The sequence below is a fragment of the Hoplias malabaricus genome, chromosome 9 (assembly GCF_029633855.1).
Source record: "Hoplias malabaricus isolate fHopMal1 chromosome 9, fHopMal1.hap1, whole genome shotgun sequence".
Classification (NCBI taxonomy): domain Eukaryota; kingdom Metazoa; phylum Chordata; class Actinopteri; order Characiformes; family Erythrinidae; genus Hoplias; species Hoplias malabaricus.
In genome coordinates, this window is record NC_089808.1 from 44,328,849 (window position 1) to 44,473,027 (window position 144,179).

The 144,179-nt window shown below is 43.9% G+C and overlaps 8 protein-coding genes across 13 annotated transcripts in view; 4 read left to right on the plus strand and 4 right to left on the minus strand.

The window, feature by feature from the left end:
* The first annotated feature begins 6,722 nt into the window (after nt 1-6,722).
* Nucleotides 6,723-47,006, plus strand: LOC136707094 (solute carrier family 22 member 23-like). Its single transcript, XM_066680980.1, has 10 exons — nt 6,723-7,185; nt 24,782-24,885; nt 25,975-26,129; nt 36,789-36,957; nt 37,326-37,447; nt 37,741-37,843; nt 38,525-38,760; nt 39,135-39,167; nt 40,902-41,025; nt 42,426-47,006. Exons 1-10 carry the CDS (start codon nt 6,832-6,834, stop codon nt 43,864-43,866), a joined length of 2,841 nt encoding a protein of 946 aa, XP_066537077.1. The 5' UTR covers nt 6,723-6,831; the 3' UTR covers nt 43,867-47,006.
* Nucleotides 47,007-47,770: 764 nt separating this feature from the next.
* On the plus strand, nt 47,771-53,963 carry tubb2 (tubulin, beta 2A class IIa). Its single transcript, XM_066681001.1, has 4 exons — nt 47,771-47,959; nt 51,094-51,202; nt 51,576-51,686; nt 52,390-53,963. The coding sequence occupies exons 1-4, from the start codon at nt 47,903-47,905 to the stop codon at nt 53,472-53,474; spliced, it is 1,362 nt and encodes a 453-aa protein (XP_066537098.1). The 5' UTR covers nt 47,771-47,902; the 3' UTR covers nt 53,475-53,963.
* A 1,106-nt stretch (nt 53,964-55,069) lies between these two features.
* Nucleotides 55,070-67,461, minus strand: ssx2ipa (synovial sarcoma, X breakpoint 2 interacting protein a). Of its 5 annotated transcripts, XM_066680988.1 has the most exons (15): nt 67,361-67,418; nt 66,943-66,996; nt 64,645-64,771; nt 64,042-64,193; nt 62,536-62,742; nt 61,805-61,915; nt 61,451-61,586; nt 60,246-60,321; nt 59,823-60,060; nt 59,433-59,580; nt 57,322-57,446; nt 56,650-56,823; nt 56,348-56,468; nt 56,061-56,211; nt 55,070-55,845 (listed from the first exon to the last, which is right to left on the minus strand). In XM_066680988.1, the coding sequence occupies exons 3-15, from the start codon at nt 64,679-64,681 to the stop codon at nt 55,704-55,706; spliced, it is 1,818 nt and encodes a 605-aa protein (XP_066537085.1). In that variant the 5' UTR covers nt 64,682-64,771; nt 66,943-66,996; nt 67,361-67,418; the 3' UTR covers nt 55,070-55,703. The 5 variants fall into 5 exon arrangements, with proteins under 5 accessions (XP_066537085.1, XP_066537084.1, XP_066537087.1 ...); XM_066680987.1 differs by lacking the exon at nt 64,645-64,771 and having other exon boundaries at nt 56,650-56,820; nt 67,361-67,461; XM_066680990.1 differs by lacking the exon at nt 64,645-64,771 and having other exon boundaries at nt 56,061-56,145; nt 67,361-67,461.
* A 1,925-nt stretch (nt 67,462-69,386) lies between these two features.
* On the minus strand, nt 69,387-89,341 carry mcoln3a (mucolipin TRP cation channel 3a). Its single transcript, XM_066681053.1, has 12 exons — nt 88,978-89,341; nt 85,408-85,572; nt 83,623-83,776; nt 81,619-81,700; nt 81,174-81,270; nt 80,307-80,406; nt 78,758-78,873; nt 76,183-76,332; nt 75,697-75,798; nt 72,246-72,368; nt 71,469-71,675; nt 69,387-69,533 (listed from the first exon to the last, which is right to left on the minus strand). The coding sequence occupies exons 1-12, from the start codon at nt 89,176-89,178 to the stop codon at nt 69,405-69,407; spliced, it is 1,626 nt and encodes a 541-aa protein (XP_066537150.1). The 5' UTR covers nt 89,179-89,341; the 3' UTR covers nt 69,387-69,404.
* A 1,951-nt stretch (nt 89,342-91,292) lies between these two features.
* Nucleotides 91,293-97,656, minus strand: bcl10 (BCL10 immune signaling adaptor). Its single transcript, XM_066681035.1, has 3 exons — nt 97,438-97,656; nt 96,504-96,792; nt 91,293-93,188 (listed from the first exon to the last, which is right to left on the minus strand). Exons 1-3 carry the CDS (start codon nt 97,486-97,488, stop codon nt 92,725-92,727), a joined length of 804 nt encoding a protein of 267 aa, XP_066537132.1. The 5' UTR covers nt 97,489-97,656; the 3' UTR covers nt 91,293-92,724.
* Nucleotides 97,657-103,858: 6,202 nt separating this feature from the next.
* On the plus strand, nt 103,859-107,830 carry coa4 (cytochrome c oxidase assembly factor 4 homolog). The gene is made up of 2 exons (XM_066681051.1): nt 103,859-103,995; nt 105,355-107,830. The coding sequence occupies exon 2, from the start codon at nt 105,363-105,365 to the stop codon at nt 105,612-105,614; it is 252 nt and encodes an 83-aa protein (XP_066537148.1). The 5' UTR covers nt 103,859-103,995; nt 105,355-105,362; the 3' UTR covers nt 105,615-107,830.
* A 6,593-nt stretch (nt 107,831-114,423) lies between these two features.
* Nucleotides 114,424-123,640, plus strand: LOC136706703 (NLR family CARD domain-containing protein 3-like). The gene is made up of 7 exons (XM_066680294.1): nt 114,424-116,375; nt 117,107-117,280; nt 117,645-117,818; nt 118,165-118,335; nt 121,908-122,081; nt 122,667-122,713; nt 122,840-123,640. Exons 1-7 carry the CDS (start codon nt 114,424-114,426, stop codon nt 123,409-123,411), a joined length of 3,264 nt encoding a protein of 1,087 aa, XP_066536391.1. The 3' UTR covers nt 123,412-123,640.
* Nucleotides 123,641-138,774: 15,134 nt separating this feature from the next.
* Nucleotides 138,775-144,179, minus strand: part of LOC136707642 (zinc finger protein ZFP2-like) — a 5,635-nt gene continuing 230 nt past the window's right edge. Inside the window, exons 1-2 of one of the 2 annotated variants that reach the window (XM_066681834.1) lie at nt 141,231-141,302; nt 138,775-140,901 (exon numbers count right to left, since the gene is read on the minus strand). In XM_066681834.1, the coding sequence (XP_066537931.1) occupies nt 140,102-140,901; nt 141,231-141,252 (822 nt within the window). In that variant the 5' untranslated portion in view covers nt 141,253-141,302 and the 3' untranslated portion in view covers nt 138,775-140,101. Of the gene's footprint in view, nt 140,902-141,230; nt 141,303-144,179 lie in introns of those variants that run through there. The other variant, XR_010804233.1, reaches the window with a different exon arrangement.

The following is a 144,179-nucleotide window of genomic DNA, read 5'->3' on the forward strand; positions in this document are numbered from 1 at the left end:
TGTCAGTAATAGTGTAAACCAGTGTATGTCATTAAACGTGTAATAGTGTAAACCAGTGTATGTCAGTAATAGTGTAATAGTGTAAACCAGTGTATGTCAGTAATAGTGTAATAGTTTAAAGCAGTGTATGTCAGTAATAGTGTAATAGTGCAAACCAGTGTATGTCAGTAATAGCGTAATAGACCCTGACCTGCTGGAGCAGTTCCATCAGACCCTGACCTGCTGGAGAAGTACTGTCAGACCCAGACCTCCTGGAGCCGTACTGCCAGACACTGACCTGCTGGAGAAGTACTGTCAGACCCTGACCTGCTGGAGCAGTACCATCAGACCCTGACCTGCTGGAGCAGTACTGTCAGACCCAGACCTGCTGGAGAAGTACTGTCAGACACTGACCTGCTGGAGAAGTACTGTCAGACCCTGACCTGCTGGAGCAGTACCATGAGACCCTGACCTGCTGGAGCCGTACTGTCAGACCCAGACCTGCTGGAGAAGTACTGTCAGACACTGACCTGCTGGAGCTGTACTGTCAGACCCTGACTTGCTGGAGCAGTACCATGAGACCCTGACCTGCTGGAGCCATACTGTCAGACCCAGACCTGCTGGAGAAGTACTGTCAGACACTGACCTGCTGGAGGTGTACTGTCAGACCCTGACCTGCTGGAGCAGTACCATGAGACCCTGACCTGCTGGAGGTGTACTGTCAGACCCAGACCTGCTGGAGAAGTACTGTCAGACCCAGACCTGCTGGAGAAGTACTGTCAGACACTGACCTGCTAGAGCTGTACTGTCAGAACTGGGCCTTGGCAGTAAAACCCTCAAAATCTTCCAAAAGAAAGCCAGAACTCAGGAAAGCAGATATTTTTTTCTATCTAGGAGACACCACCCTTTCTTATAATTGCCTGGGGCTCAGAATCAGTGCCTCAGGAGACTTTGATCTGGCAGTGGATGCATTGAAAAGAGTCCCCTGTGTCGGCTGGTCCAGAGACTACCTATTCCTACACCATTAACCCTTACCCATCATATGAGAATTAACCCAGCCCCATTATTCCAGTGTGCGTGCGTGTGTGTGTGTGTGTGTGTGTGTGTGTGTGTTTGCGAGTGTGCGTGAGTGTGCGTGTGTAAGTGCGCATGTGTGTGCGTGCGTGTGTGTGTGCGTGAGTGTGCGTGTGTAAGTGAGCATGTGTGTGTGCATGTGTGTGTGTGTGTGTGTGTGTGTGTGTGTGTGTGTGTTTAATCCGTTACACATCTCTCCTGGAGACAGTCCAGTGTTATTTGAGGTGATCGTCCAGTGCCTAGTGTCAGAGGATAATAAATACTTCACTGTGTTAAATGAAGTGTGCTGTAAATTTAACAAATCGATACGATCAGGAGAAACATCTGGAAACACACTGTTCTTCACTCACTCACAACACAGCGAATGCTTTTAGAACAGACATCAATTGACTGTTTCTGTTTGTGTTTATTGTGATTATAGGTAGAGTCTCTGTCCCACAACTCCAGGGCCCCGCTCCAGGTGACTGTCTGTGTTCTCCCTGTGTCCGCATGGGTTTCCTCCATGGACCCACCTTGTGACCAGTGATTCCAGGTAGACTCCAGACCCACCAAGGTTTACAGACTATGAATGAATATATCAAACTAAATACTGGTTTATAATTCAGCGTTGACTCGACGCAGAGCCGTTGTGAGTGTTTATTCTTCTGCATTGGTGTCTGCATTGTCCTGCAGTTACACCTCCACACCACTGAATCTCAAACATCTTCCTCTACTCTGTGTAGTACACAATGCAGTGGTGCAGTAGAATTACTTTATAAAACTTTTGCAAAGTGAGGACCATGCCTGATGTAAGCAGGACAATGAAGGGGAACTCAGAAGGACTTGGGCTGGAATTCTGGGCGGCTTCTGCAAGTGGAGAGTGAAGCCAGACTCCAAAAGCTCCAGTTCAGAGAGAAGCAAGTTTCTCGTGTGCTAGTCTGAGATTAGTGCTTTGGGAACTGATGTAGCTGTGGTATGCCTGAGAGGACCAGTGCCCGAGGAGTTGAATGGTGTGATCTGGTAGTCCCTGATGGGAAGCAGTAGAAGCTGCACTGATTCTGAATGAATGCCCTGAGAAATCGCCTGGAGGGTAACCACTGAGGAAGAGAATGTGACGGAGATGAGTGTCTTTATACAATGGACATGGATTCTGTGATGAAGAGTGGGTCTGATGGTTGGGCATTTTGGGAATTTCTAAGATTGATGTACTGTATGAGGGTTCATAAGGACTGAGTGGAGAATTGAATTTAAAAAGATGTCGGTGGGTAGTTTTGCTGCGTTTGATGTTAAATATTAATGTATTAGAATCGAGGATGGTGAGATCAGATATGAGGGGGTAAATACATGAATTAGATGTGACTGATAGAGTTGTGAACTCTGAAATACTGAGAAAGCCAGAGAAAGCTAGGAGAAACATGACTTAGAGTGTAGGGCAATAGTTGGGGAGTAGCATCCTGAGCAGAGCGTGTTCAGGCAGCGTAATAAATTGTCTGAAGTGATTGGTGATCTCTGAGATGGAAGATGGGGTCCGGCTTTTCGGATTCCTTTGAGGAGAAGGGTAATCTGAGGGTGACTGTAGGAAGAATGAGGTGTGCCGGTTATAAGTTTGGTAAAGAGGTTTATTGCTGCTAAATATACTCTTAAGGTGGAGGAACGGATGGAGTGTCGTGTGTTAGCTGAGGTAAGGAAGGCAGCAGTTATGGAGAGGTTGTTAGAAGGAAATGCGATGTCATGCAGGGTATGGAGATTCTGGAAAAGTGTCCATCCTGACCAGTAGGTGAAGAGTGTTGTGTGTAGGTGGATATCAGTTGTTGCAGATGGGGTTTAGGTAGTGTATGGTTTTCGAAAATGGTGGCACTGGCGTTGGTTGATGGTCTGCTTGAGGTGCTAAGGTTCTGAATTTCTGAAAATGTAAAAAAGAAAGTGAATCAGCTATTGTATTTGAGTGGCCTGGAATGTGAACTGCCTTAAGAATGAAATGGTGGAGTATGGAGTGCCAGGTGAGGCGACGTATGAAGGGCTTGAGTGATAGAGATGGGGAACGGCTTTTGCTGATTATATGAACAGTTGCAGAATTGTCCTAGTGAACAAGAATCGTGTTTCTTGTCCACTCATGGTCCTAGACAAGTGCTGCGATGACAATGGGGTAAAGTTCCCAAAGAGCAGAAGAGTTGTTGTTTTTGGCAGTGAAGCTGACAAGTTGCGCGGGCTAGGAAGAAGCGAAACAATGGCCTCCATATTAACAACCGAAACCAATTAAAGGAGCAGTGTCTGTAAAAAGCTGGACGTCCGAGGGGTTGGAAATAGTAGCGTTGTAAAATAAGGACATGCCGTTCCAGTGGCGAAGACCCGGGTCGTCTAAGGTGACTGAATGGTGCAGTGAGCAGACTGATGAGGCAAGATAAAGGAAATGGGAGATAAAAGAGCGTCCCTGAGGGATGATTCGTACGGCATAGTTGAGGTGGCCCAAAAGAGAGAGGAGCTGCTGTTTCGTAAAACCTGGTTCCAATGAAGCAAACAGCCAGATCCAGAATTATGGCCAGGTAATCATCCAACTCCTGATGATGAGAAGGGAAGACGGAGCACAAGATTTTGCGGTAGATGGAGAAGGCAAGAGCAAATTCGGAAGCTGTTTTTCTGAGGGCCGTAAAGGAAACATCACCGGCATCTATTGTGCAGGGAGCAGAAGGGGGTGGAAGAAGGGAGCAACAAGAAGGGATACACAGAGGTCAGGAGCAGGAGTCCACACAGAGATCAGGAGGGGGGAGTCCATACAGAGGTCAAGAGCAGGAGTCCACACAGAGATCAGGAGGAGGAGTCCACACAGAGGTCAGGAGGAGGAGTCCACACAGAGGTCAAGAGCAGGAGTCCACACAGAGATCAGGAGGAGGAGTCCACACAGAGGTCAGGAGGAGGAGTCTACACAGAGGTCAAGAGCAGGAGTCCACACAGAGATCAGGAGGAGGAGTCCACACTGAGGTCAGGAGGGAGGAGTCCACACAGAGGTCAGGAGGAGGAGTCCACACAGAGGTCAGGAGGGAGGAGTCCACACAGAGATCAGGAGGGAGGAGTCCACACAGAGGTCAGGAGGGAGGAGTCCACACAGAGGTCAGGAGGGAGGAGTCCACACAGGGGTCAGGAGGGAGGAGTCCACACAGGGGTCAGGAGGAGGAGTCCACACAGAGGTCAGGAGGAGGAGTCCACACAGAGGTCAGGAGGGAGGAGTCCACACAGAGGTCAGGAGGGGGGAGTCCACACAGAGGTCAGGAGGGAGGAGTCCACATAGGGGTCAGGAGGAGGAGTCCACACAGAGATCAGGAGGGAGGAGTCCACACAGAGGTCAGGAGGAGGAGGAGTCCACACAGAGGTCAGGAAGAGGAGTCCACACAGAGGTCAGGAGGAGGAGTCCACACAGAGGTCAGGAGGGAGGAGTCCACACAGAGGTCAGGAGGGAGGAGTCCACACAGAGGTCAGGAGGGAGGAGTCCACACAGAGGTCAGGAGGGGGGAGTCCACATAGAGGTCAGGAGGGAGGAGTCCACATAGGGGTCAGGAGGGGGGAGTCCACACAGAGGTCAGGAGGGGGGAGTCCACACAGAGGTCAGGAGGGAGGAGTCCACACAGAGGTCAGGAGGGGGGAGTCCACACAGAGGTCAGGAGGGAGGAGTCCACATAGGGGTCAGGAGGAGGAGTCCACACAGAGATCAGGAGGGAGGAGTCCACACAGAGGTCAGGAGGAGGAGGAGTCCACACAGAGGTCAGGAAGAGGAGTCCACACAGAGGTCAGGAAGAGGAGTCCACACAGAGGTCAGGAGGAGGAGTCCACACAGAGGTCAGGAGGAGGAGTCCACACAGCGGTCAGGAGGGAGGAGTCCACACAGAGGTCAGGAGGGAGGAGTCCACACAGAGGTCAGGAGGAGGAGTCCACACAGCGGTCAGGAGGGAGGAGTCCACACAGCGGTCAGGAGGGAGGAGTCCACACAGAGGTCAGGAGGGAGGAGTCCACACAGAGGTCAGGAGGGAGGAGTCCACACAGGGGTCAGGAGGAGAAGTCCACACAGAGATCAGGAGGGAGGAGTCCACACAGAGGTCAGGAGGAGGAGGAGTCCAGCCAGAGGTCAGGAAGGAGGAGTCCACACAGCGGTCAGGAGGGAGGAGTCCACACAGAGGTCAGGAGGAGGAGTCCACACAGAGATCAGGAGGAGGAGTCCACACAGAGGTCAGGAGGGAGGAGTCCACACAGAGGTCAGGAGGAGAAGTCCACACAGAGGTCAGGAGGGAGGAGTCCACACAGAGGTCAGGAGGGAGGAGTCCACACAGGGGTCAAGAGGGAGGAGTCCACACAGAGGTCAGGAGGGAGGAGTCCACACAGAGGTCAGGAGGAGGAGTCCACACAGAGGTCAGGAGGAGGAGTCCACACAGAGATCAGGAGGAGGAGTCCACACAGAGGTCAGGAGGGAGGAGTCCACACAGAGGTCAGGAGGAGGAGTCCACACAGAGGTCAGGAGGAGGAGTCCACACAGAGATCAGGAGGAGGAGTCCACACAGAGGTCAGGAGGGAGGAGTCCACACAGATGGCAGAAGATAATTTACATCTTACTCTGTGTATGATTATTATTATTGTATCTCACTGTTCATTAACTGTTCTCATCCACACCACCAGAGGGTGACATAATCACACCGCCATCCTCAGAGGCTTATTGATCAGTTTATCATTCACTGTGTGAACTGAGACTTTAATCAGATCTAATCTGATCTATCAGTACAGCGCCTCTTACAGCTGATGATGTCACACAGCAGCTTCAGAGAGCTCCAGTAAAGAGAGGGTTAATGAAATGTAAAGCCCCAGGAGAGTGAGGCCAGGGGCGACAGTGACACAGAGAAACACCCTCAGAGCTGAGGAAGAACCCTTGGGAGGAACCAATGCTCACACTGGGGACCTACCCTCCTCTGGTCAATCTACTGGTAACAGTTAGGCGTCGGTGAGAACTTCAGTGTAGGGGCAGCTCCGAGGCCAGTGGTGGTGGCTGGAGCGTGGGCAGCTGGTCTGAAGAGTGGAGGAGGAGCTCGACAGTCATCCATCAGTGTCCAGACGGACAGGTGGGGGTCGTTTACTCAGAAAAAGGTAGAGGGGTGGAGTTAGTTGTGATCTGTGAATCTTTGGCTGAATGTAGAGCAGAGAATGTGAACATTTCCAGAGTGTGGCTAATGACTCCGGCAGATCTGACTATGACAGCTTTAACTAAAAGGAGAGGAACCAGGAGGACACACAGACACGGGAGCTTCCTGAAACACTGGCATCCCTCCGCTCCACCGTCAACAAACCTGAGTGATCGACACCAGTGTCTCAGTTTACTATAATTCCCTGTGTCCATGGACCCCCTGGATCTGCCGCCTTTATCTACTTTACACACAACGACCAGCAGAGGGAGACAGAGACAATCTCTGTCTCTGTCTCTCTCTCTCTCTCTCTCTCTCTCTGTGTGTGTGTGTGTGTGTGTGTGTGTGAGAGAGAGAGAGAGAGAGAGAGAGAGAGGTGGAGAAGGACGTGTGTGGCCTTGTTCTTGTACTGGCCAGGTGTGTCACGGGTTACCTGTGCTCGCGCTCTAGGAGATAAAGGAGGGGGAGGAGCGAGCACGGAGCGGGAGGGGGATAGGGTTGTGTTTGCTGTTCACAATAAAGAGGGTGGACGTGAATGCGCGTCGTCGGTACCGTGCGCGCTCCCGCGCTGATGACGCAGCGCTGAGAGAGATTGAGACTGAAAGAGTGTGTGTGTGTGAGAGAGAGAGAGAGAAGCGCCATGGCGGCGGAGCCCGAGTCCCGCGGTTCGGAGAACGGGCTAGTGTCCGCGGAGCGCGGCGCTAGCGGCGGGGAGAACGGCACGGTGGGCTCCGCGGTGTTGTCGCGCGTGGACGGTTACGTGCTGCCCGCTGTGGGGGGGTTCGGCGCCTTCCAGAAGCGGCTCGTGGCGCTCACCTGGATCCCCGCGCTCTTTATCGGCTTCAGCCACTTCTCGGACTACTTCCTGCTCGCGCAGCCGAACAGCACGTGCGCCGACGCCAACAGCACGCACAGCGGCACCGACGGCAACCGGACATGCGCGTGCACCTACGACGAACTGCAGACGGGCCTCGCGCAGAACGTTGTCACCATGGTAAGTGCCAGAGAAAGAGGGTTCTCACACACACACACACACACACACACTCATCCGCAGACACACCAGCGCTGCTGAGCTCGAGGAATGCGAGTCATCTGCAGCGCGAGCAGCTGACCGGGGCACGCGCCGGAGGAGGGGGCATTAGAGCGGAGGAATGTGCAGAGTGTCCCTGGCGCAAGACTGGCTCAGACACAGAGGATAGTGCTGGTGGGGTGGGGGGGGGGGTCTCAGGGTTACAGCAGTGAAGATGCTGACGGAGGAGGGGAGGGAGTGGGCAGTGATGATGAACATTACAGTGATGAAGAGCATGATTATAATATAGCAACGGAGAAGAGAGTGATGACTGGAGAAAATGAAGATGATGTGGTGACAGTGATGTAGGGGGTGGACAGGTGATTGTGGTCAGGTGATGGACGGCACGGTCAGGTGATTGTGGTTAGGTGATAGAGGGGGTGGTCAGGTGATGGAATGGGTGGACAGGTGATGGAGGGGACGGTCAAGTGATTGTGGTCAGGTGATGGAGGGGGTGGTCAGGTGATGGAGAGAATAGTCAGGTGATTATGGTCAAGGGATGGAGAGGGTGCACAGGTGATTATGGTCAGGTGATAGAGAGGGTGCACAGGTGATTGTGGTCGGGTGATGGAGGGGGTGGACAGGTCATTGTGGTCAGGTGATGGAGGGGGTGGTCAGGTGACTGTAGTCAGGTGATGGAGGGGATGGTCAAGTGATTGTGGTTAGGTGATGGAGGGGGTGGTCAGGTGATGGAGGGGACGGTCAAGTGATTGTGGTCAGGTGATGGAGGGGACGGTCAAGTGATTGTGGTCAGGTGATGGAGGGGACGTCAGGTGATGGAGAGGGTGGTCAGGTGATGGAGGGGGTGGACAAGTGATTGTGGTCAGGTGATGGAGGGGGTGGTCAGGTGATGGAGGGAACGTCAGGTGATGGAGAGGGTGGTCAGGTGATGGAGGGGGTGGACAGGTGATTGTGGTCAGGTGATGGAGGGAATTGTCAGGTGATTGTGGACAGGTGATTATGGTCAAGGGATGGAGAGGGTGGACAGGTGATTATGGTCAGATGATAGAGAGGGTGGACAGGTGATTGTGGTTGGGTGATGGAGGGGGTGGACAGGTGATTGTGGTCAGGTGATGGAGGTGGTGGACAAGTGATTGTGATCAAGTGATGGAGGGTCTGGACAGGTGATTGTGGACAGGTGATTGTGGTCAGGTGATGGAGGGGCTGGACAGGTGATTGTGGTTTGATGATGGATGGGGTGGACAGGTGATTGTGGTCAGGTAATGGAGGAGGTGGACATGTGATGGATGGGGTGGACAGGTGATTGTGGTCAGGTGATGGAGGAGGTGGACATGTGATGGATGGGGTGGACAGGTGATTATGGTCAGGTGATGGAGGGGCTGGACAGGTGATTGTGGTTTGGTGATGGATGGGGTGGACAGGTGATTGTGGTCAGGTGATGGAGGGGATGGTCAGGTGATGGAGGGGGTAGACAGGTTATTGTGGTCAGGTGATGGAGGGAATAGTCAGGTGATTATGGTCAAGGGATGGAGAGGGTGCACAGGTGATTATGGTCAGGTGATAGAGAGGGTGCACAGGTGATTGTGGTCGGGTGATGGAGGGGGTGGTCAGGTGATGGAGGGGATGGTCAAGTGATTGTGGTTAGGTGATGGAGGGGGTGGTCAGGTGATGGAGGGGACGGTCAAGTGATTGTGGTCAGGTGATGGAGGGGACGGTCAAGTGATTGTGGTCAGGTGATGGAGGGGACGTCAGGTGATGGAGAGGGTGGTCAGGTGATGGAGGGGGTGGACAAGTGATTGTGGTCAGGTGATGGAGGGGGTGGTCAGGTGATGGAGGGGACGTCAGGTGATGGAGAGGGTGGTCAGGTGATGGAGAGGGTGGTCAGGTGATGGAGGGGGTAGACAGGTGGTTGTGGTCAGGTTATGGAGGGGTGGACAAGTGATTGTGGTCAGGTGATGGAGGGAATTGTCAGGTGATTGTGGACAGGTGATTATGGTCAAGGGATGAAGAGGGTGGACAGGTGATTATGGTCAGATGATAGAGAGGGTGGACAGGTGATTGTGGTTGGGTGATGGAGGGGGTGGACAGGTGATGGAGGGGGTGGACAGGTGATTGTGGTCAGGGGATGGAGAGGGTGGTCAAGTGATTGTGGTCAGGTGATGGAGGGGTGGTCAGGTGATGGAGGGGACGGTCAAGTGATGGAGGGGGTGGTCAGGTGATTGTGGTGAGGTGATATAGGGGTGGTCAGGTGATGAAGGGGGTGGTCAGGTGATTGTGGTGAGGTGATATAGGGGTGGACAGGTGATGGAGGGGGTGGTCAGGTGATTGTGGTCAGGTGATGGAGGGGGTGGACAGGTGATTGTGGTCAGGTGATGGAGGGGACGGTCAGGTGATTGTAGTTAGGAGATGGAGGGGGTGGTCAGGTGATGGACGGGGTGGTCAGGTGATTGTGGTGAGGTGATGTAGGGGTGGACAGGTGATGGAGGCAGTGGTCAGGTGATTGTGGTCAGGTGATGGAGGGGGAGGTCAGGTGATGTAGGGGTGGACAGGTGATGGAGGGGGTGGTCAGATGATTGTGGTCAGGTGATGGAGGGGGTGGTCAGGTGATTGTGGTCAGGTGATGGAGGGGTTGGACAGGTGATGGAGGGGACAGTCAGGTGATGGTCTGGCCTGATCTGGGAGTGGAATTCCGCAGTAGATGAGTGTTGTTCCTTCTGCAGACGGATGTTTGTGTTTGAACACTGTGTTTACTGAAGGAGTCGCATGGCGCCGGAGAACATTCTTCACACTCGCAGACAGATAGGAACCCGTCTAACACCAGCGTCTCACAAAGAACCACAACCTGTGGTCCTCACCACACCGGGAATGTTATCAGAAACCCATCTCACACAGGTCTCTCATCCTGGTTCTTGCCTTTTGTCCTGGTTCTAGACTCATAGTGGTTCTGGACTCTGTTCTGGACCCTGTTGTCCAGTTTGTCTAGTGCTCGTCCACAGTGAGGACACTGAGAACTACGTTATGAGTCAGCAACTTTCAGCTACAGAGATGGTCCCGCTGTGTGTGTGCATGGTGTGCTCATGTTGTCCATTTTGGGAAGAGGACAAGTGGCGGAGAGTGAATAAATGAAGGTTGCAGTGTGGTGTGTGTGTGTGTTCTCGAGTCTAAAACTCAGTGAAAAGGTGAAAGGTTGTTGTGTTATTAACTGCGGTAATTGTTCTCACGACTCGAGTGGAAACCTATCACAAATGGAGTGTGTTTTTTCAGTTCTCCAGATTTGGAAACAAAACTGTGGAACCATGGCATAAGGCGGAAATGTAACTTGTGACAGCTCATTTAAATCATCTGTCTACGATCATTTAACGGATCGAGTCCGTTAATCACCTTTATATTTTCTAAATAAAGTTCCATTGCGTTCTTCAGCGTATCGTTATAAGGCAGTGGTTCTCTAACATTTTAGACCAAGTACCAGCTATGATTCCTATCAGTGTCTCACTTGAATATTTGTAATTTGCATTAAACAAAGTTATTTTAAAATAATTACTAAACATTATAGAGCACATACAAATAATTAAATCTAAATTACAAACCGGATTCCAAAAAAGTTGGGACACTAAACAAATTGTGAATAAAAACTGAATGCAATGATGTGGAGACGGCAAATGTCAATATTTTATTCGTAATAGAACATAGATGACAGATCAAAAGTTTAATCTGAGTAAATGAAACATTTTAAAGGAAAAATATATTGATTCAGAATTTCACAGTGTCAACAAATCCCAAAAAAGTAGCAATAAGTGGCTGGAAAAAGGAAATTGAGCATATAACGAACAGCTGGAAGACCAATTAACACTAATTAGGTCAATTGACAACATGATTGGGTATAAAAAGAGCTTCTCAGAGTGTCAGTGTCTCTCTGAAGCCAAGATGGTGAGAGGATCATCAATTCCACCATTGTTGCGCAGAAAGATAGTGCAGCGATACCAGAATGGTGTTACCCAGCGTAAAATAGCAAAGACTTTTAAGTTATCATCATCAACCGTGCATAACATCATCAAAAGATTCAGAGAATCTGGAACAATTGCTGTGTGTAAGGGTCAAGGCCGTAAAACTCTACTGGATGCTCGTGATCTCCGGGCCCTTAAACGTCACTGCACCTCAAACAGGAACGCCACTGTCAAGGAAATAACAGAATGGGCTCAGGAATACTTCCAGAAAGCACTGTCAGTGAACACAATCCACCGTGCCGTCCGCCGTCGCCAGCTGAAACTCTACAGTGCAAAGAGGAAGCCATTTCTAAGCAAGCTCCACAAGCTCAGACGTTTGCACTGGGCCAGGGGTCTTTTAAAATGGAGTGTGGCAAAATGGAAGACTGTTCTGTGGTCAGATGAGTCCCGATTTGAAGTTCTTTATGGAACACTGGGACGCCATGTCATCCGGACCAGAGAGGACAAGGATAACCCAAGTTGTTATCGATGCTCCGTTCAGAAGCCTGCATCACTGATGGTATGGGGCTGCATGAGTGCTTGTGGCATGGGCAGCTTGCATGTCTGGAAAGGCACCATTAATGCAGAGAACTATGTTCAGGTTCTAGAACAACACATGCTCCCATCTAGACGTCATCTCTTTCAGGGAAGACCCTGCATTTTACAACAAGATAATGCCAGACCACATTCTGCAGCAATCACATCATGGCTACGTAGGAGAAGGATCCGGGGACTGAAATGGCAGCCTGCAGTCCGGATCTTCCACCTGTAGAGAACATTTGGTGCATCATAAAGAGGAAGGTGCGACAAAGAAGGCCCAAGACGATTGAACAGTTAGAGGCCTGTATTAGACATGAATGGGAGAGCATTCCTATTTCTAAACTTGAGAAACTGGTCTCCTCTGTCCCCAGACGTCTGTTGAGTGTTGTAAGAAGAAGGGGGGATTTTCCCCTTAAAATGATACATTCTCTCAGTTTAAACTTTTGATCTGTGATTTGTGTTCTATTCTGAATAAAATCAGATGTTGGCACCTCCACATCATTGCATTCAGTTTTTATTTACAATTTGTTCAGTGTCCCAACTTTTTTGGAATCCGGTTTGTATGTGTTAAACACAATTCTACTTTTATGAACATTATACAATTTTGGGGAAAGAAGCATTTTGAATGAAACCTGAAATGAGATGATAATTTAAAATGTGCTTTAATAGACTACAGGTGGGAACAGTGCGGCGCTGGGGGCAGGTCACAGTGGCTCTCGGCGCTTGCAGCAGTAGCTGAAGGAGGCGCGGCGCTGTTAAACAATGTTTGACGCTAATGATGCGTAGATCAGCCACATCGTTTTCTTTCAGTTAAGTGTTCTCTCTCTTTATGCCCCTAGATTTAGTCCTTCTGGGCTCAGGAGTATTTCACTGGGTTGGTCTTGGTTTGATTTTCTCATTTCCGCGTTACCGTTTTTGTGGTAAAGTCCAAATAACTCTCGTCTGTCTCTAGCCTTTGTTTACGTTAAGTAAGAAGCTGAAACAGAGCTCTTTACATGGATTCTTCGGCCGGTCTTCTGTTGCTATGGAGTTTGTCCTGTAAAATGGCAAATACTACCCACAATGCAATGCGCTGTTCCGTAGTTGCTCATTCTCTGTAACAGTGTTTCTCAATCTCTTTTCAGTCACAGCACCCAAAATTTCAAGTGGTGTGTATAAGGTGTGTGTGGGGGGAGGTGTATCAGGAGAGAATGTGTATGATGTGTGTGTAGTGTGTATGAGCGGAGTGTATAAGGTATGTGGTGTGTATAAGGAGTGTGTGTGTGTGGTGTGTATAAGAGGTGTGTGTGTGTGGAGTGTGTATTGTTTGTTAGTTTATAAGCACTGACCCTAATCTGACATTAACCCTCTTTAATTTTAAAGCAGTTCAGAACGCTGCAGGGTTTTAGGATGGACTGAGGGTAAACCAGTTTTCACTGTCTCTCTGTCTCACCAATTCACTGTGTCACTGTCTCACCTATTCACTGTGTCACTGTCTTGCTGATTCACTGTGTCACTGTTTCCCCGATTCAATGTGTCACTGTCTCGCTGATTCACTGTGTCGCCGATTCCCTTCCTGACTCTCTGACTGAGTGAAGGAGCGTCTCGTTACCGTCAGGATTTGATTAGTGGTGATTGGATTATGGAGAGATTGGATCAGAGGAGATTAGATTATAAATAAATCGCTGAACACACTTCACTTTATCACACAGAGAATAAACTGAATGCCATCATCATTACTTTATAAACTGTACCAGAGATACTGTATTGTTGGTTTCATTACCGCCAACACTCACCAGACTATGGGGTTACAACAGGCAGTCTTGGAGACACAGACAGGCAGGCAGGCAGTCTTGGAGACATACAGACAGGCAGGCAGTCTTGGAGACATACAGACAGGCAGGCAGTCTTGGAGACATACAGACAGGCAGGCAGTCTTGGAGACATACAGACAGGCAGGCAGTCAGTCTTGGAGACAGACAGGCAGGCAGTCAGTCTTTGAGACAGACAGGCAAACAGGCAGTCAGTCTGGGAGACAGACAGGCAAACAGGCAGTCAGTCTGAGAGACAGATAGACAGACAGGCAGTCAGTCTAGGAGACAGACAGGCAGGCAGGCAGTCTGGGAGACAGACAGACAGGCAGGCAGTCTGGGAGACAGACAGACAGGCAGGCAGTCTGGGAGACAGACAGACAGGCAGGCAGTCTGGGAGACAGACAGGCAGGCAGTCTGGGAGACAGACAGACAGGCAGACAGGCAGGCAGTCTGGGAGACAGACAGACAGGCAGGCAGTCTGGGAGACAGACAGACAGGCAGGCAGTCTGGGAGACAGACAGACAGACAGGCAGGCAGTCTGGGAGACAGACAGGCAGGCAGTCTGGGAGACAGACAGACAGGCAGGCAGTCTGGGAGACAGACAGACAGGCAGGCAGTCTGGGAGACAGACAGACAGGCAGGCAGTCTGGGAGACAGACAGACAGGCAGGCAGTCTGGGAGACAGACAGACAGGCAGGCAGTCTGGGAGACTGACAGACAGGCAGGCAGGCAGTCTTGGAGACAGACAGGCAGGCAGGCAGTCTGGGAGACAGACAGGTCGATGCCTTGGTCAAGGGCCCCTCAGCCATGGACTGAGGAGGAGGACAGTGCTGTTCCTTCACTCCCACTGCCCCCAGTTTTCCTGCTGCTTGCGGGAATAGAACCAACGAACTTTCAGCCCTAAGCCCTCAGGTGTGTGTGTGTGTGTGTGTGTGTGTGAGAGAGAGAGTGTGGGTGAGAGAGCTGGTCATATGCAGAGGCAATTGTGATTTACTGCTGAATAGCGACGGTAGCATCTTTTTTGTTTTTTTCACTGAACAGAGTTTAAAGATCTTCGGAGTGACATCAAACATTCAGCTTAATGACTACAGTAAACACACCTAGGTAGGTGTGTGTGTGTGTGTGTGTGTGTGTGAAAGAGAACGAGAGAAGTAGAGGAACCCAAAAGAAGTCAAACCGGAATACCAGTGTAACACACACATTTGATGGCATGTCTAGAGGTGTGGAAGCCACGGGAGCAGAAAGAAGAACACACACACACACATGAAAAGCAAGACGCTTTTACACTCATACACCATCTAGAACCCGGTTATTTTGTGTTAGACCATATTTCACCACTACTTTAAAAAATTAAAAAATAAAAACAACAACCAGCAGCCAATGGCTTTACAGCTCTGGAGTCATGTGTTCATCCTGTACTCAGTCTTGTGCCCATATAAGGAGTCCTGTGTCTGAGCTGGTTCACCACAACACTTTCATATCAGAAACCAGCCACACCCACTAATCATTATACAGACATTCAGCCACACCCACTATGTCAAGCCACACCCAGAGCTCCTTATATAGACATTAATCTCAGACACTACATCTCTGTGGCTCTGAGGCCTGCTATATCCCATCATGGCCGAGGTGTGTTACTGGTTCCTGTAACTCTGCTCTGATTGGTCCCTTCCTCTTTGCCCGGCTTGTTGCCAGGCAACCGTCCAGATAAGATAATCCCCTGCTGTGAGTCCGGCTCATGCTCGCTCTGTATTTACTCAGCTGTTTGTCTTTCTGCTCACCGCTGGCACCATCACCCACATGCTGCCTTAGCTTTAGCATTAGCTTAGAGTTTCCTGTGGATACACTCAGCCTCAGAGTTAAGACCGGATCACGCCGTCTCTGTCGTGAGCTCCCTTCAGACGCTAACTGTAACAGTAGCATTTAATCAACAGGTGACTTTACAAATGTAGCTGTTTATGAAAGTGACAATACATTTACACCATTTCTCAGATAAAGACTGAACCCAGTTTATACTCCATAGAGCGGGTCATCCACATGGGAGCGGCCATTTGAAAATTTGGTTTAGTGCACAGTCTCTGATACATCCAGGCCACTAGGTATGAGGAATATTCACAGGATGCACAGTTTACTGTTCATTCAGGAATTTAAAACTGTAACCTGAGCTACATTTTAACACACACACACACACACACACACACACACACACACACACACACACACACACCCTGGAGGGCAGGGGTCAGTTGGGGGTTCAGCTGTGTTACACAACATAGATGGCCAAAATAGCCCATGTGATCTCTCTCTGTCTCTCTCTCTCTCTCTCTCTCTCTCTCTCTCTCTCTCTCTCTCTCTCTCGCTGTCTCTTGCTCTCTCTCTCTCTCGCGCTCTCTGTCACTCTTGCTCTCTCTCTCTCTCACTGTCTCTTGCTCTCTCTCTCTCACGCTCTCTGTCACTCTTGCTCTCTCTCTCTGTCTCTCGCTCTGTCATTCTTGCTCTCTCTCTCTCTCTCTCTCTCTGTATTTCTCTTGCTCTCTGTCTCTGTTTTTCTCTCGCCATCTCTTGCTCTCTGTCTCTCACTCTTTCGCTCTCTCTGATTCTCATGTACCTCACTTTCTCTCTCTCTCTCTCTTCCCTTTTTTCTTTTTATGATTTTCATGGACAGAGGAGAGCTAGGTGTGTGCCGTTGCTATGCTGTTGTTCCTGTAGTATGTCGGGGGATACAGATGTTTCCCGTGGTGTGTTGGGGGATACAGATGTTTCCCGTGGTGTGTCGGGGATACAGCTGTTTCCTGTGGTATGTTGGGGGATACAGCTGTTTCCTGTGGTATGTTGGGGGATACAGCTGTTTCCTGTGGGGCGTCGGGGGATACAGCTGTTTCCTGTGGGGCGTCGGGGGATACAGGTGTTTCCTGTGGTATGTTGGGGGATACAGCTGTTTACTGTGGGGCGTCGTGGGATACAGGTGTTTCCTGTGGGGCGCCGGGGGATACAGGTGTTTCCTGTGGGGCGTCGGGGGTTACAGGTGTTTCCTGTGGGGCGCCGGGGGATACAGGTGTTTACTGTGGTGCGTCGGGGGATACAGGTGTTTACTGTGGTGCGTCGGTGGGATACAGGTGTTTACTGGGGTGTCGGGGGATACAGGTGTTTACTGTGGGGTGTCGGGGGATACAGGTGTTTACTGTGGTGTGGCGGGGGATACAGGTGTTTCCTGTGGGGCGTCGGGGATACAGATGTTTCCTGTGGTATGTTGGGGGATACAGCTGTTTACTGTGGGGCGTCGGGGGATACAGGTGTTTCCTGTGGGGCGTCGGGGGTTACAGGTGTTTACTGTGGGGTGTCGGGGGATACAGGTGTTTACTGTGGGGTGTCGGGGGATACAGATGTTTCCTGTGGTATGTTGGGGGATACAGCTGTTTCCTGTGGGGCGTCGGGGGATACAGGTGTTTCCTGTGGGGCGTCGGGGGTTACAGGTGTTTACTGTGGTGCGTCGGGGGATACAGGTGTTTCCTGTGGGGCGCCGGGGGATACAGGTGTTTACTGTGGTGCGTCGGGGGATACAGGTGTTTACTGTGGTGCGTCGGTGGGATACAGGTGTTTACTGGGGTGTCGGGGGATACAGGTGTTTACTGTGGGGTGTCGGGGGATACAGGTGTTTACTGTGGTGTGGCGGGGGATACAGGTGTTTCCTGTGGGGCGTCGGGGATACAGATGTTTCCTGTGGTATGTTGGGGGATACAGCTGTTTACTGTGGGGCGTCAGGGGATACAGGTGTTTCCTGTGGGGCGTCGGGGGTTACAGGTGTTTCCTGTGGGGCGCCGGGGGTTACAGGTGTTTCCTGTGGGGCGCCGGGGGTTACAGGTGTTTCCTGTGGGGCGCCGGGGGATACAGGTGTTTACTGTGGGGTGGCGGGGGATACAGGTGTTTACTGTGGGGTGGCGGGGGAACTGAGGAGCGGTGGAGTGTCCCAGACACTGACTAAGCAGATTCTAGCTGTTTTATGAAAGTGAAGCTAAGATCATCGTCGGGGGAATCCCTGAGTGTCCACATGTCCAACACCACATTCAGCTCCGTCCTCATTAACATCTCACTCTCAGAGACATGCTGTGGTCACCCTCCACATGTGAGGGGCTTTTAGAGGAGGGCATCTGGCTCCATTCCCTGTTCGGAATCCATATTTTTCTCTACAATATGTGTGTGTGTGCATGTGTGTGCTTCTGGGGGCACACAGAGCTCAGAGGGTGATGTAACACTAAAGTATGTGAGGACAAATAAAGAGAGAGTGGACACTAAAATTTAATTGATTGCATATGTTTTGTTTTTGTGCCCTTCTTTCAACATCCCCCCTCTCTCTCTCTCTCTCTCACACACACACACACACGCACACACACACACACACACACACAGGCTTCAGTGAAATGTTAGACAGTTGTGTTACTGACTTTCTGCAGTTCCTAATTTAACAACATTGTCTAGAACTGAGCTGTTGCCTGTTTTCTGAGTTTCTGTTGCCTGGGAAGTTGCTGGTGCATTGTGGGAAACATGGGCCATGTTGTTGTGCATGAATCCAGGGTAAAACTGACTGTTTGTCGTGGTGAGGTTTTGTAAATGGTGGTCATCATCCAGACAATTGGAACGGACAGGTCCCTCTCCAGGACCACACAGGTCACTCACGACTCCTAGCTGCTTCAGGATCGCGTTTGATTTATAGCTGCGTCTTCTGTATCCGCTGTGTCTCACTAGTTTATCACACACACACTCTCCTGACACACACCGCTGCTGAAGGTGATTAAAGGTCATTTTTTCCATGTGATTCAGTGTGTACAGTTTCTGAAAGTTGAAGGAAATAACAGTGAGCTCAGATTGTAAAATACACATGAGGAAAACCATGAAACACACATGAAAACATTCAGAATCATCAACAGGAATCGATAGGTAACACAGCTGTGAACCCCGGTGTAACTCTGACCACCCTCCACAGACCCTCATCCCCCCTCAGCTGTGAACCCCGGTGTAACTCTGACCACCCTCCACAAACCCCCCCACACAGGTGAGCTGTGTGTGTGTGAATGTGTTTGTTTACCTTTTAGTTGCCTAGCAAGAAACACACAAGTTTCAGAGTGGCAGAACATGTGAGGGGTGTGTGTGTGTGCGCGCAGTATCAGTTCCTGTGTTGAGTCATACACCCACACTCAGTTTCAACAATCGTGCTTTATCGTGAGCGTCTGCTTTTCCCCGAACAGCTGAGGCTGCAGTAAATCTGTGTGAGCTCTCATTTCTCAATACAGCATTATTTACCATGTCTGACCCTCCCCCTCCCCCACAACCCCCATCAGCTGTGGAAAACACTAACACACAAACACACACTTCTGTGTAGTCGTGTTCTAGACAGCTGGGAGAACCGTGGGTGCTCTGGCCTTTATCCACACTGCCTCCTCCTTGTACACTGGGACTTTGTCAGCATTTTGGGGCCGGACTGAGTTCCATTAAGAAAACGTATCAAAATACGATTCACCGTGTCATAAAGTCATGATTGTTTTTAAATAAATGTGGCAATGATTTAGAGATTAAAGTTGTTCAACACTGTTTCTCTGGACTCCAGACGGTGTGTGTACATTATGTTTCACCGTAGAAGGAGTTGGTACTGAATCGACGAGGCCCTGAAACACGCTCGGAGCCAGTGGCCAGTTTCTGTTTTTGTTGTTATTTCTGTCCAAGGCTAACGTTAGTACTCCGTTAGTTTAAAGGTCAGTGGGTGTTGCTGCTGTAGTTTAAAGGTCAAATGAAACCAAGCCGTAGTTTGAGGAACCCCTGCTTTATTCCACAAAAGCTAACACACAATACATTCTGTAACAGGCTTCACCACAAATACGCAACAGTTTCAGACAAGACAGGTAGCCATGCAAAATGTAAATAAAACAAAGTGCAGTGATCATTTAAACATCATTTACAACATTGCAACATTTTAAATGTGGAAACATTTTTGGTGTTTTTTTATTATTATAAATATATGACCTTTTTTAATTTGATGCTCTCAACTTGTTCCAGAAGAACAGTGATGGTGTGGTGTTTCCCACTGTGTTCCTCTGCTCCTCTGTAACAGCACTCTGAGAGAGTTTGGGAACTGAGGAGACCAGGCGCTGTAACTCTGAATATGAGTATCTCTTCTGATACAGTGGAACCTCTACTAACGAACTTTCCAAGATACGAACCGGACATTTGAATATTTTTTGCCTCCACCAACGAACCACGACTCTAGAAACGAACCCGAGCCTCCGCCGAGCCGGCGGCTGGAAATGTCCACTGACCCCAATAGGCGAGTCTCCCAGCGCCCAGACTGGAGTGAGCTTTTAAGATTAGCAAATTGTAACATTAGTGTAAATAGCAGACATCGAAATTCGTGCTAAGTTAAGCCGTATCTACGCTTCATCTCCCCACATTCACCACCTACTCTCCGTTATTCCACCCACCCCCCACCTCCCGTCATACAGCCAGTGCCTGTGTTACTCCTCCAGCCAGTCGTCACGTCTTCAAGGTAGCGATGTGTAACCACTTAAATCTTTATTTCTTTTTTATTACTGTTTCCACTGTATTTCTCTTTTATTTTTAGTAACGCTACATGTATTTTTTTACTAATTTGAGAGTGTTGTAATCATATCAGTGCAAAAAGGGTGACTTTCGGGGTGCGGGCTGGAACGCATTAATTGCTTTTCCATTATTTTAAACGGGGAAAATTGACTCAAGAAACGAACTTTTACACTTACGAACCGGGTCACGGAACGGATCAACTTCGTAGGTAGAGGTTCCACTGTACTTATTTGTTACAGGATTCCAGCTGCTCCATGGCTTGGGGCTCTGTTACAGTGTTTGTGTTTCATAAAGCCCCAGGTGTTCTCAGTGGGGGAAAGTTCTGGACGGCGTTTCTGGATCCTGTTTATATCTGGGTTCTTCTCTGTGTCTTTGAGGTTTAGCTTGTGTTTGTGGAGGTGGTGATGAACTGTGTTCACAGACAGTGGGTTTGGGGAGTGGTTCTGACCCGTGCAGTGATTTCCTACAGAAACCTGTCTGTGTATATTTCATTGCGGTCTGAGGGCTAGAAGACCACAGTCTGGGCCTTATCAATTTCTTATAGAGATTTATCTGGATTCTCTTAATCTTTAAATTATATTATGGGATGTCGTTGCTGAAATCCAGAGGTTCCTTACTATTTTAAGATCATTCATTCATTGTCTGTAACCCTTATCCAGTTCAGGGCGGTGGTGGGTCCGGAACCTACCTGGAATCACTGGGTGCAAGGCAGGAACACACCCTGGAGGGGACTCCAGTCCTTCACAGGGCGACACACACTCACACATTCACTCACTCACATCTAAGGACACATTTGAGAAGCCAGTCCACCTGCCCGTGTGTGTTTTGGATCATGGGAGGAAACCGGAGCTTTAAATTCAGAAGCTTTATTGTTGGTTTATTTCACCATTACAGTCCAGAATGTTAATCGTTTACGTTAATGTGTTTTTACTGGTGTTTATTTGGTGAAGTGTTGTGATGAAACACATTTGGATTGTGGGTGTGTTTGTGAAGTCCCACTGTGTAAACCTCGTAACCCTGACATTCATTAACTCCATTTTTATTATATACATAAAGAGACATGATATTCCTCAATTGCAGTAAACCTGTTGAACCTAAACTTGGTCAGAGTTCACTAGCCCAGTATCGTATATAGATCAGAACAGAGGTCAGAGATCAAAGTCCAGTCACTCAGAGCCCTGAGAGGGACTTTAACTACACACCTGAGCTCTAACACCAACAAAATAACGTCCGTCCTCCAGAGACTCTCAAATGAGGAGAGATTACACTCAGCTCTGTGTTCAGTTCTGTCCCACACACACACTCTTCCTTCTGTTAGTCACTGCTAGCTGTTCACTTACACACACACACACACACACACACTCAGCGGTACAGAGAGTGTTTGTTTTATGTGGTTGAGATTAGATACAGCTGAGTGTTACAGAACAGAATAAACTATCACCAAAATAACTGATAAAAAATGACACACAGATAATCAACAAACTTTATTAATCAGCAGAAAACACACGTAACCCTCTTAAACCCAGAGACCGGAGAGGAGCCCCTCTCTGTTTCCTGAAGACCATTCTGTTTCTGTCAGTTTTATCGTTTATTGCCTTTCATTCAGAGCCACTTTCAGTAAATTCCAGAAGTTCACCTGGAATTACAGACTTAGAGAGAGAAAGAGAGAGAGAGGAGAGACAGACAGAGAGAGAGGAGAAAGAGAGAGAGAGAGCGAGAGAGAGGAGAGACAGACAGAGAAACAGAGAGAGAGGAGAGACAGAGAAACAGAGAGAGAGAAACAGAGACAGAGGGAGAGAAACAGAGACAGAGGGAGAGAGGAGAGTTTTTTTGAGTTTTTAAACAAACTTAAATCACTATTTTTTACAAAAAGAAAAAATCAGGAATTAAATTCAGTTCTCATTTTAAAAGGTCAGAGAAAAATAAAACACCACCCTCTGTGGTGCACAGAGCCCCATCGTAGTCCCATACATTTATAAAACTTCATTTTATGATTCTTCATCATTTTATAAAACAAAAAATCCACTTTGATTCTTGATTTCACCAACCCTTTAAAAACAGACAGACATCACTATTCAACCCAAAGGCCAGTTTTTTCTTTCTGCTAAAAAGGGAGAGAGGAGAGAGAGAGAGGAGAGACAGACAGAGAAACGGAGAGAGAAACAGAGAGAGACAGACAGAAACACGGAGAGAGAAACAGAGAGGGAGAGAGAGACAGACAGAGAAACAGAGAGAGGAGAGACAGACAAACGGAGAGGGGAGAGAGAGAGAGAGAGAGAGAGTGTAGAGGCAGACAGAGAAACAGAGACAGAGAGAGAGACATAGGGAGAGAGAGACAGACAGAGAAATAGAGAGAGAGAAGAGACAGACAGAAACACGGAGAGAGAAACAGAGAGGGATAGGAGAGACAGATAGAGAAACAGAGAGAGATACAGACAGAGAGAGAGTGAGACAAACAGTGAGAGACACAGAGAGAGAGAGAGAGAGAGAGAGAGTGTGGTCACTCTGGGTTTATTCAGGTCACTGACACAATGACTGAATTTCTCACTGGACGAATCACTTCAGCCTCGAGGAACAGAGAGTCCCTTCAGTGACTGGGTGGAGGGAGTGGTGTTGATTGTGTGTTAAAAGGTGCCGTATAGAACCCTTCTCTTAAAGGTGCCATATATAACCCTTCTCTTAAAGGTGCCCTATAGAACCCTTCTCTCAAAGGTGCCGTATATAACCCTTCTCTTAAAGGTGCCATATAGAACCCTTCTCTTAAAAGGTGCTGTATATAACCCTTCTCTTAAAGGTGCCATATATAACCCTTCTCTTAAAGGTGCCGTATAGAACCCTTCTCTTAAAGGTGCCATATATAACCCTTCTCTTAAAGGTGCCCTATAGAACCCTTCTCTTAAAGGTGCCGTATATAACCCTTCTCTTAAAGGTGCCGTATAGAACCCTTCTCTTAAAGGTGCCCTATAGAACCCTTCTCTTAAAGGTGCCGTATATAACCCTTCTCTTAAAGGTGCTGTATATAACCCTTCTCTTAAAGGTGCCGTATATAAATCTTCTCTTAAAAGGTGCCGTATAGAACCCTTCTCTTAAAGGTGCTGTATATAACCCTTCTCTTAAAGGTGCCGTATATAAATCTTCTCTTAAAAGGTGCCGTATAGAACCCTTCTCTTAAAGGTGCCGTATATAAATCTTCTCTTAAAAGGTGCCGTATAGAACCCTTCTCTTAAAGGTGCCGTATATAACCCTTCTCTTAAAGGTGCCGTACATAACCCTTTTCTTAAACGTGCCGTAAATAACCCTTCTCTTAAAGGTGCCGTATATAACCCTTCTCTTAAAGGTGTCGTATATAACCCTTCTCTTAAACGTGCCGTATATAACCCTTCTCTTAAACGTGCCGTATAGAACCCTTCTCTTAAAGGTGCCGTATAGAACCCTTCTCTTAAAGGTGCCGTATAGAACCCTTCTCTTAAAGGTGCCGTATAGAACCCTTCTCTTAAAGGTGCCGTATAGAACCCTTCTCTTAAAGGTGCCGTATAGAACCCTTCTCTTAAAGGTGCCGTATAGAACCCTTCTCTTAAAGGTGCCGTATAGAACCCTTCTCTTAAAGGTGCCGTATAGAACCCTTCTCTTAAAGGTGTCGTATATAACCCATCTCTTAAACGTGCCGTATAGAACCCTTTTCTTAAAGGTGCCGTATATAACCCTTCTCTTAAAGGTGCTGTATAGAACCCTTCTCTTAAAGGTGCCGTATAGAACCCTTCTCTTAAAGGTGCCGTATAGAACCCTTTTCTTAAAGGTGCCGTATATAACCCTTCTCTTAAAGGTGCTGTATAGAACCCTTCTCTTAAAGGTGCCGTATATAACCCTTCTCTTAAAGGTGCTGTATATAACCCTTTTCTTAAAGGTGCCGTATATAACCCTTCTCTTAAAGGTGCTGTATAGAACCCTTCTCTTAAAGGTGCCGTATATAACCCTTCTCTTAAAGGTGCTGTATAGAACCCTTTTCTTAAAGGTGCCGTATATAACCCTTCTCTTAAAGGTGCTGTATAGAACCCTTCTCTTAAAGGTGTCGTATATAACCCATCTCTTAAACGTGCCGTATAGAACCCTTTTCTTAAAGGTGCCGTATATAACCCTTTTCTTAAAGGTGCCGTATATAACCCTTCTCTTAAAGGTGTCGTATATAACCCATCTCTTAAAGGTGTCGTATATAACCCATCTCTTAAACGTGCCGTATAGAACCCTTTTCTTAAAGGTGCCGTATATAACCCTTCTCTTAAAGGTGCTGTATAGAACCCTTCTCTTAAAGGTGTCGTATATAACCCATCTCTTAAACGTGCCGTATAGAACCCTTTTCTTAAAGGTGCCGTATATAACCCTTCTCTTAAAGGTGCCGCATAGAACCCTTCTCTTAAAGGTGCCGTATAGAACCATCTGTAGCATATTCTCCATCAATCTCCTTCATGATGCAGAGAACCCTTTAATCAGGCCAGGGGTTCTTCAAGGGTTCAGGGTTCTATATAGAACTGTCTTTTTACTAAAGAGCCCTTGTAAAGCCAACATTTTTAAGTGTGTACCAATGAACCTGGTGTGTGTGTGTGTGTGTGTGTGTGTGTGTGTGTGTGTATCTAACAGTTCTGTTCTCCTCCCCCACAGTGGAACCTGATGTGCGACTCTGCGGCCCAGGTCCACATAGCGAAGTTCTCCCTGCTGGTGGGCTCTATCTTCGGGTACCTGGTGCTGGGGGTCCTGGCCGACTGGTGAGTGACTGTGGGCGGGCGGTGATCAGATCACGTCAGAAACTGAATTGCAGCAGAAATACACACTTATACCTACCTTTATTCATTCATGACTCACCTGTCACCATCCACGACCTGTCTGTCTTCTTTAGGGAAACTCCTGTATTCCTTCAGGCCTTGATTTCAGGCTCATCACTCTTCACTGGAGACATGTCTGTCTTGATTTGTGACACACCTGTTCTGACTTCACTTACACATCACTGTGGATTCAGTACTTTGACTCAGTACCTGTCAGTTTTGGTCCAGTATGTGATGGTGTTGATCCAGTAGGTGTCAGTTTTGGTCCAGTACGTGATGGTCTTGATCCAGTACGTGACGGTCTTGGTCCAGTACGTGACAGTCTTGGTTCAGTAGGTGTCAGTTTTGGTGCAGTACATGATGGTCTTGATCCAGTAGGTGTCAGTTTTGGTCCGGTACGTGATGGTCTTGGTTCAGTACGTGACAAATTTGGTTCAGTATTTGTCAGTTTTGGTTCAGTAGGTATCGGTGTTTGGTCCAGTGCATGATGGTCTTGGTCCAGTACATGACGGTCTTGGTTTAGTACATGTCAGTCTTGCTTCTGTACATGTTGGTCTTGACATATGTCGGTATGGTTCAGTACATGAAAGTCTTGGTTCAGTATGTGCCGGTCTTGGTTCAGTATGTGCCGGTCTTGGTTCACTATGTGTCTGTCTTGGTTCACTATGTGTCTGTCTTGGTTCAGTATGTGCCGGTCTTGGTTCAGTATGTGCCGGTCTTGGTTCAGTATGTGTCTGTCTTGGTTCAGTATGTGCCGGTCTTGGTTCAGTATGTGCCGGTCTTGGTTCAGTATATGAAAGTCTTGGTTCAGTAGGTGCCGGTCTTGGTCCAGTACGTGTCGGTCTTGGTCCAGTACGTGCCAGTCTTGGTTCAATAGGTGCCTGTCTAGGTCCAGTATGTGTCGGTCTTGGGCACGTTTGTTGTTCATCTTTTTTTTTTTTTTTAATGTTTGTTGTTCAGTGTTCTGTGACCTGATTTGCTGCTGCTCTTATTGATTGTTGTTCTGAATGATTTCCTGGTTTATTTTTGCAGGATTGGGCGCCACCTGGTGCTGATTATTTCAGTATTCTTCACCCTGGTGTTTGGGATGACCGTGGCATTCTCTGTGAACGTGACCATGTTCAGCACCCTGCGCTTCTTTGAAGGTTTCTTCCTGGCGGGAATCACACTTTCACTCTACGTCCTGAGTAAGCACCATATAGAAATATTCACTGTGTCATCTTTCTGTGAGGCTGATGGTGAACGTGTGCATGGCCTTTAGTTTTAGCCTTTTAGCCCACAGACATCTACAACTCCATTTAAACACAGTTACACTCCATTTACACACGTTTACGCTCCATTTACACACGTTTACACTCCATTTACCTGGTTACACTCCATTTAAAAACGGTTACGCTCCATTTACACACGTTTACACTCTATTTAAACACGGTTACACTCCATTTACCTGGTTACACTCCATTTAAAATGACTACACTCAATTTACATGGTTACACTCCATTTACACATGGTTACACTCCATTTGCATGGTTAAACTCTATTTACACACGGTTACACTCCATTTACCTGGTTACACTCCATTTACCTGGTTACACTCCATTTAAAAACGGTTACACTCCATTTACATGGTTACACTCTATTTAAACACAGTTACACTCCATTTATACATGGTTACACTCCATTTACCTGGTTACACTCCATTTATACATGGTTACACTCCATTTATACACGGTTACACTCCATTTATACATGGTTACACTCCATTTAAAAACGGTAACACTCCATTTACATGGTTACACTCTATTTAAACACAGTTACACTCCATTTACACAGTTACACTCCATTTACACGGTTACACTCCATTTACACACGGTTACGCTCCATTTACACACTGTTACACTCCATTTAGACACGGTTATGCTCCATTTACACACCGTTATGCTCCATTTACATGGTTGCACTCCATTTAAACACAGTTATACTCAATTTATTATACTCCTAAAATGTGTGTTAATGAAAGCTCTGCACCCCCACCCCCACACACTCCCCGTATCTCAGAGAAACACCCAGACTATCTGAATGATCAAATAGGTCCTGGACTGTGATTGGATGATGGCTCTGGACTGTGATTGGATGGTGTTCCTCAAGTTGAAATTCAGTGTAATTCTCTTTTCCCTATATTTCCAACACGAATAAAGACTTGTCCTCTGCCTTGGTCCAGGCTCTACTCAGCCCTGTTGTGTGGAACCTGATGGAGGGAGGGTGTGTGTGTGTGTGTGTGCATGTGTGTATCAGTGTTTGTTTTTGTGTGTATGAGTGTGTTTGTTTATCAGTGAGTTTTTGTGTTTTTGTGTGTATATCAGAGTGTTTGTGTATATGTTTGTGTGTCTGTATTTGTGTGTGTCAGTGTGTTTCTGTATCTGTTTGTGTGTGTGTGTATCTGTTTTTGTGTTTGTGTATCTGTCTGTGTGTATCTGTGTGTGTGTATGTGTGTGTGTGTGTGTGTGTGAGACTCTGGACTGTCAGAGCTGAGTGATCCAGAAAGAGAACTGTGTGGTCGACCCTCTGAGACTGTTCCTCTGACCACAGCAGGGTCATTCAGGACCGAGGTCAGCAGGGTGTGGACGTCGCTGAAGGACGGGTTTGAGATCTGCATCCAGAGTTACCGTACATTAGTATTGTTCTCTGGGTGCAGCTCTTCCCATCGATCTCACACACACACACACACACACACACACACAGAGTGATGATCGTAAGTGCTGTAAGATGATTTTAAGATGAGTTCTCCTTAATGAACCTGGTGAAGGTCCTGGATGAATTAATAATGCTGTAGATATTTATGAGCTCTGTATCAAAGGAAGAGGAGTAAACCTTCAGCATCCATCATCACTGACCCTTCAGCAGGGGACAATGAGCCTGGGGGACAGATAGAGGACACTGAGGCTGGGGGAAAGATGGGGACACTGAGGTTGGGAGACAGGTAGGGCACACTGGGCCTGGGGGACAGATGGGGGACACTGAGGCTGGGAGACAGGTAGGGGACACTGAGGCTGGGAGACAGATGGGGACACTGAGGTTGGGAGACAGGTAGGGGACATTGAGGCTGGGGGACAGATAGGGGACACTGAGGTTGGGAGACAGTTAGGGGACACTGAGGTTGGGAGACAGGTAGGGGACACTGAGGCTGGGGGACAGATAGGGGACACTGAGGTTGGGAGACAGGTAGGGGACACTGAGGCTGGGGGACAGATAGGGGACACTGAGGTTGGGAGACAGGTAGGGGACACTGAGGCTGGGAGACAGATAGGGGACACTAAGTTTGGGAGACAGGTAGGGGACACTGAGGCTGGGAGACAGGTAGGGGACACTGAGGCTGGGAGACAGGTAGGGGACACTAAGGTTGGGAGACAGGTTTAATAGGGAGTGGTGGTACCATGTAACTCCAGTAGAGAAGGAGCAGCCTGAGAGTGGGGGATTAACCAAAAGCCTGAGTGAAAAGGTAGGGTGTAGATTTAAAGACTCTGACTCCGTACACAGCTGTTTAATTCCATAGTGTTCTAAAGGTTCTCTGTCCTGAGGCTGTATTTGAAGAGCGATGTCACGGCTTGTTCCCACCCACTGCACGCAACCAGTGTTTACTTCCCTCAGCGGCGAGCGTCACCTCCGTTTCAGCGCGGTGGAGTCTACTCTTCCCTTTTGTAGCACAATTTTAATTATTTTTGCTCGGGGAGAAGAGGCAGGGCTCGTTCTTGTGTCATGTCCTGGGAATTCCTTCGTGGCTGAGGAAGGGTTCGATGCTGCCTTAAAATTTGGCCAAATTAAGATATGTTAGTAGACAGCGTAAGGAGGCGTCTGAGAATCGGAACAGCCCACGTGTCGGGAGAGCGCTCACTGTGATGTAAAATGCTCACTTGTTAGACAACTCACGAGGTTTTGGGACAGACCCTGAGAGTGTGTCTGAGCCCCGAACAGTGACCAGAGGCTATTCCAGAGCTGAGGAGCTTTGTGAGAAAAGTCTCCTCCTCCTGCAGTGTTTTTCTTCATGTGAGGAACTAAGAGTAGACGGGCGTCCTGTGAACGAAGTGAAGGTGAGGGGAGACGGGGGTGAGTTCAGTAAGAGACTGCGGGTCTAAACCATTCAGAGATTTATAAAACAAGAGGAGTATTATATAGTCACTGAAACTGTATTGGTAGCCAGTGTAGGGACGAGAGAGCGGGGGTCACGTGGTCAGATGTTTGAGCTCTAGACAGCACTCTGTCTGCTGCATTGTGAACTGAAGCTTCGCTGTGGTGTGAGCTCCTGTCAGAAGCACATTTCTGTAATCTAGGATAAGAATAAAGTCTGTTGAATTGTGAGAACACTGCGTAAGTGGAAGCCGGCGGTTGGACTGAGCTGGTTATGCACTGGTAGTAAATGTGAGAGTTGCATCTAAAGCTAGCCCTAAGTGTTTAATGATGGTGTTGAATTATTCAGATTAATAGCAGCTTTTCTGAGGGAATGTTTCTGAGGCTAGTACCAGACCTCATCTTTCTCAGAGTTTAACACGAAAACCATCATCCACTCTTTCATTTCTATTACACAGTGTTATTTTACATCATCATTAGTGTTAGTTGACGTATATAGAGTTGTGTGCCGTCAGCGGAGGAGAAGATTTGAATACCATGCTTTGCCCAGTGGCAGCTCATAAACGGTGAGTAATAGAGGACCATGGCGTCTTCAGTAAATGTAAAGAACTGGGACACTGCAGCCTTCACAAACTCATACAGGCACACGCAAATGAGATGCGCGAGGGCGCAAGTGAGAGCATTGGGAGTGTGTGTGTCTGTGAGTGTCCTTTCAAGTATTCCCCCAAAAATCCCTCATTCTCTCACATGGTTTCCCAGCCGCTCGCCCACTCAGAGATGATACAGCGTGTGTGTGTGTGTGTGTGTGACTGCACGTATTTGTGTGTGTGTGTGTGTGTGTGTGTGTGTGTGTGTGTGTGTGTGGTCTATATTCATTATGTTGTAGGGACTGAAATCTGTTTGCACACTCACATAGTGGGGACTTGATGTCCTTATGGGGACTAACATGTGCCCATGTCCTACGTCATTACATTTAAGGTGAAGTTGTGTTAGGGTTAATCAGGGTGTGAATTATACAGTAACCATTGATGGGGGTCACATTTTCTTGAGGTCGTAATGGGAAACCAGTCCTTACAGAGTGTTGTTTACTGTAATGTCTGCAGTACATTAATCCATTACAGCAGATAATGTGTCTCACACAACACTACAATCTTTGTAGTCAGGGGTCAGCAGCAATATATTATAAATCACACAGTTTTACTAGTTGCTTCCCTCACAGTTAAGGCCTGTACCTGACTTACTTTAAAGGCAGAGACCACCCAACATTCAAATCTGTCTGCAGTTTTCTTGCCCTAAAAATGAAAGTCATATTATACAGAGTCTCCTGTGGGAACCATGTGTTAATTCATTCTAAATAAATGGGAATAATGTCAGTGAAAGTCACTGCAGCTGAGGCCCATCTCATCCATTGTGTGGAGTTCAATTCAAGGGGAAAGTGGTGGAATGCCTTTAAATAGAAGCTTGGTCTTTGTTAGTCTCCAACGTAAGCTCTCTTTTAGTGAATCACGTCACGTGAAACAAGATTTAAATCTAATGAAAAAAACAGCTTTTTAACCAGTGTGCCTCATGGTCAGTGAAACCTTGACTTAAGAGGGAATCAACTTACGAATTGTCAGAGGTACGAGCCGTCGCTCGGTTTATTTTTAAGTTTAAATCTTTTTTATTTTTTACTTTATGATGCGAGCTGAGATCTGGGTTACGAGCGAGCTTACGCCACTCACCACTAGGTGGCCCCGCGATTATTCAGTTCACTTGGTTACCTAGCCGTGCGTCTCTGTCGTATCACTGTGTTTTTGTAGCAAGTAAGTTACGTTAAGCGATGGAGCACGAAAAGAAAAACTCCCCCAATCTCCTCCACCTCCGGCAGCGTCTTCCTCTGATCTTAAAGTTAAATACACTTAATAGAAGCAGTGTATTTCTTTACATTCTTTTATGTGTTGTTATTTTTTATACGTTATTTGTTATTTATAAATGACAGTTTTCTTATTTAAAAACACGTAACAAAAAATTGGTGTGGTTTTTTGGGCTGGAACGGATTACTAACAATTAATTTTATTGGGGAATAAACGCACAGCAGCAACCAGCACCTCACTACTACAGCCACCATAGGATTTATTTATTTATTTATTTATTTTTATTTTTATTTTTTTCAGGTTCTTGGCTTACATGAGCTTGTAGCAGATGTAATGTTCTTGATGGGTTTTATACATTTCTGCTCATTGTACAGTCCACATCAAAAATAAACATTTTCTTATCACAATGTTCTGTTCCGCATTAAAAGTTAAGTTCAAATCGCCTCAAAAAACACATCTTTAGCCTAAACCTGTGTGTCACCACTGCAACATTACAGTGGAACAGTGAAATTGATCTAACAACTTCATGTGAGTGATTTACTGAAGGTAGTAACGTGTTTTTAATGAGGACACAATAAAAAGCGTGGGGCAGACAGAGGAGATGTTAAATTATAAAGGAATTGTATGATCCAGTGTAGGAAGGAAATCCTATTTTGAGATTCCTCCAGACGTGGATAATGTAGGTAAGAAGGATGTAAATGTTTCAACTGCTCAAACCCCCCCCCCCCCCCCCCCTAATAGCCCTGGGTTTAATGTTAGAGATTAGACTGAGGTTTAATGTTAGAGATTAGACTGAGGTTTAATGTTAGAGATTAGGGTTAGGTTCAGTGTTAGAGATTAGACTGTGGTTTAATGTTAGAGATTAGGATCAGGTTTAATGTTAGAGATTAGACTGAGGTTTAATGTTAGAGATTAGGATCAGGTTTAATGTTAGAGATTAGACTGAGGTTTAATGTTAGAAATTAGACTGAGGTTTAATGTTAGAGATTAGGATCAGGTTTAATGTTAGAGATTAGACTGAGGTTTAATGTTAGAGATTAGGGTTAGGTTCAGTGTTAGAGATTAGGGTTAGGTTCAGTGTTAGAGATTAGACTGTGGTTTAATGTTAGAGATTAGGATCAGGTTTAATGTTAGAGATTAGACTGAGGTTTAATGTTAGAGATTAGGATCAGGTTTAATGTTAGAGATTAGACTGAGGTTTAATGTTAGAGATTAGGGTTAGGTTCAGTGTTAGAGATTAGACTGTGGTTTAATGTTAGAGATTAGGATCAGGTTTAATGTTAGAGATTAGACTGAGGTTTAATGTTAGAGATTAGGATCAGGTTTAATGTTAGAGATTAGACTGAGGTTTAATGTTAGAGATTAGACTGAGGTTTAATGTTAGAGATTAGGATCAGGTTTAATGTTAGAGATTAGACTGAGGTTTAATGTTAGAGATTAGGGTTAGGTTCAGTGTTAGAGATTAGACTGAGGTTTAGTGATTAGGGTTTGTATTAAGATTAGTCAAACCATGTCAAACTAGTGGTATTTATGGCTGAGTGTAAGTCTCCATAAAATGAACAGAGGTCTATGTAATGTCCCCTTTAACCACGGGGACTGTGTGTGTGTGTGTGTGTGTGTCAGTACAATAGAAGGATTGAGTGGACACTGTTCTCTGTGAAACAGCACTGTGTTGTGGATTGTGTTGACTCTGATGAAGCTGAGTTGTTGGGATTCTTTTCTCTTCCAGTGTGTCCCCAAGTGTTAAGGGTTAGGGAGCAGCAGATTCTAAGATGCATAAAGTAGTGTTTAGGGTATAGGAAGTTTAGATTATATTGAATAGTGTATAGGGAGTAGTGTTTAGGGTATAGAGAATAGTGTTTATGGTATAGGGAGTAGTTTCTAAGGTGCAGAGATTATGTTTAGGGCATAGGGAGTAGTGCTTATTGTATAGGGAGTAGTGCTTATTGTATAGGGAGTAGTGTTTAGGGTATAGGGAGCAGTCCCTAAGGTGCAGAAAGTAGTGTTTAGGGTATGGGGAGGAGTGTTTAGGTCAGGTTAGGGTGTAGGGATCAGTGCCTAAGGGTTTGGTTATTGGAACATGGCCTGTTTATCTCCTCAGGGTTGATGTAATCTCCGAACACAGATGGAGGGACTGAAGATGCTGAGTCAGCAGGTTAAAGTTCAACCACTGTAGTGTGTGTGTGTGAGAGAGAGAGAGAGAGAGAGAGAGAGAGAAATTGTGGGGGTTGGCTGGAGTCAGGGCAAGTTTATTGATAAGGCACCTTCAGTCCAGAATGAGAGAGAGTGAGTGGGGGGGCAGAAAGAGAGAGGGAGAGCCAGTGGAGAGAGTGGTAGAGTACAGAGAGAGAGAGAAAGAGGGGTAGAGTACACAGAGAGAGTGGGGGGAGAAAGAAAAGAGAGGGGAGAGTGGGGGAGAAAGAAAAGAAGGGGGAGGGGGAGAGTGGTAGAGTACACGAGAGAGAGAGAGACAGACAGACAGACGGGGGAGAGAGTGGCAGAATACAGAGAGTTGTGCATGTGACTGTGAAGGTCAAAGTCTGAGACACACTACAGGGCTATGTCCCAATCACTTCATGTTCCCTATGTAGTGCACTCTTCTGTGTGTCAACTCTGTTCCTGTCTTGTACTGAATTTGTTACAATCATAACTGCGCCCTCCCATGGCCACACAGAGGAGGGAGGAGTTTGGGACTGAACCACACACACATTAATATAGCAACTGCGCCCTCAGCTGGTCAAATAAAGAACAACTATAGACAGCAACACCACGGAGACACTGCGCTAATGACACACACACACAGAAAACACTGCTCTAATGACACACACACACACACACAGAAAACACTGCTCTAATGACACACACACACACAGAAAACACTGCTCTAATGACACACACACACACACACACACAGAAAACACTGCTCTAATGACACACACACACACACACACAAAACACTGCTCTAATGACACACACACACACACACAGAAAACACTGCTCTAATGACACACACACACAGAAAACACTGCTCTAATGACACACACACACACACACAGAAAACACTGCTCTAATGACACACACACACACACACAGAAAACACTGCTCTAATGACACACACACACACACACACAAAACACTGCTCTAATGACACACACACACACACACACAAAACACTGCTCTAATGACACACACACACACACACACAAAACACTGCTCTAATGACACACACACACACACACAGAAAACACTGCTCTAATGACACACACACACACACACAGAAAACACTGCTCTAATGACACACACACAAAACACTGCTCTAATGACACACAGACACAAAACACTGCTCTAATGACACACACTCACACACACAGAAAACACTGCTCTAATGACACAGACACAAAACACTGCTCTAATGACACACACACACACACAGAAAACACTGCTCTAATGACACACACACACACACACAGAAAACACTGCTCTAATGACACACACACACACACACAGAAAACACTGCTCTAATGACACACAGACACTCAGACACAAAACACTGCTCTAATGACACACACAAAACACTGCTCTAATGACAGACACACACACAGAAAACACTGTTCTAATGACACACAGACACACAGAAAACACTGCTATAATGACACACACACACACACACAAAACACTGTTCTAATGACACACAGAAAACACTGTTCTAATGACACACAGAAAACACTGCTCTAATGACACACACACAGAGAAAACACTGCTCTAATGACACACACACACACACACACAGAAAACACTGTTCTAATGACACACAGATATACAGAAAACACTGCTCTAATGACACACACACACACACACAGAAAACACTGCTCTAATGACACACAGACACTCAGACACAAAACACTGCTCTAATGACACACACAAAACACTGCTCTAATGACAGACACACACACAGAAAACACTGTTCTAATGACACACAGACACACAGAAAACACTGCTATAATGACACACACACACACACACAAAACACTGTTCTAATGACACACAGAAAACACTGTTCTAATGACACACAGAAAACACTGCTCTAATGACACACACACAGAGAAAACACTGCTCTAATGACACACACACACACACACACAGAAAACACTGTTCTAATGACACACAGATACACAGAAAACACTGCTCTAATGACACACACAAACACTAGGCCTGTGCAATATCTTATGGTGTGCAGTAATATCACAAACATTTGATGTATGTTTGCTTGTTTCTCTGTGTTTGATGTGTGTTTTTGTCAGGGATTGAGCAGTTTTTGATGTGTTTTTATTTGTTTGTCAGGGATCGAGCAGTGTTTGTGTTTTTATTTGTTTGTCAGGGATCGAGCAGTGTTTGATGTGTTTTTATTTGTTTGTCAGGGATCGAGCAGTGTTTGATGTGTTTTTATTTGTTTGTCAGGGATCGAGCAGTGTTTGATGTGTTTTTATTTGTTTGTCAGGGATCGAGCAGTGTTTGGTGTGTTTTTATTTGTTTGTCAGGGATCGAGCAGTGTTTGATATGTTTTTGTTTGTCAGGGATCGAGCCGTGTTTGATGTGTTTTTGTTTGTCAGGGATCGAGCAGTGTTTGGTGTGTTTTTATTTGTTGGTCAGGGATCGAGCAGTGTTTTATGTGTTTTTATTTGTTGGTCAGGGATCGAGCAGTGTTTTATGTGTTTTTATTTGTTGGTCAGGGATCGAGCTGTGTTTGATGTGTGTTTATTTATTTGTCTGTCAGGAATTGAGCAGTGTTTGGTGTGTGTTTATTTATTTGTCAGTTATCGAGGTGTGTTTGATGTGTGGTTATTTGTTTGTCAGGGATCGAGCTATGTTTGAAATGTGTTTATTTATTTGTCTGTCAGGGATCGAGCAGTGTTTGATGTGTGTTTATTTGTCTGTCAGGGATCGAGCAGTGTTTGATGTGTTTATTTTTTGGTCAGGGATCGAGCAGTGTTTGATGTGTGTTTATTTGTTGGTCAGGGATCGAGCAGTGTTTGATGTCTGTTTATTTGTTGGTCAGGGATCAAGCAGTGTTTGATGTCTGTTTATTTATTTGTCAGGGATCGAGCAGTGTTTGATGTGTGTTTATTTATTTGTCATGGATCAAGCCGTGTTTGGTGTGTGTTTATTTATTTGTCAGTTATCGAGGTTTGTTTGTGTGTTTATTTGTCTGTCAGGGATCGAGCAGTGTTTGATGTGTGTTTATTTGTTGGTCAGGGATCGAGCAGTGTTTGACGTCTGTTTATTTATATGTCAGGGATCGAGCATTGTTTGATGTGTGTTTATTTATTTGTCAGGGATCGAGCAGTGTTTGTTTGTTTATTTGTTTGTCAGGGATCGAGCTGTGTTTGATGTGTGTTTATTTGTTTGTCAGGGATCGAGCAGTGTTTGTGTGTTTTTGTCAGGGGTCGAGCAGTGTTTGATGTGTGTTTATTTGTTGGTCAGGGATCAAGCAGTGTGTGATGTCTTTGTATTTGTTGGTCAGGGATCAAGCAGTGTTTGATGTGTGTTTATTTATTTGTCAGGGATCGAGCTGTGTTTGATGTGTGTTTATTTGTTTGTCAGGGATCGAGCAGTGTTTGTGTGTTTTTGTCAGGGGTCGAGCAGTGTTTGATGTGTGTTTATTTGTTGGTCAGGGATCAAGCAGTGTGTGATGTCTTTGTATTTGTTGGTCAGGGATCAAGCAGTGTTTGATGTGTGTTTATTTATTTGTCAGGGATCGAGCTGTGTTTGATGTGTGTTTATTTGTCATCAGGAATCGAGCTGTGTTTGTGTGTTGATTTATTTGTCAGGGATCGAGCAGTGTTTGATGTGTGTTTATTTAATTGTCAGGGATCGAGCTGTGTTTACCCGCCTGGCGCTTCTCCATGGCGATGGTGGCCAGTTTCCTGATGCTGGCGGGGCAGTTGCTGATGCCGGCGGTGGCGGCAGCGTGTGGAGACTGGCGCCTCCTGCAGGCCGTCATCATCGGCCCCTTGCTGCTCATGTTCAGCTACATATGGTAAGAGACACTGTCCACTAAGCATCCACCTGGCTCCACTCCTGGGGTGGGCCTTACACCAGGCCCCTCCCACTCTGAACTGAGACACGCCTCTAAACCCCGACTGACCATCACACCCTCCCACAGTAACCCACCGCCACAGTGATTCCAGTAATTTGATTGGCTGTTTTTTTCTGAAGTTTCCTGACTTCTCCTTTATCTCTGACTGAATGCAGTGTGTTGGTGTGTAGTTTACAGTAATGTAGTACAGATTGTAGTTTAACGTGTGTGTCTTGGTGTGTAGTTTACAGTAGTGTAGTACAGACTGTAGTTTGTGTGTGTTGATGGGAGTGTGTTGGTGTGTAGTTTACTGTTGTTTGTGTTCTCAGGATCTTCCCTGAGTCGCTGCGCTGGCTGTTGGCGACTCAGCAGTACGAAAGAGCCAAAATGATTTTGGAGAGAATCGCTAAAACCAACCGGGCGAGTGTGGAGTCTGACGAACTCCTGACAGGTAAACACACACACACATACACACACACTTCTGATCTTACCATTTATCTGGAAAAACCCTTACCATAACTCATCACCGTAACCCCTGCTCCCTGTAACAGTTAACCCCTACACCCTAATCCCTACAGATTCACAGTGCCCCCAGTGGCCTGGAGAGATTCACAGTTCTGAGAGAGTTCTGTTATGACTGAAGCCGACTGTCGACTCACAGTACTTTTGTGTGCTGTTTTTGGACCTGAGTGGTTCTGTAACTGTGGAGGTAAAATTAGTTTTCTGTTCTCTGTTTAATTGCAGAACTGCACAGAGTACTGCCAAAGAAGCCCAAGAGAACATGCATTGTGAAAATGGTGGGGACCAGGAACCTGTGGAAGAACATCGTGGTGCTCTGCGTCAACTCGTAATTACCACATTCAAGTTGGGGGGGGGGGCATTAACAGGAGACACAGTTTGTTTTAGAATAAAAATTCTGTAAACTGTATAATGTCAGTTAAGTAACAGTGCTCTGAGGTTGGGAGATGGGAATCGTGTCTGAATGAAGTGTTTGTATAAAACACTGCAGAGGCCTCTTTGTTGTTAAAGGGACATATTATTATTTTGTATTAATATTAAACTTCCCTCATTCAGAACCTGGTCACATTTAACGACCGACCCCCAGTCTGTTTACTGTGCGCTGCCTGAGTTAGAAAACACAGGATAAAACGAGCCGTTCTGGTTCTGCTCCACTTCTGACGTCAAGTGCAGAAACTTTAGAATGGCCCCGCCCCCTCGTCTGAGTCTGTCCAATCACAGCGCTGGACCCGTGTTTATGTGAGAGCGCAAAGACGAGGTTAAACTCAGCGAAACAGACACAACGAGCACGGAGAAATAAGAGCACTGAGTAAAAACGGAGAAGAAAGAGAACAGAGTGAAAACGGCTAAAAACCAGAGCTTCCCTGTGTTCCCTTTAAAGACAGGCAACTTTGAGGGGAGGGGCATTGTTGTTTGGGGGCGGGGCTTTAGAGATATACATTTTCTGCATCTAACATTGTTAAAAACAAAATCTTTTTACTAACAGATTTTTTTTCTCATTAATCCCCAGGCTGACGGGGTTCGGCATCCACCACTGTTTTGCGCGCAGTATGATGGACCCAGACGCAAAGGAAGAGACGATGTTCCACAATTTCTACGCTGATTATTATACGATGGCGGGGATTGCCGTGGCAACGTGTTTGGCCATGTGTCCCGCTGTGGGGCTGATGGGACGCAGGGGGGGGCTTCTTATGTTCATGATCATCACTGCTCTCGCCTCACTGCTGCAGCTGGGACTACTTAACCGTGAGCACACACACACACACACACACTCTAATATATATATATATATATATACACACTTCACACAATATACACTCACTACAAAAACACACAGAACTATTGGGATGATCAGGTGATTTAAGAGGGATGTGAAACATGTAAGTAGCATTGTTTGGTCACCTTCATCATCACCTCCACCTTCATCATCAACACCTCCACCTTCATCATCATCACCTCGGGTGGAAAAAGAAGTAAAACTAGACGTCCTCAGAGTTTTGGATCAGATTCGGCTCACATCCATTTACCCACTGTACTCACACAGAGAGTACAGTATAATTATATATATATGTGTTTAATATGTGACCTAAACCCTCTCTCTCTCTCTCTCTCATGGATAGTTTTGGGGAAATACAGCGTCCAGCTCAAAATTGGTAAATTCACAGCACACACACAATGTCCTCTGTGTAAATTATAAATATTTGATCTTTACGTAACTTCAAATGTCTTATACATATCTAACTACAGCTCTGTTGTACACACACACACACACACACACACACACAATGTTGGGCTAACAGACACATATGGAGAGAGATTAGTCTCAAAATACTTTACAAACGTGTAAATGTTAATCCACAAATTAAACACAAGTCACAGATATGTTTCACTGTTCACAAATGAACACATCCCACTCTGTGTCTCACAGTCTGCAGTTTGTACAAATACAGTTACATTCATAAACACACGTGTTTGGTTTTTACAGATATCATTAAAAAAAACATTTGTTTAAATTTACATTGTAAATATTTGTAAAGTCGAAGTGTAAATTGTAGAAGCTGCGTTTGTGGATCAAGTCACTCACGTGTTTTCCGTGACGTGCATTTGTTCATTTCCTCTTGTGGGTTTTTGGATTTTGAGACTTTCCTCTCGCATTTCACCCGCTCCACACACAGCAGCCTGATCCACAAATGTGGCCCGCAGGCGAACAAGCCACCGCTAGGGGGCACTGTTGTTTTAGGACGTGGGGACAACTTAAACGGAGACGCATTTGCGCAACATTTAATGTGGAAATTAGTTTCATATCACAGACATTTAGAAGCGGGGGAACACTAGGGAACACTTCTGAAGGTGCCTTAAATTTAACGCCGTTGAAGTCCAGCGGAACTTCCCTAATTTCACTGCAGAGTCGTCAAATAAAATACGTTAAAATCATCCTGTATTTGGACTAAAGCCGTGTTGGGTATTGGACTGATACGGGACTGATGTGTTTCGTAATTTCGAGACTGAATTGTTAAAACTGGTGATTTGTTTCAGACAGATGCTCTCCCTCAGCCGGGGGGAGGGGCAGATACCCCACGGCTCCACAACAGAATATACACTTCTCATTGGTCATCACTTTTAATTAACCAATCAGCAGCCAGAGTTATCTGTCTATCATTTACTGCGACAGCCAATAGAGTCATAGTCCCGCCTACAGGGGGTTGTTTCACTGTGGCCCTGAGAGCAACAAGTCAGTTCTGAGACACTGGGGAAAACAACAGTGCCCCTAGCGGTGGCTTGTTCGCCTGCTGGCCACATTTGTGGATCAGACTGCTGTGTGTGGAGTGGGTGAAATGCTGTATTTGTACAAACTGCAGTCTGTGAGACACAGAGTGGGAGGTGTTCATTAGTGAACAGTGAAACATATCTGTGACTTGTGTTTTTACTTTGTGGATGAACATTTACGCATTTGTAAAGTATTTTGAGACTAATCTCTCTCCACAGACACAAAGGTGTTTTTTTTATTAAAGTCTTACACAGTAACTGTTCTCAGACGGAGCTTTAACTCTGGCCCCACACGCTTTTGTTTGTTTTAAGGTGTGTTTGATTTTATGTAAATCACCATGTATCTCCCACAACAGAGACTTTACAGCAGAAAAAAACCTTCTCAACTTTCAGTGGAAATCAATGTAAAAAGACATTATTCACCATGAGATTTACACACAATGCAAAGGACAGCTGCTGTGTTCAAATGATGTAGTGAATAAACACAGAAACACACACACACAAACTCACACACACACACACACACACACACACACAAACAGAGAGATGCAGGGTTTTAATTGGACAGAGACAATGTATGTCTACTCTCTCTCTCAACCGTCTCTCTCTCTCTCTCTCAGAGGAGTCTGATACTCTAAAGTCCCGGTTCTCTGTAGCGTTCTCGATCATTGGAATGTTCTCTTCACACGCTGCAAGCAACCTCAGCATCTTCTTCTGTGCTGAGGTCACCCCCACTGTCATCAGGTGAGTGTGTGGGTGCGTGTGTGGGTGAATGAATGAACGAGTGGGTGAATGAATGAACGAGTGAGTGGGTGAATGAACGAGTGGGTGAATGAATGAACGAGTGAGTGGGTGAATGAACGAGTGAGTGGGTGGGTGGGTGAGTGGGTTTGGGTGAGTGAATGAGTGAGTGGGTGCGTGAGTAGGTGGGTGCGTGGGTGGGTGAGTGAATGAGTGAGTGGGTGAGTGACAGAAGGAACATTTTCACCAAACATACTCTGGTTCTTTAACTGTGTCCTTTCACAGAGCTGCTGTGTGTTTGAACCAGGACAGAACCAGGGTTTAGGTCAGGGTTTAACCACTGTTTACAGTCACATCAGTGCCCCCCCCCCCCCACACACACACCAGTTTTCAGATACGGATCACTGTGAATTAAACTGCTTAGTGTCTGAGCTCTTTCTGGAGCTTCTTTATCTCGACTCACCCACAGATATGTTATGGCTCCTGCTGAGGAACCTATTGTGCTGCTTCCATCTGGGAACAAACCTTTTGGGATCCAGAACCTGTGTATGTTGATGAAAGTATTCAAAAGCATGTGCACAATCTGGAACAGGGGTAGTTCCACTAAGTGGAAAAGAAGGAGAACCTCGTTCAGAGTGACGGGAAGAACCTTGGCTTAAGTCTACAGCAGTAATGGGTTTTTTTTCCGCTGCATGGCACCGACTCGACTGGACCCTACTGTCTGTTTGGTCTCTGGTTGGTTTTCCTACTTTAAACCTCTTCAAAAGACCACGGCGTAATTTTACGAGCTGCCTGTTGTGAGTCGGCTAAAAACAAACGTGATCTCTGCTGCAGCTGGAGATTTTACAGATGGAGAGTTGGTGCTGGACGTCTGCATTGCGTCTCTGTATCAGACTTTAGGTTTGGTATGGTTCCTGCACTGATGTGGTCACTGAATTGAATCATCGAGGTGGAGAGGGGTTGAGCCCAAAAGCAAATCACCTACAGGCAGAAGCTCTGGGTAATAACTGAAAGATTATAGATACGAGAGACTGAAATGAGTGAAAGGACTGAAACGGCAGGTTTCTAGAGTCAGTTTTAGGAGCTCCAGGATTCAGGAGGACCTCGGAGTACAGGCACTGCTCCTTCACTTTGAGAGGATGCAGTTGAGGAGGTCTGGGCGCTGGATGATGCCTCCTGGACACCTCCCACTGGAGGTACACAAGGCACTGCCAACTGGGAGGAGACCCTGGGAGACTCTTGAGGGATTATATCTCCCAGCTGGACTGGGGATCCTTCAGGAGAAGATCACTCTCTGTTTACTCTGTATAGTGTGTTTTACGTGTATCCCTAGACATTCTGCTATGAAAAGCACTTTATAAAATATAGATAAAGCTGTGTTTCTCTATCTCTTTCTCTTTCAGGGGTGGAGGCCTGGGGCTGGTGTTAGCTAGCGCAGGTTTTGGGATGCTAACGGCCCCAATAATGGAGCTCCACAATCAGAAGGGCTACTTCCTGCACCATGTGATCTTTGCGTGTTGCACGCTGATCTGTATAATCTGCATTCTGCTGCTTCCGGAGACGCGTAACCAGCCCCTTCCCGAGACTCTGCCTGATGGAGAGAGCTTCACCCGCCAGCCCCTGCTACTCCCACGAAAAGCAGCGGAACAGCGCCACCTATTGCATGCCACCGGCTCCGCACGGGCCTCATCCACACCCCTGCATGCCGCCGCCGCAGCCGCTGCAAGCACCATGGAGTCCACTGCCTCCTCCACACTCGACCTGGCACTCGCACAACCTCACTGCCTTCCCCTCAGTGTCCTACGGCACCACAGAGAACCCGGAGAACCCAGAGAACCTGGTGAATCTGCTGAGCCACCAGGGGGCACTGTATTCACCACAATCCCGAACGCCTCCACTCCCCTCAGCACCAGCCCCAACCACCCCAGTAAAACAGACTCCCTCCCAGACCTTATCGCCAATGTCCCGCCCCCTCATTGTCCATCCTCAGAGACCCTGCCTATTGCCCGGTTAACTGGCCACACCCCCTCCCACACCCCAGAGACCCTGTCGTCTCCGTCTACAGCAACAGAAACCCCACCCCTTACCTTCAACCACACCTGGCCACAGCCTGTCCACTTAATCCCAGAAACCACACCCACTCAGCAATACGAGCATGCCTCCTACCAGACCCCTCCCACTGAGACCATGCCCCTCCCTCCATGTGATCAGCCCAGCCAATCTGTCCCAGTTGACGCAGAGACCACACCCCCTTTTGATTCAACAGATGATGCTGTGATCACAGATATCACAGAGGCTCCTCCTCCTACTTTAATAAACCACACTCCCATGGGTATGACAGATACCCCTCCTCCTCCTGAGACTGGCCACATCCCCTCACAGCCTGAGACAGACAGCGCTGTGGTGGCGGGCCCAGACAGTCGCACTGAAATGCATTGCCTCTTGGACTCTGTAGGTGGCGCCGCAGACACACGCACCATTAGCCCAACGCCCGATGCTGCTATTGAGTTGAATGATGTAGCCCTGGCCCCTCCCATGGACCCACCCCTTCATTTAGCTAATGGTCTGAACTCACTTCATCCTGCTAATGCTAATCCATTGCTGGACGTCCTTCGTTCCATTTCATCTTCCTCTACATCACCCATAGATTCTGATGTTCTCTTATTCCCACCCCCTGTAACAGACCCTGCCCATTTAGAGACTCCATCTCCTTCCTCAGTTGGTGCTCCTGTTTTGTCTGATGCTGCAGAGGTGTCCCCTGCTGGTGATACATTCACAGTGGACCTCACCGTGTCCACACCCATAGACTTCCCCAGTCCCGTCAACAGCATGCCCTCTTCATGAGAGCCAGGGAGTCTGGTGCTTTTCTCTTGACAGCAGCTGAGCACTAGGGGGCGTTAAAATAAGCCTTGAGCCTTTCCCACAGACCAGAGAGTGCTGACAATGCTAGAAAGGGATTTGCTAACAAAAGGGAACAGCTGTAAACCAGGCTTTCGCCCGGAAACTCCAGCATTGACGCACAATCTTTTCAGCGCCAATTAATAACTATGGATTTAGGAGACTCTAATGGAACTCATATCATCTGGAAAACACTGGAATTCCCTGCAGTCCGACTCTGAGGATGAAGTCAACAGCTGCCTTTTTAAAGCAAAGGGCAGAGACGACATGAAATCTTTGTAAAGTATTTAAAAATAAACCTGCCACCGTTCGTGTCCGTACTCCCGGGAACAGTAGCGCAACACCTTTATTCTGAAAGGAATTCCTCCTCAGCTCCGACAGACACTGATTAGAAAGGTTCTGAAGAGTTTGTTACATAAATGTACAACAGAGCAACTGCGTGGGTCGCAAGGTTTCTGTGTCCATCACTAGAAGGGGTTTTACCACAAAGGGTTCCTACTCCTAACTCTGATTGAGTTAGTTCAACTGCTAGTCTCTAAACCTGAAACCTGCACTCTTAAACGTAGGCCACAAACCCCGACTCCAGAAGTCTAATCCCCAAGGTTTTGTTTCCTAGACAAGGATTAAACTTAATCCTGCACTATCACAATTCTACAATCAGTACTCGCCAAGTATGTTACACATACAAGGAAACTGTATTGGTGAGAGCACACGTGTATGACGTGTAACATACTAACAGACCGGACAAACACACAGACTAATAACAAGTGTTAAACTACTGCGATAAATAAATAACAGTTATAATAATAAAGAGCCATGGAGAGGACCTATGGAGAGTGTGAATATGTACGTATGCCACATAGGTCACACTGCACAGACGATGTGTAGTCCAGGACTAGGTTTAAACCCTGTGTGGGTTAACATCCCTACAAACGTAAAGTTTTAAAGCCAAACTCCTCAGGACCCTCAGCCACAATTTATAGGCCTTAAGCCCTATATGTTAATCCCAACCTGCCTCACCCCTCAAGATAAACCACTAACTCCTTATTCCTTAATCCTTAAAGGCAAAGGTCACGATTGTAATCGAAATAACACTTTTTTATTATTGATCTCAGATGATGTTTCCTCTCCAGTCGGTTGGTGCTGGAAACCAGTCTAATGTGTTCACGTTGTCCTGTGTAAATAAAGAGAGGAAAAGAAGGGTCTTTTTGATCAGTCTTTCTCTCTCTCTCTCAGCTTTGCTCACTGAGCCATGGGCAGAGAAATGGTATCTGAATGGTGGAGGAATACCAAATGTTGAAAAATATAAACAAAGATGAGGATGTTGCTCTATTCCTGCTCCATAGGGGGGTAAAACTGACTTATTTTTGCTGTTACAGTTACATTACTTAAGGTGGAACTGACACTGAATTCACTTTACTAAAGTTACACTTCAGCTACCAACAGGATACAGTCACTTCTTACTCACACACACACTGCTTCACCTTGATAGAGGGGTAGATTCTGAACATAAACAAAACGGAACCGCAGTTCCTCAGAATCATTGATGTTGCTTTTAAACCCTATTCCCTGAATCTGAACCTTCATTCCTGTGTGCTCCAAGGTAAACCCCCAGGGCTGTAGTTCCTAGACAGTATCCCTAAACCCAAACCCCAGACTCCTCAGACAAACCTATCTCCTAATCACATCTTCCTAAATTCTTCCTAGATTCATAAAAACATAAAAAAAACACCATTTTAGGCATCTGTGAAAAGGTGTCAGGTGTCATTGCTTTCGGGTCTTTATTTTCCATTACATTTGGACCAAAAAGAGCAATAGAGGCACAGGGTTGAGCAGCAATAATCATTTTAAGATTTATATTTATAACAATATTGATCCCTGTGAATATAAGAATGATATAATCTACTAATGATATCATCTAACCTGCTCAGAAACTGCAATACCATAATGAACTACTGTCAGATCATTTCAGTGTGGGCAGACTGCGGGTGGAGTCAAAGGCAGAATGTTTGGGCGGAGTGTGGGTGAAGTCGAATGTGGAGTGAGGGTGGAGACGCAAACCAAATATATTCAGCCCAACCCCCAGCCGAGGGACTGCTTTTCTGAAGGTGCTTTTAGATGTTTCAGGACGAGGAGAAGCAGGATATTCAGCAGCTCAGTGCCATTAGCGCTAATCCCTGCTCAGGTGTTTATCCTGTAGATTCAGCTGAAGAACCTTCTGTGGACTAAATAAAAGTTGAAACTAATTCCTGTAACTGTGTAAAACAACTAATGATGCTAATCTGGGTCTTTACCATTCACTTTTTATGAACAGTGTTAGCATTGTGGACAAAAACATTGTCTTCAGGTTCATGGTTATGTTTGGCTAATCATGGTGTATTAGCATTTCTTACATATATCTTTTCATTAAAGTTGTTTAAGCCGGGGTTAAATGGGAAATAACAGCTAAAACAGCTTTAACTTGGATTGTAAAGCTATAATTAGACCTCAGACCGATGTTGCCCAACAACATCCAGAAGAGCGGTAGCTGGTTCAGCGTTTTCCAGTGAATTAGTTTAGTCACTGCTGCTAAAATGACATGGTTTTAATGGTTTAAAGGTAGGAAATACTGGATCCTAGTTTTTCTGTATATCTTCAAAACTGACACTAGCATCATACTGGAAAAAGAAGCTAATTTAGCTGCAGCAGCTAATTCTTAGTCTGAGTCTGTCTGAGTGTAGATGTGTTTATTTGACCCTTATGCTGAACAGTAAAAAAAAAAAAAACATGAACATGGATCTGGACATCAGCCCCTCAAAGCTAGCTCAGAGTGCTAATGCTAATGCTTTAAGATGCAGCATGGGGTAGAGGCTCATTAGCTCTGAAACAGCTAATACATTGATTGTGAATGCAATAGGGTACCTCACCAAACTGGGCCAGTGTCTTTCAAATACGATGCTTGTTGAAGCCCCCCAGGTATGTCCTCTTGGTCCTGAGAGGGGAGTGAATGTAAACACATAACATTTGGGTTTCAGCTTCATCTGTCTTTTTTTTTTGCTTTTTTTTTTTGTAATTGATATTAAATGCATTTGTACATAAGCCATAACTGTCATAATAAAAGTCACTATTTATTGAGTAACAGATGGTGTGTGTTTTTGCTTTGTTGTCTTTAACACTTGGAGTGAAAACCTTTGAGGTCAGAGCCTTGAGCCCTTGGTAATTAAGAAAAGCTTTGGTCAGAGGCCCACCCAATGCTCTTGTGTTGTTTGGCGATGTGTTTTTAGGCCATTGCACCGCTTTTGAGTGAAGCACTGCATTTGTAGCGTTTGGCTGAATCTGAGCAGGAAGCACAGCTCTGACACACTTCAGAATTCATCAGCCACAACACGTATCTGCAGCAGAGACAGTCACAGGTCATGATTTGTCTTGTGATTATAAACTTACACTGTGTGTCCGCTGGGCAGCGCTGTAACACATGGTTCTGTTACTAACCAGAACCCTCCACACCCTCTTCCAGTCCCTGTGTCCATTTTTATCACAGCACAGAACCGGGAACGTGGGCGAAGCGTCTGAAGAGTGCGGATGAAGAGGAAGAGTTCTGGTTACGGGTTTTTGACAGAGAATGCTCCAGCTCCGTGTGTCCAGGGAGGGGTTAATGCTGTGATGTTAAAATTACATCACTGTCCCAATACTCCTGGACCAGGCTCTGTGTGTGTGTGTGTGTGTGTGCTGCATCAGCACTGCGCCTCTGCAGCATGTGACTGCATCACCACTCTCATTCCTGATTGGACGATGGGCTCCAGGTGAGTACAACCCTGTCCAATCAGATTTATCCTTGACCTATGTCACTGCAGAGGTCTGAGGAGAGAGAGAGAGAGAGACAGAGAGCGCACTAACTCCAGCAGCAGAAAGTCTTCAGCCTATTCAGCTTCCTCTCAATCTGCAGTTATTCCTCTTCACCCTCATCCTTCTCTTCCTCAGCAGCGAGAGTGTGTGAGGCAGCATGCGCGAGATCGTTCACATCCAGGCCGGACAGTGCGGAAACCAGATCGGAGCAAAGGTACATGTACACACACACACATTTGGGAACCGCCCTCCGAGTTCAGCCTTAAGCTGCAGCTGTTGAACAGACTATGTATCATCTCTGTACAAAACCATTAAATAGGGTGAGATGCTCTAGGGCAGATGCACAGGAGACTCAGTTCCACTGTTCCACATCCCAGAGCTGGGGATTTGACATTGGCAGAGTGACCTGTGTTCTCTGGAGTGATGGAGTTCCTCTGGTGTGTGGAACAGTGGAACTGTGTTCTCTGGATTGATCGAGGTCCTCTGGTGTGTGGAACAGTGGAACTGTGTTCTCTGGAGTGATGGGGTTCCTCTGGGGTGTGGAACAGTGGAAATGTGTTCTCTGGAGTGATGGGGTTCCTCTGGTGTGTGGAACAGTGGAACTGTGTTCTCTGGAGTGATGGGGTTCCTCTGGTGTGTGGAACAGTGGAACTGTGTTCTCTGGATTGATGGAGGTCCTCTGGTGTGTGGAACAGTGGAACTGTGTTCTCTGGGGTGATGGGGTTCTTCTGGGGTGTGGAACAATGGAACTGTGTTCACTGGAGCGATGGAGTTCCTCTGGGGTGTGGAACAGTGGAACTATGTTCTCTGGAGCGATGGGGTTCCTCTGGGGTGTGGAACTGTGTTCTCTGGAGTGATGGGGTTCCTCTGGGGTGTGGAACTGTGTTCTCTGGAGTGATGGGGTTCCTCTGGTGTATGGAACAGTGGAACTATGTTCTCTGGAGTGATGGTGTTCCTCTGGTGTGTGGAACAGTGGAACTGTGTTCTCTGGAGTGATGGGGTTCAATCTCTGACCATTACCAAATTTCATATGAGCTACGTCTTAGCCGTAATATATTTAAGTCCCCTCGCTATTCTACAAAGCGTATAATAAAACCATCCACCGCACTACAATTTATAGAAATATCAGACCCAATGGAGCTAGATGTACTAATAGATAGATAGATCCCCAGGGGATCAATATTTACTTAGAAAATACCTGTCGATCTACTTTAGAAAAGGTAGCACCACTTAAACATAAAAGTATAAGACAGAAAAAGCTCGCCCCATGGTATAATGATAAAACCCGTACTTTAAAACAAACATCACAGAAACTAGAGCGGAAATAGAGAGATAAACCAAGCTGAAAGTGTTCCACTCTGGAAGGACAGCCTTATAGAGTATAGAAATGCCCTCACTAAAGCTTGCTCAGCACAACTGGCCTCGCTGATCTCCAATAATAAAAATAATCCGAGAGCACTGTTTAGTGTGTTTTCTAGAATTACAAAAAATCAAGCAGGTTCCGAACAACTAATTCCAACACCAGTAAAGATTTTATGGACTTTTTTAATAAAAAAATTGGGAATATTAGACAACAAACTCAAGCCACAGGATTAACTCCATCCTGGCTGCCCCCCGATGTGAATTATATAAAACATAATATAACTGTAAAAGAAAGACTTGAAACCTTTTACCCACTCCCACAGTTAGAACTAGACAAGATTATCACCTCCGCAAACTGTACAACTTGCACACAACGCAATTCCCACAAAATTACTCAAAGAAGTACTACCTACCTTCTAATTTGCCATTTCTGTCCAAGATCTTAGAAAAAGCAGTGGCCCAACAACTTGATAGCAACATCATAGTACAGAGACAGCTCTAGTCAAGATAACAAATGATCTTCTTCTTGCCTCTGATCAAGGCCACGTATCCCTGTTGGTGCTTCTTGACCTAAGCGCAGCCTTCGATACAATAGACCACAATATTCTCATAGAAAGATTAGAAAACATGGTTGGAATCACAGGGACAGTCCTATTATGGTTCAAATCTTACTTAACGGAACGTTATCAATTCATAAAAGTAAACGATTTATCTTCAAATTATTCTAAAGTAAGATTTGTAATTCCACAAGGCTCTATTTTAGGACCATTATTATTTACATTATACATGTTACCGCTAGGCACAGTTATAAGAAACCATGACATTAACTTTCACTGTTACACAGATTTTGTTTATTTCAGCCAAAGCCCGATGACAAACACAGATTAAAGAAAATAGAGGACTGTGTAAAAGACGTGAAAGGCTGGATGTTGCGTAACTTCCTCCTTCTAAACAGGAACAAAACAGAGGTCCTACTTTTGGGTCCAAAAGTGGCAAGAAATAAATTATCAGATTTAATTTTAAATCTCGCTGACTTTCCAGTTAAACCTGGTTCAGCAGCAAAAAATCTTGGTGTCATAATTGACCCGGATTTATCATTTGATCAACACATAGGTAGTATCACTAGGACAGCTTTTTTACATCTTCACAATATCGCTAAGATTAGTAATGCCTTATCCCTGCAGTAGCAGATACATTAGTACATGCCTTTATTACTTCAAGGCTTGACTACTGTAAACTTCGACTAGTTCAAAACGCTGCAGCCAGGGTCCTCACTAAAACTAGAAAATTTGAACATATCAATCCAGTTCTATCATCACTTCATTGGCTGCCTGTTAAATTCTGTATCGATTACAAAATTCTGTTACAAAAGTCCAGAGTACTGTTTTTTTAATTGTTCCCCGAATTCAGAAGGCCTCAGCTGGGGGAAGAGCCTTTTCTTATAAAGCCCCCCAACTCTGGAATGATCTTCCAGAAAATGTTCGGGACTCAGACACAGTCGCAATCTTCAAATCTAGGCTAAAAACTCATTAGTTTAGTTTATCTTTTGGTAGTTAATGCTCCCCCATAGATAAAGGTGGCAGATCCAGGGGGTCCATGGACACTGAGATGCTGGCGACGTCCGCCACTTCACGCGATCACTCAGGTTTGTTGACGGTGGAGCGGAGGGATGCCAGTGTTTCAGGAAGCTCCCGTGTCTGTAGGTCCTTCTGGTTCCTCTCCTTTTAGTTAAAGCTGTCATATTCAGATCTGCCGGAGTCATTAGCCCCTTGGCCTCACTCACCTGGGGATTTTTATATTCTTTACATTTCACGTCAAAACTTTATCTTAAGTGGAATTCTGTGAAGCTGTTTTGTGACATCATCAGTGTAAAAAGCACTAAACAAATAACATTGATTTGACTTGAATTGTGTAAGTGTACAGTTGTAATTCTGGGAGGTGATCAGTGATTGTGTTGTGTAATTATGTAGTTGTTTTGTGTTGTAGTTCTGGGAGGTGATCAGTGATGAACATGGAATCGATGCGACAGGAAGTTCTATCGCGGAGAACGAGCTGCAGCTGGAGAGAATTAATGTTTATTACAACGAAGCTACAGGTCTGTCTTCATCTCTCCAACTGTCCATACCTCCCACTTTAAATCTCTCTTCATGTCTTCATCACGTCATTCATCCACCTCCTCACTTAATTTCTTCATCCATCCACCTTTTAACTTCCCTGTCTCATCTCTTCCTTTCATCCCTCCAAACCTTTACCTCTCTGGGTTTCATCATCTTCACATCCCATCTCTACTTCCACCTCTTCACTTCTCCATCTGTTTTCATCCCTCAATCTCTTCACCACTCCATTTCCTCTCTCCTTCTGTCATTTGCTCTCTCCCTCACCAATTTTCACCTCTCTACATCATTCCTCCTTGACTGTGTCTGATTGTGCTGTACATTTCTCTAAGCCCCTTCTCTTTCTCTCTCCAGGCAGTAAATTTGTCCCTCGGGCAATTCTGGTGGATCTAGAACCCGGTACTATGGACTCTGTTCGCTCTGGTCCATTTGGACAGATTTTCAGACCTGATAACTTTGTGTTTGGTAAGTGTCTGCTTCTGTTTTGATGGAGATTTTTACGAGTGCTCCAGTGGTTTAGGGAGTAAAGCCTATATTTCTGTTAAAAATAGAAAAATAACAAAAGAAAAAAAAAATTACTTCAACCCAAACCCTAGCTTCCCAATTTAATTCACAGTAATTTACCTCTTTAGTTCAAACCTAGCACTACCTTTGATAAGGGCTGAAATCTTGACCAATTTAGAAGCTGAACCAGGCTACATTAGGAAAACTAAATATTATGTAGAATGGCATTCATTTACCTAGTAACAATGGCACGTGTTTGGTCCAGAGGGAAGAGTCGCGGTAGAGGGAGGGGTGTGTGTCCAGAGGGAACAGTCGAGGGACAGGGAGGGGTGTGTGTCAGGAGGGAAGAGTAGAGGTACAGGGAGGGTGTGTGTCCAGAGGGAAGGTTCGAGGTACAGGGAGGGTGTGTGTCCAGAGGGAAGGGTAGAGGTACAGGGAGGGTGTGTGTCAGGAGGGAAGGGTCGAGGTACAGGGAGGGTGTGTGTCAGGAGGGAAGGGTCGAGGTACAGAGAGGGGTGTGTGTCAGGAGGGAAGGGTCGAGGTACAGAGAGGGGTGTGTGTCAAGTGGGAGAAATTTTTTACCTTGGAAAGCCGAGGGGAATATTGGAAGGTTCTTGTTCATATCTCAGGGGCAAAACTAACAAACATTTTTGGATCCTTTTAGGTCAGAGTGGTGCAGGGAACAACTGGGCTAAAGGTCACTACACAGAAGGGGCAGAGCTAGTGGACTCAGTTCTAGACGTGGTGCGTAAAGAATCAGAGAACTGTGACTGTCTGCAGGGTTTCCAGTTGACCCACTCTCTGGGTGGAGGAACTGGGTCAGGCATGGGAACCCTGTTAATCAGCAAGATCAGAGAAGAGTACCCTGATCGGATCATGAACACTTTCAGTGTCATGCCATCACCCAAAGTGTCCGACACAGTTGTAGAACCTTATAACGCCACCCTGTCTGTGCACCAGCTGGTGGAGAACACAGATGAAACCTTCAGCATTGACAACGAAGCTCTGTATGACATCTGTTTCCGCACACTCAAACTGACCACGCCCACTTATGGAGATCTGAACCACCTGGTCTCCGCCACCATGAGCGGCGTCACTACCTGCCTGCGGTTCCCAGGGCAGCTGAACGCCGACCTGCGGAAACTGGCCGTGAACATGGTCCCATTCCCTCGACTACACTTCTTTATGCCAGGGTTCGCCCCTCTGACCAGCAGGGGGAGCCAGCAGTACCGTGCCCTGAGTGTCCCGGAGTTGACACAGCAGATGTTTGATGCCAAGAACATGATGGCGGCTTGTGACCCTCGGCATGGACGCTACCTCACCGTGGCAGCCATCTTCCGTGGACGTATGTCCATGAAAGAAGTTGATGAGCAGATGTTGAGTGTTCAGAACAAAAACAGCAGCTACTTTGTCGAGTGGATCCCAAACAATGTGAAGACGGCCGTATGCGACATCCCACCTCGTGGCCTCAAGATGTCCGCTACATTTATCGGCAACAGTACAGCCATCCAGGAGCTGTTCCGCCGCATCTCTGAGCAGTTCACGGCCATGTTCCGTCGCAAGGCTTTCCTGCACTGGTACACGGGTGAGGGCATGGATGAGATGGAGTTCACCGAGGCAGAGAGCAACATGAATGACCTGGTGTCGGAATACCAGCAGTACCAGGACGCCACGGCTGATGAGATGGGCGAATATGAGGAGGATGAGCTGGAGGATGAGGAGGACGTCCGTCAAGAGGTTCATCACTAAGATCAATTCCAGGAGCAGTTCCCCTCAGACATCCACATTAGTGAAAACAGAGTCTGAGAAGTTTAACGCAATGCTGTGATGATGATTTTCTCCATTTTCCAGTTACCATTTTCTCTTTATTAAAGTCATTAAACTCATGACAGGTAAATAAAGTGCAATCCAGTGCAGTGAGTTATATCCAGTAAAATAAATATGCAGTGTGTTCACTGCCAAGGACTTGCTTAATTTCCCCTAGAACATCGGTTCAGACCTGCATTAGCCCGGGGTGTGTAAACTTCTGCACATGCCTGTGGCTGATTTCTGGTGGAACTGTTGCTGTAAAAGCAGTGCTCTGCCACTTTGTAAGAGGCTACTGTAGACTAGCAATGCTAATGTTAGAGCTCTGTCAGTGTTTAGCCTAAAGGTGCTATTGAAAATGTATTTCACTTCGGAGCATTGTAAAATACATCAACTATGTTAAGAACTGCGACCCGAATTAAATCTGCTTCATTCAGTCTTATTTTAGCCTTTTCTCTCTTTACATATTGAACGGTTCTGTGGGTGGGGCTTAGCAGTGCTTTCATAGCAGGCCTGACAATCGTGCCAAATGTGGAGGGGATGGGGGGACAGGTTTAACCAGGTGGGTCTAGGGGTAATTTTCTCATAGCAGCAAAATCTTTGAAGACGTACAGATTAAACAAAGCCAAAAGGAGCTGCTGCAGGTAGAAAAACAAAACTGAGTTGTGAACAACTATTAACTCATTATGTACTGGTATCTGTAAAGTACACAGTCATAACATTAGGAATGAACAAACATCTGTTCAGCGTTTAACATGAACATTTTAACTGGCTTTTTCAGCAGCTTACTTTATATTCATCAAATCAGGTTTCCTCTGCTGCATGCCGCCATTTCAACTAGTGCCTGGGTGGCTTTTCACTTCGGTTTATTAAAGACACTATCATGGAGACAGAGAGAGACAGTGGGGGGCTGAAGAACATTTCAGAGGGTGTCCATGTACAAACTTGATGCAAAAATTACATCCTCAGTCAACTGCCATGGGTTAATGTCACCAGGAATTAACACCTGAATAAAGTTTTTTCAGGTATTCCAAGCAAATCATAACTACGTCCATGAGCACCACAGGTCTTTAACCATTAAAACCTCTAGCATTTACTACAGGGCAGATGCCATTGATAGTGATCTGAACCAAGAACTCAACCAGTTGCATGTCCTCTTCTGTGAAGAGGTGCAGCTGGAGTTTTCTAAAGATCTGCTCTCAGCTCCATCTGTGAAACTATAGACTTCAAACACCTTATCAGTTCTGACTGGAAAGGTACAAGCACAGAATCCCTTACTCACCTGTCACCCACCCCTCACTGATTCAACGAGCACCGAAGCAGTGTTAAATCTCACAAACAATTTCACATTAATTTTAAACCTTTATTGTATGGATTTGTTCCAGCTGCAGAAACTGGGCTCTAAAAAAAACCCCAAAAGACAAAAACACAAAGAACAGATGCGTATGGACCGACACACATTCATCTACACAAACAAGTGACAAAAAAAAAAAAAAAAAAAAAAAAAAAAAAAAAAAAAAAAAAAAAAAACACAATTATGCAACAAAGACAAAAACAAACTAAACTTCAAACATGGCGACGAATCATCAGATAAAATACACTTCTACAGATACATTCACCCAGTGATTCACCCTCTTCACCTTTCACTTCCACCCTCACTCAGGGTAAATACTTCCACAACCACCCACTGGTGTTTAATATAAAACACATCAAATGTTGAGATGATTTTACTGACATTTTTAAAGTGCTGGTTCTGTTTGCATATGATACTATATATTAACGATGTAGTGTCTATGACACAGGTCTGATAAACAAGTAAACAACACTGACACAGGTCTGATAAACAAGTAAACGACACTTGGTCTCTGAGCTGAAATAAAAACAGACCAACTATCGAAACCTGGAGAGAGCACAATGGGCTCCTCAATCCTCACAATCCCTGCTGGAGGACTAAAGCTTTTATGGAGCACCAAAATATTAATGTATTACTTATGGGGAACTGGATTCATTCATTAATCGTAACTTTGATTTTAAACCTAAGGCATTTTATAAAAAGTATTAAAATAGTTATTGATTATTGTTAATGTATGAGGTGCAGAGGTCTTCTCTGGGAAATTTAAAATCTCTCTGGAGTGTCAGACTGAGTAATACCACTGAAGCCATCAGTAGACATCAACTGTGGAGATCCTCCAGGTGGCACTTCTCGTCCCTGAGCAGTGAGAAGATGCTGCAGTCGGTAACGCTGTTCCTCAGACGGGGTTTGGTTAAAGTAGGGCCGGGCTGAAACCCATTACTCCCTCGTCTCCCGGGAGTCCTGGGAAAACAGGTAAGGCACAGGAGGAATCAGTATCTGTCCGACTCTAGAGTAATTAAAGAGGAATCTGAGAAAGAGAGGCAGAACATGACTGTGTGGAACTGGGATTTTACTCTGATGGCCCTTCGTCAAGCTGCCCCCTGGTAAAGGGTACATTCGCTGCAGTCAGAGTGTGTTTAGTGTGTGGTCAGGGTGTGAGGGTGTAAGAACCCCACCTGGTGTCTGGGATGAGCTGCAGGGTGCGGTAGAGCTCCACTGTTGAAGGAAGGTGTGCTGGGGCAGGTTTACTGGGGGTGAATTCTGCATGGGGAGCAGATCGGTTTGGAACACATGGAGTGGACAATATTTTAGACCCAGGCTCCATATCTGCACAGACAGAGTAAATAGTATCACAGAGACCTACAGTCTGGAATGTTCTTCCTCACACACACAGACACACACACACTGTTGTAATAAAGCAGTGGTGCAGGGCTGGGCTCCTCGGCTCTGCTGCAGTACTCACTGAGGGATGAGGCACGGCGACACTCCCTCACGCCATTGGGCCTTTTTCGATCCATGAATGGAGTCATGTTCAAGAACTGGGTCTTCAACCACTGACCTCGTTCTTCCTCAAACAGCTTCCTCTGCAGAAAACAACAGAAAACCCCCGCACACACTGACTTTTCAACTCAAATCTGTACATGAGCAAAGCCTTCTGCCTTCTCTCGCTCGTTAAACATAATAAATATTTAAAAATCGTTAGGAATTTAATCGTTTCTGAAGGTCGTTCCTTCATCAACAATAAATCTGTCCTGTGTAGATTACCTCGTGGCCAAGGCGTATAGCAGCTTCAGTGAAACTCTTCCTCTCCCTCTCAAAATTCTCCTTCTGCTCTTCAAAGAGCTTCCACTCCTCCTTCAGTCGCTCCTTCTCCTCCAGAGTGTATCCACCATTCAGCAGAACCGCTGTGTCATCATCACAGGGGGAGCTAAACTGCTGCTGCGTAGAGAAACACAAACACACACACAGCTCAAACATCACAAACACAGCAATAGACCATTTCCTATCCAGCCCAATCCCAATGCCCCACCCCCCCCCGCAGCTCCTGTCTGCACCCGAACCCCCTTACACCTTTCCGTCTGTCCGCCCCACCGAGTACCTGATCTCAACCCCCTCCCCCCTTACTTCCATCTGCCTTGACCACGGAACCATTGCAGGAACACACACTCAAACACGAGGAGGAACAGTGGAGGGATTGTTGGTGTAGGAAGGCTTCTGATTGGTCAGATAGAGGAGGCAGACTAAGGGAATGGGGAAGAAGATAAAGCACTGAGGGATCTGAGAGATTCGGGTAGGATCCAGACAGAGCGTACAGCGATGACTGGAAGACTGGGTCGGATACAGAGGTCTCTGTGTGCCTGTGTGTGTACCACGGTTGGTTTGTGTATGTGCAGTGCATCAGTATACCTTGGTATATGTGTGTGTGTTTGTGTGTACCTGCAGTAGTTGATGCTGGGTTTGAATGCACTCTGTACATCGCTGCAGTTCCAACGTCATGCACCGGATGGCATCCTTGTGTTCCCGAATGGATATCATCTCCTCCTGACTTGCCGCCAGAGAAACTGCGAAAAGTCCACAAACACGGTTCAGAGACAGGCCTCTCCCCCTCCCTCAGAGACAGGCCTCTGCCCACCCCCACCCCCCTCCCTCCCTCAGAGACAGGCCTCTGCCCCACCCCCTCCCTCCTACCTCAGAGAGAGGCCTCCCCCCCCCCCCGTCTCCTTCTCCCTCAGAGACAGGCCTCCCCCCCCCCCCCCCCGTCTCCTCCTCCCTCAGAGACAGGCCTCCCCCCCCCCCCCGTCTCCTCCTCCCTCAGAGACAGGCCTCCCCCCCCCCCGTCTCCTCCTCCCTCAGAGAGAGGCCTCTGCCCCCCACCCCCTCCTCCTCCCTCAGAGACAGGCCTCTGTCCCCACTCCCTCCTCCTCCCTCAGAGACAGGCCTCTGTCCCCACTCCCTCCTCCTCCCTCAGAGACAGGCCTCTGTCCCCCCCTGTCTCCTCCTCCTTCAGAGACAGGCCTCTCCCCCTCCCTCCCTCAGAGACAGGCCTCTGCCCCCCCCCCTCCTCCCTCAGAGAGAGGCCTCTGTCCCCTCCACCTCAGAGACAGGTCTCTGTCCCCACTCCCTCCTCCTCCCTCAGAGACAGGCCTCTGACCCCCCCTCCGTCCTCCTCCCTCAGAGACAGGCCTGTCCCCCACCGTCTCCTCCTCCCTCGGAGACAGGCCTCTGTCCCCACCCCCTCCTCCTCCTTCAGAGACAGGCCTCTATCCCCCCCCCCCCTCCCTCAGAGACAGGCCTCTGACCCCCCCTCCATCAGAGACAGGCCTGTCCCCCACCATCTCTCTTCCTCCCTCAGAGACAGGCCTGTCCCCCCCTCCTCCTCCTTCCTCAGAGACAGGCCTGTGCCCCCCTCCCTCCTCCCTCGGAGACAGGCCTAACCCCCCCCCCTTCTCCCTCAGAGACAGGCCCCTGTCCCTCCCTCCCCCTCCCCCCTCAGAGACAGGCCTAACCCCCCCCCCCCCCCCTTCTCCCTCAGAGACAGGCCTCTGACCCCCCCTCCGTCCCCCTCCCTCAGAGACAGGCCTGTCCCCCCCTCCTCCTCCTTCCTCAGAGACAGGCCTGTGCCCCCCTCCTTCTCCTTCCTCAGAGACAGGCCTGTGCCCCCCTCCCTCCTCCCTCGGAGACAGGCCTGTGCCCCCCTCCCTCCTCCCTCGGAGACAGGCCTAACCCCCCCCCTCCTCCTCCTCAGAGACAGGCCTGTCCCCCCCTCCTCCTCCTTCCTCAGAGACAGGCCTGTGCCCCCCTCCCTCCTCCCTCGGAGACAGGCCTAACCCCCCCCCTCCTCCTCCTCAGAGACAGGCCTGTCCCCCCCTCCTCCTCCTTCCTCAGAGACAGGCCTGTGCCCCCCTCCTCCTCCTTCCTCAGAGACAGGCCTGTGCCCCCCTCCCTCCTTCCTCAGAGACAGGCCTGTGCCCCCCTCCCTCCTCCCTCGGAGACAGGCCTAACCCCCCCCCTCCTCCTCCTCAGAGACAGGCCTGTCCCCCCCTCCTCCTCCTTCCTCAGAGACAGGCCTGTGCCCCCCTCCCTCCTCCCTCGGAGACAGGCCTAACCCCCCCCCCCCTTCTCCCTCAGAGACAGGCCCCTGTCCCTCCCTCCCCCTCCCCCCTCAGAGACAGGCCTAACCCCCCCCCTTCTCCCTCAGAGACAGGCCTCTATCCCCCCCCCCTCCCTCAGAGACAGGCCTCTGACCCCCCCTCCGTCCCCCTCCCTCAGAGACAGGCCTGTCCCCCCCTCCTCCTCCTTCCTCAGAGACAGGCCTGTGCCCCCCTCCCTCCTCCCTCGGAGACAGGCCTAACCCCCCCCCCCTCCTCCTCCTCAGAGACAGGCCTGCCCCCCCCCCCTCCTCCGAGACAGGCCTGTCCCCCCCCCCCCCCTCCTCCTCCTCAGAGACAGGCCTGTTCCCCCCAACCACACTCAGAGACACTCCAAACACACCACTCAGACAAGCCGCTGTCCCCGTGTCCCAGAACCAGTGTGGAGTGGAGGGTTACCCTGGCTGTCCAGTCTGTGCATGTGGTTCTTCAGTCTCCTCCATTGCAGCCGGATGCTGTTAGCGAGCTGCTCTCTGGCTGAACCACACACCTGCTCCAGTGTCTCCTTGCTACAGTCCTCCCCTTCATCCTCCACTTCAGAACCCCCCTAACACACACACACACACACACAGTAACTGCTGCTGTGGGACAGTAACAGACACAGTGAAAGCTGTGGGAAGAGAATATTTATAAAAGAGACAAACCCGGCGTTAGCTTCTGCCCCTCGTTACCTACGTTAGTATTTTCATCACAGTGCGAAGCTAAAGGACCCTCACACACATCCAGGTCCTGATCTGAGCTACTATTGTGACAGCGCACATACACACACACACACTTAAACACACTAACCTGCCCCAGACTGTCGTCACTGGGCGGGGCTTTGCTGCAGCTGTCATCAGTAGGCGGGGCTGTACTGCAGCTATCAGTGGACTGGGCTTTGTTGCAGGTGTTCTTTGGGCTCAGGATGGACACCATGTCCTTTTTCATGTGCTGCAGAAGCTTCTTCAGCTCTGTGTTCTCCACCATCAGACTCCGCTGCCTTGCCTCATAATCACTCAAGAGAGCTTTATACATCTCCCCCTCATGCCTACACACACACACACACAGTCATTACACCGTCCAGCTCCAAAGTGAGCTCTCACTCTCTCATGCTGGACAGTGGAACGACTGTGGTGTGTGTGTGTGTTTATCTCTGTATGACTGTGCAGAGGGTGAGTGAGAGGACCCCAAAAAAAATTAAAAATAAATAAATAAATAAAAACTGCTAGTTACCTGGCCTCCATTTTTCCCGTCTTCCACAGTCCTCTCCTTCCATCTGAGCGACTCACACAGTTCACCATCTCAATCGCTACACACAAACACACGCACGCGCCACACACACACACACACAGTATCATTACTGCTGTATATAATCTATATATTCGCTGCATTAATGTCAGGGTGAGCATAGTGTGAATATGGTCTGTGGACTCAGGCAGAGACCGCTAACACCTCTCCAAACAGCTGGCCCCATACCTCATAAACCATATATAGTACCTCATACCTGACATCTCATACCTCATATGTAGTACCTCATGTCTAACATTTCATACCACATACATCATAAACCAAAACTTTCGGCTGCTACTGTCCATGGTCTCCACAGCGCATCAACCATGAACCGCACCATAAAATTGTGCCTGATCTATGTCCTTCCTGACGCAACCCTCCCTATTTATCTGGGCTTTAGGACCGGTACTACGACGCACTGCATTCCAGTGGCTAGGTGCGCGCACACACACACTTTTGAGTCTCCAATCCACCTATCAACATGTGTTTTTAGAGCGTGGGAGAAAACCCGGAGGAAACCCACGCAGACACAGGGAGAACACACCACACCCCTCACAGACAGTCACCCGGAGGAAACCCACACAGACACAGGGAGAACACACCACACCCCTCACAGACAGTCACCCGGAGGAAACCCACACAGACACAGAGAGAACACACCACACTCCTCACAGACAGTCACCCGGAGGAAACCCACGCAGACACAGGGAGAACACACCACACTCCTCACAGACAGTCACCTGGAGCGGGACTCGAACCCACAACCCCCAGGACCCTGGAACTGTGCTTATACACAATACCTTGAATGCCATATAGCATATCTCAGACCTCATATACCATATATTTTACCTCATTCATCGTAAATCATATCTCAAGGGTCAAACCATATCATCCTCTATGCACCATATATTTAACCTCATACATCAAAACACACATCATATCTTTTACACCGCATATCACACCTCACATGTCACACTTCACAAATCATGAATCATACAGTACCTCATACCTGTTAAGTCAATGCAGTGAGCAGGGCAGTGCATGAGGCTGGGAGGGTGTCTGTGCATGAGGTAGTTGGGCAGCAGTGAGCAGGGGCAGCTGTGAGGCTGTGGGTGGGGCAGGCTGAGGTAGTGGGTGGGGCTGTTTACCTAGTTTACGGTCTCGTTTGTCCACCAGCAGCTGGTTTATTCTCTCTTTGAGTTTCACACACTCTCTCTCCTTACGCTTGGCATCATGGGTAAACTGGGAGGCACGGCTGGAGATGATGCTCTGGAGCTTTTGCACCTGATCACAGGTAACATACACACACACAGTTAACACACACTTCCCCCTCAGAGTGCTGCTGTAGATGAGTGTAACACAGCATCTGAAACAGTGAGGTCTATTACAGATTAATGTACAACTCCACACAGGCCACCCTTCTGAAGACTCCACTTCCCATTCCACCTTAAATCCCACAGATAAGGTGGACTGAGAGACTAATCCCAGGATCAACTCAATACCTCCTCCTTCTCAGAGCGGAGGCAGTTCTGCAGGGCTCGTATCTTCAGCTGGAGTTGGCGTTCTCCTTCATGGAGACCAGAGTTCTCTCTCCGAGTGTGTTCCAGCTGGTCCTGACACACACAGGGACACACACACAGCTAAAATACAACTCCAGATCAAAAGGTAACACACATTAAGACCCAGGACGGCACACTGGAAGATGCAGTGTCCACTCAGGGGTCAGTAAATGGTGCTTTAACTGTTTGTTTACATTCTTGTTGTCCCTTTAATGTCTGACACTTGGAGAACACACACACACACACACACACACACACACACACACACACACACACACACACACACACACACACACACACACACACACACACACACACACACACACACACACACACACACACACACACACACACACACACACACACACACACACACACACACACACACACACACACACACACACACACACACACACACACACACACACACACACACACACACACACACACACACACACACACACACACACACACACACACACACACACACACACACACACTGCTGTTCAACGTCATTCTCCAGCATCTGATTAAAGCAGAGCCAGCTGTATCTTAGCACACTGGAATTACTGTGCTGCAGGTGTTTTTCAGCTGTGTGTGTGTTAGCTTTAATCTGGAGGTGTTGTTCTGCAGGTGTTTTTCAGCTGTGTGTGTGCGCGCGGTGTGTGTGTTACCTTTAATCTGGAGTTGTTGTTCTGCAGGTGTTCCACGTTGCTGCAGTGTCTCAGCTGCTGGTTCTCCAGCTCCTGCAGGTGGTGCTGTTTCCTCCTGTTCAGCTGGAGAAGCTCATACAGCAGATTAAGAACTGAAGTGGTATTTAGACGGACCTCCGAACCACTGGACTCCACACAGACTGGGCTCAGACCCAGAGAACCCACCTCCTACACACAACCACACACCTGAACTTCGATGCAGGGGGTGATATAAAAACCACAACCATTGTCATCAGTGTTCTGACCCGGTTGGTGAAGATGAGATAGTGCTGTATTCTCAGTACTGAGCCCTGTATTCTGATGATGTTCTGACCCGGTTGGTGAAGGTGAGACAGTGCTGTATTCTCAGTACTGAGCCCTGTATTCTGATGATGTTCTGACCCAGTTGGTGAAGGTGAGACAGTGCTGCATTCTCTGTGCTGAGCCCTGTATTCTGATGGTGTTCTGACCCGGTTTGTGAAAGTGACTATGTGCTGTATCCTCTGTACCAAGCCCTGTATTCTGATGGTGTTCTGACCCGGTTTGTGAAAGTGACTGTGTGCTGTATCCTCTGTACTGAGCCCTGTATTCTGATGGTGTTCTGACCCGGTTGGTGAAGGTGAGACAGTGCTGCATTCTCAGTGCTGAGCCCTGTATTCTGATGGTGTTCTGACCCGGTTGGTGAAGGTGAGACAGTGCTGCATTCTCAGTGCTGAGCCCTGTATTCTGATGGTGTTCTGACCCGGTTTGTGAAAGTGACTGTGTGCTGTATCCTCTGTACCGAGCCCTGTATTCTGATGGTGTTCTGACCCGGTTTGTGAAAGTGACTGTGTGCTGTATCCTCTGTACCGAGCCCTGTATTCTGATGGTGTTCTGACCCGGTTTGTGAAAGTGACTGTGTGCTGTATCCTCTGTACTGAGTCCTGTATTCTGATGGTGTTCTGACCCGGTTTGTGAAAGTAACTGTGTTGTATCCTCTGTACTGAGCCCTGTATTCTGATGGTGTTCTGACCCGGTTTGTGAAAGTGACTGTGTGCTGTATCCTCTGTACTGAGCCCTGTATTCTGATGGTGTTCTGACCCGGTTTGTGAAAGTAACTGTGTGCTGTATCCTCTGTACTGAGCCCTGTATTCTAATGGTGTTCTGACCCGGTTTGTGAAAGTAACTGTGTGCTGTATCCTCTGTACTGAGCCCTGTATTCTGATGGTGTTCTGACCCGGTTTGTGAAAGTGACTGTGTGCTGTATCCTCTGTACTGAGCCCTGTATTCTGATGGTGTTCTGACCCGGTTTGTGAAAGTAAATGTGTGCTGTATCCTCTGTACTGAGCCCTGTATTCTGATGGTGTTCTGACCCGGTTGGTGAAGGTGAGACAGTGCTGAATCCTCTGTACTGAGCCCTGTATTCTGATGGTGTTCTGACCCGGTTGGTGAATGTGAGACAGTGCTGAATCCTCTGTACTGAGCCCTGTATTCTGATGGTGTTCTGACCTGGCTGATGTAGGTGACACAGTGCTGGATGTTGTCCTCGGTGCAGAAGGTGTTCTCGAGGCTGTAGGAGTTTTTGGGTTCTGTTACGGTGAGGTTCTGTCCAAGGGGTGACACGCTGCTAATATGGGAAATGCTGGACAGATCTTTAGTGTCTGATAAACACACACACACACACACATTAGAATCTGCAGCAGCAGGTTAGTTCTCTTGTTTCATATCAGACAGTTCTCATACTCCACTTCAGCTCTAATCTGAACACTAACCCTAACTGCTGATATAAAATGACGCAACTTAAAAAGATGTGGCAAAACAAGGCAGCATTAACTAAAAGAAGAGGGTAACACAAAACGGCATCAAGTAAGAACTCGGCACAAAATCAGAGCCGAGCGTGCCGAGAAAGGCGCAAGGGAGCCGAGCGGGCGGAGGAGGGCTCTTAGTGCAGCAGCTGCTTCTGGACAGATGGAGGAGATTACAGGATTTAAATTAGCCAGATTTAACACAATCTGAACCCTGCGTGAACTGAGCTCTCTTCCCAAGACAGAGGGAGAGAGATTTACAGAGTGAAGATGTTTGTGCGTGCGTGAGAGAGAGAGAGAGATTTACCGAGAGAAGGTGTGTGTGTGTTCAACCATTCCTCCATCTTCTGACAGAAGGCCGTTCCTCAGCAGGAGCCTGGTGTGGAGAGGGGTGGGGAGAGGAGCCTGGTGTGGAGAGGGGTGGGGAGAGGAGCCTGGTGTGGAGAGGGGGGGGGGGAGTCAGGGCGGCTGGATTACAGAGCAGGGATTAAGTCTGACTAATGCTCCCGCATTAACCCTCACTCTGCTGCAGGAGGGATAAAAGCTAAAGGCTAAAGCTAACAGGAGCACATGGCCAGATAAACCCTTCTAAAACATATACAGAGTTTACACTCTGTCCGTGAGGTTTTAGAATCCCAGCGTCTGATGTCAGCTCTGTCCTCCTCTGTGCCGTGCTGTAAACACAACATACACCAGTTTATTCAATACAGGGTTACGAATGAAAACAGAAACAACCCGTAGGAAGGCTTCAGTCGTCGGAGACCCAGAGGAGTCCTCGCTCGTGAGATCAGACAGTGATAACTGGTCCCACTCTGACTCCTCATGACTAATTTCTTACCAATCCAAGTTACAGATTATCGCATGAGTTCCCCCCATAGAAACGCATTACGGAATGTTTGGATGATGATGTCATAGTGGGCACTTCTCACACACACACACCAGGGAGAGAATGCGCACAGCCCCCTTCCTCTCCCTCAGTCCTGCAGTACTGTCTGTACATGGAGGAGCTTATGCGCCCATCCAGCCCTTGCTCTGTACATTTGGCAGGAACTTTAATGTCGACCTGGACATAACAGGTCCAGTGAATTTAATGTGGAATGAATTTTAAGGTGTCAGACTAAGTATAACTGCTGTTTTTAAAAGGTGGTCGTTTATTAAAGATGAATGTTTCTTTAAGGTGAGAGTCTAAATAAAATGGCTCCATGTTTAAAAAGTGGTGTTGTCTTTAAGGTGGTCATTTAACTACGATTATTATGTTTTCATGTTCACCCTGTGAAGGACTGGCGCCCCCTCCAGGGTGTGTTCCTGCCTTGTGCCCAGTGATTCCGGGTAGACTCCGGACCCATCGCCGCCCTGAACTGGATAAGGGTCACAGACAATGAATGAATTTGGATCTAGGGTCATTGGTTAAATTTCCCTGCCCTACTTTTTTACACATCAGAGAAACATAGATGTATTTCAATCTGTTTTGTCTCTCATATAAGATTTGGACCTAAATGCGTTTCACTGACTATAGCGCCACTATTAGGCCAATCAGTGTAATTTTTGGTGTCCACCAAAGACTACATCTCCCCTCCTGGTGGAGCGTCTACACGACCTGCGGACTCTTAAACACAGACTTTTTCAGGACAAAAAGAATAAGGAGAAAAATCCTAACAAATGCAAGACACACACACACACACACACACATCACCAACGAGAGAAAGAGAATCAAACTATGCCTTTAATAATTTCTTTTTGCCTTTCATTTATTTTTTAAAAACAAATAAATCTTCAGACACTGGCCTCTATCTTGGGCTTGGTAAAATACAGCAACATGAGGTTAGGGTTAAACACTGCTGTATTTATGAACGCTTTTGTAGTGTTTGGAGTTTTAGTCGCATGCTATAGTTTAATAAAATAAAAAAAAAACCTGGACAAACAAGTAAATATCATAAAAATAATGCTCTAACAAATAAAACTTCAGATGAGTCCTGGATCAGTAGTCTTTAGTGCAAAAACTAATACGGAGATGATGTCTCAGCCAAAATAGAACTAAAACATAAACCCCAATCTGATGAAACGTGAGAACAGCTGCTGTGGGCGAGTGTCTATTTATGAGACGTTTTAGTGTTTGGAGCTGTTTGTATTTTCCAGTGCGGCAGAGCATCCGGAGAGAGAGTGAAACCACTTCTCTGGAAGTGAAACCTAAAGCTGATTCGACTCTGACCCAGTCCAAGAGTAGAGCTGCTGTGTGTGTAGTGTTAGGGCTGAGGGGGGCGAGGGGCGTTGATCTGATTTGACTCTGACCCAGTCCGAGCACGCGCACACACACACACACAGACAGAGTCAAAGATCTGAACGAAGCCGCGATGCTGAAGCCCCTTACTTGAACTTTGCGCTCCACCTTAAATGAAACTTAATGTTAATCACAGATGAACTGTCAGGTACCATTTAAGGTGGAATTGGAAAATCTCTTAAGAGGAAAATGAGGTTTATACACACACACACACACACACACACACGTTTTCTACCGCAAATTTTAATGTGGTTTTTATAACTGCAGTAAAAGCATATTTCAGCAGAGAGAAACACTGCCTGTTATAAAGTTTAAGGTGGAACTTACGGTCCGCTTCAGCTTCATAGACACAATGCACCGGCTGCGCCATTTAAGGTGGAACTGAAGGTGGAAATAAAACGCTGACTCAACATCGTGTAAAGCAGAATTTCACTCCTGATGTTTTTTTAAGGTGGAACACAACTTGCGAATGAGTAGGACATATTGATCAGCTTCACCTCAACTTCTGCACCATTTAAGGTGGACTATTGGAATACCCTTTAAGAAGAGTTTGTTCAGATTTAACTAGTTATCTCAGTAGCAGCCCTTAAGGCGCAAAAGGGTGGATTAAGAGTAAGAAGCGATTTTCAGTTGTACGTCAGAGCCGTTTTAGCACCTGAGGTACAAGTTAAGGTAGAAAGGAAGGTTAGACACGAGTTGTGCCGTATTTAAGGTGGAATTAGGAGATCCCTGTAACAGCGCTTACCTCTCCTCCGTCCTGCGGCAGGTTCAAACTCTGCTCTACCTCCCACTGAGCTCCAAACCTCACACTGACTGGATTAACCCGTTACCAGGCAACCAACAAACCCCATTCCTATTGGCTGGCTCTTACCTGAACAGGTGCGCAGCAGCACTAGATAATGTGTTGTTATGCAAATGACGACCCCTGATTGGCTGCTGAGGTCATTCAATATTAAACACGCAGGTGTAAATATCATCACTTCCTGAACTTACTGCTGATCTGTATTGAAATAAAAACACACCGGAAGTTTTAAAGCAATAATATTTAATTTTATAGAGATGTTGAATACAATCTCATTTACGCTGTGTCTGAAACGCCCCCCTATTCCCTACATTACTAACTCTATAGTGCACTTATTATTCAGGAGTTCAGGAGGGAAGTGAATGATTTTGGGTTTTTACCAAACAGCACAGTGCATTATGGGTATCCACAAATATCAGCTGAGGTCAAACAGCCGTGTTTCAAAGCCTAGGCTGCGAGCTTGGCTGCGTTTCTCAGCCTCTGCGTCACAGAAGGCAGTTCTGATGTGATGGATCCTTTGTGTGCGGTCGAGAAACGCAACGGACGTATCCCTCATGACGCTCGGTTACCCACAATTCTCTGCACACGTACAACACAAAGGAGAAAATAAACAAAACACGGAGAAAAGCTGAGCTCCTGAACTTTCAGGAGTAGAGTTTGTTTACCTTTAAAGTGTGAAACAACAGGTTCATTAAAATGTCTCTATTCCAGTTTTAATCAGTAAGTTTATTGGCAGATATTTATTTAGTGGGGTTTTATCTTCAATCCTAGTTTAACGTAGAAGTATGAGTTTAATAACATTTTAAAAATGTAAAGGATGATATTATTAATGAAGTACTCATTAATTAACTTAGTGTTGGCTCTTGGAGGCAGATTAGACCTTTCCCGTGACGTCGCCACGCAGCCTCTTCATGCGCTCCATCTGTGTGCCCTTGGTTACGAAGGAGGAGTCTTCATGGGAAGTCCTACAGAGGACACACACTACCTCGGCTGCAGCCTGGACTTTGGAACACAGCTACGGTATTGTACTGTGCATTGTGGGATAGTGTGATGTTTTCAGACACGACTACAACAATTACACAGTGAACAGGGAACCGTTTCAGACACAAAGACATATAAACAGTTTGTAAAATATAACACAGAACTATTAATACATCGCTATCAAACAGTTTTAGACCCAGCACCCAGCAGAGCACATTCAACACTGGCCACTATATCGGAAACCTACCCTACACCTGGTGCTGTATGTGTACGGGGGGCTGTGAGTGGGGGGTTAGTGTTTATAAGGACCTTTAACCTTTTATAGCCTCATCCTTAAGCCAGAGCTGAGTGGTGTGGTACGACACTGACGCTGGGTTTAATTCTCTGTTGTTTGTTCTCGCTGTCAGCACTGGCTCCTGTTCAGACTCTGACTGAATTCAAGGGGATTTCAGACGAGTTCCTGTTTGTACTCTTTAGGATTCACACTCTGGCTGAACACACAGTGTTTCATTAGGCACTCTGGGGAGAGTTCTGCTCCATGTCTTTAATGTAAATGTTAATAATCCTCAGGTCCTCAGAAAGGACAGAGCTGTGCAAACGGGGACATAGAACAGTAACACTCTCAGAGACATACACAGCTTATATATTACACACACACACACACTAACACTCTCACAAACACACACTCTCACGCTTACACTCTCACAAACACACACACACTTACACATGCTCATATGTACACTCTCAGAGACATACACAGCTTATATATTACACACACACACACACACACACACACACATACACACACACACACACACACACTAACACTCTCACAAACACACACACACACACTTACACTCTCACACACACACACACTCACACTTACACACACACTCACACAAACACACACACACACAACCACACACAACACACACACAAACTGTTCAGCAAGCAGACACACACACACAAACTGTTCAGCAAGCAGACACACATATAACACCCCCTGTCAGTTGGGGGCACTGTCTGGTTTCTCCTCCTGTTCCTCAGTGGGGTGAGGGTATGAAGTTGGTTTGATTCTTCTCTCTGATATAAACGCCTGCAGCTCAGAAAACACCACACCATCCTGCTGCTGCTGCTGTAAACACACACACAGACACACACACTGCTAAGGGCAGTACTGGTGTACCACAGTGAATAGTCACATTAAAAAAACAGAGCTCATCTGTAAACGCTGCTGATGGAATAAAAACCTGGAAATAAACACTGTCTAAAAAGTAATTACAGCGATAAGAAATTGTTTTATCACTTTATACACTGTGTAGAGTTTAGAAACACTCCACTAAATAACACTGTGTAATGCTCCAGAAGGAAACAGAGCTCTCGTGAAAAACACAAGGAGACATTAAAACTGTGCCTGTGTCACACTCAGGGGATTCAGCCTTCTTCACAACTCCAGTTCCCACAATCCTCAGCGTCACATGACCACTTCCACCTATCAGAGACCTTTTAACGGTCCAAATGACCTGAGAGTAAATCCCAGCTGTGTCTCCGTCCTGCTCATTAGGCCCAGGATATAAACCCTGCGTTAGTTACAGTTACAGAGTACTGCACTTATGATGTTTTTGTTGTTTCTCTGAATCAGCGCTGGCCCCTGTTCTGACAGCGTCTGAGCTCAGAGGGAGTCTGGACTCTAACCTGTTTGTACGAGCGAGGACACACACTCTCTCTGAACACACAGCACTGCTCTGAGTCGCGGGGGATAAGAGCGCCTGCTAAATGCTGTAACTGTGAATGTAGTATTGCCCTGTTTTGTGAATAAAAAGTGTCTCTTCTGTTCGCTATTGGAGCCTGTTCATTTCTCTTTTCAATGGTGCCACATTTGTAAGGAACATGCGTTTGTGGGAGGAGCAGTGGAGCTGAGTGTGTGTGATTCGCCCATTAAAACTTTGCCAAACCCTGGTCCTCCAGCAGGAGCCTGCAGAAGCTTCAGCAGATTCAGAACTGTGCTGCCAGGATCCTGACGAGGAGGTGCAAATATGAGCACATCACTCCTGTTTTACACTGGTTACCATCCACCACAGACTCCAATACAAACTCTGTCTTCTCATTCACCAATGTCTCCATGGAAACGCCCCGCTCTACCTCAAAGAGCTCCTTACCCCACACAATACCCCAAGACATCTCTGTTCAACCAACACCCACTGCCTTCAACAGCCCCGACCCAAGCTCCACACTCTGGGAGACGGGGCTTTTCAAGCTGTTGCCCCACGTCTGTGGAATACTCTCCCAGATTCTCCCCTGAGGACACCACAGAGCGTGGAGTCTTTTAAAAAGCAACTAAAGCCTTCTTATTCAAAACGGCTTATTAGGACTTTTAATGCATCTTTACCGTTCTTGTGTAGAGTGTAGTATTTTTGTTTTTGTTATTTTTATTATTATTTACTTGTTTCTTAATGTTTGCTTCTGATTTGCCGTAGCACTGTGAGATTTTTGTGAAATGTAAAGTGCATTACCAATAAAATATATTATTATTATTATTATTATTATTATTATTATTATTATGATTGTCGTTGTTGTTATAGCCAAACAGATTATTCTGTGTGATGGTGTGGGGCGGCACCTCCCTCACTGGAAAAACTAGGCCTGTCATCATTGGAGGCTTCTCAATGCAGAGATAGAGATGAAATTCTGCAACCAGCGGCAGCCCCATATCTCCACAGTCTGGGACTGAACTCTATCCTCCAAGATGACAGCGCTCGCCCCACAGAGCGGGGATTATCAGAGACCTGACCCTAATGGTGTAAGACTTACTGCCAAGAAACATTGTTACAACAAAGAAATAATCTACAAACACACGTTTCCTCACTTTTTGTGCCATGTTTATATTTTCTCCCGCAGCGTTGCTCGAGATTTCATTGACATCAGGACACCGAGCAAGAACAGAACCTCTAAAGATGACATCGATAAGTAGCACATCTCGTCAGGACAGCAGAGTGTGTTAGGGTGTGTGTGTGTGTGTGTGTGAGAGAGAGAGAGAGAGAGAGAGAGAGAGAGAAAGAGAGAGACTTACCTTGATGGTGTGGTAAGTGTTGGTGATGATGGCGATGAAGAGGCTGAGGACCATGTAGGTGAAGATGGAGATGAAGCTGTAGACGTAGATTCTGCTGAAGAACCAGAGAACCCAGTTCCTCTCCCTCAGTTTGGTGAAGGTGGAGTAGATGGCGTCTCCGTTGATCATGGAGAACAGACAGTACGCCGCCATGTTAAAGGTGCGGAACTGAGGAGAGACCAACACATCTTTAGCTCAGTTTAACACTGGACACCTTTTACACCATTTACTCTCGGTTCTGTCAGCCACACACCTACATCTCCTTATATGGACATCAGCCACGCCCACAGCTCCCTATATGCGCAACAGCCACACACACAGCTCCTTATATGGGCATCATTCACGCCCACAGTTCCTTATATGAGCATTAGCCACGCCCACAGCTCCTTATATGGGCATCATTCACGCCAACAGCTGCTTATATGGGCATCAGCCACATCAACAGCTCCTTATATGGGCATCCAGGTGTGTGTGTGTGTGGGTGTGTGTGTTTGTGTATGTGTGTTTGAGGTGTGTGTGTGTGTGTGTGTGTTTGAGGTGCTACTCCAGCTACAGTATTCCTCATGTGGAAATGACTACCCCTACAGGACGGGCAGGGGCAGTGCAGAGTGCTCTGGGTGTAGTTTTATAGAGTGTTGTGTTTTTACAGACTGAATGCCTTTAATGTTGTGGACTGAAATGTTACATTTATCATAAACATAACATTAAACGGGATTATTATTGATTATTAAGTCTCACATTTTCGTGGTGTGGTCCGAGGACGATCCAGCCACAGAAGCAGTAACTGAGGTAGATCAGAACCGCACAAAAAGAGAACCGGATCACACTGGGCAGAGCCGCACGCAGGGTCAGGATCAGGATCTACGTATCACACCAATTCACATAAATCATGACACACAACCACAACCACACAACACAAATAACACACAACCACACACCACCACACACCACACACAACCACAACCACACAACACAAACAACACACAACCACACACCACCACACACCACACACCACCACACACAACACAACCACACACCACCACACACAACACAACCACACACCAACACACACAACACAACCACCACACACAACACAAACAACACACAACCACACACCACCAAACACCACCACACACCACACACAACCACACACCACCACACACAACACAACCACACACCACCACACACCACACACAGCCACACACCACCACACACAACACAACACAAACAACACACAACACAAACAACACACAACCACACAACACCACACACCACCAAACACCACCACACAACACAACCAAACACCACCAAACACCACCACCCACCACACACAACCACACACCACCACACACAACACAACCACACACCACCACACACAACACAACCACACACCACCACACACCACACACAGCCACACACCACCACACACAACACAAAACAAACAACACACAACACAAACAACACACAACCACACACCACACACCACCAAACACCACCACACAACACAACCACACACCACCACACACAACACAACCACACACCACACACAGCCACACAACACAACACAAACAACACACAACACAAACAACACACAACCACACAACACCACACACCACCAAACACCACCACACAACACAACCACACACCACCAAACACCACCACCCACCACACACAACCACACACCACCACACACAACACAACCACACACCACCACACACAACACAACTACACACCACCACACACCACACACAACACAACACAAACAACACACAACACAAACAACACACAACCACACACCACACACCACCAAACACCACCACACAACACAACCACACACCACCACACACAACACAACCACACACCACCACACACAACACAACCACACACCACACACAACCACACAACACAAACAACACACAACCACACACCACCACACACCACCAAACACCACCACACACCACACACCACCACACACAACCACACACCACCACACACAACACAACCACACACCACCACACACAACACAACCACACACCACACACAACCACACAACACAAACAACACACAACACAAACAACACACAACCACACACCACACCACCACACACAACACAACCACAAACAACACACAACCACACACCACCACACACCACACGCAACACAACCACACACCACACACAACCACACACAACACACAACCACACACCACACGCAACACAACCACATAACCACCCACCACCACACATTTTATTATTTATTAATGTTTTATTTCCCTTCTGTTACATGTTTCTTTCACTATGGTCCTCTTATTTTGGAGACAATATATGTCCCTTGTGTTTTATCTATTACACTTCACCTCGAGGTTCAAATTTACACTTCTCTCACATGTGATGTTAATAGGGTGATGTTTAGAGGTGTGTTCAGAAGTGTGATGTTAATAGGGTGATGTTTAGATGTGTGTTCAGAAGTGTGATGTTAATAGGGGGCTGTTTAGAGGTGTGTTCAGAAGTGTGATGTTAATAGGGTGATGTTTAGAGGTGTGTTCAGAAGTGTGATGTTAATAGAGTGATGTTTAGAGGTGTGTTCAGAAGTGTGATGTTAATAGAGTGATGTTTAGAGGTGTGTTCAGAAGTGTGATGTTAATAGAGTGATGTTTAGAGGTGTGTTCAGAAGAGTGATGTTAATAGGGTGATGTTTAGAGGTGTGTTCAGAAGTGTGATGTTAATAGAGTGATGTTTAGAGGTGTGTTCAGAAGTGTGATGTTAATAGAGTGATGTTTAGAGGTGTGTTCAGAAGTGTGATGTTAATAGGGTGATGTTTAGAGGTGTGTTCAGAAGTGTGATGTTAATAGGGTGATGTTTAGAGGTGTGTTCAGAAGTGTGATGTTAATAGAGTGATGTTTAGAGGTGTGTTCAGAAGTGTAATGTTATTAGAGTGATGTTTAGAGGTGTGCTCAGAAGTGTGATGTTAATAGGGTGATGTTTAGAGGTGTGTTCAGAAGTGTGATGTTAATAGGGTGATGTTTAGAGGTGTGTTCAGAAGTGTGATGTTAATAGAGTGATGTTTAGAGGTGTGTTCAGAAGTGTGATGTTAATAGAGTGATGTTTAGAGGTGTGTTCAGAAGTGTGATGTTAATAGAGTGATGTTTAGAGGTGTGTTCAGAAGTGTGATGTTAATAGAGTGATGTTTAGAGGTGTGTTCAGAAGTGTGATGTTAATAGGGTGATGTTTAGAGGTGTGTTCAGAAGTGTGATGTTAATAGAGTGATGTTTAGAGGTGTGTTCAGAAGTGTGATGTTAATAGGGTGATGTTTAGAGGCGTGTTCAGAAGTGTGATGTTAATAGGGGGATGTTTAGAGGTGTGTTCAGAAGTGTGATGTTAATAGAGTGATGTTTAGAGGTGTGTTCAGAAGTGTGATGTTAATAGAGTGATGTTTAGAGGTGTGTTCAGAAGTGTGATGTTAATAGGGTGATGTTTAGAGGTGTGTTCAGAAGTGTGATGTTAATAGAGTGATGTTTAGAGGTGTGTTCAGAAGTGTGATGTTAATAGAGTGATGTTTAGAGGTGTGTTCAGAAGTGTGATGTTATTAGAGTGATGTTTAGAGGTGTGTTCAGAAGTGTGATGTTAATAGAGTGATGTTTAGAGGTGTGTTCAGAAGTGTGATGTTAATAGAGTGATGTTTAGAGGTGTGTTCAGAAGTGTGATGTTATTAGAGTGATGTTTAGAGGTGTGTTCAGAAGTGTGATGTTATTAGAGTGATGTTTAGAGGTGTGTTCAGAAGTGTGATGTTAATAGAGTGATGTTTAGAGGTGTGTTCAGAAGTGTGATGTTAATAGAGTGATGTTTAGAGGTGTGTTCAGAAGTGTGATGTTAATAGAGTGATGTTTAGAGGTGTGTTCAGAAGTGTGATGTTAATAGAGTGATGTTTAGAGGTGTGTTCAGAAGTGTGATGTTATTAGAGTGATGTTTAGAGGTGTGTTCAGAAGTGTGATGTTAATAGAGTGATGTTTAGAGGTGTGTTCAGAAGTGTGATGTTATTAGAGTGATGTTTAGAGGTGTGTTCAGAAGTGTGATGTTAATAGAGTGATGTTTAGAGGTGTGTTCAGAAGTGTGATGTTATTAGAGTGATGTTTAGAGGTGTGTTCAGAAGTGTGATGTTAAGTGTGATCTTCTGAGTTATACTTCTCTCACGTTGTATTTCTGGAAAAATCCCAGGTAGCGTAGGACTCCAATCCAAACCAGAACTGTAGCAGTCCCCAATAAAATACTGCACACCTTATAATTCGTCAACTCCTACAACACAAGCACACACACATTGAGAGCATGCACACACACACACAGTCTCTCACACACACACGGAGCATGCACACACACAGAACATACACACACACACACACACACACACAGAGAGAGCATGCACACACACACACACACAAACACACGTAGCATGCACACACACACACACACGGAGCATGCACACACACACACACATACTAACACAGAACATTCACACACATACACACACACACACACACACACACACAGAGCACGCACACACACACATTCAGAGAATGCACACATGCAAATTTGTGTGCGTGTGTGTGTGTGTGTGTGTGTGTGTGTGTGTGTGTGTGTGTGTGTGTGAGTGAGTGGTATGGTGTGTGTGTGTGTGTGTACCTTGCTGTGTATACAGATTTTCAGAACTGATCCGGAGACTGTGAGGGTGTCGCTGATGATGATGAGGAGGTACCACACATTAATGAACTCCATACTCTCTGACCATGACAAGCTCCGTCCACAGTGGGTGGAGACAAAGCTGGAGTATTCCTAACACACACACACACACACACACACACACGCATACACGTTTCACACACACAATATTTCAAATGCATTCATCACATTCTGATTTAATCTGTTTAACATGTCATTGGTGTCTATTAAAATTCAGTGCTAAAGGTGTTTATATTCTGATAAAGTGTAGTGAGTGTGTTTGTTCTGTAGGGGGCAGTGGTGGTAAAGGGGTTTATATTCTGATAAAGTGTAGTGAGTGTGTTTGTCCTGTAGGGGGCAGTGGTGGTGAAGGGGTTTATATTCTGATAAAGTGTAGTGAGTGTGTTTGTTCTGTAGGGGGCAGTGGTGGTGAAGGGGTTTATATTCTGATAAAGTGTAGTGAGTGTGTTTGTCCTGTAGGGGGCAGTGGTGGTGAAGGGGTTTATATTCTGATAAAGTGTAGTGAGTGTGTTTGTTCTGTAGGGGGCAGTGGTGGTGAAGGGGTTTATATTCTGATAAAGTGTATTGAGTGTGTTTGTCCTGTAGGGGGCAGTGGTGGTGAAGGGGTTTATATTCTGATAAAGTGTAGTGAGTGTGTTTGTCCTGTAGGGGGCAGTGGTGGTAAAGGGGTTTATATTCTGATAAAGTGTAGTGAGTGTGTTTGTCCTGTAGGGGGCAGTGGTGGTGAAGGTGATTATATTCTGATAAAGTGTAGTGAGTGTGTTTGTTCTGTAGGGGGCAGTGGTGGTGAAGGGGTTTATATTCTGATAAAGTGTAGTGAGTGTGTTTGTTCTGTAGGGGGCAGTGGTGGTAAAGGGGTTTATATTCTGATAAAGTGTAGTGAGTGTGTTTGTCCTGTAGGGGGCAGTGGTGGTGAAGGTGATTATATTCTGATAAAGTGTAGTGAGTGTGTTTGTCCTGTTTTTAAAACATGTGCTTGAAACAAAGACTGGAATCAATTGTATGGGATACAGTAACTTTAGAAGTATTTTCATGTTTATCAGTGATATGCAGCCAATCGACGAGATAGTACAGGCATGCCATCTCTCCAAATCATTTTTAATATGGTCAAACAATGGAGTAATATATGCTTTGAATGTTTAATTTATCGGTTTTATATATATATATATATATGATGATATATATATATATATATATATATATATATATATATATCAGTGGCGATTGCTCTAAGACTGCAAGGGAAGCTCAGCTTCCCCTAAAATGTCAAAAAATAAGTGATCAAATATATACTGTTGTGTGTACATGTCATTGAATAAATATGGACTACAATGCGCTCAACTTTTGTTCAGAATCAGCTTCTTATCACTGGTAAAGACGCGGCTTTCCTCTCAATCATTCCCTTAGCGTTCACAGAGTTCAACAGTAAAGCAGCGAAGTGCAGCGAAACGAGGCGAGTCATTGGATAAATGCTGGGCTTTGTCCCGCCCATCGGACGCTCAGCGTCTCTGGGGGTCTATGGGGCAGTGGGCTGGCCTCGGCTGGCCCGGGTGCTCAGCTTCTGCATGATGATTGGATGATCTGTCTGAGGCTGAATCCCTTTTTGATTGACAGCGAAGTGAGCGAATCAGCGATCCTTTGGTGTAGAGATCCGTGGGAGCACAGGCGGACACACTTCACATGGGCCAAGGCCGTTTAAGCCTAGCTCTGCTGGACATTGAGAGGACACTAGTCAAGTCCCTGGTAAAGACGCCTTGTTGGTACGACAGGGTCACAGATCACTTTCTTGAAAAGGAACGGAGGGTAGAATTTACGTATAAATAAACCGACACATTTTATGGTGTAGGCCGAAATTGAGCTTCCCCTCCTTGAAAGACCAGCGTCCCCCACAGATATACTTATATATATATATATATATAAGTACGTGAAGCCTGTCTCTGACCACTGGAAATGAAAAGGTGATTTGCTGTATGTGGTTTAAACAGACTTTGATGAATTAATCCTATATCCTGGAAAAAGACAGAATTTTGTAATAATCTTCATTAGACTTGAGAGAGATATGCTTTACTTCTTTGAGAGTAAAATCAAAATATCATCAGTCCATAATGTTATTTCATGCTCTTTATTGGTTTTGCTCAACCCACATACTGATGTCGGTTCAAACTGCCTCTGCTAATGGCTCTATGGTTAATAAAAATAAAGATGGTGATAATGAGCAGCCTTGTCTTGTACCTCGATGAATACTGAATTAATTGGATCATAGCCCATTAGTGAGGACTGCAGCAAGGAATTATTCTAAAGAACCTCTACACACTTAAATAATTTCTACTAATCCATATCTGTGTGGTGTGTATAAGGGATATCCATTCTACACTGCCAGCATCCAGTGAAAACACCATCCCACCTACAGCCCTTATTTAAAAAACATAAATAGAGTTTAGAAGTGGAACATTATTCGACGAAGAGCGAACCTTAAAAGTGTAGTGAGTGTGTGTATCCTGTAGGGGATGTCACTCACAGTCATTAGCTGGACTCCGCTGGAAACCGAGCGAATGCACAGCATTAGAGAAAGAAAACAGGACATGATCACCAGTGAATCAAATGCCACTATTACCAGGAAGTGACTATCTGCATCTGCAGAAAATAATATGCAATAATCACTAATAATATTTATCTGATTTTGTAAATGAGCTCTGCTCTAACTAGCAGGTCTCTTTGTAACTGACACTGAATTAATTAAATAAAAAGACAAATACTCCTAAGTGAAACAGCACTAAACTGTTCTAGACCCTGCCTTGGTATGAAATGTGGGCTGATTGGACAGAGCTGGACTACTGTAGACTAAATGTTTGGGATTCATCTGCTGTAGACTGAATAGGCGGGGCTAATCTGCTGTAGATTGAATGGGCGATGCTAATCTGCCATAGATTAAGTGGGCAGGAATAATCTGCTGTAGATTGATTGGGCGGGGCTAATCTGCTGTAGATTGAACGGGCGGGGCTAATCTGCTGTAGATTGAATGGGCGGGGCTAGTCTCCTGTAGATTGATTGGGTGGGGCAAATCTGCCATAGACTGAGTGGGCAGGGCTAATCTGCTGTAGATTGAATGGGCGAGGCTAATCTGCTGTAGATTGAATGGGTGGGGCTAATCTGCTGTAGATTGATTGGGCGGGCCTAATCCGCTGTAGATTGAATGGGCGAGGCTAATCTGCTGTAGATTGAATGGGTGGGGCTAATCTGCCGTAGATTGATTGGGCAGGGCTAATCTGCCGTAGATTGATTGGGTGAGGCTAATCTGCCATAGATTGGGCAGGAATAATCTGCTGTAGATTGATTGGGCAGGAATATCTGCTGTAGATTGATTGGGCGGGGATAATCTGCTGTAGATTGATTGGGCGGTGCTAATCTGCCGTAGATTGATAGGGCATGGCTAATCTGCCGTAGATTTAATGGGCGGGGCTAATCTGCCGTATATTAATTGGGTGGGGCTAATCTGCCGTATATTGATTGGGCGGGGCTAATCTGCCGTATATCAATTGGGCGGGGCTAAACTGCCATATATCGATTGGGTGGGGCTAATCTGTCGTATATTGATTGGGCAGGGCTAATCTGCTGTAGATTGAATGGGCAGGGATAATCTGCTGTAGATTGATTGGGTGGGGCTAATCTGCCATAGATTGAATGGGTGGGACTAATCTGCAGTAGATTGAATGGGCAAGGATAATCTGCTGTAAATTGATTGGGCGGGGCTAATCTGCCATAGATTGAATGGGTGGGACTAATCTGCCGTAGATTGATTGGGCGGGGCTAATCTGTGTAGATTGAGTTAACTGTGTTTTGAAATAAAACAGTTATATATTTAGTCATTTTTTTCACTGCTTATTTTTATTATGTATTCTTAGACAATGCTCAATAAATTCACATTTTATAAACAATGCATAATACATCTGCAGTGAGATTAACTTTCTGCAGCCAACATCAGTCTTTAAAGTTTATTTACAATAACAATATTAATAACAGTAACAATAACAGTGATGATAATGTTATTAATGGTAGTAATTACTCACTGGAGCCAGAGACATTCCAGTCTTTACAGACATTGATCTCCACGTCACTTCGTAAAGAGATTTTAATCTGTCCACTCTGAGCTCGGTTATCAAAATCTATCTGCACAAAAACAACCCCCCACCACACACACACACACACACACACACACACACACACACACACACACACACACACCACATATATCCCATACAAACATGCAAAATACAACAGTATAAATATATCCATATATATCCAATATATATTACCAAATAAATATATCCAAATCAGCCCAGAATAACCATACACACACACCAAAGAAAACACAATTCCACACAAAACAACAAAACAGAGCTGTATTCAGTGTCACAAAGAAGGCCTTTTCTGAAGAGGCTTTGTGTTTCCCAGGTGTTTACTTTAGTTTTAGAAGTGTTTCTTATGTTCTTTTAAAGGGTTGTACTTTTAACAAGCACTATACTAATAAAATGAACCTAACTGAAATTGTTACTATTGTATCCCAGGTGGTTGCTAAGGCATTATAAATGTTTATTAAGTATTCCAGGCAGTCCAATGTTTAGCTCTTTGTTTTTAAAGTATCCCAGGATTCCTTTAGGAATAACTTAGCAACCGCTCAGTGCCTAGCAGCACCCTATTTATCACCATGAATTCTCTAGGAGCTGCTTGGCAACACATTAGAAACCACAGATATATGTAATATCCTATCAGCAGCTTAGTACCTCCGCAAAAAGCCACAGAAATCTTAGAAACAACACAAAAACTACTTGGAAGAACATAGCAGTCAGGTACCATTCTAGAATCAGGCAATGCACTAACAACTTCGAAAAACTATAGAAAACCCAAAATAACACAATATTAATGTGTAGACTCACTGTGATACTGAAGTTATAACAGTCGGGCAGTTCATCGTGTCGAACTGTCTGGAGATTAATGGCCTTTACTTTCAGGAGAATATTCACCGATAAAAGTCTGAAAAAGACATAAAACATATACCTCTAACATCAGTTAATTTAAGCTGTGTTTCATACAATCACTGAATTTATAACAATTTTCTTTATAAAGAGTTAGATCATATCCAGTGTTAATTATCACTTAATTAACTGTCTTTATTCTGCTATTAAAATAAATCTTTTATTTTGTTGAAATAAAACAGAACTATAATCTTCAGAACATGTTTCATGAACCCTGTAAATCACAGATTTATTATTATTAATATATTTTTTATTAAAACAGATTTTGAGAATTGTATTTCTGAAAAGAAACAAACACTCAGTTAAATATAATTATCAGTGCTTATAAACAGAGCTGAAATGATACCTTCTGAAGTCCAGAGTAAAGTTGTTGAGGCTCATTAACCCTTTGTTTTGAATTGGTTTCATTGGGTAAATGTAAACACACTCTGCCAGAAAAACACAAACATTCAGAAAAAAACAAATCAGAAAAAATGAACAATAACAAAATAAAACATAATGATTTATTGATGTATTATTAGTAATTGGACTTTGCAAATCAATGCACAGCTCTATTGTTGTCTATTATACATTAACCCACAACACCCTGGTAACCAGCTTGGAAACCAAAGCAACAACTCTCTGTAGACTCTGTAGAAACATCTGGGAAACCATTTAGGTTTCTACGGCAACCACACAGCACCAAATTAGCAGTCATGTTGGATTTCACAGTGACCCCTTAGCAACACTTTAGCAATCACCAGCAACAGTGTGGAAACCACTTTGGAAACTTTCCAAATCGGGAGACTGGACTCTACACGTCTGACACAGACCCATCTTTGTTTGCATTGTTATGAAATACAGATGTCGTCGGGAGGTGGGTCAGAAACTGTGGATCACGGCTACAGCACTGTGTGTGATGCTGAAGGTTTTGTTCCAAAAAGAAGAAGAAGAAGAAGTAAAAGTGATAGTGGGCGGTTCCTGGGTGTTATGGAGAGGACCGTGTGGACTGTCTCCTACAAAGAAAACCGTCCTCAGTTCCACTGACAGCTGCAGTAGAGCCTCCCTCTCTCTCTCCTCCGTGTTTACAGATGTGCTCCGGAGAGAGCTCTGTCTCCTATTGGTCATCATCAGGAACAAGGCGTAGGAAACGTCAGACCGGGCCCAAAGATCCGAACAACTCTAACACACTCCACTTTTCCTCGGGGAGACGTGGGGCGTTACACGTCGCTGTTCTTTGATTATGTCACATTCCACGACCGCTCCTTGCCCCCGATGCTCAGATTCCATTCAGACGCTGGGAACTTGGGCTAAATTTATGTAGCATGACCCTGACATCAGTGTAAACGTAAACGTAAATGTTAGATTTAGCGTTAATATCAGATGTAGTTAATATAAATGTTAGTGTTACAGTTAAAGGTAGTGGTGAATTTAATATTTTAATGTTAGTTAATGTTAAATAAAGTTAATGTTCATTTTAATGTTAGAAATAAATTAGTGGCAAAATATAGTGTTAAACTTTATTTTTGTTATAAAGTAAAGATTAGTGATAAAGTTTATGTTCATGGTAAAGTTAATGCTAACGTTAAAGCTTATATTACTAGTAAAGATAGTAAATAGTACCTTGTCAACCATGTGCTCCTTTAGCACATGGCTCTGTTTGTTTTGGTTCCTATTTTCTCCCTTGTCTCCGCCCTTGCTCCACCCTCTCATTAGTGATTTCACCTATGCCTCCTTTGTTACCCTGCCCTCTCCTTGTCTCTTCCAGGTGTGCTCCTTGTGTATATAGTCCCTTGTTCTCAGTGCTCTCTTGTGTGGTCTTGTATGTACAGTATGTGAGTTTGTGTCTTACACTACATCGGCTTGCGGTAGTTTTCTGTTTTGTTTTTCTTCAGTGTTTTCTAGTTTGTGTTGATTTTCTGTTTGTGTTTTTGATTTGTTAATAAAAGTGATTACTTGCACGTGCGTCCGCCGCCGCCCTCCCTCCAACCGTGACAAAGCTAATATTAGTGTTGATAGAGGTTTTTTAATATAGTGTGCTACTGTAAATATCCATGTAATCACTAGTGTCACATTTGATTCTAGTCTTGAGATTGTTGTAAAAATGTTAGAAGTAAAGTTAATGTTTTTGTTAAATGTTAAAGTTAACGTAGATAAATCTTCAAACTGACATTTCTGCTGAACCAGGAGTTAATTTGACAGCTCTGTTCTCCTTGTTACAGCTCAGTGGATCATCACAATGAGTTTGTGTCATTTTAAGGTAAAAACATTGTTCCTTCAATGAGGTGTTATTTTTAAAATAAATATTTGTTAAATGTAATAATAGCATTACTTTTTTGATGTTACTGTTAAAGTTGAATTATTTTGAAACCTTTTTGCACGTGGGGGTCAATGTCGAAGGTCTCATCACCAGGTGAGATGTTGCCATGGCGATAAAACTCCTGACACAAAGACAGTGGTGTGAAGACACCATGGACTTTCTCAAATGCATGATTCCCCACTGTCACATTCTGCAGAGTCATGTACTGAAAATGAACAAAAACAACACATAAACAACCAGATCAACACAGAAGACCTCAACAAACCAGACAAACACCCTCACTCAGATTTACAAAGAACACACGGCTCAGAGATTAGAGTCATAGTCTGAAGCACTTCCTAAAATGTCAGTGAGTTTTCAGTGGATGACACAATTTCATTCACAGTGTGAAATATTAATAAAGTTTAATCGTGTTAATCATGTGATGGAGGTTATAAATAGTTAAGAGTTAAGAGTAAGACAGTGTTTGCATGAGGCACATGTAAAGTGTGTGAGTTACAGAATTAGGTTAGTTACTCTGTTGATGGTGTAGTTGATGTGGTCTTGGTCTTGTGTGTGTGTGTGCAGTAGTTACCCTGTTGATGGTGTAGCTGATGTGGTCGTGGACTTTTGTTTGTGTGTGTGTGTGTGTGCAGTAGTTACCCTTTTGATGGTGTAGTTGATGTGGTCGTGGACTTGTGTGTGTGTGTGTGTGTGCAGTAGTTACCCTGTTGATGGTGTAGTTGATGTGGTCTTGGTCTTGTGTGTGTGTGTGTGTGCAGTAGTTACCCTGTTGATGGTGTATTTTATGTGGTCGTGGACTTGTGTGTGTGTGTGTGTGTGTGCGCAGTAGTTAACCTATTGATGGTGTAGTTTATGTGGTCGTGGTCTTGTGTGTGTGTGTGTGCAGTAGTTACCCTGTTGATGGTGTAGTTGATGTGGTTGTGGTCTTGTGTGTGCGTGTGTGTGTGTGTGCAGTAGTTACCCTGTTGATGGTGTAGTTGATGTGGTCGTGGTCTTGTGTGTGCGTGTGTGTGTGTGTGTGTGTGTGTGCAGTAGTTACCCTGTTGATGGTGTAGTTGATGTGGTCGTGGACTATTGTTTGTGTGTGTGTGTGCAGTAGTTACCCTTTTGATGGTGTAGTTGATGTGGTCGTGGACTTTTGTGTGTGTGTGTTTGTGTGTGTGTGTGTGTGTGTGTGTGCAGTAGTTACCCTGTTGATGGTGTAGTTGATGTGGTCGTGGTCTTGTGTGTGTGTGTGTGTATGTGTGTGTGTGCAGTAGTTACCCTGTTGATGGTGTAGTTGATGTGGTCGTGGTCTTGTGTGTGTGTGTGTGTGTGTGCAGTAGTTACCCTGTTGATGGTGTAGTTGATGTGGTCTTGGTCTTGTGTGTGTGCGTGTGCGTGCGTGTGCGTGCGCGTGTGTGCGTGTGCAGTAGTTACCCTTTTGATGGTGTAGTTGATGTGGTCGTGGTCTTGTGTGTGTGTGTGCGTGTGTGTGTGTGCAGTAGTTACCCTGTTGATGGTGTAGTTGATGTGGTCGTGGTCTTGTGTGTGTGTGTGTGTGCGTGTGTGTGTGTGCAGTAGTTACCCTGTTGATGGTGTAGTTGATGTGGTCGTGGTCTTGTGTGTGTGTGTGTGTGTGTGTGTGCAGTAGTTACCCTGTTGATGGTGTAGTTGATGTGGTCGTGGTCTTGTGTGTGTGTGTGTGCAATAGTTACCCTGTTGATGGTGTAGTTGATGTGGTCGTGGTCTTGTGTGTGTGTGTGTGTGTGTGTGTGTGCAATAGCTACCCTGTTGATGGTGTAGTTGATGTGGTCGTGGTCTTGTGTGTCTGTGTGTGTGTGCAGTAGTTACCCTGTTGATGGTGTAGTTTATGTGATCGTGGACTTGTCGTTTTGTGTAAACAGCATGAACTCCATCTTTTTCTTTGAAATCTTTGAGAAAAAGGTGCTTAAATGTGACAAGGTTTTCCTCAGTGAATGTCACCATCATCTCATTACTCAGTCCGAATGAGATTAGCTACAAAAAAAAAAAACACATTAAATTGTAGCATGTAGAATTATTGATATTGGGCCCTTTAAGGAGTTGCTAATGTGATGGAGCTGTGCCATTAAAGGGTGGAGTTGTAGTGGGTGGAACTATAGACCTCATTAAGAGCAGACCTACACCTGTGTGGGTGGCAGCTTGTTCTTTTTCTATATAGTTTTTCTTTTAATTCTTTTGGGTAATGCTGTCTGGTTGATTTGCTCCATCCATCCATCCATTATCTGTAACCGCTTATCCAATTTTAGGGTCGCGGGGGGTCCAGAGCCTACCTGGAATCATCGGGCGCAAGGCGGGAATACACCCTGGAGGGGACGCCAGTCCTTCACAGGGCAACACAGACACACACACATTCACTCACACCTACGGACACTTTCGAGTTGCCAATCCACCTGCATTGTGTGTTTTTGGACTGTGGGAGAAAACCGGAGCACCCGGAGGAAACCCACGCGGACACGGGGAGAACACACCAACTCCTCACAGACAGTCACCCGGAGCGGGAATCGAACCCACAACCTCCAGGTCCCTGGAGCTGTGTGACTGTGACACTATGGGAATATAATTTTGAGAAAATTTTGGGAAATTCTTTAGGCCACAGATTTTATTGTTGATAAGTTTGCCCCTGATCTTTACATTTATTTCTTATTAAAATTATATTCTCATTTATTCACTGTGCTACCCTTTATTTGTCATATGTTAAGCCAGTCATGACATTAATACAGATCTGTCCAGTTAACACCATCCATCCATCCATCCATTATCTGTAACCGCTTATCCAATTTTAGGGTCGCGGTGGGTCCAGAGCCTACCTGGAATCATTGGGCGCAAGGCGGGAATACACCCTGGAGGGGACGCCAGTCCCTCACAGGGCAACACAGACACACACACATTCACTCACACACGCACACCTACGGACACTTTCGAGTCGCCAATCCACCTACAACGTGTGTTTTTGGACTGTGGGAGGAAACCGGAGCACCCGGAGGAAACCCACACGGACACGGGGAGAACACACCAACTCCTCACAGACAGTCACCCGGAGCGGGAATCGAACCCACAACCTCCAGGTCCCTGGAGCTGTGTGACTGTGACACTCTGGGAATATAATTTTGAGAAAATTTTGGGAAATTCTTTAGGCCACAGATTTTATTGTTGAGAAGTTTGCCCCTGATCTTTACATTTATTTCTTATTAAAATTATATTCTCATTTATTCACTGTGCTACCCTTTATTTGTCATATGTTAAGCCAGTCATGACACTAATACAGATCTGTCCAGTTAACACCAGCAATTTCTAATACAAACATAATGCTCTCTTATTCTGCACTTGGCCCCAAAACACTCAGTAACATTTTCAGGAAACTGAACAATCATCCGTTCACTGAATCCAGAGCCGGGACCAGGCCACAGACAGACAGGATAAACAGACCATCTGCGAACTACCCTGAGGTGTCACCTAGGTGTCTTTGCCCCGAATTTAATGTAAACATAGAAAAACTCAGTTGGCCCATTTCAACAACCTAATCAATATTAAATCATACACATATACACTACACTTCTTTCAAGGTTCTCTCCACCATTATTACAAATTTCTTTGGTGATTTTGCTGCAAACCTAGCGTTGTGTAATCACAAAGTTATAATTGTAGGAGATTTCAATATCCATTCTGAGAAGGAAAGAGACCCACTAAAAAAGGCATTTACCTCAATCTTAGACTCTATTGGTATCACTCAAAGTGTAACAGGGCCTACACACTACTGCAGCCACACTTTAGACTTAGTTCTGACACTAGGTCTTAAGATAGACAAAATTAATATCTTACCGCAATCCTCAGCAATCTCCGACCATTACCTAATTTCATATGAGCTACGTCTTAGCCGTAATATAATTAAGAACCCTTGCTATTCTACAAAGCGTATAATAAAACCATCTACCGACCTACAATTTATAGAAAACCTCCCAGAAATATCAACACTAGTTCCCACTCCATCAGACCCAATGGACCTAGATGTACTAACTGACTACTTAGAAAATAGCTGTCGATCTACTTTAGAAAAGGTAGCACCACTTAAACAAGACATACAATCTTTACTGGTGAGAGTTGTCGATATTAATTCTGGGAGGACTTTTTTAATAATCAAATTGAGAATATTAGACAACAAACTCAATGTATTATCAATCCTCTTTTAACTAGAGTAAACTCATCCCTTTCAGCTAGGTTTGCAGCAAAATCACTGAATTCTTTCAGAAATTCTGAGTAAGGTCTTGGTGGTCTGCAAATGTTACATAATAAAAATGTGTCCTTTTTTGTGACCGGATTTGTAATAATGGGGGAGAGAACCTCAAAAGAAGTGAAAGTGTCACATTGTTTAAGACTAATTTCTAGGGTATTTTGGTAAATTACACATACTCCACCTCTTTGCCTGATAATCTTGGGCTATGTACATAATTATAGCCTAGGGGGTGGCTTCATTTAGTGCTGAATATTCATTTGGTCTAACCCACATTTCCATGAGACAGAAAACGTTGAATCTATGATCACTTATGATATCATTTATGATGAATGCTTTTGAGTTTAGTGATCTTATGTTGAGTAACCCAATTTTCAGTTCTGAGGTGTTGCTGCTAGGTGTTGTGTATGATTTAATATTGATTAGGTTGCTGAAACAGGCTGATTTTATTTTTCTACTTGTACATTTAATTCGGGGTAAAGACACAGTCTCAATACAGTTGAACCTAGGTGACGCCTCAAGGCAGTTCGCAGACGGTCAGTTTAGCCTGTCTGTCTGTGGCTTGGTCCCAGTTCTGGGATGTCAGCAGCTGTTTACACTACTCTGCTGATTAACTATTAGACTATGTGCTATGCTGCAAGAAAGTAAGGCAGCACCCTCCCGCGTGGGGTGGATACCATCCCTACCTATAAGACCAGGGATGATATCCACCCCACACATTTCTGAATCTGAATCTATTACACACCACCATCCACTCTGTATAGAAACACTGCTGAATTCTCTGAGTCACACACACACTCACACACACACCTCCATCGACTCTGTACAGAAACACTGCTCAGTACTCTGGACCCAAGTTACACAGTGACAGTACAGGAAAGGTGATGGAGGCCAGCAGCAAACTCACCTCTTTCCTTCAAAATGACTCACATAGGTAAATACTGTAATTAATTTAGTATATTATCAATAAAATTAGCATTATTAAAATAATAAAACTATATTACAAATATTTCAGATAGAGGTATAGGTTATTTACAATGGCTTTATTAATAATGTGATACTGATAATTAGTTATAATAGAGATTTTAAAGATTTGTAGTGTTTAACTTTTTTTATCTGTGTGTGTGTGTTTGTTTGTTTGTTATGTGTACCTGTATCGTGATGATGGCAATTTTAAGAATTTGTAGTGTCAACTTCCAGGGTTTGCGTCCTCTTGCTCGATATTTTTCACAAGGACTCATGAAGAAATATTTGAGTTTTCTCCTTAGCTCCAGTAGAGCCTGGGACTCCAGACTCTCTTTGGTCACAGAGCTTCCACTGGAACAGTTCACTAATAAACCTGGCTCAGACATCACTCTCAGACCATTCCCACAGCACTCTGCACACTCCTGGACCTCTGAACCTAATCCCAGATCACTGCCAGATTACTTCCAGTGTGGACAAGAGAGAGCCATAAGAATAAGAACACAAACTTGTGTAGACAAGAGAATCTGATCGCTCCAGTGTGGACGACACACTGAGAAAAACCAAAAGAGAAACAGAGAGAATATGAGATACACTGGGAGAAACTGTTCTCAGTTCTCAGAGGCTGCTGTCTGTGAAACCTGCAGAACCAGAATCCAAGAGCATGCAGAGATCAGATCTGATCACAAAACAAGGAAAAAGCTCCATTCCTCTCCATTATCTTTATCTTCATCATCCAGTTTGCTCACATTCACCACATAACTGTCTCTCAACCAGAAAAGGCACTCAGCACCAGTGGCCAGACACACTAACCACATTACTCTCACCTCACTTTCTGAGACATCAATAACACCAAAAAACACAATCAGAAACTCCCTCTGAACCCGTGGGCAGCCTCACTGACCACATACTCCCACATCTCTCTTCAGAGTCAGGATCCAGCAGCCCACAGTGGACAATATTTACATTTACAGCATTTAGCAGACGCTCTTATCCAGAGCGGCTCACAAAAGTGCTTAGTGTTCAAACAGAATGTTTATCCTCGTTCATACAAATATGTAAATAAGTCCAATCTCCCCTTGAGCTCAGACACTGCCAGAACAAGGGCCAGTGCTGACACCTAGAAAGAGCTAAGCACAGTAAGTGCAATACACAGAATCTATTCAGGGCTATACCTAGAAAGAATTTACAGTGTGCACTTAGATTAGTGCTCACCTAAGTGGGTCATAAAGGGATGGGTCTTCAGTCTGTGTGTGAAGACCGTGAGAGAGTCTGCTGTTGGAAGCCAGTGGAAGTTCGCTCCACCCTCTGCGCTCCAGGACTGAGAAGAATCTTGACGCTAGTCTTCTATGTGTCTTTAGGGATGGCAGGTCAAGTCGAGCTGTACTTGGAGCTCGAAGGGTTCAAGGTGCGGCCCGACTCATGACCAGTGCCATAATGCAGGGAGGAGCTGGACTGTTCTCAGCTTTTTAGGCAGCGTGAGAGTTTGGATTGGATTTACGTGGGTGAACTTTGGAAGCTTGAATACTTGAGTATTGTCAAACAATACTCAGATGTAATGGAATTTGTAACTGCGTTTGTATTTTTTTCCACATTTGTGAATTTTAATTATTATTATTATTGTTCTTGTTTTAAATTCAAGCATTCCAATACATTTGTGGATTTGAATTTTACGTGTATGTAGCTGCACAAACGCAGTTACAAATTCTGTTACGTCTCATCTGCGAGTATTAACAAGCTCAAAATCTACAGCTTTATGCTCCACTCCTATTTATTAAATTATGTTTGTTATTATGATCAGATTCTTAAATCCCATATATTTATGTATTCTTTATTTTTGTCTTATTCTTGATTTAATTTTTATATTTAAATGTGATTTGTTCCAAGTATTTACCTTACTTGATTTTATTGTCACTTCGTTTACATTATTAATTTCCCATATTATCCCTTTGTTGAAAATTTGTAATGCTATGCTACGTTGTAAATGAGGGTCTGCCTCAATGTGCAACTGAGTAAAATAAAGGTTGATTGATTTATTGATGGCGCAGCAGGTAGTGTTGCAGTCACACAGCTCCAGGGACCTGGAGGTTGTGGGTTCGATTCTCGCTCCGGGTGACTGTCTGTGAGCAGTTGGTGTGTTCTCCCCGTGTCCGCGTGGGTTTCCTCCCACAGTCCAAAAACACACGTTGCAGGTAGATTGGCGACTCAAAAGTGTGAATGTGTGTGTCTGTGTTGCCCTGTGAAGGACTGGTGCCCTCCTCCAGGGTGTATTCCCGCCTTGTGCCCAATGATTCCAGGTAGGCTCTGGACCCACCACGACCCTGAACTGGATAAGCGGTTAGAGATAATGAATGAATGATTTACTGATTGAACATCTGCTCCAGAATGTACAAAAGACTCAGTGGAGCATGACTACTGTTGAAGTACTTACTTGAAGTACACTTTTGAATCTTAGCTTTGCACTGTATACCTTTATTTAATCACTGAAAAAACAAACAAATCAAACAAATCACAAAAGAACTAAGCAACCAAATGTGTTATTTTTAATCTTTACGATGAATTCAATAAGCAATAAGCAACTGTACATATACAAACTGAATTTTCACTGTACCCTTTGATATTCTAATATAAAAATCAACTTATTTTACCTTTGAGTCCACTTTAAAACATCCATTTTAAAATTAAAAAAGGTTCTCAGTTCTATAAAATATTTATAAACTGCACAATTTATTATTCCTCATTATGTTTCTTCATTCCAGATGTTCAGTGCATATCTGTGTTCATGTTCCTTTAGTTTCCTTTGTGTTTCTGTTCTGAGAGAGATTAGAGTTCACAGCCCCCGGCCCAACGCCGAACATCAGCCCATTTCCTTTAACTGCAGAAACACTTACCTATCATATCTTTACACATATGAAAAGAAACATCTCTCACTTGCATTTTCAGCAACAAGCTCAACAACCGTCTACACTCTGTGTAGAGTAACAACCAGATCTTCTTGGTATTTTTTACAAAGTCAAACCATTTACAGAGTATAGTTAAATCCCAGTCAGTGTCGATCAGAAACATTACAATATGAAACTTTCCCTGAAGGTGGGTGGAACTAAGTATTCTAAGTCATACTGAAGTAATGAATGTGTAATTGTATTTGGTGCAGAAACGAAGTAGTAAGGCAATACACGAGAATAACCAAATACTGCCTGTGTCAGTGTAAGTGATAAGCTTTAATTAAGTATTTAGTTCAGTACTAAAGTAATGAGTGTGTAATTGAGTATTTGTTGCAATAATGAAGTAATGATGGTGTAACTGATTGTTTGGTGCACTACTGAAATACCAAGTTGCAATTGAGTACTATGTACTGAGGGTGTATTTGAGTATCTGGTGCATTACTGAAGAACAGAGGTATATTTCATTATTTGGTGCAGTACTGCAGTACGGAGATGTATTTGAGTATTTGGTGCAGTACTGAAATACTGAGGTGTATGAGAGTATTTGGTGCAGTACCGAAGTACGGAGATGTATTTGAGTATTTGGTGCATTACTGAAGTACTGAGGTATATGAGAGTATTTGGTGCAGTACTGAAGTACTGAGGGGGTATCTGAGTATTTGGTGCTTTACTGAAGTCCCGAGGTGTATTTGAGTATTTGGTGCTTTACTGAAGTCCCGAGGTGTATTTGAGTATTTGGTGCTTTACTGAAGTCCCGAGGTGTATTTGAGTATTTGATGTTTTACTGAAGTCCCGAGGTGTATTTGAGTATTTGGTTCTTTACTGAAGTACCGCGGTGTATTTGAGTATTTGGTGCTTTACTGAAGTCCCGAGGTGTATTTGAGTATTTGGTGCACTACTGTACTCCAGAGGCAGTATGACACAGTGACCAAAGGTGCTTCCTGTCCCTGGTCTTGTTATTGGAGACGTCTGGACTCTAATGGTGGGAACTCAGAGCACGTTGGCCAGGGAAGGCGACAGAGAGCGGGAGCGCAGTGGCTGAAAGTTAGCATCACCACTACTTCCTGTACTCCCGCACACACCAGCATCCATTTCCTGTCCATCTGGGAGCTGGAGAGGAAGAGGTGGGGCTCTGGGGTCCTCTTCATGTCCCTCCTGAAGCTGAAGAGGAAGGGGTGGGGCTCCGGGGTCTCCGGGTCTGGGGAGGCAGGACGACGTGGAGGAGGTATTAAGGCTTGAAGCAGAGCCAGTTGGTAGGCCACGCCCTCTTCCATGAGGCAGGGCACAGCACAGGTTCAAAGAGCTGCTCATCACTGAGGAGGCGGGGCTTCCCTCTCCATCCGGGTGCAGAACCATGGTGGAACACCGATCATATTCCGACAGGTCAGACTTCGAAAGATCGTTGGTGCCACCAGACAAATGCCTCGAGGACGAGGAGCTCGACATTCCTGCAACTAAACAATCAAACAAATAAATCAGAAAACAATAAACAACTGCAGCTAAATAATCAAACAAACAAATCCAGTAAAACAGTCCTGTGGATAAACAAAAGAACAAATCAGCCAATAATACACATCTGCCGCTAATAAAGCCAAAGTAGTTTATAATACACATGCTGCTGGACAAAGAAACAAACAAACCACGGAAGAAATTAATGATCCACAGTACCCTAAAATCCACAATATTTCCTTAAAAATATACCTGCACGTTTAAGCAATTCCCAACTGTACATATCCCTCTTGCACTGTAATAGTCCTAATGATAATAATCAAAAGTGAAACTCGAGAGCACAGAGAGGAATCGCTCTCAAATCTATTTTTTGGTTGATTGTAGGTTTCCTCTCATTCCAAACTCATTTCACTCTGCCTCTTTCCCTTCCTGAGAGGAGCTTTGTGCACTTGAGTTTTGAACAGTGCTGGTTTTGACAGTTTGGGGCATGGTCATGGCTGTTTCCGTCAATGAATGCTATGACATGGCGCTTTTCCAGGGCATCGACTCGGCGCTGCTCTTTTGCTTTTCCACTGGCCAAATCTGGTCCTGGTCCCTGGAAACAGGTACGTTTTCAGTCTCAGCTCATGTCAGGTTCTAACTGAGCAGAGTAGATATTTCATGGTGAGCTGTAAACCCTGCAGAGCACTGATTGGTCAGAGACATGTCAATCACCTTGAAATGCAGAGCTCATTCAAATCCAACACAAACCACCGCTTGTAAAATCTGTAAAGTTACAGCAGCTTTCACATTTATATATATCGAACTCACAGCAGCAGCTCGTAACTTTCCTCGAGGCGTTTTGAAGAGGTTTAAATGCTCCTTGGGCTGATGGACAATGAAAATTTCCAGTGAAAGGCAAACGTGCAACAAGTAAAAAAAACGATCTGTGAAAACTGGGGGCGGAGCCGTGTTCAATCCAAAGAACTAAAACAACAAACAAATACACAGTGAGTAAACAGCACCTAACTATACCGCCGCCATTGTTGTGGTTTTCAAAGCCAGTGATTCCTGTTAGTTGTTAGAGTTTTTTTTGACGTTACCGGCTTAATTTTGCGGGGGGAGCCCTGTTAGTGGAAATACGATAAGCTGTAAGCGAGCCGAGCAGTGTCCAGTCGAGTCGGACCCATTTGGTGGAAATGCACCAATGTATTTGGCCCATAAATATGTTTAAGTTATCACATGTACGTATTAAACCCAGTCTCCTGTTTTCTCTGTGTTTGGGGTCTGTTTTGTTTGGAGGGGCTCCCCCTGTCAGAACAGGACTGCAGAAAGTGCCTCACGTGCAGGAAGACGCCAAAGCCATTCACGAGGGTAATGTTTGCTGTGGGAGGTGTGTCCCTCCCTCAATCAAAGTATTTTTCTCCAGTTGGTATTTTTGAATCTGACGTCCTAGATCATCATTCCCTTAAATAAAGAAACATTCCCAAGTGCAGAACTGTAAATGCTCTTGTTTTCACACAGTTACGATAAGTGAGGTACCGTTACAGTTCTGCACTCAAGGGTGATTTGATTTGATTTATTTTTTTTTTTATTCGCTTATTTTCTTTTGTTACTCTTTCTTAATGTCCAAATGCTTGAGGTGACAGGGCCCTATGACAGATAACAGATTTCTGTTTCTCAGATTTGTGTTGTGATTAGAACATTGTGATAGATGTGAGTTGTTCATTATTTGAAGAGTGTAACCAAAATGATCCAGTGAAACCTTTCCTTGTGGTTTTGAGTGGGCAGCTGTGTAAATGAACAAATAACATCCTAGACAATGACATGCTTGAGAAGCTGAGCAGTGTGGCCAGCATATCCCTCCATCCTGCTCTCCAATATCTGCTCCCTGAAACATAACCTGGATTCCATCCGAGTTCAGCACACATTACAGTGAGAATATAGAGACTGCAACTCCCAGCATGTGATGGTGTACATCACCCCCACTATGTCACTGTCACTACACGCTCCAAAAAGAAGCCATGGTGACTGCAGAGGCGTGCACTCTGCTGAAAACCAGAGACTGTGTCTTCGGCAAAGGAGACGGCCAGCTCTTAGAACGGTGAGGGCCAACATCAACTACGGGTCAACACTATGTGCCTTTGGTTCTACCCATGGCTCCAGTGTAGAACCCCACAAAGGCAAAGAAGACCACCCCTCCTCCAACGAGCAGGTGCTGTCTGTCCATGTAACAAAGCTTAACATCCCTGGGATGATGTTTGGAAGAAAAAGGGCTTAAAATATCCCGTCTTAAATGTTCCTGTGTTCAAGGAGCCAATCACGAACAGGTCTTAAGCAGCTCAGGGAACAGCACGGGATCTGCTCGATGCACTCCTCAAAGCTGTTGTTAAAATGTTGCACAACTAGAAAGAATGGATTTCAATAGTTAACACCAGCTAAACAGCAAGTGATCACTCAGATAATAAAGCTGTATCATCTCCAAAGACACAGAAGTCCTCTCTGTAGAGCACCAGCCCTTTACAGAGACCCTAAACTCTTTATCCTGAAATCTATTACATTTGTATATTTTAATACTTTCAGTGTCTTTCTGACATTACACACACTTTACTTGTAGGTATTTATTGTTTACACCTACGAACATTTGAACAAATCTAGATATTTACATAAATGTGTTTAATAAATGATTCATGAACAAATTTGTTCAGCTTGCATTTCATAAACTAGGGCCAACGAGCGCGGAGCAATACGAGCACTGAGTAAAAATGGAGAAAACGAGAACGGAGAAGAAAGAGAACTGAGTGAAAACGGCTAAACACCAGAGCTTCTGCTTCTGCTTTACAACACCCTTGATACCAAAACGATCTTTCACATTTTCTTTATACATTTCAGGCAGAGAGTGCCTTGAAATATGCAAGACAGTTAATACACCAGCAACAGCCCAGCAACCAACCAGCTACAATCAAAAAAAAACATTTCCTACCAGTTGGCAGCAGCCTAGCAATGACCTGGGATACCACAGCGAATACATGTCGAGCAGCAAGAGTCCCATAGAAAACCTAACACCTGCAACATCCTAACCATCCATTAGTAATCGTCTAACAAAACTCTTACAGACACCTGTGATAACAGCGTCACATAACCAGCTAGCATCATCGTCCAAACCACAAAGTACCATTCACACCACGTAGAAACATTCTCGAAAATCCTGGGACACCACAGCAACCACCTGGAATTAACAAAGCTGTGCAGTTATCGTGCATTTACTTCAGAAAACCCATGTCTGTATTTTTTATTGTTGTTACTATTCCAACTGTTTTGTTGTTGCTTCTGAACCGTACCTTTGAGAGCTTGTAGTTTCTCGTTTTTGACACGCTGGACCTCGTCTGTGATCTTGACGATTATAAAGTTGAGGGTCCGGCAGCGCTGGATGGACTCCAGGAGTGTGTCCAGACCTCGAGGGTTTTCTGACAGAATGTCCAGCAGTTTTCCAGCCTTTTTCCCTCTGGTGCTCCTGCAGCTGATCTCCTCTGCATCTTCTCGAGTCAGGATCTTTTTCGAGCGCAAATAATCAAAATGTCGCTCAGCAATCAGTTTATCCACGAGATACGGCCTCAGCCTTTCCAAAGCCTAGTAGACCATTAGAAACAAAGTACAAAATATAAAAATACAAATAATTACAAAGAACACACAGAGGCTGGAGGCTCCAGCGGGTCGCCTTCCTCAATGCGATGGTCCAGGGGCTAATCAACCTCAAGAAGTTAAACACTGCTGGCCTCTGACCTGCAGCTTATTTGATGGAACCGATTCAGCACAGAGCCTTACTAAAGGTCTCCGTTACCGGCACAGACTCCACTGCTGCGTCCACCTGTAGATTATTACTCTACTCTCTTCTCTATTCCATTAAACTCTTATTATTCGTGATTAGTTTCACCAGAGGAGTCCTGGTTCCTCCCAATGACTGTGGGGAAATGTAAGGTGAAGGAGTTGTGTGTGTCTGTGTGTGTGTTGTTACCGTCTCGTTGTGTTTGTTACTGTGGGTGGGTATAACTCGGTTGGAAATCAGGATTTGATCAACGTGGCTTGTTTAAGACTGAAAGGGATGTTTTCACAGACGAGGATTAAGCCTAGTCCAGGATTAGGTTTAGGGCTTAATCCCTCTCTGTGAATCCAGCCCATAGGTGGTTCAGGTTTAAATAAACTAAGCCTGAATGCGGTTCGGATTGACTAAACTCGGTTTAAGCGGAGATCAACAGAGACTGTTTGTGTTCTTACTTCCTTCTTGACCTCGGCCATTTCGTCCTCCGTCAGGTGACACGGCTCCATCTCTGAACCAGGGATTAATTAATTAATTAATCCCTGTCTCTCACACACTGTCGATAATCTCAGATTAACTCCGATCACTTTAATCTCAGGGTAAAACTCGGACACGTCCCGAACTTCGTGCGTCTCTCTCTCTCTCACTCACAAACACTCAAACACACACGCGCGCGCGCACACTCATACAGGAACTAGACACTTCCTCATCTCAGCGGTGACGTCAGCGCGTACACCTTCATTTTCAGTTTAATTTTCTTTTCATTTCATAGCCACAAACTTAATGAAACACAGATTGTAGATTTAATCAAAACTATCGTTAATCCATTCACAAAGAAATAACATCCACGAACTACAGTGTGAAAGAGGTTTAAATGAACTGTAGTTCTTTTAAAGTGTAATTAAGCTTCAGATTTTAAGGTTCATCTTCGATTGTCATGTGATAATGTGATATTTAAACAGGCTGCACTTTCTGTGGTTTAGGGGAGTTCTGTGTTGTCTTGGTGTGTGTGTGTGTGTGTGTGTGTGTGTGTGTGGGTGTATGTGTGTGTGTGTGTGTGTGTGCGCCGTGTGTGAATGTGTGTGTATGTGTATGTGTATGTGTGTGTGCGTGCGTGCGTGTGTCACCAAGGGCAGTTTGCCTTGTGAGACCCTACGAGAGGCTATTGCCCCCTATTGCTCCTCGGCTCACGAAGGCACGCAAACCCCTCGACCGCTTGTTTTTGTTTGTTTTGGGGTTTTTTTTTTCAAAGAAAAACCTGTATTTTTGTCAATTTTCAGTTTACTACATCCCTTGAACACACTGTGTGAAAATGATATGAAGAATGGACCAATAGCAATGCTCCTGATAACTTATGTGGGTTGAGTTTGAGAAGTTACAAACCGGATTCCAAAAAAGTTGGGACAAATTGTGAATAAAAACGGAATGCAATGATGTGGAGGCGCCAACATCTAATATTTTATTCAGAATAGAACACAAACCACAGATCAAAAGTTTAAACTGAGAGAATGTATCATTTTAAGGGAAAAATATATTGTTTCAAAATGTAATGGCGTCAACAAATCCCCAAAAAGTTGGGACAAGGCCATTTTTTACCACTGTGTGGCTTTCACCCTTCTTCTTACAACACTCCACAGACGTCTGGGGACAGAGGAGACCAGTTTCTCAAGTTTAGAAATAGGAATGCTCTCCCATTCATGTCTAATACAGGCCCCAGCTGTTCGTTATATGCTCAATTTCCTTTTTCCAGCCACTTATTGCTACTTGTCCCAACTTTTTTGGGATTTGTTGACACTGTGAAATTTTGAATCAACATATTTTTCCTTTAAAATGTTACATTTACTCAGATTAAACTTTTGATCTGTCGTCTATGTTCTATTACAAATAAAATATTGACATTTGCCACCTCCACATCATTGCATTCAGTTTTTATTCACAATTTGTTTAGTGTCCCAACTTTTTTGGAATCCGGTTTGTATTTTCCTTTCCTTTTCCTTTTCTTTGTACAGTAAAAAAAATGGTTTCTTCTACTCAGTTTTGAGTTTGCAGTGGATTTGTGAATGCATCGATGAGCGGGGTCTAGTCCATAGTTTTGGAAAGTGTTTCTGAGCTCATGGAATGCTTAGTGCTACGTTGGGGGTTAAAGACCACAGTCAGACAACATTACTTTTGGGCTTTGGGCCATGCATCCAGAGATTTCACTGTAGTTTTTGAAATTTTAATCATGTGCCACAGATGATGAAATCCCCAAATTCTTTACAATTGTAAGTTGAGAAGTTGAGAAGAAGTTGTTATTTTTGAACAGTTTCAGTATTTGCCCATGCAGTATTTCAGGTGCAGTATTACAGATGCAGTATTTCAGTTGGATTATTTCAGTTGGAGTATTTCAGATGCAGTATTTCACGTGCAGTATTTCAGATGGAGTATTTAAGATGCAGTATTTCACATTGAGTATTTCAGATGCAGTATTTCAAGTGGAGTATTTCAGATGGAGTATTTCAGGTGCAGATGCAGTATTTCAGATGGAGTATTTCAGGTGCAGTATTTCACATTGAGTATTTCAGATGGAGTATTCCAGATGCAGTACTTCAGATGGAGTATTTCAGGTGCAGATGCAGTATTTCAGATGGAGTATTTCAGATCCAGTATTCCAGGTGGAGTATTTCAGATGGAGTATTTCAGATGCAGTATTTCAGATCCAGTATTCCAGGTGGAGTATTTCAGATGGAGTATTTCATATCCAGTATTCCAGGTGGAGTATTTCGGATGGAGTATTTCAGATCCAGTATTTCACATGCAGTATTTCAGATGGAGTATTTCAGATGCAGTATTTTAGATCCAGTATTCCAGGTGGAGTATTTCACATGCAGTATTTCAGATGGAGTATTTCAGATGCAGTATTTTAGATGGAGTATTTCAGGTGCAGATGCAGTATTTCAGATGGAGTATTTCAGATCCAGTATTCCAGGTGGAGTATTTCAGATGGAGTATTTCAGATGCAGTATTTCAGATCCAGTATTCCAGGTGGAGTATTTCAGATGGAGTATTTCATATCCAGTATTCCAGGTGGAGTATTTCGGATGGAGTATTTCAGATCCAGTATTTCACATGCAGTATTTCAGATGGAGTATTTCAGATGCAGTATTTTAGATCCAGTATTCCAGGTGGAGTATTTCACATGCAGTATTTCAGATGGAGTATTTCAGATGCAGTATTTTAGATGGAGTCTGTGAGGTTGGTTGCAGCCAGAACTTCTCCAATTGAACTTTACTTATTTCTAATTGTTTCTTGAATTTTCACCCACTTCAGATTCTTCCTTTTCACTGCAGCATGCATTTATTAATATAAAACAGTCCTGTTTTTTATTAGTTTATGATGCACTCACCTTTGTACTGTTAATGACAGCCCTGAGGAAACAAGCCTCAGGGACAGGCTGAGGGCTCTGTCACAACTAGATCCTCTGTCCAGTATCCTGAGATAACCAGAGATAGTGTCCGGTCTCTGGGCCAGACTAATATTCCAGAGGAACAAATGTGACAGCAAGCTTCAAATCAGATCTAATCTGATCTATCAGTACAGCGCCTCTTACAGCTGATGATGTCACACAGCAGCTTCACAGAGCTCCAGTAAAGAGAGGGTTAATGGAATGTAAAATCCCCATGAGAGTGAGGCCAGGGGCAACAGTGACACAGAGAAACTCCCTCAGAGCTGAGGAAGAAACCTTGGGAGGAACCAATGCTCACACAGGGGACCTACCCTCCTCTGGTCAATCTACCTACAGATTACTGATAGTGTTCTCTGTTTCAGTGAGTCATGGCTCAGCCCAGTATCACCAGTCCATGTCACTTACCCAGCTGAGTAGTTTTCCGTTTACTGTATCGACAGGACAATGACATTGGGGAAGACAAGGGGAGGTGGAGTATGTCTGATGGAGAACAGTAGCTGGCGTGACAATCCCAGTGTTGAAACTTTCACACATCCCGTGACCTGGAGCTGCTCACCCTCAAACTTCATTATCCAGCTTGGTCATCCTCAGAACTGGGTGTGTCCTGCCTCGGGTGGACGAAGACCACACAATGCGTCAACTTCACTGCTCCTATAGCTCCAGACACACCACAGGGATGCTGATTATAAATTGCCAACATTAAACATCTGGAACTTCATCCATCCGTATGTCACTGGATCTCCAACGTTCTGACTTACAGACCACAAGCAGCGTGGGTGGGCAAACGGGTCTCATCCACCTTCTTCCTCAGATCTGGAGCCCCCCAGGGTTGTGTCCTGAGCCTCCTGCTGTACACTGTACACACAGCACTGCAGCCACTTTCACTTCTGCCACCATTGTCAAGTTTACTGATGTCACTGTGATGATAATCTTATATCAGAGGATGATGAGAGGGTGGGACTGGAGGACATGAAACACCTGGAGAACTGGTGCCAGGAGAATGATCTCCTGCTTTAATATGTTTTAAAGACAAACAGCCATACAGTCAACAGACCCTGAACTGTATATCAGATATCCAGTTCAGGGTCGCGGTGGGTCCAGAGCCTACCTGGAATCATTGGGCGGAAGGCGGGAATACACCCTGGAGGGGGCGCCAGTCCTTCACAGGGCAACACAGACACACACACATTCACTCACACACTCACCTACGGACACTTTTGAGTCGCCAATCCACCTGCATTGTGTGTTTTTGGACTGTGGGAGGAAACCGGAGCACCTGGAGGAAACCCACACGGACACGGGGAGAACACACCACACTCCTCACAGACAGTCACCCGGAGCGGGAATCGAACCCACAACCTCCAGGTCCCTGGAGCTGTGTGACTGCGACACCTACCTGCTGCACCACTGTGCCGCCCTGAAGACAGAAGCAGAACAATTATAATATATTAACTAGAGAAATTACATAGAGAAATTAAATATTAAATTAAAAAAAATAAATAGTAAATAAAAATAATAACAGAGCCAGAGGAGGTGTAAATAAATACACCAAATAAATTGTAAATAAATATTTTCATAATATCATGTGAAAGCTCCGCGACCCTAAAATTGGATAAGCGGTTACAGATAATGGATGGATGTGAAAGCTTTGAAGATATGAGATAAGCAAATGATAGCAACTCTTCAGAAGACACTTATTTATATTTGTATTACGATTTTATTTAAGGTTTCAAAACCCTAAAAGACCAACCTAGTGTTTTTTTTTTCAAATTGGGGTCTAGCAAATTAATTGTTTGCAAATATACTGAAGTCTATGAAAGATACATAAGATGGTGTCATGCTTTTGCCCTGTCTCGTGTGTTCCTGCTTTGTTGTTCCCTTCTTGCCATGTGCTAGGAGCACTTCGCTCTGTTTTTGTTTTGTTCCTGTTTCTCCCTTGACTCCGCCTTAGCTCCGCCTTCTCTTCAGTGTCTCCTCTGTGTTCCTGCCCCTCAGGTGTTCCTCATTTGTCCTGTGTATTTATAGGCCTTTGTTTCAGTGCTCCCTTGTCTGGGGATGTGTTTCCTGTGTCTTTGTCAGTTCACCCCATGTCTTTGTCAGTTCATGGCTGTCCCGTTTGCTCCTTTTTAGTTTTGTTCACTTTGTGCTTTTGCCCTGTGCCTGTGTTTGTTTTCTCTGTTGGTTTTGCTTTTGTTTTGTAAGTAAACAGTTCCTTGTGTGTACGTCCGCCTCATCATCTTCTCTGCCCTGTCGTGACTGATGGTAGTTTTTTGAGGTTTTTAACTGTGTTGCTAGTATTATAATAAGGCTGATGACAAAGATTAGCTTGGATCTTCTAGGGTTAGCATCAGCAAAATGAATGAGCTGACAGTGGCCTGCAGAAAGAAGCAGGAGTGAAATCACCACCACATATCAACAGAGCAGAGATGCTGCTGTAGTGTGGTCTCTGGTGGTGTAGTGTGATATTGTTGCCTGTGGCACCTTTTTTAACTTGAAATATTTTCAGTGAAATGTGCAGTTCATGACAAGTTAAAGAAAGACTAGTAACAAACCAGTGTTACAGATCTTACAGGTGATTTGTTTAACAAATTTACTGATACACAGATAGCTTTGATGTACTGCAGTGAATGCAAACAAGTTTCAAAATGTAATTTTCATATCTGTAAATATCTGCAGTTTTTGAAGAATACATATATTTATTAAACCAAGTGCAAGAAAAATATAATTAGAACACTGTTCTCTGGTATTCACTTAGACATTCCTGACTGATATCCCTTAATGCCAAATGATTACATAGGACCCCAGCAAGTTTCAAAAAGCAATATAAAGTGAAATAACTGAAATTACCTTAACAGTTCTTCGTAGGACAGAAATTTTTATCAGAGGAAAATACATTTTTTATTGGTTACTAATTTTTTTTGTGGCTCTTTAAAGTCCAAGGGATGTACTGCAGAGTTCAGTCATAATTGTCAGAAATGAATTATGGGACTATTATTATACAGGTGGTGGTATTTTAAGGGTAGTATTTAACTGATTGCTGAATTTTAACCAGCTATTAAACTAACACTGCAACAGTGTTAACAATGTGTGACAAAGCCAAATTCAAAGATCATTCACAAACTTTCCCCTTCTAGTCATTATTATTAGTAGTAGTAGTAGTAGTAGTAGTAGTAGTGGTAGTGGTGGTAATAATGACCGTGTGGTTTGGGTTATGATTCATAATTTTAAAAGCCATAATTGTCATCATCATCATAACCGAGAATAAAATCACAAGTGTCATTTCAGTAAATGCAGTGGTATAAACACACCATTAAAACAAAGCGAGCTGGATCTATTTTAAATTCTGACAGATCTGTTATTAATTTCATATCACTTACACAGCTGTAAGTGATATTCTGCGCATGTGCAGTCCCGGAGCGACACACCGCCATCTAGTGGATTTGCCCGACTATGAGTTTCCTGTCCGCCCCTGAAATCCTTCCCCCTGCAGTTCCACGGCGCTGTGTGTAACAGTGAGAGCAGCTCGTCGTCCTGAAACACGGAGGACTCCTGAACCCTGGGGCTGTTCCTGGTATGGTGTAATTGTTAACCGTGTTTTGTGTTAGTTTGGGAGCTAATTTAGCGGAGGTCAGAGAATCATGCAGTGTGTGGTAGAATTTGTTAGCGGAATAAATATTGACAAACACATGAATCTGTGCAGTTTGAGGGGCGACGTTCCTCGGTGAGGGACCCTGAGCTATGTCTCTTTGTGGAATTTGTGGAATGCAGTTTCTCGGTGAATGCAGTGAGGGAACTGGCAGTTTCATGTCTGTAAATGAATCCCTGTAATCAATGGCAGATTGTAAGGTTACCTCCACATTACTTTTCTTGTATTCATAGGGAATCAGGTTATATTTTGATGTAGTTTCTCTGTGTCACTGTCGCCCCTTGCCTCACTCTCCTGGGGCTTTAAACTCCATTAACCCTCTCTTTACTGGAGCTCTGTGACGCTGCTGTGGGACATCATCAGCTGTAAGAGGCGCTATATAAATTAATAAATTAGATTAGATCTGATTGCCCGTTGGCTAAACACAAGCCAGTGATCTCTCCCTTTGCATCTGGTGATGCACCAAACCTTATTTCCAGCTTCAGACAATGAAGGAAGTTCAATAGTAAACCAAGGCCTTAAAGGAATACTATGTAAGAAGTGGCCTTTTTGTCTCCTGAGCGCCCCCTGCCTGTTGCTGAGTGTAATTCATGTTTACTCTCTTGAAAACAAGTCTCACAAGCGATCTCTGCACCATAAGTTCCATGGCCAAGTTTATTTTTAGGGGAGAAGTCCCAGGAGCTGTGAGAGGTGCACTATTCTCCACCTTACAACTCGGAGGAGTCTCACTGTGTTTTTAAAGCTGTAATTTATTCCTTTAATCTGTCTCTAATAATTTGCCTTTGTGTGGGGTGGGGGCGTGTCTGTTTTCCACCTTTAGAAATGTTTTAATAAAATGGTGAAGTGCTGTGTCGACATCTGGAACATTCAGTGTATCGTGAGTGTCACTCATTGCTAAGTCACACAGAAAAACTTGTTTATTACATTTCTCTTCTCACCAAGAGTCAGTTTTGTTCCTGTTGCTGTTACAATGTGCAGCAGTAATTTTGGTATAATATTGTATAGCGCCTTTTACAACTGACGTTGTCACAAAGCAGCTTCACAGTTTCAAAACAGAACATTTAAATCAAAGCCCAATGCGAGCGAGCTGAAGGCGACAGTGGCAGGAAAAACTCCCTCGAGGCTGGAGGAAGAAACCTTGGGAGGAACCAAGACTCTCAAAGGGGACCCATACTCCTCTGATCAAACCTTGAACACTCTCCAGTTTTGTCCTGAAAGATGTTGTTTATCACAGTGTCTCTCTCCGGTGGTGAGTTGAAGAGTATCTTCCTATCTCTGACCTAGATTAGGAAATGGCAGCTCCTCCTTCTCCCTCACCCCATGATCGCAGCAGACCTGAAGACGAGAGCGACCCGGTGGAGCAGATGATCTCCAGGACTGGCTGTGCCGCACTGCACTACGCCGTCCAGGACTGCATGGCAGAACACCAGGACTGGAGGAAGTGCCAGATGCAGGTTAAGGAGTTCAGAGACTGCATGATGTCTTTCCAAAACACTCGTAAAGAACAGCTGCTGCAGCAGAAGCTTCATCCACAGACTGATTAGATCATTGCTCACAGTCTCAGGCAGTGTGTTTTTAGTGGATTCATCCAGAGCAATCAGTCATTTCTCTGGTGTCAGCGGCACAGTTTTACTGTTGTTTTACATTAGTTTTTTTTAAAGAAGAGTGAGGGGATCCATCTGATATCAGACCTTTGAGAAGGGCTGGTAATTAATTGTTAAACAGAACCAAAGGTACATCATCTCTCTGCAGAAGCTGAATGGGTGAAGACACTGACTCTAAATATTCCAGGAACTCTGTGATGTCTAAGTAATATATTTTTTTCTTGTGTTCTTGGTTTAAAAAAAACAAACAAAAAACAAAAACAGCAGGGTGAACAATAAAGTTGGGACCTAGCACTAGTGCGATTGGGTCATAATTACTAGCTCTTCAGGGTTGGACAACTACGCCACACAGTTGCACTGGCCAGGTTTAGCATTTTATATCACTCTAATACATTTTATAACACACACACACACACACACATCAGTCTAATGCAATTACAAGCAAACTCACATTGGCTCTTACAGATGAAAGCCCCCTGCACCAAGGTGTACTTTACTTACTTTAATTAGCTGATCTAAGTCATATTTGTTTATTGGGTCCTGTACAAACACAGTTATTTAAATAAATCTTAATAAAATCATTAGACCATTGCTCACAATAATAAACTCAACACAGGATATGTTCCTAAAACTCTGAAACTAGCAGTAATCAAACTAATTATTAAAAAACACAACCTTGACCCTCTCGAGCTCACAAACTACAGGACAATATCCAACCTCCCTTTTATTTCTAAAATGTGTCACAGCAATTGTCATGAAGTATCTCCGTCTGGATTTAGACCTAATCACAGCACAGAACCAGCTCTAACGAGTAACTGACTTACTCCTTTCATTCGATAAGGGCTGAATCTCTATTCTAGTGCTGCTTGACCTTAACGCAGTATTTGATACCACAGATCATGTGATGTTCCTTGATGGTAGGAAATCTCTTGGTTCAGATCCTATTTGCCTAGCTTTTATCCATGTGTTTATTTAAAAAAATAAATCCTCACGTAGTTCATGTAAAGTGTTACACAGGTGAGTGCTCACAACAGCTAGAAAAAAAATCCCCCACTCTCAGGCTGCTCTTTCTCTGCTGGTGTCAGATCTGGTTTGACCTATTACCAGGGTTTTAACCCTGTCTTGGCCACATTTACAGATTCTTTAATAGTTTTCTATTAACCAATCAAGGCTGCACTTCCTCTCTCTTGTGTTCAAACTTCACATGTATTTAAAAATATTAGGGTTGAGATTTTATGTGAAATATATTTGTTTTGTAGCAACTAACTATGAAACAAAGTATCAAGTGCCTACAGTCCAGAGTCCCAGGGAGTGACTGAGTTATTTTATGAAACTACATCAAAGCTTAATAAATACTGCCTGGAATCGGTGTGCATTGGATGAAGGTATTCCTTTGTTTCTCTTTGCTGTGTGAGAAATGAGGTTTTCTAGAGTCCTCTGTTTTCACACATTGGTTCCAGAACCCTCTGGGATTGTTAAAAGAATGCTGGGCTGTGTTCGTGCTTTTTGAGAGTGATCGCACCAAGCCTGTTCCATGTCTGAAAACACACTGTTGCTCTCTCAGGCAAAAATGAAAAAGAAAAAGCTATTCTCAGAAGTCTGTTAGTAGGGAATTTAAATCTGGGATAAGGTGTTAGTTTATCGTTTTCAGGTTCTGCACTGCAATCTAAACGTATGGGTCCTTATGAAATAAATAATATTTGAGTGTGGCACATTATGTTGTTCGTACACCAGACAGAAAACGCAAATAGCCTGTTTGCAACGTTAATATGTTGAAATTTAATATAGCTTGTGAAGATACAAAATGAGTTGCCATGTTCCTCTGTTATTGCACTTGTGACCACTACTGCATATGGTCCTGAAATGGATGATTAGATCTTGCTAAATTTTCTTTCTGCGTCTCCTCGATGTCAGAATTATGAAATTTAGACGTTTATTTAAAACATTTGTCCAGTGAAGCTCAAAGGAATATTGTCCAGCTGATTATTTTCTGATATTCCAATGCAAAGCCCCATTTTACAGCATGACATAGACGTAAATAGCCATCTTCCAAATAAAGAACTATTTTGTGTTGACCCATTGAAAAGTGCTGTAATACGGAAGTAGACAGATTATTTATTGACAGATGGCTTTGCCTTGAGTTCATCATGTATTTCAGTGAGAAAGTTTGTATTAATGTTATAAACATGTTATTTAATAAAATTCAAATGCAGTTACTGTTTCAGATTCATTTCCCTTTCTGTGAGTGGGTGATTGTGTTGATAATGTAAGTTCAGCTCAATACGATACACATTTACTCCTCCTTAAAGGTAATTGGCACTTATACCGGGTGCATCACAGCTCTCTGCATTTATGACCCCAGATGTTTTTTTACACTGTAAAATAATGGGCCCCCTCTACAGGAAGGGACAGAGCAGGCTCTACTTCCTGAGAAGGCTTGGGTCCTTCAGAATCTGCCAGAACTCCTGCACATGTTCTACATGTCTGTGGTAGCCAGTGTCCTCTTCTGTGCAGTAGTATGTTGGGTAAGCAGCATTAAGAAGTGTGACTCTGGGCAACTCGAGAGACAGCTGAGGAAAGCTGGTTCTGTACTGGGAACAGAGCTGGAGTCTCTAACATCAGAGGCAAAGATAAGGGCCCTCTGTAAACTGCTGACCACCACGGACAATGTTGACCACCCTGTGCACAGCGCCATCATCAGGCAGAGGAGATCTTTCAGCAGGAGACTGTTGTCCCAGTCCTGCTCCAAGGGCAGATTCAGGAAGTCATTTGTCCCTCAGACTATTAGACTTCAACTCATCTCAGCACAGCAAATAATAATCCTGTGACTCTGCTATACACCGGACAACTGAATAGACTTAATCCGCTATATATTTGCATGTTTTTGCACTGATGACATTACAACTGCACTACTGTATAGTAATGAACTGGTTTACCCTGTATACGTAGTCTAATTGCAACTTCTGCTGAATCTTTTTGTTGGTTTACAGGTTTGGAGCTGAAAGGTACTAGGAAAACTTGTTCTTCAAAAATGAATCAATCTTCTGGCTTTTGTCTGGGAGTGTGTAGAATAAACAGAACTCACTCACACCACCCTCTTCGGTCAGAATGTCATCCACTCAGAGCAGTTCAACCCATTTATGGGGTAAAGTTTAAAAGGTCTGAAAAGAAGACTTAAGTTCTAAACAAACACTGATCAACCTGCAGCTCCTTTCAGACCCCACCCCACTATAACTGACAGCATTCCACTTGCTTTCCCACTCACTGAGGAACTCTCATTGAAGAACCCTCACTGAAAAACTCTCTCTGTGGATCTCTCCCTGAGGTACTCTTGCTGAAGAACCCTCACTCAAGAACTCTGGTAAGATGCACATATTCACTCTGTTAGTGATCATTCTCCTGAAAGTTTATTTAATGAAAGAAGCTCAGAGGAAAGACTTCAAATATCTCTGAACAAATGGATGGTATTTGGTAAATACAAATACATTTAGAATCTGATGCCTGTAACATGCCACAAAAAAGTTGGGATGGATATGATTTTTCTGCTTTGATCCATCATCAGCGTCCATTTTCTTTCACTGAAATTATTTCACATGGGCAGCCATGGCTTAATGGTTAGAGAAGAGGGCTTAGGACTGAAAGGTTATTGTTTCGATTACCATGAGGGGCAGGAAAATTGGGGGCAGCTGGAGTAAAGAAACAGCCTTGTCCTCTTCCTCAATCTATGGCTGAGAAGCCCTTGAGCAAGGCACCAGTCCCACAACTACTCCCCGGGTGCTGGGGACGGTTGCCCCTGACTCTGAATGTGTGTTCACAGCCCCTAGAACACTTGTTGCAGGTCCCAGAGTACATTGTGTTAACTACACTGAGGCCAGACATGGTGCTCTACTCTGAAAGTAAACAGATAGTTTATTTCATAAAGTTAACAGTTCCATTTGAGGATGCAGTAGATGAAGCATTTGAAAGGAAGAAGCTGAAGTACACGGACTCGTTGGCTGAGGTGAGGGAACGTGCGTAACATGCACTTGTAAGACAGGTGGAGATAGGTGTTAGGGGATTTTTAGCCAAATTGGCCATATCCCTGCTTGTGCAATCCAGAAACGAAGGGCAGCTGTGAAGGAGTTATCAGAAACAGCTGAAAGGTCTAGTCAGTGGTTGTGGATAAGGAGAGCACAGATTACTTGGGGAAATGCACTGTAGAGGTGCTGTTGGGATTGTTGGTGATGTAGGCAAGGCAAGTTTATTTATAGAGCACCTTTCATACATTTCAAAGTGCTTTACAGAAAAGCAGTTACATTAAAAGCAAGAATAAAAATAATAAAATTCTATTTAAAACTATTAAAATAGTGCAATTAAATGAATTACATAAAGATTTAAAGAAATAAAATAAGAACAAATGATTAAAACAAATTAAAATGATACAATAAAATAACTAAAGAGCCATTACAGAATAAAATAATAAATGTAGCATGTAAAGTTCACATGGAACAGGTAGCATTGAACATGCATTAACGGTGCCAGTGGGGCTAGGTACAGCCTTAGTCACCAGGGAGGCCAGTGTAAGGGGCGGAGCTGGAGGGGAGGGGGAGGGGAGCTGTTGAGACTTCTGGAGGTGTTGTGGGCTTAATTCAGCAAAACACCAAAAAGAGGATGTGCCTACCTGTTGACCCCTGCGAAGAGCTAGTGATACAGTGTCTGGTTTGGGTACTCATGGGCTGGACTCAATGAGTAACCATGGTTGTTAAGGATAGCCGGTTGCTAATTGGATCATAAACAACCGCAGCAACCTTAGTGTTGAGGTGAAGGATTCTACAGGAATTTTGGTGGCAGCAGGTAGGAAGAGAGTGTGGTGGGCTCTATGTGAATCTTTTATGGATTGGTATAGGATAATTCACATCTTATCCTGTGTATGATTATAAAATAATGTTTGGGAACTGAGGACACCCACTGTTGCCGTTTTGTAAGTGGACATTTTGGTGGAGAACTGGGCATCCATTGAAGTTGTTTCTGTATAGAGTTTGTGGTGGTGCAGTTTTTACACTATAATTGGAAGAATTCATATAGTCAGGAGCTGAATTTGTAAAAAGTAGAATAGGTTTATTTGCTTTGTATGCAAAGGATCCTGCAGCAAACAACAGGAGTGTTGCAAGCTCGAGGATACTGTTCACAGTGATCTTTTATACAGTGATCTTTTAGCTTGCCCCTCAACTTCTCCTGTTATGCTCACTCAGAGAACACTAAACTAGCCTCTAACTAGCCTATACCACATTTTAACTCCCTCTTTCAGATGTCTCTTAACAGATGGAAAATGTTCAATCACAGTTTATGTGTTTAGTGTGTTTATGTGTTTAGTGTGACAGCAGTTTTTTGAGGTCCTCCCAGGCCCATATGACTATATTTGTCTGAGTACTGGAAGGTCAGTCTCATTCAGCAGTGGTGCTGACCTTGACCAACACGGACTGAGATTTCTCCAGAGTTGCTGAATCTTCTACAGCATTATGGACGGTAGATGGTGAGAGACCTAAACTCTGTAAGATCTTGTACTTGAGAAATAGTCTTTTTTAACTGTTTGATTATCTCAAGTTCAACCCAAAGTGGTGACCACGCCCCTCTTTCAAGGATGGCCATGCCCTCTCTCTGAGTTTTATATTCACCTGTTTATAGTGGAACATTTCAAAGCAGCGGAACTGAAATATTCTATAAATTATTTGCTCTTATTTCACCTCCATCAACAGAATGTCGAAGGTGTCATTTTCTAAAACAGTTTTTATTTACTCAGTAAAATCCATATGTACATAGACAACATTCAAACCCTTTTCTATGTGCTTCTGTTATTAAATAAAGCTTCAGGAATATTATTACATCACAAGATGTTTTTATTAGTATATGCTTATTTGAAAGCAAATAAATTAATTGATACATCAGTATAAAAGAATGGGGTTTCTGGTTTTGCAGGATGTTTGGAGCATAGCAGCTTGATCTAGCATCAGATTCAGATGGCAAAGAAAGAGAGTAGGGATTTAGATATCGTTTTCCTAGATTTAGCAAATGCATTTAGCTCAGTGCCACATAAATTTATGTGTTAAACTTTTAAATTCTTCCAGGTGCCAGATAAGGTTACCAGGATTGTTAAAGCATACTTTGACAATATTCAGTTTTGCTTTAGTACAGGGGAATTTGTTACATCATGGCAGCAGTTAGAAATAGATATAATGGCTGGATGTATGATTTCACCATTAGCATCTACAATGGCAGTGGAGGTAGTAATTAGGGCCTCTAAGTGGGGCGTGTGCAGACAGAGGATGAATGACGGTACTCATTGAATGGTATTGGGGGAATCTAGAGAAGTGGAAATTTTCTGGCAAGAGTTGTGGATGATGGAGGCAAGATGTATGAAGTTTTTGCTGGGAGTAACTTATGACATCTTCCAACACCACAAAATCTTGGACAGTGGGTAGGAGAAGATTCTACTTGTAGATTATGTACAGGGGTTGGCACACTGAAGCATATTCTATCAGCTTGTAAATTTATTTTGTCACTGGGTCGGTATACACATTGAGACAGAATCAGGTGCTAAGGGTTTTAGCATGTTGTTTGGACAGCAAATTGCTAGAGGTAAATTAATTGACGAATAGCTGTAGTAATAAAATAGTTAGGTTTGTGTGTGAGGGGGAATGTTTTCAAGAACGTGTGCAACAGAGGCGATAGCTCTAAGACTGCAAGGGAAGCTCAGCTTCCCCTAAAATGTCAAAAAAATATGTGATCAAATATATACTGTTGTGTGTACATGTCATTGAATAAATATGGACTACAACGCGCTCAACTTTTGTTCAGAATCAGCTTCTTATCACTGGTAAAGACACGGCTTTGCTCTCAATCATTCCCGCAGCCTCACAGTGATTTAAACAGTGTGGATGCTGAGCGTCCACAGAGTTCAATAGCGAAGCAGCGAAGGGCGGCGAAACGAGACGAGTCATTGGATAAATGCTGGGCTTTGTCCCGCCCATCGGACGCTCAGCGTCTCTGGGGGTCTATGGGGCAGTGGGCTGGCCTCGGCTGGCCCGGACGCTCAGCTTCTGCATGATGATTGGATGATCTGTCTGAGGCTGAATCCCTTTTTGATTGACAGCGCAATGAGCGAACCAGCGATCCTTTGGTGTAAAGATCCGTGGGAGCATCACTCTTCTATCACTCTTTCTGACTTCTATCGCAGTTTCTGTCCAGCGGGTGCTGTGAGCCCCTCCACCGTCAAAAAGCACTCACAGGCGGACACACTTCACATGGGCCAAGGCCGTTTAAGCAGCCTAGCTCTGCTGGCCATTGAGAGGACACTAGTCAAGTCCCTGGAAAAGACACCTTGTTGGTACAACAGGGTCACAGATCATTTTCTTGAAAAGGGTAGAATTTATGTATAAATAAACCGACACATTTTATAATGTAGGCCGAAAGTGAGCTTCCCCTCCTTGAAAGACCAGCATCCGCCACTGGTGTGCAGGCTACAAATATTGGTAGATGGGGTGAAGCGTGACTTTGGAAATTGCTAGTAGACGTAGGAAAAAGCTGCAAGTCCCAGAGTGCATTGTGTTAACTACACTGAGGCCAGACATGGTGCCGAGTTAACGGTTCCATTTGAGGATGCTGTAGATGAAAGGAAGGACTTCCATGTGGACTTGACTTCTGAAGTGAGGAAATGTGGGAGGCAGGCACATGTAAGTTCGGTGGAGATAGGTGTTAGGGGATTTGTAGTCAAGTCTGCCATGTCCTTGTGTGTGCAGTTCGGCATCGGGGCCAAAATTAAGGGCAGCTGTGAAGGAGTTATCAGAAACAGCTGAAAGGTCTAGTCAGTGATTGTGGATAAGGAGAGCACAGTTTACTCTGGGAAATGCACTGTAGAGGTGCTGTTGTGGTGGTTGATGAAGTAGCATGTAAAGATTACATGGAACTGGTGGCACTGAGCATGCATTAACGGTGCCAATGGGGCTACAGCCTTAGTCACCAGGGAGGCCAATGTGAATTTACGGTTATTAATAGTAAAGAGTAATGTGGGACTGTAAAGCTGGCTTTGAGGGGAGTGGGTCTGGAATGCTAGACTTCACTGTTGAACCTTCTGGAGGTGTGCTGTACTTAATTCAGTGAAACCCTGTGAAGATCTAGTGATGCAATGGGTGGTTTGGGTACTCATGTGCTGGGCTCAGTGAGTAACCGGAGTTGTTAAGGATGTTGCTGATTGGATCATAAATGGCCACAGCAACCTTAGTTTTGAGGTTTAGAATTCAACAGAAATTTTGTGGTTGCAGGTAGGAAGAGAGTGTGGTGGGCCCTATGTAAGGCTCAAATGGATTGGCATAGGATGTTTTCCATCTTATCCTGTGTACGATTATGATTAATTAAATTTCCAAACTTATCATGAAACAGGATTTGTAATTAATGAGCTTGTTTTTATGGACTAAATGTGCAGGGTGACGAGCGCTGGAACTTCAGAACCCAGCAAACGATCCATGGAGGAACTTAAAATCAGCCAAGAAGAAGAATCCAGTTGTCCATCTATAAAGAGGTTCTGCTCCATGGAAGAACCTATAAAAAATACCTCAACATTAAGCAGTGAATTTACACTTGCTGAGTGAGTAAATTAATTCAGATATAATTCAATCATCAAATTCTCAATAAATACAACACGATAGCTCCAATCTAGGCCCACTGCCATGCCAATGACACTGCTGTGCTTAAAACAGTTCTTTACCCAGTAAATATGGTTCTGTGTTTATCCCTGAACAGGCACTGCTCCACACAAACAGGAATGAACACACATACACTGGTGGAAACCAGGCCACATTCTGAGCAACCAGAACAAGAAGTCCTGCCCCATGTTTTAGAGACACATAAAACTGCTATGAAGAAAAAGTATGAAGGTTTATTTGAGGGAATCAAAACAATGGAGAGTGAAATTCTCTTAAAGGAAATGAACACACAGCTCTTCATCATAGAGGGACAAAACAAAGAAGGGATTGAAGGACATGAAGTTTTACAGATAGACTTCCCATTCAGGAAAAACCCATTAGACACTCCAGTCCACTGCTCAGACATCTTTAAACCTCTACAAGGTTCTGATGGAGGAGTGAAGGCTGAAGATCTCAGACTCAGAGACAGAAAAGAGGATAAAGGAGCAGAAGAGCTGGAGATCAGAAGTGTTCTGACTAAAGGCATCGCTGGAATTGGAAAAACTGTCTCTGTGCAGAAGTTCATTCTGGACTGGGCTGAAGGAGCAGCCAATCAGGAGGTAGATCTCATGTTTGTGCTTCCGTTCCGGGAGCTGAACTTGATTAAAGATGATCAGTACAGTCTTCATGGACTTCTGTGTGCCTTCCATCCTGAGCTCAGACATCTGGACCCAGAGATATATGACCAGCTCAGAGCTGTGTTTATATTTGATGGTCTGGATGAAAGCAGAGTTCCACTGGACTTTGAACAGTGTGAGGAAGTGTCTGACATCACCATGACATCATCAGTGGGTGTGTTAATGACAAACCTCATCAGAGGAGATCTGCTTCCCTCTGCTCTAATCTGGATCACCTCCCGACCAGCAGCAGCCAATCAGATCCCTCCTCAGTACATCCACCGTGTGACAGAAATTCAGGGATTCACCGACCCCCAGAAGGAGGAGTACTTCAGGAAGAGAATCAGGGACCAAGACCAAGCCCAGAAGATCATCTCCCACATTAAGACATCGAGGAGCCTCCACATCATGTGCCACATTCCCGTCTTCTGCTGGATCTCAGCCACTGTTCTTCAGAGAATCATCACACAGAGTCACACAGAGATCCCTAAAACTCTAACTGAAATGTACTCACACTTCCTGCTCACTCTGACAAACACGAAGAAGGAGAAGTATGAGGACAAAGAGGAGATAGACCCAAAGAAACTGCTGGATTCCAACGGAACAGAGCTTCTGAAACTGGCTGAACTGGCTTTCACACAGCTGCTGAAGGGCAATGTGGTTTTCTATGAAGAGGACCTGAGAGAGAGCAGCATTGATGTCACTGAGGCCTCAGTGTATTCAGGGATCTTCACTGAGATCTTTAGGGAGGAGTGTGTGATCCACCAGAGGAAGGTCTACTGCTTTGTTCATCTGAGTTTTCAGGAGTTCCTGGCTGCTGTCTTTGTGTTTCACTGCTATGAGAACAACATCATGGAGCCACTGCTGTACTTTAAACTCTGTAATGCAAGGTGGTATGAAAATGCTCCACTGGCTGCACTGCTGTGTGAGGTGACAGATAAAGCCATACAAGTTCAGAATGGACACCTGGATCTGTTCCTTCGGTTCCTGCTGGGAATCTCACTGGAGTCCAATCAGAGTCTCATACAGGGTCTACTGACCCAAATTCATGACAGTTCCAGTGATACCAAAGAGAAAATAAAATATTTAATCAAACAAAACAGCCTCTCCACAGAGCGCTCCATCAACCTGTTCCTGTGTCTGTCTGAGATGAAGGACCAGTCCCTCTACAGAGAGATTGAGGAGTTTCTAAAATCTCAGGAGGAACTCTCAGAAGAGTATCTCTCTGCTGGATACTGTTCAGCATTAGCTTATGTTCTTTTGACCTCAGAGGAGGAGCTGGAGGAACTGGATCTGAATAAATTTGACACATCAGAGGAGGGTTATAGGAGACTGATCCCAGCTGTGACTGTCTGCAGAAAAGCTCGGTGAGTTTACACTTTCATTAATTTGAATCCATCTTTAAATACTTAAAATGTCATTTATGTTACAGCGTAATGATAATGTAGCATTATTCAACTGGGAGCCATGGCCTGGTGGTTAGGGACCTGGCATGTAACCACAAGCATTTGTTTAGGATAGTGTTTAAGCTGTGAACGAACCCTATTCAGCAGTTTGTAGAACAGTTAGGTTACCTCTATATTATTCAATATTCTAATACTATATACAGTGAATAAAGACTGATGAATTGAGCTCAGACATTTTATTAGAAATCAGTCTGAATATTATAATGAACTTATATGCTGCATGTGCACCTCCAGGCAGTTTATTAAAACCTCCCTCTTATCTCATTCCACATTACTGGTTTATAGTTAGAGAATCAATATCCACCATGTCTAAAGCAATGTGTTATATTGTGCATTTTGTTATATTTCTGAAACATAGTTGTAGATAATTACAACTGACAACATTTGCACATATATTTGTTATATTCCTATTTTAAATACATAGTAAATGTTATGTCCAAGTAGCAGTAGAATTAGGTATGGTAAAATAAAATGACCAGTGAGTGAAATCACTGAAATATTAAATATTTGTAAAATATTAACTGAATAAAGTTCTAAATATGAAGGAAAACAGAACATTCATAATAACTGTGATACATATATATATATATATTTATTTATTTATTATTATTATTTTTTTTTGGTTCCTGTAGACTACATGGCTGTTGTGACTCTGAGGCCTCCTGTGAAGTTCTAGGATCAGCTCTACAATCAGCACACCACCTTCTGAAAGAGTTGGACCTCAATAACAATAATCTGAAGGATTCAGGAGTGGAGCTGCTTTCTACTGGAATTAAGAGTAAACATTGTAACCTGAAGACTCTCAAGTAAGGTTTCTTTTGAATCTAATGGGACTATTAGAAAATAAATTATGCTAAAACCATACAGAAAATAACAGACTTTATTATTTCATCAGACTTTTCAGAAAATTGTGGAATTCAATTTAATAGTAAAGTTAATTAGTAAATCTAAATGTGTGCCCCACACCTTCCTCTTAATCAGTTCAGAGAATCTTTGTCAGCATTTTTCCTGCTGCTGACAGCCATTAATTAAATGGATATTTGTGGCAGCAAAGTTTCTTTTCATCTTATGAAACCTTAAGGTATGAAAAGAAAAAGTAGCATTTGAGGCATGAATTCTTTATATTATCATTCCCCTTAATGAATTGTACCATGTAATTTGCTATTACAGACTGAGTGGCTGTAGTCTCACCATGATTTCTTGTAAAACCCTGGGATCAGTTCTGCAGTCACTAAACTCCTCCCTGAAAGAGCTGGACCTCAGTAACAATGACCTGCAGGATTCAGGAGTGGAGCTGCTCTCTGCTGCACTGAAAAGTCCACTCTGTAAACTGGAGACTCTCAGGTGAACATGTTGTAAATCTATTCTTTGGTGTTTTAACTCTTTTACTGTAATATTTTTGTGCTGTTTTATAAAGGACTTTGAATTGCCATTGTGTACAAAAGCTGTTCTTTATACAAACAATCCTTGCTTTGGTAAAAATGTGGCAACACAACAAGTGAGAATAAAACTAAACACAGAACAGTAACAGCATTATTTAAGAACTCCTGAGGTTTTATAATGTTTCCATCTCTCGCTGTTTCCATAAAATAATTTTCAAAAGATGTTAATGATAGTGTTTAATTTTTTCTTAAAAACTGTATAACCTTATTTGTCTAGTTTTAGAGTAAATTGTTATATCGTTTTTCAGACTTGCTATGTGTAGTCTGGGAGAAAATTCCTGTAAGTCTCTGGGATCAGCTCTACAATCAGTAAACTCACTGAAAGATCTGGACCTCAGTAACAATGACCTGCAGGATTCAGGAGTGGAGCTGCTCTCTGCTGCACTGAAGAGTCCACTCTGTAAACTGGAGACTTTCATGTAAGATTTTTTGTGAAGGTATTCTACAGTGGAAAAAGGAAATTATAAAATTTAATATCAAGATATTGATTTTATCATGCAGCAGTTAGTGTCGCAGTCACACAGCTCCAGGGACCTGGAGGTTGTGGGTTCGATTCCCGCTCGGGGTGACTGTCTGTGAGGAGTGTGGTGTGTTCTCCCTGTGTCCATGTGGGTTTCCTCCGGGTGCTCCGGTTTCCTCCCACAGTCCAAAAACACACGTTGGTAGGTGGATTGGCGACTCAAAAGTGTCCGCAGGTGTGAGTGTGTGAGTGAATGTGTGTGTGTCTGTGTTGCCCTGTGTAGGACTGGCGCCCCCTCCAGGGTGTATTCCCGCCTTGCCCCCAATGATTCCAGGTAGGCTCTGGACCCACCGTGACCCTGAACTGGATAAGCGGTTACAGATAATGAATGAATGAATGATTTTATCATTCCCTCATTCTACCTAAATGCATAAGTCATGTATAAATATTGTGTATGTTCTTTCATATTTTGTGTGTAATGATTTATTCAATTACACTTCAATTAGACTATTTTACCTTTAACACATTTTGTTTAGTTTCTCTGTTTATAAAATTTTGCTTGTTTTAGTGCAAACAACATAAAATATAGGTAATATAGCTACGCCTCACCACCCTGTCCATGATTATCAGGAACAGGAGTGGAGATAAGGCACAGCTCTGACAGAGTCCAATGCCCATACTGAACAAGCTTGACTTACTGCCAAGGATGCGAACACAACTCAAACTCTGCGAGTACAAGGACCGTACGGCTCAGCGGAGCGACCCTGGCACCCCATACTCCTGGAGCACCTACCACAAGGTCATATGCCTTCTCCAAATCCATAAAGCATGTGTAGACTGGAGTAGCAAATTCCCATGCCCCCTCAATCATCTGTGAAAAAGTAAAGAGTTGGTCCATAGTTCCACAGCCAGGACGAAATCCAGCCAAGCCCAAAAAGCCTCCTTCTTCTGCTTGGCAGTTTCCCTCACCCCTGCTGTCCACCAATGGGTTTTTGGGTTGCTGCTATAACAGGCACCAACAAGCTTTTGACCACAGCTATATGCAGCCACTTCCACAGGGTCCATTCAGACTCCATTCCCCCTACCTACTCCGGAACATGTGAGATGTTTTCTCAGAGGTGAGAGTTGAAATCCATCAAGACAGAGTCATCTGCCATCATTTCCTAGGCCACCCACACTAAACGTTTGGGTTTACCAGGTCTGTCCAGCAGCTTTCCCTGCCATCGAATCCAATTCACCAACAGATGGTGATTGGTTGACAGCTCAGCCCCTCTCTTTACCCGAGTGTCCAAAACATATGGCCTCAGATCAGAAGACATGACCACAAAGTCGATCATAGACCTTTGACCCAAGGTGCTCTGGTACCAAGTACACTTATGAGCAACCTTATGTTTGAACTTGATGTTTGTTATGAACAAACCATGACTAGCACAGAAGTCCAACAACATCACACCACTCGGTTTCAGATCAGGCAGGCCATTCCTCCCAGTCACTCCTCTCCAGGTTTCCAAGTCATTGCTAATGTGAGCATTGAAGTCCCCCAGCAGAACGATAGAGTCAGTGCATGGAATCCTCTGTAGAACTTCACTCACTACCTCCAAGAAGGCCTCGGAGCTGCTGTTCGGTGCACACACACACACAACAGTTTTCCTCTCTGCAAGCTGGAGCCATTATGAGGTGACCCTTTCGTTTACTGTACTGCCTCGAAAAGTGTTATTGCCATGCATTGTGTGCATGTAAGTGTTAGGCAAGGTGGTGGAGCTTACAGCTCTCTAAGACTCTCTAGGTGGAGAGTCTTACAGCTTCTGGAATGAAGCTGTTTCTCAGTCTGTTCATTCTACGCTTAATGACCCGCGGCCTCCTGCCTAAGGGGAGTGGGACAAAAAGTGAGTGTTCTGAGTGGGTGGGGACCTTCATGATGCAGGTGGCCCTCTTCCTGCATCTGAAGGTGTAGATGTCTGTGGTGGAGGGGAGGCTGACTCTGACTGACCACCCACTGCAGAGCTTTCCTGTCTGCAGCAGAGCAGCTTCCATGCCACACATTGATGCTGAAGCACAGGACACTCTCCACCACACATCTGTAGAAGGAGGTGAGGACTGAGTTCCTGAGTCCAGCTCGCCTCAGCTGCAGAGTCGTTGATGTGCGAGGGAGCCAGTGCTGAGGATCGTGGTGGAGGAAGAGAGGTTGTGGATCCTCACAGACTGCCGCCTATTGGTCAGGAAGTCCAGGACCTAGTTCTGCTCAGACCAAGTGAGAAGAGTTTATTTGTCAGGGTCTGGGGTACTATAGTGTTAAAAGAGGGCAGTGTGGACCACAGAGGAAATAGCATGTTCTGTGGATCGGTTCTTCCTTTATGCATACTGGTGTGGATCCACAGTGACATCAATGGTGGCTTTGGTGTGGGCCATGACCAGTTTTTCAAAGCATTTTGTGACTATCGGTGTGAAGGCTATTGGTGAGTATGATGCTGGGGGGTGGGTGTTCCAGTCCTCAAAGCATGCAAAGAACTTATTGAGAGCCTCGGGCAGGGAGGGGTCTTTGGAGCATTGTGCATCTTTGATTTTATCGTCTGTGATGCACTTAATACCTTTCTACATGCTCCATGGATCCTGGGAGGAGAAGTGTCTCTGGATTTTCAGAGCATATGCAGCTTTGGCCCTCTTAACACCTGCAGTCAGCTCTCTTCTAGCCCCCCTGAGTTCATGTGAGTCACCAGTCCTGAAGGCAGCATCCCTGGCTTTCAGTGGAGAACGCACTTCTGCATTCAGCCAGGATTTCTGATTCAGGTAGCAAGTCACAGTCTTGGTGGTGGTGACATCCTCCACACACTTGCTGATGTACAAGAGGACAGCATATGCATAATCCTCCAGATTCAGCTCCCCCTCACTCTCAACAGCCTCCCCGAAGACCTGCCAGTCTGTGCAGCCAAAGTAGTCCTGCAGCTCAGCATCTCCTTCACTGGGTCACACAGTAATGGTCTTCTGTGTGGGTCTGGAGCGTTGCACCGTGGGATGGTATGCAGGGACCACCATGATGAAAATGTGGTCGGAAAGCCTGAAGTGGGGGTGGGGGACGGCTCTGTATGCGTCTCTTTTATTGGTGTAAACATGGTCGAGTGTGTTGTCTCCCCATGTTGGAATGTTTATGTGCTGGTAAATCCTTGGCAAGATGTTCGTCAGGTTTACGTGGTTAAAATCCCCCACCACCACATAAAACGCCTCCGGATGCTTGCTCTAAAGCAAGCTGATGTTGTCATGTAGCTCCTTCGGTGCGTTGTTAGCATTAGCATCCGGTGCTATGTAAACAGCAGTGACGAACATTGCCAAACTCACGGGGCAGATAGTGTGTCCGACACTTCACAGTTAGCTGTTCTGTCGTCTCGGAGCAGTGGCTGTTTAGCAACACACATGTCACTTAGAGATATACAATAAAGGATAAAACTTTCCAGACCCTATAAAATGTATGTGACAGTGGGTACATATTTTACAATGGGTACTTTTGTATCTCTTACTTGCATTTATTTTTTGCAGATTATCTGGGTGTATGATTACAGAAAGAAGCTGTTTTTCTCTGGCTTCAGCTCTGAAATCAAACCCCTCCCACCTGAGGGAACTGGATCTGAGCTACAATAACCCAAGAGAGTCCGGAGTGAAGCTGCTCTCTGATCTATTGCAGGATCCACACTGTGCACTGGGGAAACTACAGTGAGTTTTACACACACACACACACAGACAGAGCTTCTGAGCTGAGGGATATTCACATGTAACACGACTGGCTCTCCAGGGCTTTAACAGATAAACACACACTCTCTCCATCTCTCTGTCGCTCACAGACAAATACATGCACCCCCCCCCCCACACACACACACACCCTGAGCTGAGGGATATTCAGATCAGTCATGACTGGCTCTTGGGCTTTAATTAATAAACACATTCAGGGCACTCCAGCGATAAATACACACACACACACACACACACACACACATATCTACTGCAGGATCCTCACTGTGCACTGGGGAAACTACAGTGAGTCACACGTACACACACACACACACTCTGATCTACTGCAGGATCCTCACTGTGCACTGGGGAAACTACAGTGAGTCACACATACACACACACACACACACACACACAATCTCTGATCTACTGCAGGATCCTCACTGTGCACTGGGGAAACTACAGTGAGTCACACACACACACACACTGATCTACTGCAGGATCCTGTGAAAAATGGGTGCGGTTGTATGTTATGGATCAGCAAACCTTATATGTTTTCCCCTTCTCTAGGGCAGAAAATGGAGGAGAAATCAGGATAAAAACAGGACTAAAAAAATGTAGGCCACGCAGTGTCTTACTCTCTCTCACTCTCACATTTATATGTAATATGTAATTTGTGAATGTGTTTGTGTGTAATCTGTAATCAGTGAATGTGTCTTTTTTGTGTGTGTGTGTGCCCACAGATGCCTGTGATTTGACTCTGGATCCGAACACTTTAAACAGCTGCCTCCTTCTGTCCGAGGGAAACCGGAAGGTGGAATCTGTGGGAGTGCAGCCTTATCCAGATCATCCGGACAGATTTGATAAATGTGCCCAAGTTCTGAGTGTGGAGAGTTTAACTGGACGCTGTTACTGGGAGGTGGAGTGCAGTACTATTGGGAGTGAAATAGCTGTGTCTTACAAAGGAATAATTAAGAAAGGAGACGAATGTGATGAGTATGAGTTTGGGTACAATGACCAGTCCTGGAGTCTGGACTGCACTAGCAGCAGGCACACTGTAGACGAGGACCCTGTTTATAGTTTCAATTACTCTGTCAGACACAAGAAAAAGGAAACTTATGCATGTAGGGCAGACAGTCCCTGTGTTCGCAGAGTTGCAGTGTATTTAGACTGGGAGGCTGGCATTCTGTCATTCTATGCCATCTCCTCTCACACCCACACCCACCTTTACACATTCTACACCACCTTCACCGAGCCCTTGTATGCTGGGTTTGAGTGCATGTGTGGGTCAGTTCGTCTGTGTGAATTAGATTAGCATTTCTGCATGAGACCAGATGAAACAAATAAAATGGCTCAAAGCATTCAGTGATCTTAAGTTTGGTGTGTTTTAGATTTGTGCCAATTTCTTGTCCTGGATTTAAGCTGAACTGGCTCTTGTCTGCTTTGTGACTGATGTTAATGTGGTGCCGAGGTTTGTCTTTGGGAGTGTTAGTATGTATTTTTTCTGTGTTGATAACTCTATTAGGGTTCTTTGTGTTTGATTAATTTGTCTTTGCATTAATCAGTACTTCTGTTATGGAACATGATATAGAAATGTTCTGCTGGGTATTTGGTTATGGTTTAATGGGATGTTATACCATTAAGAATGTTATTAATTCATTTTTTCCTGTATTTCTGCATCAATTTACAAAATACCCACTCTACTTCTTTTGAATCTGAGATCACTCACATTGAGAAGTTGATTATTAAAGAGATCAAACAGAACTGAGACACAAACCATATTTTTCTTCTTTATCCAGTTTTCCTCTAGACACTTGTTCAGAGAGAAATGGGCAAAGGGAAGAGCGATGCTTTCTGAAAGACATGTTTACTAGCTGCTATTGATCTTTGATATTACACCAGAACCTTGACATATTTTGGAAGGTAGTTTATGTATACTCCTTACTTGTTTTTCATGATCAGTGCTGAAGATACACAATTATTACTCTTATTATGGAGATTCCTTTGCTGCACAGACAAAACTTATGCCCTTGTTTAAGAGGCTTGTTGATATCAAATTCCTCTTAGAGCACAACTGTAATTACATTTAAAACCTGACCATTTCATTTGTCAAATACAACCGCCACGAAGGAACCACCATGCATGGAGTTTGCTATCCAGTCTCTTCCAGCATGCAGCTCTCCCAGCAGAGCACTCCCTATGATACTGCTGATCAATAAATGAATTAATTAAACTGCTGGATGCATAACTCCCATCCCTGTAATCAGCCAAGTGTATGAAAATTGTACAAACTTGCCACAGACCCAGAAAAATAATAAAATTAACATTACCAAGCACATTTATGGTCAGTGTAGTGTGAACTGCACATCTGTGGCAGTGAACACACACCCAGAGCGGCGGCAACCATCCCCAGCGCCCGGGGAGCATTTGGGGGTTCAGTGCCTTGCTCAAGGGAACTTCAGTCATGGATGTTCCTGCCAGTCCTGGGATCGAACCGGCAAACTTCCGGTATCAAGCCCGGTCTCTAACCATTGCCCCATTTCAGTCAGAGTAACACAAATAAGATAAACACATCTCAGTATATATCATAGGCAATGGTGCAGGCAATGATGTAGACATTACAATTTGTTTGTTCAGCTGAATGTACACACATTTATTGTGGTACATAGAACACTTTATTTCACCAAGCATTTTACACATAAGAAGATATATTACACAGAGAAAAAATCTATATATGTGACTATACACAGACAGAATACACAAGTTCACAGACATGTATTGAATGATTAGCAGTGAATATACTATATAAAATATATACAGACAAATAAAACTAATACAAAACAACAACAACAACAATAATAATAATAATAATAATAATGCATAGACTGATAAAAAGAATTGCAGGAATAATTCACTGTGAATGATTAATTCAGTTAATTATTAAAACACATAATTGAAAGTAAGTATAAATGTCCACTGTGAGTGATGAGCTGTGAGTATTACCTGGGTTTGTTTTGATTAGATATAATTTCCATTTAATAAAAAAAATCCATTACATTCTTGTCTCATGTTCAAAAGCATTATATCCATTTATCAAGTTCCCTGTTCTTGAGGTGGAGAAACCAAACCATGTGGTTATCAAAAATATCAATTAAGAGGATAGATCTGATGACTGTGCATAATATGATCATTGTGCTCAGATGTTAATTCGTTCTGCATGAAAAATGAAAAATTAATTTCATAACATTGTGAGTCATATATTGTTAGGAATATAAATGAGATGACAAATTCAATGTTAAAACACAAAACCAGAATGCTTTGATATTATATAATTGACACACTCAGGTGCTGTATTATCATTATTATAAAGTGAAACTGGTGTGTAATAACAATAATGAAAAATAATTCATTTTATTAATTATATGAATTTGGAATTAAAGTTACAGAGATGTGACAACACAAAGGGCCTTTATTTTGAAATGACACATCAGAATGACTTGATATTAAGTGAGTGATATATTCAGGTGTTGTACTATCATTATGAAGTGAAATTGTTCTGTGCAAACTAATGGTTTCCTTTTAATAATTATATACATTTGGAATTAAAGTTACAGAGATGGGACAACACAAAGGGCCTTTATTTTGAAATGGCACATCAGAATGACTTGAGTGGCATGTCCTGATATCTTTATTACTTCCACAAAATACCAAATATTTGTTTTTTATTCATATATTATTTGTATAGAAAATTATTTATCTATTACATAGATTTCCTGTCAGTGACGTTTGGGTTTTATTTTGAAATTCGTTCCTCGACACGCTCTTACCGTAATGTTCAGAATACGCAGTTCCACCAAAACTAAGCGGGGGCTTGTTTAACTAAGATTTTCCAAGTGGAGGCTTATCCTGAATTCATAAAACATTAAACAATGTTTACGTGCACCTCCCCTCCTCTGTGTCACCTGTGTGCGCTGAGAACAAAGAAAATGTGCTGGAAGTCGCTAGTGTCACAGCAGTGTCAGCTGCTACAACTGCTCACTTTTACACGGCAATGTATTTATCACTAAGAATCAGAAAAAAGAAAAAAAACACCCTTAATTATATATTGTATCGTTTGTACCCATTTTTATTCGCGTTTCTGCTGTTACTGAGCAGTTTAACCACTTTACAAAACAAAAAACAAAAATAAAAACAAATTATTACATTCTCCATGTTGGCAGCACTACCTCATTAAACAATGTAAAAAGAAATAGGATAATATTCACTCTCTACAATATTAAGAAGTATTCATGGAGGTGTAATTATCTTAAAAACGTTTACTTATTGATACCAATGTGTTTTATAGTTTTGCAATTACATATGAATTCTTATTCATTTTGAGTTGTAAACTCAGTCATTTATAACAGCCACCACGATGTCCGTATTTCCCCAGATTCAATTCCACTACTCAAGAGCTTCAAACCCTTCTACAAAAGTCCATCCAACTATCACTAATTAAAAGAATATAAAGTGGACTTTAAAGTACTTTACGCCTAGTCCTTTTTCAGCTCAAGCTCTTTAATGGACCTCAGCAGATGTAAATGTGGTCAACACTCAAACCAAATCCACTCTTCCTCATGTTCCACTCTGGACACCAGTGAATATTGAAGTAAGCAGCGCAGCTTTAAACAAGACCTACTTCTACAATAAAAACAATCACTTACTAAACAAATGTTCTCCTTTAATCTCCCTCTGAGCTGTTTTATATTTATGTGTTCCTCTGTAGACTGTTTGCATCTGTGTTACATTTTAATTTCTATCTGTTACAATAACACAATATTAACATTCATTTTTGAGCTGACTATAAATAAATAAATATATAATATAACATTGTTTCTAAAACGCTATAAACATTCGAATAGATCTACTGATCGGGTGTATTTGTGTCTAAATTCTATTTTAGTTTTTATTACTTTTATACACACACATATATATATATTATTATTATTATTATTATTATTATTTACACATTTATTTTAAAATGTGTAATATATACTTATTTCATAAGTGAAGTTCCAGATTTTTGATTAATTTATGGACATTGTTGGACACAATTCTGATTTAAAGACAGTACACACATTACTTCATTTAATTAATTTGGGCCCAAACATGCCTCCCCAACAATTAAAAAAGACAGACCGACTTTCCTGTTTAAATTTAATGAATGAAATCCTCTCAGCTTATATACATACGTATATAAATTGCATGATACACAAATTCAAAATAAATGTTTATGTGCACCCCCCCCCCCCCCCTTTAACACATTTCCAATACAGCAGCATCACCCGTTTGATCTTATTTTTCTTAAACCATTGACAGCGACCAGTGAAAACAAAATGGACCAGCGACTAAGCCGTTCATGAAGCTCCTGCTGCAAAGATAACTTCACGTGGCTGTGTAGGTTCCATTATTCTTAAACCACACAGCAACTTTTATCTGTCTACCACCCCCTCCTCGCATCCTTTCATCCTCACGTGCGTGATTGCTCTAGCACGTGCTCTTTGTTCTGTGACGTCATATACCGAGAGCCGGCGCGAGCCGCTGTACAGACGCTGACACCTTCGGTGATGGCAACTCCGACTAAACAGCAGAAACTCGACACAGCGCCTGCGGAGGATGTCCGGGGCTTTGTGCACAATGTAAGCTCTGTGAAAATCTCTGCTCGGAAACGCAAATATTTCAACTTTGTGCTGCAGACCAGTCACAAAGATTTTCACCGTGGAGTGGTCTTTTCTCCTGGAAAACATACACTTTTCCAACGGACATCAACTGAGGGAGTCGCAGTGCGGCTGGTCAACGTCAGAACGCCTCGGGGTGAGTGGCTAACATTTCCCTACAAAGGGCAATGCCGATATTTCATCTTTCAGAAAAACCTTACTTCATGTCAATGATGTTTTGCTTCTTTTTGTTTATTTTATTTGTTTTCAATAATATGAAAAAATCAAATTATCTAACGATAATGGCAGAGATATTTGCTAATTATGTTGCGCCTGTTGCTTTAGTTCTTAAGTCAACTTCTTTTTATTATTATTCTTATTATTGTTATCATTATTCCGCAAATCCTTGTCCGGTTAACTACAGCTATCGACTCCGTTCCACCTCGAAAACGTGCGTCTTATTACGTCATATAGATAGTCATTTCTATGGAATTCATTTTCAAACTGCTCTGACTCTGTCAGTTATCAAGCTACGGACCCGGGCTTTTCAGACAGACATTTCCCCATAACTTATTTATACTTTCACCTAGAGACTTCATTTAATTTTTAAATGGTAGAGAAACGTTCCCTTTCTAGCACCTGTACATTTGAACACTTTTGAAAATGCGGGTTTTGAGTTTTGAATTTTTGTTCGGCACTAGGAAGGGTTTCAGCTCCTTTAGAGTTCACTGTATTTTCGGAGCGGCTCCGAGTGCGGGTTCTAAATCTTTAACTCGTTATAACACACTCAATTCTCGCTCAATCTTTAAAATGTTTAAACCGCATCGATCCCCAGAATCTCCTTGTGGCAGTGGTGTATGCGGTTAACTGAGTTATGAATGTTTGTTCGACACTTGGGAGGGTTTCAGCTCCCATAGAGCTCAATGTATTTTAAGAGCGGGTCGGAACGCAGAATTTCGCCTGTTTTTAACTCATCATTACACCATCAGTTCTCGCTCAAAGTGCAAACATTTTTACACCATCTCCATCGTCAGACTTTCCTTGTCTACGGTATGTTTCGTTAAATTTTGGACCAGTTTTCGAGCTACAGGAGGTTTTTTGGAGCCCTCCCCTCCCCGGTCGAAATTTATTGAATCGTGAGTCTGTCAGTTGTGTCCTGTGAGCGCGCGCGCGCGTGTGTGTGTGTGTGTGTGAGAGAAAGAGAGAGATTAATATGCTCCAATGATTTGTTTTCTATGACTATTTGTTCCAGCTACATTAATGCTGAACATTAAACGATATCTATCACAATTTCTCAGTTTACAGTAAACACCTGCAAAAATGAACCAACCAAAATTTGCTTATTCATTAATAATAGTTAATATTTGTCAAAAACGTACTAAAGTTCCCACATATTCTGCCAATATGAGATTATTTTTCTTGGTTCAGCAATTTAAAATGAAGTAAAACATCTTTAGGGACAAGTAATTTAATGTTAACCTTAAAAAATTCTATTTGTGGTAGAAGTCATGCCATAAAAGAGGTACATTTCATTACATTTTCTTTTCTTTGTAAATGTAGTTTCTACACTTTATCCGTGAAACTTTTCTTCATTACTAAGCTATTAATACAATTAATTAACTAATATCCTTTCTCTTTTTCTTTTCAATTTAAAGATTTCAGAGGTCAGTTTGAAGTACACGTGCATCAAGGATCCAACCTCGAACCTACAGAAGTATCATTTACAATAAAAGCTCCTACTGACAACCAAACGCTCACAGTCTCTGACATCTTAGCTCTTCCACATCATCAAAAAGTGAGTCGTATTGTAAATGAAAACCAGTGCAAAACCAAATGTAAAAATACTCACAAATAAACGATGGGTACACTACACATCAACACTTCACACTGAGCCCAGTACCTTCTCTTCTATCCTCCACATTTTAACATTTAAATCATACTCCTGACCACTAGGGTCGCTAAACACATTCTTCATCTGATCAGCAGCCAGCGACACCACTCAACATTCACAGGAAAAATTGTATTTAACACCTAACCATCAATAACCAGGTTACTCACTGTGCCCAACCCATAAATACCAAATACAACCACTACATCTCTATTTTAGCTATTTTCATCTCTATGAAATAGGTCGTTTTACACTGTAAAACATAAATGTGAGTTTATTTTTATACAACACATTTCATATCACGCTTTTTAATGACTTGGGTGATTCAATTTAACCTTAAAAATGCCTCTAACTTTAGGCAAAACAAAAAAAAAATCTCTCACCAACGTTTCTTACGTTATCAGTTTGTTCCGATCTCGTTTTTGAGATTGTTCTGATTATAACATCATTTGCTGCTTTTTAAAGTAATTTGTAAGAGTTACACTCAAAAGACCTCACACACCCTTAACAAAGTTATTGTTTCAAATATAACACTGAACATTTTCATGATGCCTTTTGACTGAACATCACATACTTACATCTATCTCAGAAAGACAAATATATGAAACATTTCATGTAATTTACATAGCCAGTTATGATTAATTTGCAGTGTGATATCACAGAATAAGAGAACACACCTATATCATTATCATTTATATTTGTGAAATACATTTTTACATTGTAGTAAAACTCTACATATTTTAACTCCAGTACATCAACTGTACACCTACACATTAAAAACTCGATAGATTCATAGGTCACATATAACCATATTGTTCATAAAGTTCACCTCTTATCTCCAAAAACACACCTACTTTTTAGAAGATAATTTCTACTCTTTTACTCATATTTCCTACTTTAATAACACTGGACTCTTTTGTAAAATATTTGAGTTTCATTTGTGCAAAGATACTCTATACTTCCATGTACCTTGCCTTGCTTCACACACTTCATCTGAATTCAAATGTAAATGTTTGTTTTCTTATTCTACAGGTTGGCAAAGTTACTGCAAAAGTCATTTCTGTACAGGTCTCTACGGAGATTGTCAACATTTTTGGTTCAGATGTGGAGAAAAAAGAGTGTGAAATTGCTGACGCGACTGGCAGGATTACACTGGCCATCTATGGGGACCTCATTTCTCAGATCTCCCCCGGCTACACCTATGAGATACTCAACACCGCCACACGGAGCCACCGCACAACACACTTAATCTGCACAAGAACAACAGTGATCAAACAAGTACCAGATCTCTCGATTCCTGATTACATTCTTCAGAGCGCATCACCCAAAGAAGTCCTGCACACAAAGAAAGGACAAATAACAGCCATCCAGCTCCATCAAAAACACACATGCAAATTATGCTACAAACCACAGCCTTCTTTTAACAGAAAAGCAAAAACCCATCGATGTCATGTGTGCAATTTCCTGCAGTTTTCATCCAGATACCAAAACACAATCCACGGGACACTAATTCTAACCTCTGATGGTGTTGATGTTTCTCTTACCCTAACTATGACGGTACTGTCTAAATTCCTCGATGACCACCACATCACTCTTCTTAAAAATGACCCCGAAGGCATCAAAGAATACTTTTTAACCGGCCAGACCTTTGAAATGCAGCACAGTGAAAGAAATGTTGTGACAAATATAAAGACTTTGCCAGAACATGCTCCTGCACAGGAAACAGCTCCTGTTGCTCTTCCCCCTCCGCACTTCTTCACATGACTCCAGCTTCACATTCGGAAACTCCCAAAGATGAGGACATCTTACTTTCTGAAAGTGACCTGTAAATGTACAAGCTTTAGCCACTACTTACACTGTCAACATCAAGCTTTCACCCGTAAATTTTTACTATGCAACCAACACACACATGCAACACTGTTATATATTGTTTTTCTTCTTCCTTATTTTTGTGTAAATGTGTGTATTTAATTTTCATTGTTTGCCTTGACTCCTTTATTCTTCTTTAATGCATGTTAATATTCCTGAATAAAGCTACTTATAATAACAATGTTTTAGTCCTAATTACTTGATATTTCTGTTCCACTCAAAATCCCACTCAATACAAATGTATTAAATATATATTTAACCTCTGCATAAAATTCTATATTCACATTCTAAAAATCTGTAGTTCATTTGTGTAAAGTTCTTCTAAATTAGATGGTTCTATACCTTTTATAACTTTGTATAATTCTTGATAAATATTATTTTAATACTTTTAAACAAATCAAGCAATTCATTTTCTTGCCAGGTATTTTATTTTTTTTTACAAAATTCAAGCTTATGTCATAAAACATGTTAAAACACTCAACTCTAACACAAACAAAAGGCAGGAATGTTTTTACTAGATAAAGCAACTTATCCAAACATGTCAAATACATTTTAAATCATACAATAAATGTACAAAAAACTCAGCATTAACTATGTGACCCTGTACATATAATTTACATTTAATGCTTTCAGATAGAACACTGATACACTGTAATTATTTCTGCACATTTTTAAAAACAGGCCACTAGTCCACCATCAGACCGCTCCCACTGTGTATAAGACAATTCCTCATTCAGATTTTAAATAAACAGAGACCTCTATAATATAAAAGGCACTAATATAAAATTCCCAACAACTGTGATAAATACAATAAAAGGCCTGATATATGATGATTACATTGAAAAGTGTCAAATAAAATCCAGGGAAAGAAATCAGTACATTTGATTTTTAATAGAAATATCCTTAAACTGATCATTTTTGTTCTAAATCTCTATTAACCCCTTGTGCTCTTCCCACACAACCCTGCAGAGAGTTCAATAGCGAAGCAGCGAAACGAGACGAGTCATTGGATAAATGCTGGGCTTTGTCCCACCCATAGGACGCTCAGCGTCTCTGGGGGTCTATGGGGCAGTGGGCTGGCCTCGGTTGGCCCGGACGCTCAGCTTCTGCATGATGATTGGATGATCTGTCTGAGGCTGAATCCCTTTTTGATTGACAGCGAAATGAGCGAATCAGCGATCCTTTGGTGTAAAGATCCGTGGGAGCATTAAATTTTCATTCTGTTCTGAGTGGAACCGGACTTTCTTAAACCTCTTAGCGGCATTTTCTTTGTTAAAAATCACTAGCGACAATCGAGCTTCTTTTTCTTGTGGTTTTTTTGTAGCTGCTTGTGTTTGGAGACTGACTTCTATCAAAAATATGCACTGTGTTATTTCTATCTCAAACAATCTTTATACACGATACAACTCTCTTATTACACTGCATTCATTTATGACTATTTTAATCAATTAAAAATAACCTTAATCAACACATTCACAAGCAAATATGCTTTACACATTTCTATTTATTTTTACAAACACTCAGCAGACCTTATAATATATGATAGAAGTAATGATATTATACAGCTTCGCTGAGCACGTCTTTGACTTTCTTTTGAATAGTCACTGAATCATTCAGTCCTCTTAGATCTTAATAGATGGTCAAACTACAGTCTTTGTGAAAGAAGCGCAATCAAGCGACAAATGTGTATCACTTTAAACTCTCATTGTAAACACTAGGCTGTTTATTGCCAGCTGAGTCACAATTCCCTAACTGCTCTCAACTGTCATGGGCCCTGCACTGTGCACTGTGTTCTACAACCACACACACACACACACACACACATTATTTCTGCTTTATTTACCACATCGGAAACACGTTCTCCTGTGATAGATAGATGAAAGATGACATCACATCAAAGCGTACGCATTTAATGCCCATTCCATACATTTGCACAAAATGTTACTAACGTAAACACACCCTCGGTTCATTGAAAGATTTTCCTTCGTTTCTAACTTCGGACCAATCTGGACATGTATCACTCCACACTGTGAACCAATCAGATGACAGTCCGGCCTCAAATGCACATCTTTTTACACAGAATAAATTGCATTTATTTACGAGACGATGACAAAGATCAATTTAACTCTTCTTAAAACCCTTAACTTTATACTACTTCACTGTTGAAAAAAACTTTTCTCTTTGACAAAGGCTGTGGTTGAGCATTACTCCAATATAATTCTCTTTCTTTTTTAGTTGTTACTCGTCCCAAAATCCTTGCGTTGCATCATCTACGGTTACAAAAGCGAATTCACCAATACTTTCCAAAGAACGTCATAGTCAATTACCACACATTATTTTATACATTTTATATGACTTATTTTTATTATTTCTTATCCAACGCATATCAGTAATTTCACTTAACGTATAATCAGCAGTTTTAATGCAGTATTCATATGATTATATTTTAACATCAACTTTCTAAAGCTGTGTAGCTTTACACTGCACCTGAAGGTGTCTCTCAGATGAACACTAAACTACACACTGAAATAAACATTCATTCCTAAATTGTTATTTGTAATTCTTTTAAACAGAAATGATTAAAAATCCTAACACCTCATAAAAACACTCACTTCATCCTCGCCTCGACTTTTCTTACTGAAACCCACTTCTACACCTTCTGAGAGACTACTGTCTACAGCACACTACACATCGCACATTAACACTGTTCTACTTCATGAACATTACAGAGATGAAGACACTTGTGAACTTATATTTTCATAACTATTTACCTTTCTTTGAAATGTTTCAATAAATCTTACTTTTCTTAAGGACTGTGTATTTATACATATTTCACAAAACCAAATCTACTACTTATCCACCTTCTCCATAAACCCAAGAATAATTTTCTCTTAAACAAAGATACGGTTTAATTTACTGACATTTACCTTAGACAGTCAATCTGCTGTCCACTTTAAACAACACTTACATTTACTACATGGACACTATCACTCTGTGTAGGACAACACACAAACAACAGTTTCCCTCAGACACTCACCCACGACCTTGACTGCATTTTTAAACATTACACACTACAGTCACATCTTTACATCTGTATAGAGTGTATGTAAACAATGTGCAAATACCCAAACACGACTTCACACTTTAAACTCTCACTGTGATCCCAACAGTCTTCCTCAGGACTTTCATGCAGTCCACCCACCTCGACACACCCAGAAACATCTCCGTTCCCAGATCTGGACCCATGCAACGTTGATTTCTCATCTAACCCTGACTCTGGTGTTCACACATGCTCACAGCACACACATATTAAACCATAGATCCACACTAAATATGCACTACAAACACAATCTTAAATAAACTGCACAAATCTTCTATTCTTAGTTCTTAATTCTTTTTAAAATATTCATATTTATCTCTGTATATCACTTTTACACTGTATATTTTATACATTCCTTTCAAAAACATCCTTTTTTAATTATTCCACTTTCTTCAACAGCTCTCAGCAACACCTTCATCTTACACCTTCACCACAAAGGTACGCACTCACACACCCTCATACTGATACACATACTACACACACACACACACACACACACACACCCTCATACTGATACACATACTACACACACACACACCCTCATACTGATACACATACTACACACACACACACACACACACCCTCATACTGATACACATACTCCACACACACACACCCTCATACTGATACACATACTACACACACACACACCCTCATACTGATACACATACTACACACACACACACCCTCATACTGATACACATACTACACACACACACACACACACACACACACACACCCTCATACTGATACACATACTACACACACACACACCCTCATACTGATACACATACTACACACACACACACACACATACCCTCATACTGATACACATGCTACACACACACACACACCCTCATACTGATACACATACTACACACACACACACCCTCATACTGATACACATACTACACACACACACACACACACACACACCCTCATATTGATACACATACTACACACACACACACCCTCATACTAATACACATACTACACACACACACACACACACATACTGATACACATACTACACACACACACACAAACACACACACACCCTCATACTGATACACATACTACACACACACACACCCACACCCTCATACTGATACATATACTACACACACACACACACTCATACTGATACACATACTACTCATGCATGCACAAGCACACAGGCACACACCACACACACACACAAACACATTAGACACACACACACACTCTCATACTGATACACATACTACTCATGCACGCACAAGCACACAGGCACACACCACACACACACACAAACACATTAGACACACATTCACACTAGACACACATACACACTCACTCACATGGCACACACACACACACACACTCACACGCCCTCATACTGATACACATACTACACACAGACGCTAGACACACACACTAATAATCATAATCACACAATAATCATTTTTAATCAATAATCATCGGTCAATAATCAAAATGTCCATAAATGGATCCCAGGGGAGGGCGCGTTTACTGTAGACAAAGGAAAAGTGTTCGGGCGTTAATGAGAAATCACAGCCTCTTACTACAGCCTCCTTCTCATTCTATACTGGATCCATAGCTTCTACACCTGTAGAAACCACCCTGGAACAGGTATCGGGTTTAACAAAGCCTCAGGCTCATGGTTTTAATGTCAAAAAAAAAAAAAAAAAGAGTGGAAGGAAACCTTGCATTTACAGCAAGAATTATATTGAAGTTATGTAATGCTGTTGTTGTTAGCACTGTTTAGAGGAATTGCGGCGTTGTCTGGTTTTATAATAAGATCAAATAGCATGAAAAATATGCAGTGAATACTTGTATACATAGATGACTGATTGTCAGGCCACTTGCATTTCAAAAATTAAACAAAATCACAAAGGCAAACTGGACAGCTGTTCAATAAAGAACCTTCTGTAGCACATTCTTCATTAATCTGAAGAACCCATTCATGATGCAGAGTTATTTAATCATGCAGATTTTTCTTATTGTTCAGGGTTCTATATAAAATCATTTACTTTACTAAAGGACCCTTGTAGACCCATCATTTAAAAGTGTAGTCTAAAATTATTTTAAGAAATTTGAAACACTAATGGTAAGAAATAAAACTTCACCGTGGGGAACTTTCATTTTGGGAAAGATGACAAAGTTTGGGATGGTTATGCCAATGCTTTAATAAGAGTCCTCTTCCATCTACAACACCTTGCAAGATGATGGAGTATCAGCCTTTACAGTTGACGTACACACAGTCGTACTCCTTTGGTGCAATGATGGGTGTGTGTGAGCCTTCAATAGCACCAATACACTGTGGGAGGCCCCATCTGTTTTCAAAGTATTTAACCATTTCTGTAAACTTCTGCTGGTCTGGAGAATGAATTAAAGCAGGTACCAACAAGGCCTCTGCAACAAAACAGAAGTCTTGTACAAACCAATCAAACGTTGTTATGCTCACTCCAGCACATCTGTCCTCAGAGCCACAGCTCCAAAACTGACCTGTGAGAAAGTTTAACATCACATGTAGAATAAAAAATCATCTATAATAATAAGGAAAAGAGGAAAAGTAATTTGGATTTGATGAGCAAAATTAATAATAAGATTTTGAACCACAGTAAACAACTATTACACTCAGCATTTTCCTGCTGAATTGTACAGTGCTGGATACAGCTGCCTGTGCAGCCAAAAGATATTAAATATTCACTCACTTTTTCATTAAATATTCATTCATTCTCATTAGTCTGTGTGTGTGTGTGTGTATGCGTTTAACCCCACCTTTCAGCCTGCAATGGTTTGAACCATGTGCTGTTACCGGTAGAGGGGCTGATTAAGTTTCAGAGAAACATTTAATTAAAAATATCAAAGATAAGAGTGAAGCCCAGCCCCTTGTTTAAAGCAGTGCAGTATTTGATGTCCTCAGCACTAACGTTGCAATACTATGATTTTATAAATTTATTTTTTCTCAAAAGCAAGAGCATGAAAGACCTACTGGTGTTCAACAGAGGACCATTCCTGACAAATCAGCCTGTATCATTACACGGGGCAGATCTAGACTAAGTCGAGGTATGTGAACGCCCTGTGAACACTTACCAAGAACCTGCCTCTGCTAGGTGCCCTATGGTTGAGATTTTAATTGATTTGATCATGGCTAAATCTTCATCTGTATTTCTGAGAACGACTGTACGTATTTACAGCACTCATTTCTACAAACCGGATTCCAAAAAAGTTGGGACACTAAACAAATTGTGAATTGCAAATGTCAATATTTTATTCGTAATAGAACATAGATGACAGATCAAAAGTTTAATCTGAGTAAATGTAACATTTTAAAGGAAAAATATGTTGATTCAAAATTTCAGTGTCAACAAATCCCAAAACAGTTGGACAAGTAGCAATAAGTGGCTGGAAAAAGGAAATTGAGCATATAACGAAAAGCTGGAAGACCAATTAACACTAATTAGGTCAATTGACAACATGATTGGGTGTAAAAAGAGCTTCTCAGAGTGTCAGTGTCTCTCTGAAGCCAAGATGGTAAGAGGATCACCAATTCCACCATTGTTGCGCAGAAAGATAGTGCAGCGATACCAGAATGGTGTTACCCAGTGTAAAATAGCAAAGACTTTTAAGTTATCATCATCAACCGTGCATAACATCATCAAAAGATTCAGAGAATCTGGAACAATTGCTGTGCGTAAGGGTCAAGGCCGTAAAACTCTACTGGATGCTCGTGATCTCCGGGCCCTTAAACGTCACTGCACCTCAAACAGGAACGCCACTGTCAAGGAAATAACAGAATGGGCTCAGGAATACTTCCAGAAAGCATTGTCAGTGAACACAATCCACCGTGCCATCCGCCGTCGCCAGCTGAAACTCTACAGTGCAAAGAGGAAGCCATTTCTAAGCAAGCTCCACAAGCTCAGACGTTTTAAAATGGAGTGTGGCAAAATAGAAGACTGTTCTGTGGTCAGATGAGTCACAATTTGAAGTTCTTTATGGAACACTGGGACGCCATGTCATCCGGACCTGAGAGGACAAGGATAACCCAAGTTGTTATCAACGCTCCTTTCAGAAGCCTGCATCACTGATGGTATGGGGTTGCATGAGTGCTTGTGGCATGGGCAGCTTGCATGTCTGGAAAGGCACCATTAATGCAGAGAACTATGTTCAGGTTCTAGAACAACATATGCTCCCATCTAGACGTCATCTCTTTCAGGGAAGACCCTGCATTTTTCAACAAGATAATGCCAGACCTGCTCTCCTCTGTCCCCAGACGTCTGTTGAGTGTTGTAAGAAGAAGGGGGGATGCCACACGGTGGTAAAAAATGGCCTTGTCCCAACTTTTTTGGGATTTGTTGACGCCATGAACTTTTGAAACAATATATTTTTCCCTTAAAATGATACATTCTCTCAGTTTAAACTTTTGATCTGTAATTTGTGTTCTATTCTGAATAAAATATTAGATGTTTGCACCTCCACATCATTGCATTCAGTTTTTATTCACAATTTGTTTAGTGTCCCAACTTTTTTGGAATCCGGTTTGTACTAATTATTTATCAAAGTAAATATGGTTAACGGAAAAACAATCAACACCTTTTTAAATATTAAATATGCACATAAACATGGTCAATTCTGATTACATTTTTATTTGTAACATCCACAGAGTCTGTGGACCTATGAAGAACATTTCTCAATGTTTTCACTGAACAATGTGACCACAAGGTGGTGCAACAGGTGGTGGACACACGTTCAGATGATTCAAAGTTTCAGCTTCAGGGAAAATGAATATCCAGTTCCCTGTGCCAAAGATAAAAGGTTATCAGCAACAGAAACAAGTGTCAACATCTGTCCTGGTCTTGGGGGTATATTAGTGTCCCTGAATGGGTGACCAGCATCTGGGTGAGGGTATCACTGATGTGGAGGTGTATATTATGATTTTAAAGAGACACATCTTTTTTTTTTTAGAAAAATCCATGGTTGTTTCAGTAGGACAATGCAAGGCCTCATTCTGTGTATGCACCAACAGCATGTCTTCATAGAAACAAAGTGCCTGAGTGTGACCAGCCTGTGGTCCATATGCCTCTTATGTTCATCACTTAGAGGAGAATTTCCACAAAATAACACAATTCTAATATTTACATTATCTAATGATATTACATCACATTTCATAATAACAATAACAGGTGTATCATCGCTTCCAAAATACCATATGTATTGTCAGATTTAATAAAAAGAATGACCACCAGAGCTTTAGCCTATAGATGGTCCAAGCACATAAAACTGTGCTGTTCAAATTGAAAGGGGAACCTAAGGTCATTGTTTTTTGTGCTCATCTCTACACCGCTCTGCTTCATGCTCTCTAACCTAAATTGTAACAGTAACCTTCTAGCAGTTTTGTCTCTGTGGTGTTAAGGAAGCAGAGGACGCTGTAGACGCCTAGAACCGTTTAACCCTGGCCAGCTTTTTTTGCTGTGTGAAGGCGCTGGTGTTTTTTGAGGTGACCACTCTGTGAAAACTTCATCCCACACTCTGAACAGGAATACGGTTTCTCTCCTGTGTGAATTCGCTGGTGTCTTTGGAGAGTGCTGTTCTGGCTAAAACTCATTCCACACAGTGTGCAGAAATAGGGTTTTTCTCCCGTATGAATGTGCTGATGGCTCTGAAGATTAGACTTTTCAGTAAAACTGCGTCCACACTCTGAGCACTGGAAGGGTTTCTTTCCTGTGTGAATGTGCAGGTGTCTTTGGAAATGGCTTTGTATAGTAAAACTCCTCCCACACTCCAAGCACTGATATGGTTTCTCTCCAGTGTGACTACGCTGGTGAACCTGCAGATGACTCTGTATAGTAAAGCATCTCCCGCACTCCAAGCACTGATATGGTTTCTCTCCAGTGTGAATGCGCTGGTGAACCTGGAGATGACTTTGTACAGTATAACGCTTCCCACACTCCGAGCACTGATACGGTTTCTCCCCTGTGTGAATGCGCTGATGTACTTTGAGATTTCGTTTCTCAGTGAAACTTCTCCCGCACTCAGTGCAGTGGTGAGTTCTCTCTTTCCCAGAACTCTCCTGCACTTGTCTGTGAGATGAGTTTGGGTGAAGGGTATCAGATAACAGGAACTCCACATTCTCACGTTTAATCTCCGCTGATCTCAGCAGTGAGATATCTTCCTCTTGGGAGCAGCTCATTTTGTGGTTGAGGTCATCAGTGTCAAGAGGAGAAGAGCAAAAGCAAAATATAATTCCTGTTAGAATAAAAGAAAAGAAAAGAGTTTTGTAAGGGATCGATTTTCATTATCAGAGGGAAAACCATCACATCCGCTGGGAACAACATACACAAAGATGAACTCTAGGGCTATGTTCACGCAGCAGGTAAAAGTTGCACTCCACTCCTGGCTCCGGATTTGGTGTGGCACTGTCAGCACGGACTACATAGGTGACTAGGGTGAAGCCCATCCCAGCGGTAGGGGGCAGAATGGGCTTCACCCTAGTCACCTATGTAGTCATCACTATTGTGGAATTCAAAACACTGATTACAAATCTTTCTTTTTACATTTTGTTTAAGCTGAAATACCTTGTATCTCATAAACTCTCATCTCTTTGTCTTTCTTTGTCTTGCTCCTGCTTCTTTCCAGTATAAATGTGGTGTGTTTCCGCTCCTCTTCTCGCTTCTATTTCCCAGATAATTAGAGAAGTTGTTCTTTGTAAATATAGGACACCACAGCTGTACAGGATAAACTATACAACCTATCATATAAGTAAAGTGCTGTTGTAGATGCTAGTTCCCTTAACTCATCAAGCTGGAACACACCTGATTTCACTCAAATAATAATTTTGAGATTTGTTTTAATTTGACAAATCTCTTTTTGAATCAGTTTGTTTGTGTGTGTATGTGTTAGTTGTTTCTGACTCTTGTAGAAAAGAGCACTTCAGTTTAGATTGTTTTGAGTATGAAAAAGTGAACTGACAAGTTTTTAGGGAATGGTATATTAGACTTGTTCAGAATTTTGATTATTCTTAAAGATGTGTGAGTAATGGTCTGAAATCTGAAGCTCTAAATATGACCACTCCTCACTGTTACATTTTCAAACAATTAGCCGACAATACACAGTGTGTTTCATTTCCAGATTGTGTCCAGATTAATAATAATAATCCAGAATAATCCAGGATGTATCTGGACAAACTTTATTTGGTATTTGAGTCATTTGTAGCATGGGCAGCATGATGGCACCACAGGTAGTGTCTCTGTCACAGCTCCAGGGTCCTGGAGGTTGTGGGTTTGAGTCCTGCTCTGAGAGACTGTCTGTGAAGAGTGTGGTGTGTTCTCCCTGTGTCTGCGTGGGTTTCCTCCGGGTGACTGTCTGTGAGGAGTGTGGTGTGTTCTCCCTGTGTCTGCGTGGGTTTCCTCCGGGTGACTGTCTGTGAGGAGTGTGGTGTGTTCTCCCTGTGTCTGCGTGGGTTTCCTCCGGGTGACTGTCTGTGAGGAGTGTGGTGTGTTCTCCCTGTGTCTGCGTGGGTTTCCTCCGGGTGACTGTCTGTGAGGAGTGTGGTGTGTTCTCCCTGTGTCTGCGTGGGTTTCCTCCGGGTGACTGTCTGTGAGGAGTGTGGTGTGTTCTCTCTGTGTCTGCGTGGGTTTCCTCCGGGTGACTGTCTGTGAGGAGTGTGGTGTGTTCTCTGTGTGTCTGCGTGGGTTTCCTCCGGGTGACTGTCTGTGAGGAGTGTGGTGTGTTCTCTCTGTCTGTGTGGGTTTCCTCCGGGTGACTGTCTGTGAGGAGTGTGGCGTGTTCTCTCTGTGTCTGCGTGGGTTTCCTCCGGGTGACTGTCTGTGAGGAGTGTGGTGTGTTCTCTCTGTGTCTGCGTGGGTTTCCTCCGGGTGACTGTCTGTGAGGAGTGTGGTGTGTTCTCTGTGTGTCTGCGTGGGTTTCCTCCGGGTGACTGTCTGTGAGGAGTGTGGTGTGTTCTCTCTGTCTGTGTGGGCTTCCTCCGGGTGACTGTCTGTGAGGAGTGTGGTGTGCTCGAATGAACGAATGAATAGTTTGTAGCTAAAATGTGTCCATGGTTTAATGAAGTCTGACTGTGTCTTCTCCCACAGATGGAGTAAAACTGCAGAAAAATTAAATACTGAGAGGTGGGTCTAAAAAGTGCAGTGCAAAAACAGGAACACAGACTTTGGCAGAATCTGACTTGCAGCAAAATATTTTCGTTTAGAAGTCTTTACTTAAGTCCTTGTGTAATGCACTGCAGAGTGAGTAGGGATCACACCTCTGTTTCTCTGTGGAAAACACTCAGTGCCATGTTGAAGGGCACAGTGCTGTATTTCCTGCATCTCTTCGCCTGACTCTGAACTGTTGGTGCTTGTCTGGGCAGAGCTGGAAAAAATGTAATTAAATGAGCCTTACTGATATCTATAATTTACTCTGTTTAAAGTTCTCAGTGTTTCCTCCTGTTCACTTAATGACAACGTCCAGCTATTACTGTCCAGATTAGTGACAGTTAAAAGTGTGACTGGGTCGTCCGTCTCCTCTCCCTCCATCAGCTGTTTACTTCAAGTCAAAATGTAGCTCTGGCAATTAGCTTTAGCCTGATTCCTCTGGCCTGAGTGTCAGCGCTGATGGAAAATGAATGCAGTTACTGAAAGGACTTTACACTTGTGGTAAATGTAGCAAAGATGAATGTGGTGTGAATGGTTTAAGTGCAACTCCACCACAGTGCGGTCTGCTACTTACACCTACGGTTTTGTGTGATTGAGTGAAATCAGAGCACAATCTTCAAATCGCTGTTGGCTGCAGTCAAAGGTAAATCCAAACTGTCAGTCCCGATCCAAAACAAAAGCCCAGCAGTTTTAAAGTGTGGAGCAGAGGAAAGGTGTTCCCTGAATTAGTCAACATCAGGAGCTAACTTCACTCATGTTTATGTGGGAGAATGCCATCAAATCCTCACAGTTATGGAGAGGAAATAGTACCAGATTGCTTTTCAATCACTGCAATAGAACAATGTGAAATGCAATCCACGCATCATGTTTCCAAACTAACGTGAGGAATACGGGTCAAAAGTAAAACCAAAACCACTATTACATTGTGTTCACGTTGTTTGACCTCTCTACTGAAAAACCAGGAAAACCATTTTACATTGTTCTATTGCAGTGATTGCTTTTCAATCTGGCACTAATTCCTCTAAATGAACAGCAGCATGTGATGAGAAAATATCAAAGAAATGGAGCAGTAAAATGTCTCTTGAAGTGCAGAGGTGGTGCACTGTCTCCCCCTGGTGCCTGGCAGGAAAACTGTCATGGCGTTGAACATGTACAGCATTGTCTTTCTGTCCTAAACAGAGCTCGCTGTTCCGCTCTCCTCCTGTACACACCCAGCCCTTCTGAACGCGCCAGGCTCCGTTTTACAGCACAGTTGGGAGTAATACTGCAAAAATCCCATTTAAACACGAACTCATAATCCACTGTTCTACTCTCACACAGTAGGAGCAGGAACAGGACCAAACCTGTCCCTGGGTAAATAAGAAGGTTCAA

Coding starts and splice junctions, on each gene's coding strand:
- LOC136707094 (XM_066680980.1), top strand. CDS start 6,832: ATGGCGGCGGAGCCCGAGTCCCGCGGTTCGGAGAACGGGCTAGTGTCC. Junction 26,130..36,788: donor ACTTTCACTCTACGTCCTGA/GTAAGCACCATA, acceptor TTTAATTGTCAG/GGATCGAGCTGTGTTTACCC. Junction 39,168..40,901: donor CAGCGTCCAGCTCAAAATTG/GTAAATTCACAG, acceptor TCTCTCTCTCAG/AGGAGTCTGATACTCTAAAG.
- coa4 (XM_066681051.1), top strand. CDS start 105,363: ATGGCAGCTCCTCCTTCTCCCTCACCCCATGATCGCAGCAGACCTGAA.
- LOC136706703 (XM_066680294.1), top strand. CDS start 114,424: ATGGTTCTGTGTTTATCCCTGAACAGGCACTGCTCCACACAAACAGGA. Junction 118,336..121,907: donor TGTAAACTGGAGACTTTCAT/GTAAGATTTTTT, acceptor TATTTTTTGCAG/ATTATCTGGGTGTATGATTA. Junction 122,714..122,839: donor AAAAACAGGACTAAAAAAAT/GTAGGCCACGCA, acceptor GTGTGCCCACAG/ATGCCTGTGATTTGACTCTG.
- bcl10 (XM_066681035.1), bottom strand. CDS start 97,488: ATGGAGCCGTGTCACCTGACGGAGGACGAAATGGCCGAGGTCAAGAAG. Junction 96,793..97,437: donor TGGCCGAGGTCAAGAAGGAA/GTAAGAACACAA, acceptor ATGGTCTACTAG/GCTTTGGAAAGGCTGAGGCC. Junction 93,189..96,503: donor GAAACTACAAGCTCTCAAAG/GTACGGTTCAGA, acceptor TTGATTGTTTAG/TTGCAGGAATGTCGAGCTCC.
- ssx2ipa (XM_066680986.1), bottom strand. CDS start 66,985: ATGGCGCAGCCGGTGCATTGTGTCTATGAAGCTGAAGCGGACC. Junction 60,061..60,245: donor ACGGGAAAAATGGAGGCCAG/GTAACTAGCAGT, acceptor GTGTGTGTGTAG/GCATGAGGGGGAGATGTATA. Junction 57,447..59,432: donor GCACAGACTGGACAGCCAGG/GTAACCCTCCAC, acceptor GACTTTTCGCAG/TTTCTCTGGCGGCAAGTCAG.
- tubb2 (XM_066681001.1), top strand. CDS start 47,903: ATGCGCGAGATCGTTCACATCCAGGCCGGACAGTGCGGAAACCAGATC. Junction 47,960..51,093: donor GAAACCAGATCGGAGCAAAG/GTACATGTACAC, acceptor TTTGTGTTGTAG/TTCTGGGAGGTGATCAGTGA. Junction 51,203..51,575: donor TTATTACAACGAAGCTACAG/GTCTGTCTTCAT, acceptor TTCTCTCTCCAG/GCAGTAAATTTGTCCCTCGG.
- mcoln3a (XM_066681053.1), bottom strand. CDS start 89,178: ATGTCTGAGCCAGGTTTATTAGTGAACTGTTCCAGTGGAAGCTCTGTG. Junction 80,407..81,173: donor GTTATAACTTCAGTATCACA/GTGAGTCTACAC, acceptor GTTTTTGTGCAG/ATAGATTTTGATAACCGAGC. Junction 75,799..76,182: donor AAATCTGTATACACAGCAAG/GTACACACACAC, acceptor CTTGTGTTGTAG/GAGTTGACGAATTATAAGGT.